This window comes from Pinus tabuliformis, chromosome 7, assembly GCF_031772625.1.
Source record: "Pinus tabuliformis cultivar Carrire ecotype Pingquan chromosome 7, CPIR1, whole genome shotgun sequence".
In the NCBI taxonomy this organism is placed as follows: Eukaryota; Viridiplantae; Streptophyta; class Pinopsida; order Pinales; family Pinaceae; genus Pinus; species Pinus tabuliformis.
The window spans coordinates 723,529,169-723,673,347 of record NC_142293.1 but is presented as its reverse complement, the minus strand read 5'-3'; the positions used below and the strand labels follow the sequence as shown (position 1 = coordinate 723,673,347).

The 144,179-nt window shown below is 39.6% G+C and overlaps 1 protein-coding gene across 2 annotated transcripts; it reads right to left on the bottom strand.

Annotated features, from left to right (window-relative positions):
* Window positions 1-27,825: 27,825 nt before the first annotated feature.
* On the bottom strand, window positions 27,826-139,876 carry LOC149249579 (heme binding protein). Of its 2 annotated transcripts, XM_089458740.1 has the most exons (9): window positions 139,421-139,876; window positions 139,110-139,177; window positions 137,728-137,794; window positions 137,325-137,479; window positions 137,135-137,205; window positions 74,655-74,723; window positions 74,459-74,539; window positions 28,370-28,470; window positions 27,826-28,249 (listed from the first exon to the last, which is right to left on the bottom strand). In XM_089458740.1, the coding sequence occupies exons 1-9, from the start codon at window positions 139,685-139,687 to the stop codon at window positions 27,956-27,958; spliced, it is 1,173 nt and encodes a 390-aa protein (XP_089314866.1). In that variant the 5' UTR covers window positions 139,688-139,876; the 3' UTR covers window positions 27,826-27,955. The 2 variants fall into 2 exon arrangements, with proteins under 2 accessions (XP_089314866.1, XP_089314867.1); XM_089458741.1 differs by lacking the exon at window positions 74,655-74,723 and having other exon boundaries at window positions 139,421-139,875.
* Window positions 139,877-144,179: the final 4,303 nt, after the last annotated feature.

The window sequence follows — 144,179 nt, the reverse complement described above, 5'->3', positions numbered from 1 at the left end:
TCTCCTATTTGAATACCCCCCTGCTTAGCCTACGGTACTCCAACGTTATTCACTATTGTCTTCTTGTTGTTTGCATCTCTTCCTAAATATTTGTCCTCCTTTATTGTTGTATTTTCTAAAGTAAGCATGGGTCTGAGTACTTTCCTTCAACCCATTTAATTTCAAGAGCCATTTCATTAACTCCTTGCACTAGCCAGCCATCAATGGTTGCCTTGTCAAACCAAGTTTACTCTTGGCACAAGAAACCACAACATCCCAAGTAGAAATTCTCCATCCCCAGCTCTGGAATCTGTGTCCCTTAGACTCAGACCCCTTTTTCTTTGATTTCAAACATTGCATGACTTTTACATCATTTTTACAATGTGGCTAACACGAGAACCTTGGGTGGGGCTATCACAGGCATTTTCCTAAGATCGGCCACTAAGATTACCTTCATCCCACAAGTATGGTCAAGTCTTGAGCTTCTTGGTGATCAGCCATGACATAGGATTCCTTACCACAAGTTAGGTAGCCTCGAGGAGAATCGCTCGCACCGTGACCTAGCCTAACTCCTTCTGAATCAGATTTCCGACACGCTTTGTTTTTGGATCGTGGGATGGTGAAAGATTTTAAGCTCCCTAAAATTTCAACTTTTTATGTCTCAATGTAAGCGATCAATGGGTGTTATTGGAATCTTATCCCATTGTTTTGGCCCCGGTTCCCAAGTGGGCTTAATCCATGTGAGTTAAGTTATTATTATGGTGGAGTGCTTCAATTCTTGGCTTGGTGGTTGTAACCAAAATCACGTTCGCTTAGGGTGTGCGCGTGTGAAAAATATGTCAAGTGGATGAGTTAATTATGCATATTTTGATGATGCCAATGTTGTTGAATATAAAATGCATAAACTGCAAATAGTACTGAAAATTAGAAGTAAAATAAATAGCAAATGCAAGCACACATACCCCCGCCCAAGAAGGTAATCAGGCAGCAAGAAAAATGATGGAAAACAAACAACTCAAAGACACAAAAATGGCCAAAAGATCTATTGTCTAAGGGAAAGGGATCTAAAGGAAAAATGCTACTAAAAGTGGTGTAGAAAACCAACAAAAAACATAAGTGAAAATGGCAGCAAATGGAAAAAAAAAAAGCTGCAAATGGGGGGATGCTCAAGGGGATCCTAAAGAGGGAAAACAACACAAGATTCTAAATGGAATCAAATGTTGTAAAAACATGTCTAAAAATACTGCAAAATAGTGGGAAAAGTACTAAAAACAATGGTTGAAAATGTTGCACATTAAACTCCTCAACTTAGCAATTCTATTCCTAAATGATATAGGTGTACTCTAAACTCTTGGGGGCTTTTTCCTTCCTCAATGAGAAAAATGCTAAGTGTATACAGGCCTATAGGTGAATTGGAAAACAATAGAAGCCCTTCCCAATGCATAGGCAACAGCCTTGGAAAAAAATAAATAAAATACAATAAATTCTTGAAAAAATGCAGGGTACAATTTCTTACCTAAAAAGTGTGCCCAGATGTATGTATTGGCCTGAAAAGTGTGTCAAGGGGGGCAAATACTGGGCCAAAGAATGTGATATGTTCCCGACTCTTCCACTTGGAAGATCTGCTCCATATCGTGTCGTTTCATGTGCGGTTGCTACCTGTAACCTACGAAAAAGTTGTGGAAACCCAACAGAAGCAAGAAATTTCTAGAAAATAAAAGAAAACAAAAAATAGAAATTGAGAGAAATAAAAAAGTTAGAAAAACACTAAAAATAGTTGAAACAACAGTAACCAAGGTTCTGAATAGCTACACCAGCGGATTCGCTATTTGTTAGTGTGAAGTATTTATGCAAGTGAGCGAAAATCCATTCACTTAAGTTATAGGTGAATTATAACCCAAACAACAGAAGATGGTTATGTCTATACTTCAAATCTGTAACAAATTGTTAGAAAAACCCTACAGAAAAATATAGCATGCAAATATAAACATATAACAGTAGATATATAAGTGCATCAACCCAATGGAGAATATGAATGATAATTTTTATTAATCAAGAACAATACACCTGGTGATGAGTGATTACAAAATTGGGTTTGTAGATCCCCCTCCATTAGATGTGTCATTCTTGACCTTGTGCTTCAGCGATGTGTTTCTCTCTCTCAATATGTGGTATGCAATGGGAAAACAAAAAACAAAACAAAACAAAAAAGAAGATGTTTGAAATCAAGTGGGAGCTCCAACACTATGAGATGATAATGGGGACGATTAAAATGGTCATGGTGAAGAATTGAGAGAAAACCCTCTATTTGTAACAAAATATTGGAATATATTGAGAAATAGAAAATAATAAAATATTATTGACTAAATCAAAATCTACCCATTGTGAATATTTTATCATATTTTTTAAGAGGGAAAAAATATTCAAAATGGTCAAATATATTTATTTAGAAAGTAGTTGAAGTAATTAACAAATAAAAATGATTTATTAATCACTTTGTGAGAATTAAAAAAAAATATGAATTTGAAATAATTATTAAATAATGATTTAACAATTATCTCAAAAGGAAAATAAGGGATAAATAAGGAATAATAAATAAATAATTATTTATTTAATTATTCCAAGGTGATTAAGTCAAAAGTGATAAGAAATAATCATCAAATAATGATTTAATAATTATTTTTAGAGAATATTAAATAAATAATGATTGATTTAATTATTCTCATGGGTTTTTTTGGATTTTAATGAAAATAATTTAGAAAAATGGTTTACTAAATTGTTTCCTATTGTGAAAGTGGGTTTACCATGGTAAAACTTATCCTGCATGTATTTCGATCAACCTAGTAAGAAATGGCTAGGTGAAATTTTTTGGGTGATGACATGAAGTATATCTCTCCAATTTGAGTCTCAATTCTTGTGGGTCCACACACATTTGTGTGAAATAGTTGTAATGGCCTAGTGGATGGATTTTCTTTGGTCTTGAAAGACACTCGGATTTTCTGACCAATTTGACATGATTTACAGATTGTGTTGTTTGGCTTAGAAATTTTTGGTAAGTCTCTTACATCACCCTTTTTGTTGAGCTTCACAATATGGTTGAAATTCAAGTGTCCCAGTATTTTATGTCATAATCATCTCTCATCAAGTTTCCCCAAATAATAGTTATTATTTTCTTATTTAAGTATGTAAACATTATTTGAGGTTCTCACACCCTTTGTTATTACCTTCCTTATGTTTTTTGATTTTATCTCACAACCTTTGGATCAAAAGGTGGCATCATATAGTTGATCACACATTTGGCTTACACTTAATAGATTTTTCTTGAGCCCTTCTACAAAGAGAACATTATGAGATTTACCTTTTCCATTGTCCAAACTCACTATTAATTTCCCCTAGTGTTGTTTGGGGCATCATTGCCAAAAATGACACTTCCTCTCTTGCTTTCATTCAGTGACAACAAATTTCTTTTATCACTAGTCATATGCTTAGAGCATCCACTTTCCACATACCAATGGCTCCCTAGTTTTGAACATAGAAGAAAAATCCTCACTCTTCTTTCTTTTCTTCCTTTCTCTTCCTCTAGGTCTTGCATTCTTCTTATGTTTTTTTAACCAAGGAAGTTGATTTGAGTTTGTTGGTTTTACACTTAGTCGCTTTATATCCAAAATTATAATAGTTATAGCATTCAACGCCATCAAATAAGGGAGAAAAAGGATTGTTCTCCCTAAAATTATTTCTTTGTGAAATTACAAATTTTTTATCTCTATTTGACTAACAAGATTCATTTGTTTTATTTCTTATCTAATTGTTTCTAATATATCCTCTACAGTCTACAGCTTTAAGTCCAAAAATTTTACAAGAAAAATAACAGCCACTATAAATATTATGGTGGTTGGGAGTAAATTTCCTTTGAGGATGTGATCTACTTATTATTTGATAACTTGGTCTCTATTAATTTTTCACTCATTTTCTATGGTTGTCTGAATTGTTGTTATGAATTTTCCATTGTTGTTGTTGAGTTGTATTTCTATCCTTTTCTTTTCTTTTTTGTTAATTTTTCACTTTATCTATGTGATTGTTTGAATGGTTTTTATAAACTTTTCCTTGTTGTTGTTGATTACCTTTAGCTATAGTGTTTTTAGGTCATCTCACTACTTCAACATAGTTGATTAGTGTTTTATCTTCAAATTTCTTAGAGCCTAACTCTTCTTCATAGCCCAGACCAGTTTTGATGGGAATAAATCTCTAAATACTCAAAACCTCATCTAGCTTGTTACATCCTTCAATAAACTTTAAATTCTAGTTCAGTTGAGTCTTGTGTTTTTCTAATTCCTTTATAAGGTGACTTTCTTCTTCTCATTTTTCACACTCCTTGCTCTTCACTTTTAGTTGTTGTAATAGGGTATCTTCAATTTACTTTGCTTCTTCCAACTCAAATTTTATAAGAAGTGATGAATCTTCAAGTTTATCCTTTTCATCTCCAAATTTTGCTAGCATCTCCTTCTGCTTCTTATACTTTTTCTTGATCCTTTGAATTTTTTATAAGGCACTAATCACTTCACCCTCCAGGTATACTTCAACCTCTTCTTCATCAAGTTCATTTTTTTCTTCATATAGAGTTTCTAAAGCCATGAGCATAAATCCTTCATTGTTTCTTTTGTTATTTATTTGTCAAAAAATTTCTCATCTTCACCTTATGAGGAATTATTTCCTTCTTTAGTATAGAAACTCTTATTTTCCTTCTTTACTTTCCTATATTTATTCTTCTCTTTATGATTGTGTTCATTCTTTTCTTCCTTGTATGGACACTGAGATGCATAATGACATACTTTTCCACAAATAAAGCATTTGAAGGGTAATTACCTTTGTACTTTCCATATCCTCTCTTCAACCTTCTTACGAACTTGCCTCTTCTTCATCAAATTCACAGCTCCGGCCTTCTATATCTTATTTCCTCTTCCTATCAACTTTGAAGGTGACCTCCCTTGATGTATATTTTCCATTTTAAGTTCACATTTCATAGGTTATCATTGTTCCATGCAATTGGTCCAATGTCAATGGATTGAGATCTTCCATCTCCTCAATAGTTGACTTTTCCATCGAATCTAGTTGGAAGATATCGCAACACCTTTCTAACTATAAAGGAGTCATCCATGGGTTCATCAAGTCATCTTACTGTGTTAACTATATCATCCTCTCAAAGAAAGAATTTGGTTATTTCCTCATCCTATTTCATGTTTAATGCTTCAAATTTCATTATGTATCCTTATAGCCTAGCTTTCTTTACTTTACTATCACCTTCATAAAAATTCGTCATTTAATCTTGTATATATTTGGTTTTTGTGCAGTGCATGACTTTAACCAACTTGGATTCAGGGAAACCACTTAGGATTACATTCACTGCTTTAGAATTATTAGTGAACCCAAAATTTTCATCTTTACTAACCAATGTATCTGCCTTTTTATAACCATTTTTGTATTGTATCCTAGACATCTAAACTAAGATACATTATGTAGGTTCTCATTCTTACCTTTTAGAATTCATAATGTGTTTCAATGAACATGGGAGCCTTGTTGGTACAATGTCCATACTGGTTAGTCATTGTCTCAGATATACCTTTGAATTGTTATATTATCGCTGAAGGGACCCGCTTTGATACCAATTTTTAGAAACCAGGATAATACTAAGAGGGGGGTGAATCAATATTATATAAATTTTAACAATCTTTAAGAGTGTTTATGTTATCACAAATCAATTACACCACAACACAATTAATCAAACAACATGCACATATGCGACACAAATATTTAAGTGGAAACCCATAAAGGGAGAAAACCACAAAAAATGTGTTTGAATATTGTTGTAGGTTGCAACCTACTATTACATCATATTTTCTAGCACCAACTAGAAGAAGACACGCATCCCAATATTTACAAGCACCCACTTGAAGGAAGCACCAACTCCCTGTTGTTTACAAGCACCAATCTGAAGGAAGCACCCACTTGAAGGAAGCACAACTCCCTATTGTTTACAAGCACCAATCTGAAGGAAGCACCCACTCCCTAATATGCAAGCAACAACCTACTTTTCCTAACAGATCCCTCTTTCATTCATTTTTAGACTCAAACCCACAATATTTTCTTGTTTTAGTCTTCAAAATTATTTGTGTCTCTCACTACTTCAACTCTCAATCACATATATATTATGTTGCAATATGGACATGCTCAAACCAAAAATTTAAAACAACTATATTTTCTACAATTCTTCTTCTCAACCTATCACTTCTACTTACTGAATTATTCTCTCATACTCGTAGTCCCACTTTACTGCACTCATGCAACCCACACAATCTCATTCAGCAACTTCATATTTTCTATTCATATTCCTCACAATCCAAATTTTACATCACCATCACTCTTTCTCACTTAGCCTCAATTACTCATCAGGACAACTTACATTCTTGCGTTGGTTTTCTACTTGTTTTATAGGACTGGCCCTTCAATTACCATGGGTATACATCCATCGTGTTTACCCATGGAAATCGTGTTATATTGTATCAATACCCAAGTTATTTGACTCTATCAATAACCATGAGGATTCCAACATTTCACATTCTTTATTCATTTGATTCTTAATCAAGAGTATGGATCAGTTCCTCGATCAACGGAACAGTGTTGTTAGTGCCTTATCTTAACTCCTCATAGGAATCACAACTCTAACGATGTGCATATCCTGTGCTCAAACCTCCAATTTTGTCGCAAAAAATGCTTTACAATGTTTTTGTAGCTTGATGGCCTGATGGCTGATAGGCTCCCTGGGTGCTTACTCAACCCAAGATAACCAAGGGCCATGATTGAGGGCTACTTCTTCATCGACCCACCACTTGTTGACCTTTTTTTACACCAGTGTTGCTCTAACTGCCAATAATTTACAAGACGATATGCCTTTAAGCGCTTGCTCATCTAACACCTATAGTCAGGGGATGTGACCTTTCACTTCAGAATTCACCATATCGAACTGTGTTGATGTGCAATTGTCACGATACCCTGATACTCCAATGCCCTGATACTCTGATGTTTTCAGTTGTCACCAAACACAACCCTAGTGCAAATGCAAAGACCTTGGGGTCTACTATGTCATTCCACGGTGAACTAATCTTTAATTTCCATGTGGCACTTCTACCACCTAATCTGCAACATCATGCCTACCATGTCACACTATGATATTGACTTCAACATTTACAAATGAAAATGCACTTGAGAACTCGGCACCCCAGTATCCCGATATGGGACCCACCATGTTCTGACATGCATCTCACCAGGTCACCTGCCACGTGTCACATGCCAACATCCACTTGGTTGGCCAAAAGTGTCATTTCCACCTACCATGTGTCACCCTCATGTGTTGCCACATAATCATCGGATTCATGTCATGTTTCCTCTACCAAGTCATGTTATCATCATGGTGATGCCATTGTGCCACTTGTCATCCTCTAGAAGGTGCCAAGTGTTTATTTCCATGTCATCTTATTGAGTCACCTACCATATCAGTGCTAATTATATTTCCATATTGTTACCTGACTTAACCTGCCATATGTCACGCACTGTCATGTTGTAATCCATGTCAAAACCCTTTGAAAAACACCAATAGTTTCATGGACACCCCCCCCAATAGAAATTTTGTGCTTCGAGAGGGGGATGCGATAGATTTGGGTCATCGATCTCCATTAGGCGTTATAGTGAAAATCCACTTCATGGACCCCTCCCCCCCCCCACCCTTTCATATTAACCTTTGACATCAAGGGTGGGTGGGGGGGGGGGGGGCGCGGTTGTGATTAACAAGCATCGTTTGATCACAGGCCAAAATTATTGGACGGTGATTGGCCACTCATACATGTTGATCATTTATCCGATGGGTATGGCTTAACATTCTCACAACTTTAAATATTGCTAGGCATTGATCTACATGCTCAACACGATATGGGTGGGGCTTAACGTTCTAATAAGTTTGACAACTACTAACCACTGATCTACTTGCTCTTCACGATGCACCTATGAGTCTTTCAAAACATGCATACAAAATAGGAAATTCGAGGTTCGCCCCTTTTTCTCCTCCGCATCAAACTCATTTCTCTTTTGACAACCAATGTTTCCTTCTTACTGATTCCTAATCTTCCTCTGACTTCAATGACAACACACTGATCAACACTCTACATTTTAGTTCATCAATTCAATATTAAAGTCATATTTTGAAGCATGGTATCAAGTTGATTTGATTATTTAAGCCTTGATCTAATATATAGAGTTTGTTATTTTGACTTATAGATTGATAGGGACACCCCCTTGAGGCTAAAAACACTAGCCCAAAGCTAACAGTGTAGATTGGTCTCTTGATACTTACACCCAAAGGCCTATAAAATCTTGTGGAAAATAACTGAGATCAATTTAAGTGCTGACAGGTCATATATGTAGATTGTGTGATTATTATAGGGAGTTCTAAGAAGATCATTAGACAAGGCAAGAAGAAGTTGGCAAGTGAATGATATCAAGGAAATTAATTTTATGCAAAAAAAATTGGGCCTAGAGGTTTGGCAAGGTGCAAGGGAAGTCTTCCTTTGGCAAGTGAATTACACATTAGAGATTCTAGAAATATTTTAAATGCTACTCTACAAACCCTTTGCAACTCCTACGGTTCCAAGTAAAAATTTATCTACATATATATATTTTGATTTGGAATATCCATATTTGTATAGGAAATTGATTGGATCCATTATATATCTTGATATTACAAGCCTAGTACTTGTTTTGCAATGAATGGCTTAATTCAATGCATGGTTGAACCAAGGAAATAAATTGGAAAGTTATCAAACATGTGCTTTAATATATGAAGGGCACGGTTCATTATAGCATGAGGTGTTTTGGAGATGGAGATTCATTGTTACATGGATTTTTAGATTCAAATTGAATAGGAGATGCAAGCACAAGGAAGAGTGTGTCCAATTACTACTTCAACTTGGGAATGGGAATGGGAATAATTTATTGGCTTAGTAGGAAGTAAGCAACAATGGAATCCAGTGCAACCAAAGTAAAGCATATAACAATATCATCGATGTATTAGGATTCCCTTTAGATTTGCAAGTTGACCAATCAAATTTTGGATCTCATGGTTGTTTCTTATGATAATTAAGGTTGGAACGGGCTCTCTAAGAATCCAATTTTGCATGATCAATCCAAGGACATGGATGTTAGGTACAATTTCCTAAGAGATAGAGTACAAATTGAAGCTATTTCTCTTTATTGTGTTCCCATTGATTTGAAAGTTGCTAATATTCTAATGAAACCCCCTAACAAATTGCAAGTTCAAGATTCTAAGAGGAATGTTCAACCTGGTGGAGAACACCTTCCTCATAAAGAGGGAGTTTTATTTTTCAATTGCTCCAAGTTGTTCTCCTAGCAAGAGCATACATGAGTGTTCAAGGGGACTACTTGTAGGATGTGTTTGCCATGTGGAAGATATTAAGTTACATTCCTTTGCTACATTTTTTACACTTCCAACGCTCAAAAATTTATGTTTGTGTTCAAGGCAAGGTTATGATAAATTCCCTTTACACAATTATGACATATTCCTCTTGTACAATTTTGACATTGTTATGATGTATTTCTTACACAATTATGACATTTATGACAAATTTATTTTATGGACAAATGTGTAAGATTTATTCTGGCATAGGTAGGACACACTTCTTGGGAGAGATTCTCTTGTATTTATGGCACTCTTTTTGAAGTATATTATTAGCAATTAATTTTTTCAGTTGATTTTCCCTCTTTGTCAAGTTTGACTAGATGTTGAGGGTACATTACTTAATTTTGTATATTCATACATGTGAGGTGTGTGAAAATATAATGAGAGTGTGAAGGTTTTAACGGAGAAATGTTGATTGTTGTGATACATTTTCAGCTTAAAACCCACTACATACGTGTCATTTATGTACATCAATTTCAACTTTTGCAGCAATGATATCATTTCTTGATATGTGGTGGTCTCAATTTTCCATTGAACACTTTTTTTATGTATATCTTAAGCTTTTATTGGTGTTTCAATCTTTTTGTTCGATTGTAGGACAAATTCTTTGAGTGCACATATGTGCATCATGTGGTTGTAAAATTACAACAAAGTGTTGGATATCCCTTAAATGTTTCAATTGGTAGACTATTGCACTTGATATAATTGTTGTCTAGTCAAACAAAATTAACTTCGAAAATCCTTGGTGTTTTATAGGCCCAATAATCATGCTATATTTTGGTGTCACTAAGAAAGGATCCCTGTTTCATAATTCAAGAAAATAAAAAATACATCTTTCAATGGGATTTCCCTGCATAGGTCCAACAATTTGCATCCACCCTTGTATCTTTTTAATTATATTTTTCCTACATGAAAGTCATATCATCTCTTGGTACTAGTGAAGAAAGAATTGGATTAAATCAACCACAATAAGATGAAAAGGTTACCCATAAACTTCATTGGGATGATTTAGTGTACAGCAATGTAGCTTTTGCTGCAATAATAGACTACTTCCCTACAATTAAAGACATATAGGATGCAAATCATTATGACAAGTCATAAGTCACAAGAAATGTTCTATTGGTTCATTTGTTGGCTTAAATAATAACTAATTCAATCATATTTAATGTTACACTACACTTTGGTATTCTAGGTCAACCATGAACAACTCTCCATTCTTTCACATGATGGATGGCATCTTAAGGATTGAGTGTAGGAAAATTAGTAAATAGGGGAGAATGGTCACATTGTTAATGGAGTTCTAAAAACTCAAGAATGGTAGGAAACGTGCAGCAATGTTGAAATTTGGGGAAAATCTTGAACAATTCAATGCCAGATGAAAGGAATTCTCAAGAAATGGGTAAGATCCAAATCTTCAAACCTTTTAAATATTAAACACCTTGAACTCAATTGTCATATCAATCCACACCCTTATAATTTAGTACATTTTAAAAAGAAATAGAACATAATACTACATTATTGACCTTACATAGATTTTATTTGGAACATGTGACCAATCAAGTCTACCACATGGACCAATGAAGAACTGCTACATGTCCAAGTTAGATTTTCCTTGTATAAACCTCACATTTACCCCTTTTTCATCATTTTTCATTTCATTATCCCCTCTTTGATCTTGGGAAGTTAGTTGAATTTCCACATGTTTTCTTCCATTCTCAAGTCAATGCCAATCTTAAGTCTCCCCTGTAGATTTGAGTTATGAATATATTTCACCTTGTATATGATCAATTACAAGTAGGCTTTTGTGCAAATCATGATGCATGAATTGTGAAATCCACCCAACTATTGACTCAGTCTTATAATCTCCATTTAACCACTAGCATTGAGTCAATTTTACAAGGTGTGCATAGTATAATGCAATGACCTTCTTATTCCTCTAGACACCTAGATTTCAAACTAATTATCAAATTCCATTAACTATATTGTTGAGCCCATTTGGAAAAACATGTAAGTGTGAAACTTAAATTTCAATATCCTTTACGAAATCTACCTCTATATAATGTATCTCACAACCCCTCTTGGAATTTGATATCAACACTTAGCCAAACCTTGAAAAGTGAATGTCTTTAAAATCTCTAAGGGATCCATCTCCTAAAAATTCCACATCTCATCTCCTAGAACTTCTACATACCATGTTAACCTCTAAAATGCTAACCTCGTCCTACAAGTGGCAAGCTCTAATTGGACATGAGATTGCTCAATGGTCATGTGATGACTTCACCACTAATGATTTTCCAGTGGATACATGGCAATGGATACATTTCCATGTATCCTTATGTGATTAATCCATGTCACATACATTTTTTGCATCTATCATGTTCACAAGCTATGTATCCTCCTTCACTAAAGCCACAAGGTGTCATGTTATGGCTTAAGGTAATTTTGTAAGACATGTTTTCATCATGTTTACTCTTTAAAATTTATTTGGATCCCCACAAATAATATCAAATAGCATGCAATGTCACATCAGTTCTCAATTTTTCAAGCAATGAAAACCCCTCAAAAAGGAAAAAAATATTGACTCAAGAGGTCAAATTCCAAAAAGGAATTAAATTTAGTTAAAATGTCTCTTCAAATCTATGGAACAAATTATGCAAAGCTCAAAAGATGAGTCTGAAATCCACACAGCCACCCTCAAGCTTGAAAAGTTAGTTATGGTTCACTTCCTAACTCTATTATTTTCATCTAGCTCTTTCAATATTTCCTTGACTATTCATCTTCCACTATAGTGCATGTCACATGAACCTCCTTAATTATCTATCTCATGTTGTTTATTTTTCACCACTCAATGCACATGTTGCTTACCATTTCTAAGCCACATTATCTTTGTATACTTTGTTCCATTTCTATACTAACTCCATTTGACTCATCTCCAAGTGCACTTCTATCTTAAACTTGTGTCTCCTCATCTAATGTTCCATACATTTCCTTCAAAATGATGTACCAACTCCCCACAAGCATCAAATTGTGGTATCCTGTAGATAATTTCTATGCATATATGCTACATCATGCTTGCATTATTTTTTACTGCCTTGTCTTCGCTCTTTATTCCTAACTCAATTTAGTTATTTTTGACACACGTTTCTCACTCTCATTGATTTGAATTAGTGTGAAAATAGTTGGAAAATCAATGTATTTTTAGGTTATATTTGACTTTCCTTAGTTGACAATTACTTATGATGTTTAGTTGGTATTTTATTACATTTTTGTTCTTCATAAAGCAACTACCAAAAAAATGAAGATGACAAAGACACATATAACACAAGATACAGGCTCCAAGCCAGGGAAAAACCCCTCCAAAAGGGAAAACACAGAAAGAATCTTCATATAGAATCAAATCAAATGAGAAATCCAAGACCCAAAGACCAAAGTCAATATTCCCCCTAAGCACCAAGTCAACCCTCCAATAAGATCTCTTCTTAAAAAGTCAAGATCCTTTAAAGTCAACGAAGGTCAATCTCTCAAAAATCTTCCCTAGACAAAGTATTAGTCCAGCAACTTCAAGTCTGCAACTCGGCCTGCAATCTTCGGCCCTACAACTCACATAGAAGCCCTAATTTGCTCGCACGTGTGCAAAAAAATGATCTAAATTTGAGGTCTTCTTCCTTCACTCTTGATTTCTTCTTTTCTACTTGACTTTTTCTCTTGAAATGCCTTCTTATCTTGTTTGAGATCGAACTACATAAGTGTGTACAAATGAATCAAACTTGCTTCCTTTATATAGCCTTTTATGTTGTCAGATTACCTCAAATTAGGCTAACTTCCTCTAGTAGGGATGACTTAGTCTTAGAGGTCAAATTTGACTTTATAGACTCAAAAATAATATCGTTTACATGTTACAACTTGCCCAATAGGGTCTTCTACAAATGATAAAGACTCTCTTGACTCAAGAAAAATATTCTTTTGACTTGACAAACCCTAGGAGCATGAAATGCATGCTTGACCTAGTTGACCAATAAAAATGGAACATGAAACCCATAATTAAAAATAATATTTTTCTTTCTTATTTTTCTTGTAACATAAGATATACATAATGACATGAGTAAAATGACAATTATGAAGATTGAAACTAGTTACATTTTCCAACACTCCCTCTTAACTAGGGAGGTATTCATAATTGTACAACCGGTACAAGGATTCACTTAAACTGAAATATTCTCATAAGAAGAGACAGATTGATAAGACATTCTCAAGCATCAACACCATAAGGCCTTTAATTGACAAGCTCTTTGTTATATCAGAGCATAATGTTGGGAGGCCTCACGTGAGACACTACACTACCTCTTAAATCACATACCCCATTTGGATGCTCACTAGGTATGTCCTTTTATGACTATTCTTATCTTGGATTCATAATCCTCAAAGAATATTGATCCTCTTCGAACACTCTTGTCTTTGATACATGTCCAATCCTAAAAGAGTGTCAAACTACTTCCTATATTGGATTTTTTATCCTCGAGTATCAATCTCATATGCTTATACAATTCTCCATTCTCCATACTCGTTCCATGGCCTTCACTAGATGTATGGTCGTTAGTCTTGGCTTAGTGCATGACACATGAAGAAAATAATATGAATATGATGTCCATCATCACTCCCTCTCAAGCATTTCAATTGGTAAGTCATAGCCACAAGCTCTTTAGCTTGTCTTTATAAATGCATCAGCTACTAGCTTTTCATGAAGATCTTCAAGTAGTAGCTACATGGATCCTCCATTCCTTTGCATCTCATCGTATTGAGATTTTACCTTCCAAGATATTATGGAGCCAAACCTTTTAATTTTTGACATGGTTTAGGCCATCAACCTTTCATATCACTTTATTTTAGTCATCATCAACAAAGGCATTATATTGAGCCAATCAAAGTAGAGCTAGTCGCAGCTCCTCTAATCATGAAAGTGATCTTCATTGTCATTGAAACATAAACATCTGGACATATTTTTGCTACTTCTCAATCACAAGATGATGCATACATTTTGATCATATCATCCTTCAAGGATTACCAAAGCCATCCACTCAATCCATGTATGAATTGAGTTCAAAACAAACAGTTGCAGATACACTTGCCTTAACTACCATTATGTATTCCTGCAATATTCTTCCTAGTAGAAAAACCATGTACCAACCAGATAACCAATAACAAAACATAAAAGTCATAGTTCGCTCATCACGATGGCCCTTTTTTCCAAATGTCAGAATATGCTTACTTGTTTCCTTTGAAATCAACATCCTTCTGCATGTTTCTCCAACTTTCACTTTTCAATCAAAGTACCCATGGAGCAAGCTACAATATCTGCTTCCTTGGAGTTTTCATTATTAACTCATTTTCTTTCTTTAGGAGGCCATATTTGATGTTTATCAATATCATGATGTCCAAGTCAGCTATCTTATGGAAGAGTCTTGATCTTTAGCCATTTCAATACATACCAAATTCCTTCTTTCAAGCATCAAGTAATCATATGGAATTCTTCCATACTTTTTTATGACTAACTCTTGCAAGATTCCTGTAGACATGAATTCTACCTTCTAGAGAAGAGTTACTTAAAACATGCATGCATTTTATTTCATACAATCATCTAGCCATCCTTCCTTTAAACGAGCTTGCTTCTATCCTTATTAAAGATAAGCTTCCCTTCCTAGGAGCAAGACTTAAATTATGTCGTTCTCACTGCAAGTTGACCATCCACATGTCTTCATCCTTCAAGAATATTATTTCCATACTAAGTGGAATGTAATCAAGTCATAAGGCTTCTTCCAAATATCAAGAAGCTTCTCTAAATGATGGTTCTCACAGGATGATCTTGATGATCCTTTCGGCAAGATGACTACTTCTAACATTATGTTTAAAAATGCTTGGATGAACTAAGATATGCAGGATGGTCCAATTATTCTCATTCTTACCAACTAGATGACTTATTTTCTAATGAAAATTTCTTAAGGATATTCACATCTCTTTCTTCATTTAATCAGCTTCTTCATATGTCAAATTGCTTTTTTTGATCTAGCCTTTTTGTCATCAAAGAATCATTATAAGCTTTTCTCTTATTCATTTATCCTTCTCTTGTTATCATGTCCTTGATGGATTTCATTTTATACCTGCAATTCTTACTAGCAAGAGCAAACAAGAAAAATATCCAAAGACAATCTAATATTAATTTTGTCAATCTAGGTTTTTTCTATGATTTACTAGAGTTCATAAACCCTAAACATTCCTTGATCCATCCTTAAGGGATTTTACGAACCACCTGGTTCTAGGATTTTGACTCCAAACTATTTCAATCCAACCCTTGCTATGATTTGACACATACCCTAAAATTTATACCTTCAAGACTAGGGTTTTAATATCAAGGAATCTACAAACCCTAGATACCATTTCCCAAGAGCTAGGGTTTTTCTTTTAGTGGAATTAGATAGCTAGGTTTAAGGTTTTCTAGCATATTCCTTTCTAGAGTTAATTCAGAAACTCTAATTATCAGGAGTTTTTCAATGCTCCTAGCAACTTTCCTACTCATCAAGACATATTGCAAAGGAATTACAAAACCCTACAAGTTAACTACAAAAACCCTAACCATATCATAGACATACCTCAAATGCAAAGACTACATATCTTAGTCTTCCATGATTACCGGAGCTGCAATGAAAAGGTATTCAAACTTCAAAGCATTGTGTCCTTTATGTCTTCTTCAAAGACATGCTCTGTTATTTTATCTTCTTTCACCAGAGATGCTTCTAGATTTTGATCTATATAAATTCCTTCAAGCTCGAATTAACCTTTTGGGGAAATATTCCTTAAATCTTTTGTCTTTGCTTCAGGAGTCTTGGTCTATCATTCTTTACTAAAGAAGGGTCATAATTACGCCATGTGACAAGGTTATATATCCAAGTCACTGTTATGTATTCCATCTTAATAAACTTTTGATTCTCCATTGATTCATATCTTGATGAATCTTTTTCTTCCATACTGTCTTTGATCACTCACAAAGACTCGCAGGCTTCAGAGAACTTTTAGATTAGCTCGAATAGTAGTCTCACCATGAGATGACCCTTCCAAAACTCGTACCACAATTAGATAAAAAACACATCTTGCATTATAATCCAAACAACTTGGATTTGCATTACAATCAAACCAAAGCCTTACATCGATCAACAGTGGAAGCTCGTATCAACCATGGTATACTTGCCTCAATAGTCTTCGCATTATTATCTTCATTACAGTTATATAGAACACCAGGTTTATTACAAAAACGTTGATATGAGTCATGGGAACATTGCGATCTACAGGAATAATGAGTCTTGTCACAAAGAACCACTGAGACATTATAATGCAATACTGATATAAGTATTGTTTAATTCCATACAAAAACCTCAGAACTACAGTGCAATCTTATTGTATGCCATGATTCTAATATTGTATGCAATGCTTTTATAATCCTCTGAATTTCATACAAGCTATAGGTGTGGAGGATAAGCCACCAGTGCTTCCATGGTAGTGCAAGCCATAGACCATGTATTTTTTGTTCAAGTTACAGAAACCAAATTGTACCCACAGGAGATCCAGGACTTCGTTCAATTCCTAGTAATTTCACAAGAGCTCGTCCAATAGAGAGATCCTTCAAGAATATATTATATGCCAACAATAATGTGATCTTCAAGTTGCCTTCTTCTGCCATCCTTAGCTTTGATACCATGTTGGAAAATCAATGTATTTGTAGATTATATTTGATTTTCCTTACATGATAATTACTTGTTATGTTTAGTTGGCCTTTTATTACATTTAGTTCTTCTTCATCAAGCAATTACCAAAAACATGAAGACGACAAAGACAAATAGAACACAAGACATAGGCTTCAAGACAGGGAAAAAACCCTCTAAAGGGGAAAACCTAGAAAGAATCTTCTTATAATCAGTTCAAATGAAAATCCAAGACCCAAAGACCAAAGTCAAGATTCTTCCCAAGCACCAAGTCAGCCCTCCAATAAGATCTCTTCTAAACAAGTCAAGATCCTTCAAATTTAACGGAAGTAAAACTCTCCAAAATATGCCCTAGATAAATTCTTGGTCCTGCAACTTCAAGTATGCAACTCAACCTGCAATCTCCAGCCCTGTAACTCACACAAAAACCCTAATCTACTCGCACATGTGGACAGAAATGATACGATTTTGAGGTCTTCTTCCTTTGCTCTTGATTTCTTCTTTTTCCTTGACTTTTGCTCTTGAAATGCCTTCTTATCTTGCTTGAGATCAAATTGCATAAGTGTGTCCAAATGAATCAAACTTGCTTCCTTTATATAGCCTTCTTATGAGGTTGAATTACCTCAAATTGGGATAACTTCCTTTGGTAGGGTCGATTTGGCCTTGGAGGTCAAATTTGACTTTCTAGACTAAAAAAATAATATGTTTTACATGTTACAACTTGCCTAATCGGGTATTATACAATTGATTAAGACTCTCTAGACTCAAGAAAAAGTATTCTTTTGACTCAACAAACCCTAGGAGCATGAAATGCATGCTTGACCTAGTTGACCAACAAAAATGGAGCATGAAACCCATGTTTAAAAATAATATGTTTCTTTCTTTTTCTTGTAACATAAGATATACATAATGACATGAGTAAAATGACAATTATGAGTATCGAAACTAGTTACATTTTCCAATAGAAACCACTTCATTACAGTAAATGGAATTCTTAAACACAACTTCTTATTTTCCCACAAATTCATTAAAAATGGCTTAATAAAGTGAACTAAGTAAATAAATGCAATTGAGAAGAGAACAATAATGAAATATAGAAAATACTCTGCAAATTTGCTAACAGAGTTCCCCCCTCCTAGGCTATGTCTCCAAGTCTACTTCAATCAAGGCACTGATCTATTAAAAATTATGAAAATTACATGAAAATGTCTTCTTTAAATCAAAATGGCCTCCATCCTACAAAAGAGGGACAACTAATGCTAATTCATCTAGCTATTGACCCTTAGAACCCGGTCTCGGATTGAGCCATAGTCTTCCTTTTTTGTCGTACTTAGAAAATGTCCAAGCACAATTCTACCAGCAATAAACCCATCTTATTGTTACGATCCTTCAATGTTCTCCACAGAAAACAATGGCACTAGTATCAGAACCCTCTTTAGCCTCTTCCTGCTTAAAAAAATATATATCTTGCCTACTTCCTCTACAAAGCATTGTTGTCTTTTCTTCCCAAAAAAAACACTCCATTATGTAGCAATGTAATGGCTTATGGTATAATAATAAGTTGTTATAGTTTTCAGGATGACACGATAATTCAAATCACATGAAATCCTCCTACTCTCTCTTACATAGATATAATATCATCCAAAATACTTGTATGGCACAAAATTAAAGAAATGTAATATGCATTCCATACTACGTATGGCAATGCTTGTTGGAGCTATGTTGACTTCATGGGCTGTTGCATTTATGAGGGTATGTACCACAAAGAAAAATATTTAATAATATTTTGAGTCCCATGTCTGTTGGGATTTGACACGATAAATATAATTTTTAATCTCAATAACCTTCACTTGTCACTTAAGAATATTCTTATTCGTCCATGTGTCGATTATTGATTAGTCCACTTGTCAAGCTCGTGTTATTGATCCACATTTCAGTTTGCCATTGGCCCATGTGTCAACATGGGCCCGTATTTGTGTTCAACGTCTGAAAGCCATAAAATTTGCATATGATGTCCATTTGACCTAGTTAAAATTGTGTTGGAAACTCTTGACAAACTCTTCGATGTGAATCTATTTTAATCAAAATTTAAAAACATCAAATTGAATTGCTTGTGGGAATCCTCTGGGTCACTCATGCTTTACTATTCATGGATGCTCCTACATCAAGGTGCCTCACCTAAGATGTCTTAACCTCTATCTTTGCTTGGGGTGACTTACTTCCCCATCCCATCCTAATTCCACTCTATATATAAGAGCTTCTCCATGTAAGAGATAGTTAAACATAAAATGGTTTACATCTAACAAGAATTAGTATACTTATGTGTACATAGTCAATTTATAAATTATACATAAAATCTTGGAATTGAAAAATTAACTTCAAATTACTTTCTATATTTGAATAAATAACAATAACTGATTTCATGAACATAATACAATCTACACTCTAATGGCACCTTTTATACAATGGAAAATTTTATTTGTGAATCAACACACCAATGTAGTCAAAGTTCATTGAAATGTATTTACAGCTTTTCATTGCAAGGATGAATTATACATGGGGCTTTGCAATTGAAAATCAAAATGAAAATTACTTTCTATATTTGAATAAATCACAATTATTATAATTTCATTAACATAATACAATCAATATCTTCTACAATGCAAAACCTCATCGCCCCGAGGGATAGCTCAAATGGTCGAGTTCCCGTTGATAGTACTCTCCCGGTTTGGGAGGTCACGGGGTCAAATCTCCTCGACGCCCTCGGGGTTAGGCCTGATGGCCGTGCTTCTCTACGTGGACGTAGTGGCCCACCTCCGGTGCCCCGTGAACCACATGGTAAAAAAAAAAAAAAAATGCAAAACCTCATCTATTAATCAACATACCAATGCTTTTAAAGATCATTGGAATGTATTTGGAGTGTTTTCCTGCAAGGTTTACATTGAAATTAGATTTGTCGCCATTATTAACATCTTCTATACAATGGAAAATTTCATTTGTGAATCAACACACCAATGCATTCAAAGTTCATTGAAATGTATTTACAGTTTTTCATTGCAAGGTGAATTATACATGGGGTCTCAGAATTGAAAATCAACATCAAAATTACTTTTTATATTTGAATAAATTGCAATAATTATAATGTTAAGCAACCAACTCACAAAAAGATAGAAAATATATATCAATGACTTCAAAATCAGCATCTTCGAGGGGGCAACCTCCTTTACATTATACAAATGAACAATTCTTGGATGATACAAATGACAAGGCCTTCTTTCTATATATAGGAGTCGAAGGAGTCCCAATATAATCAATTTTGTAGCTGTCGGGTTCTTGTTTCTGTGACTGCTTCAGGTTCTAATATGAATTTTCCTTTCTCATCAAGTTCCGGCAATATTGTTTAAATTGGTAGCTTGTCACCTATAACCTTTTTTAAGCATGAAACATGGAAAATTGGGTGCACTCAGGAAGATGTAGAAAGCTCCAATTTGTATGCCATAGTACCAATCTTTTGCAACACTATGTATAGACCATAATACTTTGGTGGTCATTCATTATCCTTCTTAGCTTGCTTGAAGGACATTTGTTTGTATGGTTGTAGTCGTAGAAATACCCAATCACCTACATCAAAACTTCTTTCACTGCGATGTTGATATGCCTGTTGTTTCATTCTATTTTGTGCCAAAGTGAGGTTATCCTTTAAGAGTTGGAGAACTTGTTGTTGATGCTCGATGTGATCTTCCACTACTTGAACATTTTTCTTCTTGATATGTCCTTCTATCTTGAAAGTTCGAGGAATGGTAATTCCTATCAATGCAGTACAAGATATGGTCGGGTTCTTTTTTTCTTTCTCTAGGGTTGGTTCCTAGTGTATATCCTCTTCTTTTAACGTTTCTTGATCATTTTCTTCCTCCTCTTCACAATCTATGTAAAATAATTTATTCTCAACACACTTATGACATTTAGTGTATTTGTTATCACAACTATAACCAAGCTCTTTTCTCTTTTTGCTTCCAATTGTTGTGGTGTCAACCTTGTAGGTTGTGGAAAGTAAAGAGCAATAACATTTCCATCTTTATAGTTGTGAGTGGTAGGATTCCTTGTTGCCATAATTTTGCTTTCAATTTTTCTTTCCAACCTAAATGTCTTTTCTAATGAATCAAGTTCCCAAATGCAAACCTCATGTTGGATGTTATCTTTTAATGTCCCTGTGAAGACATCAATCATGTGCTCCTTTGGAATATCATGTCCTCAATGTGTTTTTTCATTGAATCCTTTTGTTTGAGATTTATCAATTGGCTAAATAAGGTGTTGCTCTTTGTATCCTCATAATGCGTTATCATTTCTTCAATAAAAATGGACCAATTGGCCATTTTTTCACAAGAGCAAAGCGATCAATACCATGAACACTGACTGGGTTCTAAATATAAAGTTGTAATACGTACCTTTCGTGTGTTTTGCACATTATGGAGAACAAAAAATTTCTCGATCTGTAGTATCCATGTTACGGGGTCCTTGCCATCAAACTTCATCATATCGATCTTTGGAATATGGTGGTCTTCAATCCAACGTTAGATTTTATGAAATCATGATTAACATTTATTTTGTTCTCATCATGAATTTCCTCTACTACATTTTTTCCATTAGGAGGTCTTTCTTGTAGCAACGTTGTCCCACCTTCCTTCAAATGTCTTTTTCAAATCTTCCATGCATTTCTTCAAAATTGCTTCCATATCATTGATATTAGCTTCCATGGCATAGATAAAACTATTTATCTTAGCTTCAATCACATTCTTCAAATCATCCATCCAATTTTGCTTACTAGGTGTTTCTATTTTCTTGATTTGAGTCGTTCTTTTTCTTGCTTTTAGGAGCTTGATATTTAAACAATTATAACTTTGTAATTTCAAATCTACAAGTTCGGGAATTTCGGCCTGTGGTAGCCCTCTGAGTTCTCTTTCCAACCCCACAAGTCTGATCGAGATTTGATTCTCCAAAAAAGAGTTACGTCCAATCTCCCATGATGACTTGATTATAGACTGATTCAATAGAGCGAGCTTGTACGACGTGCCATGTGTCGATGTTTCAACCTTCGGCCCTGGAAACGATACCCAACAAACTACACTCTGTCCTCTTTCTATCACTTTTTACGAAATGTGAATCCAATGTTCAGAGAGAAAGTTATGACGTTATTCCCAAGGTCACCTATTTGAAATGGAATTCAGGAGCCTACAAAAACCCTAACTTCCTCAATTCATATCACTGAAACTATAGCGAGACAAGATCTAAAATTTGGTCACGAGGTTTACCACAATTTCGGCTCGAATGGGTTTTAATTCCAGCTTCTAAAGCTTCGTAGAAAAAAGTTATAACGAAAATGCCACGATGACCTGTTTGAAGGAGCGAAACCCTTGAATCCAAAGCTCTGAAACCAAATGTTAAGCAACCAACTCACAAAAAGATAGAAAAGATAGATCAACAACTTCAAAATCGACCTCTTCGAAGGAGCAACCTCCTTTACATTACACAAATGAACAATTCTTGGATGATACAAATGATAATACCTCCTTTCTTTATATAGGAGCCTAAGGGGTTCCAATATAATCAAAGTCTACATAACAATAATATTGTAAGGGCACAACAATAACAATAGTGGGCTTCTATGGGGCACAATAATAACAATGTGGGAACTAGATGGGCACAACAATACAATAAGGGGGATTTCACTAATAACAATAAGGGGTTACACTAGTAGTACAAGGACCTAACATACAATTTCATTAATATGAGACAATTTACATTCTAATAGCATATTTTATACAATGGAGAATTTCCTTTGTTATTCAACATGCCAATGCTTTCAAGGTTCATTGGAATATATATAGAGAGTGTTTCCCTAGAAGGTTTACATTGAAATTAGATTTGTAGTCATCCTTTTATATCCAATAGCAAGTTTGATGGCTTCCCAATTTTCCTTGGCTTGGTAAGTTTTCCACTATGGCTTTGGCCTTTTTGAAGCTAGAGTAACCTATAAAACTTAACCAAGACAACAAGAGATGGCCATTTATTCAAGTTGATTAGACGCAAATGGCTTATAGATGAGACCCACCACTCACAATCAAGATCCTCCTCCTAATGTAAGTGTTATGTCCACAACAACGTAGTATGATGTCTTACGCTATCTAATTGACTCAAGTACTCTTTCTAATTTTTCTTTAGATATGTGGTTTGATAGCCATACAACCTAAGAACAAACACTCTTTTTCACACTATTGTGGCAATATTTTGAAGAGTTGATCTGGACACTTGGTTATAATCACAACATTATAAAGGCTACACAAACATTCGTTTCTATACAAAAAGCATGTACTATATTGTTTATTAATAGTGAAACATTTATTCAAAAAATTGATGACAAGTGCATAATAAATATTTATTATTCACACTTATCTTTGGAACCTTCTTGTAAAATTTGAATATAAGCCCTATTCACTAGGATCTCTAATGTGTAGAACCTTGTTAAATTTAATATCAGACTCTTCTTATTGGAATCTCTACTATTTGAACTCCTTTTATTGGGATTTCTAAGTAATATATAATCTATTATATTCAACCTTTTCAAGAAACTTGCAACTAACAATAAACTACAATATGATAGAGATGGTTTTACTTAGGTGTGGACTATGGTCACAGCTCTCTTAAATCCTTGGTTCAAGAGAAATCAAGTGTTTGCTTGTGCTCATAATTTAAGGATGTTAGATGCATCAAATATATCTTTTTTAAAGCAACATTAATAAGTTAAAATAGCATAATAAAACATAAATACAATTTTTAATCAATTTGACATTAACAACCAATACACTTCATCCTGCACCCTTTTCTTATCAAATTTCAATATTTCTTTTATTCTAGTTTAGCCTCCCTTCTCCATTACCTCACTGGTCCAAAGTCATTTTGCCCCTATAAAATTATTTCTTAACTTTGAAGCAACCATACAAACTTTTATCTTAATTTCCACATCATCGTCAAATTCCTTTGGAATATTTGAAACCTAAAAGGAGGGCTACCCTTACCACAAACTTATGACGCATAAAAAGGTAACACAAATTGATGAGACATGAAGGTTTGCAAACAAGAGATTACAAAATGAACCTTGATGCACTTTGATGTAAGGATGTTTACCAAATACTAGTTTAAAAATGAATTATTTAAAGTTATGACTACGAGACTTAAAAATTGTGGCCAATGAAGACGTGGTTTATGTTCTACAAAGATTTGCATATCATCAAATATGTATTAAAATATTTTGAAAATATCTAAATGGGTTCGGGGAGGAGTGCGTCACTTTTTGAAACAAGGTATGTGGGTTTGTCGGGGGTATATTATAATTTCTATATATTTTATAAATTATAGTATATATGAATTTTGAAATATTCCAACTTACAACAAGAAAAATAAATCATTTAAAGACTTAAACATGAACATTCACTTTGAAATTTCAAATTTGATATCAAGTGGAAATGGCACTTTACATATTGAAATGATGACAATAACTCCCTTCAAGAAGAAAACCAAAGTAGATTATAAAATTAATATATCTATTTAAAGAACTTTAAACCATAAAAACACATTGACATATGGATACTACAGAGTAAATAAAAAAACTTACTATCGAAGTGTTGTGTTGAGTATGATGAAACATTTATATTATATAGGTATTGACATTGTGGAGAAATTTATCAAAACAGAAAAAACACAAGAAAATTAGCGAACGCTTAATATAGAAAAACATACTTTTTTAAGTGCATATATCCTTCAGGCTTTAGATAAGTTGTACTTAATGGTATTTCTCCATTTTTTAAAATGCATATATCCTTCTTAAGATGAACTGTACTTAATGGCATTTTTGTGAACAAATGTTGTATTTCAGTTAGAGGCATGCATTACTAATTAGTGATTATATCCTTAAGAAATAAAATCCAGGAACTAATTCATGGCAAAGAAATTTAAAAAACAGTACTTCTGAAATAATGGGACTTTAAGACCTCAGAACTTTAGATTTGAAATGTTTTAATAAAGAATTTTGATAAAAATCATGGCAAAGAAATTAAAAAAAAAAATTGTACTTCTTTCGAAATGATGGGACTATAAGACCTTAGAACTTTAAATTTGAAATGTTTTACTAATATAGGAATTTTTTTTTCTTACCCAACACCACATAAGAACCATTAACGCACCTATTTTTGGGGTTCGGCGAACCCATTTAAGCAAACAAACCCAAGCCACAAGTATTGAGTAACGGGTTCTTATGGGAAGAACCCAATTCGTATGGGTGCGTCTGGGAAGTACCCGCTCCAGCACCTGGTTTGTGGGGATGAAAACCTAGGACAAGTCCGTGAACCCATGCTATAGAGTAAAACTCCAATAAACATTTATCAACATTTATCTTGTCCTTCTCCAAACATGCTCTTGCTATGAAACCACTTATGTTATATATTCATGAATAATTTCCGCAAAAAAAACCCACTAAAACAAATAAAAACAGCATGAATTGTTCCAAACCCTTTCTTCTATTGCAGACCTTGTACATAATTATATAAACAATAACGTCTATCACAAAATAAATTTCCCTACATATGTTATGTATTCATGAATAATTTCCAAAAAAAAAAAACCACTAAAACAGATATAACAAAACAACCTTGGATTGTTCAAGCCCTTTCTTCTATCGCAAAATCTTATACAAAACTGTATAAAATTTGATGTTTACAAAAGAATGACTTGCCCCACCAAAGCACTTCAAGCTCTATACTCCAGATAATTTGGTCCAAGGTTTTGTGAGAAATAACAAATTAATCAATGAGCATTGATGACAATAAAAACCACATCTAGGATTCCTAAAGGATTCTTCCACTAATATATATGATAATTAAAACATAAACCTATCGCATTGTTTCACAAAATGTCTCCTTTGCAACTCAAACTTTGGAATAAAGCATGGGCCCTCTCGTTTCTCAATAATTCCTCCGTGCAGAGACATTATATGATGTTTCCTTTCTATATAGTAAATATTAGTTATTTCCAATATATGGACACATTATATGATATTTCTTTACTACGTTATAAATATGAATTACTTCCAATATATGGGAATAATGATGATATCAACATGTATCAATGTAACCCACACACTCAAAATCAACGAGGACTGGAAAATGCATAGGCCGGAGAATACTCTCCATATTTGTTTCAAAATTCATATAAGATTTACCTTCTTGTTTAACCTCAATATTAAATACAAATAGCAAATAGGTCTTCTTTACTATGTTATAAATGTGAATTACTTCCAATATATGTGGATAATGATGATATCAACATGTATCAATGTAACCCACACACTCAAAATCAACGAGGACTGGAAAATGCATAGGCCAAAGAACACTTTCCATATTTGTTTCAAAATTCATATAAGATTTGCCTTCTTGTTTAAGCTCAATATTAAATACAAAACACAAATAGGTCTTCCCCTTTGATCAAGACGATTATGACTGGATGATCTATGAGCTATTGAGCTCAATATTGATCAAGACGATTATGACTGGTGAGCTATGACCCTTTTTTAATTGTTTTGTAATATTTTGACACATGAGCTGTCTTCACTTGTCATTCCACCTTATTATCAATGGGATCCTCAGCCAGGGGTGTGTGTAAGCAAAGTCCACATTTGGGTCTTGAGGTATGAGATGTAGCAATGTACATTGACAAATTTACTACTAATACAAGTAATAATAGTAATATAATTTTGAGATCATAGCCAAGCCAAACACCAAATTGATCACTGTGCACACAGTCCACAAAATGTGGGAACGTGTCCCTGGGTTTCCCTAAAGGATTGTTTCATGAAATATATGTGTGCGTGTGTCCAAGGATTAGCTGAATCAACTGAACCATCTGCCCAAGGCATGTCACTGATGAAGAGGCCACTAGTGACATGTTCAAATACCACTCTCAGGGTTACCAACAACTATTGTTGATGGCATTAGAGCTGTCCTCCATCTAAATATTCTGCAGCAAAAGGCAGACCCTGTGAGGTTTTTCTTGGAAAAAAAATTATAGTTTCTTTCATGTTTTGTTCTAGCAGCAGCTTCAAGCGATCAAATCCTAGCAAGCATGCTCCCGCCCTACATAATGTTACTATCGATCGTGGCTTAATAGTCATTATGGTCCTCCTGATCAAGAGGGTCAATTTTGTTAATTGCCATTCTTGTCTCTATCTATATGAGCTGTGTTGGCCACAATTAATGTGACATTTGTCAGGTTTGTAATGGCACTCTCTTCTCACCTTAGCTTGTGTTGAGGCCAACTTAGTCCCTGGGTTTTCAACTCCAGTAATTTCCCTCTTTATATATATATGGTGATGAGCAATTTAATTACCTTCTTTTTTCAAATCATTTGTGAAGAAGCATCAGTCATCGTGGAGAAGGGTAGTATCTAACAACCCATCGAATGCTCCAAAAAACTCTTTTGAGACAAAAAGCTTTCAGTCCCTACAATACTTGGAAGTTCAGAATCTAATTCGAATAAAAAAAATTGCATTAAACATAACGATGATTGAACTCTTACTAAAGTAGACCTCAAAAATGAACTCATACAGTGCATTAAATGGCAATGGCTTATATGTTTGACATTTAGCTGTATAATCCTAAAGGTGATCTATAGGTGTGAAAGTCATCGACTTACCTTTCCTAACCCACCAACCTACAAAAATAGATACACCAAAAGCTGAGAGTGATAAGACAAGTGAAAAAATATTTACAGTATCGACAGCCCTGGTTGATGAGACCACATGACTTTCTTTCTCCGCTGAAATGATCTCTAAGGTTACCCAATCACAGCTAACAGAATAATGGCCACTTTTAGTCCAAGGATTCCCATTTACAGGGTACCAAAATGCAGCCGAGAAATTGTGTGTCTGTCCTATAACAAATTGAACATCCTGCAGTTACCCAGGTACAAAGATAGAAGTTTCAGAAGTTGTTTTTGAATCAGTAGAGAAAAATGTTCACCAACCAACACTATAAAACTATGCACTATTCAAGAAAAACAACAAAAATACCTGTTGAAGACGATCAGATGTGCGCAGGGGCCTGGAAAACTCAAAAGTGTAAGTCCCTTTGCTACCAGTTGATGCATATGGGCTTGCATTCTCCAGAAGACCTGAAAAATTAAAAACGGAATTGTACTGAATCCTACTAACAAATTAGATTTTGACATCGAGTATTGAGTATAAGTCCAAAATATATATATATATAAGTCAATTTCACGACCATGTTCCAAAGGATAAATAAATTATCTTTGAAAAATCAGCAATTTTGCGTAAGAAGTTTGAAATTGAGTGAATACAAGTTACAATACACAACATATGGGACCATTTTCCCCAAAACTTGCTTCTGTAGTCTGAATTCTGCTACATCATATAACTGCATTTGGCAGGCAACTTTCGATGGTTTATGTGATGTTAATACAACATAAACATTTTTTTGGTCCAAGGAAAACCTTGAGGGATCCTCCACTCTTCTCCAGAATATCCAGATGGAAGGTGGCTAAACCACCAGCCATAATAGTGACTGGTAACCCCAAGCAATCCAACTAAGTTTGAACTAATGACCTATGGCCTCCTCCCCATTGGCAACATGCCTTAGGCGGATGGTTCAACTGATTGAGCTGAGCCTTGGTTTTAATAAAATGTAAACTTATATTAAAGTACTGTTAGTTTTTTTATTTTTTTTATTATTTACTAGCCTTTTGAATCAACTGTTCTGTTTGCCACATCAACAAACTTGTCTCTGATCTTTGCAAGAACATGAGTAAACTTGATATTGGCCTGTGTGTTCTCTAAAATGACCTTAGCAAGAAGATTGGCAAGTTTAAGATGGAAGTCCAATCAGGAGCATGGGGAGATTGGTCTGCATATTCCCGAAAACTCCTATTTGCAACCCCTGTACTTGCACGCTTTTCCTGTTGTTAATTGAAAGATGGAAGCAATCACGATTTCTGACAAGTTTTAGTTGAACAATAGCCACTAATGTCCAATAACCAATGCATTAGTTTTTTACTTTTTAAATATACTTGAAAACAATTTCATTCATTTCACAGTATATCTGCAAGAGTAGTACGCCTCTCTATGTCACTCACATTTTCAATTATTTCGGCATCTATAGATCCATTACAAAAGATCTTTCATTCATATCCATACCAGCTCAAACCAAGAAACCAGACTAAAGATAACACCGAATTCACAGAAGGAGAAACGGGGGTCATATAGAAGCCCATATAGACAGAGGGAGTGCAACTTGCCATGCATCATTCTGCCATGCTAACTCAGACCACGTTTTTGCTCAATGTATACTGGTGGATGGGGGATCAGCATATTCTCACAATGTGAATAACCCATTTTGAAAGCCCCATCCACTTGCCAGGAGTAATTGGCGTCTGGACACTGACCTGCTGCAATCAACTGGCCCAGAGATTGCATGAACATCTGCTCAAAAGTGATGTATTTGAACAAGTGTGTGTTCTGTTTTATTCAATTTATTCACCAGGTTTAGTAAGGCGTCAAGTATTTGTTCATTTGAAACTCTGCTTCGGCTCTTTCTACTATAGGCAGGGATGTCGACCCCAAGGCTTTGCTGCACCATAAAATTCTGGAACTACTCTTGCATGAAGAAAGGGTTGGAGGACTAAGATTACCCCTCCCCCCCTAACCCCTGCCTTGAACCTGGCAAACCTTTGACTCCTGTAGAATGGACCTGCCTCCTGGGTCTCCCTCTTCCTCTATGAACTGAGGATTCTGCCATTGTACTAAAATCCAGATTGCAGTACAAGACAAACCACCTATGAAACATAGGAAGAAAGGTCACAGAGATCCCTGCATGGTTAAATTGATGAGGTTGCCATTGAATTGAAGGGAGAGTCATAGGAGTGATCGTTCATCATTGTACCATCTTGCCGGCTATGTACTGACCCAACAATGACACTGGCATGCTTGGGAATAACTTGTGGCCATTACAACTTTTTGGAGGGATCATTTCTATGTTACACAGTTTCCAGTATACATGGGATGCATAACCAGTATGTGTAGAGACACCCCACTACAAATGTCAAGGAACAACAGCGTACAATGGGTTAGGACACAGGGGACCCTGCCCCAAATATACAGATATTAAAAATACATTAATTTTTAAACTTTTAAAATAATTATTAACAATGAATACATGATACATACGTGAATGCTGACATATACCAATGGTTGTTCAGTGCCATGAAAACACGTTGAAAATCCACAGTTACAAGTTTTCAACTACCAAACCACTACCCAACACCAAATGACTGCCTAGCAACAACAAAATGACAGCCCAACACTAGCAAATGAGCATTTTGGCTGCCTTCTGTGTTTGTTTAGGGTTTATATAGTCTTGGAAGATTGGTGAGACTAAGTGAAAAAGGGCAGGAAACTAGAACTTAGGTTTTGAAAGAAAATCCTAAAAAAGAGTGCCACAGGTAGGTACTTCTTCACATTCCTCGAGGGCATAAGGTGCCTTGTGCATGCTGCATACTTGAACACAAGAGATGTGAATTTTGCCATTCTTTGTGTACCTCATGGCAGACCATAAAGTACCCAACATACTAGGTGTTTATGGGTTGTACTTGGTATACCCCTCGTATGAAATCCTCGTCCAAAACGTCTATCCAACAGTTGGATATGTAGACCTGTGCTAGGCTAAATAATTTAGACTTCATGAATATTGGAAAATACAAGGCCTTAGCACTAAAGGTCTTGGAGCATTGCAGGGGGGGCACCGAGGCCATAGGATGCATCCAAAATATGTTTTAAAACCTCTTCCTTTACTCATTACTCAGTTTTTGAACAAGTGAGAATCAATCACTAGTGCACAAGTAACTTTGTATTTTTTTATCTGATCAGTGTTGCAGGAACCGTTACCCCCCCCCCCCACATATTAGACCCCAAAACTGTATCCCGTGCGGATCCGTGGGCAAACTGCAGGCAAAACCACAAACAGGAATTTTGAAACCACGATTCACTCAAAAAAATGCGCTTCTTGGACCTGTTGAACCATGGCGGTTCCATTCGCAGTTCCACCACAATTTCCAAGCGATTACGGAACTCGCCCACACGGTTCTAGCAGTAACTTTTTTTTTCTTTGACCTTTGGTTTAAGTGCGACCTAGGGTGAGTTAGAGGAAGGCCTCTTCCCCCTCTCTTTTTCTCATTCTTGCATCTTTGGCTTGAGCTTGGGGAAGAGAGGAGATAGCAAGCTTTTGATACCAGATTTGCGAGAGGTTTGAGGATAGAGAAAAAAGGAGCTTGGGGGGTGGAGGAGGAGCTTGGACGGGTGGAGGAGGACTACCATCTACCTCAAGTTTTCAACTTATCAAGAAATAAAGGGTAAGTGCAAACCCCAATTAGCTCTCTCATTTTCTTGTCATTCTTGTTTGTATTTTTTCTCCTCTCTTACTCTTGCCCATTCTTTCTTCGTACTCAATTTATTGCAATTGTCCATGTAACAACCTCCTCCCACATCTACCCAAGTAACCAGCCAACCGGGCTAGACATGCAACGAGAGGCTATTATGATCACATTTAACCTCCTATGTGACCTTAAGGAAATGGAATCGACGGAAACACAACATACAAACCTTCCACATCAGCTACAGGACCCTTGAGAACCATCCCAACACTTCAGGCAACTAGCCCCTGGGTCCCACTGAAGTTTTTTATCACTTGACCTCTGGACGCTCTAATGCTATAGGTTTGTCAGCGTCCAAGAGGCTCTAGATGCTCTCATGCTATAGGCATGCCAGCGTCCAAGGACTATTTTGTCCAGTTTTGTGCCAGTGTCCCCGAGATTTAAGCCACTTTTCAGGCCCAAGTCACTGCCCAGAATTGAATGACATCTTCAAAACAGTAAAATAATACGAAAACAATGATGCAAAAGCAAATAGTTGAACAAGCTCTTAACCAGACCCCTACTAGCCATGACAGGCATTTCGTCAAACATATCACAAATATGTAATCTACAGGTGTAAACAACAGATTTAAGCATAGAGATCTCATACTTATCTGGGAATTGCTAAGAACCATTGTTCCCTCTTATCATTTGTTGAATTATCATCTATTAGGCCATAGATACATTGTCCATTCACTTACAAATAAAAACATGATGAGACCCATACATAGCCATTGTCATGAAACACGTACATAACCAGCATAATAGCAGCAGAAATACCAACGAAATCATAGCCATATGATCCACATATAAACAAGTATAATACTCATAGAAATACAAAGAGAAATAACCTTTCATTAATGATGCAAAATCCAAACCGGGATGGGACTACCACATTCCACCCGACCATAGAATGGCTGAGCCAAATCTCTCTTCAGCCATTCACCCCCGTGCCATATTCCAAACATGAATGTGGGACTCAAACCAAAAGAACCGACCAAGGCTTCCCGAGGCTAAACCACCTCACCCTCATCAATGAAAACCAAGCTTTATCGTAATCCATGTCGGATCACTAGGCCAACACAATAAACATGTCATAACAAGCTTACCATGATCTCCACCCAATCACTAGGCCACACAAACATGGATGCCACCGGATTTCTCCACCTACACCGTGAGGAATTTTCCTATATCCTAGTCCCTTAAGCTTTACCCCAACCCAAACCCGGATCACTAAGCCCTAAACCGAGACCCACTCTCCAAGCTTTACCGCATATCCCAAACTCAAGATTACGAGGCCCAATGGAGAACAAACCACCTCTTGGCTTTAGCATATATTTTGCCATTCATTGGCAAGGATTCCTAGGCCCATCGAGGCAACACAATCTTGACTTTACCGCAACCCATAGTATAGATCAGGAGTCACTAGGCCAGTGGCTTTACCATGATCGACAGTCCGGTTCAGGGATCACTAGGCCAGTGGCTTTACCATGATCCACAGTCCGGTTCAGGGATCACTAGGCCATGTGCTCTATCATTCGGAGATCCACCTCACTCAGTTTCGAATCCATCTGGCAATCCAGCTCAACCAAAACATGAGAACCCTATCACACCATGGCTATCCAGAAATGACAAGGCTAGGCTGAAAACACTGTTACACTTGGCAAAACCCATGCCATAACAGCAAAAGAACCACATGCAATACCATGCATGCCAAATTTAGCAAGGAAAATACACATGCAAATCGATACCTGCAAAGAATCCTGTTGTAGTTGCTTGATCCTGCCTTTCTCTACTTGATCCTTGCTTCCTCTTACCTTCTTTGTCTTTCTTGATCCAATGCCAAAATGCTCCAAGAAAACTCTAAGTGTCCAAGAGTGAGAGAGAGAAAGAATAATGAGAGAGCTCCAAAACTGAACTGACAAAAGGTTAACAACTGATCTGGAAGCCTTTTTATGAATGAGGCCTCTATTTTCTTCATTTTCCTCCTCACATGCAACCTGTGACCTTTCACCTCCTTTTTTTCCTAATTTCTATTATTTTCATAAATAAAGGTGCCAAAAATGTCATTTTGTCTTTCCAAAGCTTTAGCCATTGCATTTGCCAATTTCCTTGGCTATAATAAACCAAATGAACACCCACACTAGGATGTCTTGCCCAACATTCAGCTTGGAATAAGTGTCGCATCAACCGTGGTTATTATTTATGTCTTTATTAACTTTTATTACATGGAATTTTCACCAGGGCTATTACAGAACCCTCCCTCTTAGGGGACACCATCCTCTGTGTTCAACCACACCTATACCTCAGCAAAACCACTAAAAAACAAACATACTTCCAATGGAGCTTTATAACATAGCTCAACGCAGTACTTACGATGATCACCCTACTGAAAAGCAAACCAACATGACATCATAACAACATGACAACATAATGACATGACACCCATACCACTTATCGGAGCTTTATAACATAGCTCATGGCGGCATTTACATCCATATACATATGTACATATACCAAAACATCATCAAATATGTACCAAAACATATATCAAGACATATACCAAAATTGTGTTGCCTTAACCGGCAAACAAAGAAGGATACATAGCCCGCCCGCATCAAATCTGCCATCTCCCATGTAGCTTCATCAAACCCAAAGTGCTTCCACTTCACTTTAACTTGCTCGAATGCTTGGTTCCAGAGCATGAGCAGCTTTTTTGCAATATACACTGAAGCTCAGGCTGGAATTATCCATTTGGTTCCACCTGCAATACAGACCAGTCAATCACATGATCAACATCTTTAACATACTTCTTAAACAATGACACATGGAAAACATCATGGACTTTCACTGTCGGAGGCAGTGCAAATCAATAGGCTACCAGCCCAATCCTCTATAATACAGAAGGGTCCAAAAAATCGTGGTGCGATCTTGGCACATGATCCAATAAGTAAGGAGCTCTTCTTTGGTTTGATGTGCAAGTACACCTATTCCCCAGCCTAAAACTCTTTGAATAACCTATTCTGATCAGCATAGCTCTTCTGCCTATTCTATGTTGCCTTTAGATTCTTCTTGATTACCCACATTTCTTGTTCAATGTCTGCCAACATATCTGGTCCAATAAGTAACCTGTTCACTGGATCACTCCAACTGATGGGAGTATTACAACTTCGTCCATACAATGCCTCGAAAGGATCCATCCTGAATGACTCTTGATAAACATTGTTGTATGCGAACTCAACCAAAGGAAGATACTCCTCCCATTTCCATTGCTGATGCATCACATACATCCTCAACATGTCCTCCAATATCCTGTTGACCCTCTCTGTCTGTCCATCTATCTGCAGATGATAAGTTGTACTGAAGGCCAACTTTGTGCCCAAACCTGCAAATAACTCCTTCCAAAACTTGGAAGTGAACTTTGCATCCCTGTCTAACACAATCTTCTTTGGAACACCATGCAATCTGACCACATCTCTGATGAATACCTGTGCTACGTCGCTCGCTGAGAATGTGCTACATCGCTCCCTGAGAATGTAGACTTCCCATTTCCACTCTAGAATCACAATCAGTTGTAGTAGTCCACCTGGATGCCTACACTCTGCCTCCAGACGCTGACAATCAAAACACCTAGCCACAAACTCTGCTACATCCCTCTTCAAATTTGGCCAATAATAAAAAAAAATCATTGTAGTCAATGTCTTCTGATAACCTAGGTTACCTGAATATGGTTTCACATGAAACTCTCTCAAGATCACCTTCTTGAGTTCACTACTATCTGGCACATATATCATGTCTCTTAATCTAACCAATCTGTCTGCCATAAGACAATAATCCACACCCTGTGCACCTGCACCTATATATGTATTGTCACATGTACTTGCACCTGTACATGTATTGTCACATGTACCTGTACCTGCACCTGTACTACCACATGTACATGTACTTGTAATACCACCTATACATGTACTTGTAATACCACCTATACGTGTACCTGTACTATCACATGTACCTGTACCAGTACTCTGCTGCAATCTGTGCACAATCTCCATATACCTGGCATCCTACTAACATGTCTACAAGATCCTCTCCTGTAAGTCTGTCCCATAGGAGCTCATAACTGCTAAGTGATTTACCTGTATCCGCCTATTGAGAACATTTGCCACCCTGTTCTTCTTTCCTTTGATATACCTGATCTCGAAGTCAAACTCACTGATCGTGGCCAACCATCTAGCTTTCCTGGCATTCAAATTCGGTTGGTCAAACAAATACCTCAACCCAACGTGATCATTCATCAGTATAAACCTCCTGCCAAGAAGATAGTGCCTCCAGATCTTCAATGCATGTATATCGTTGCTAACTCCAAATCATGCGTCGGGTAGTTCTACTCATGCTCGTTTAGTTTTCGTGACTCGTAGCATACCACCTACCATCCTGCATAAGGACTCCCCCAATCCTCTCTTGCAAGCATCTGTGCACACTACAAACTCCTTGTCCGGATCTACAATCTGTAGAATTGGTGCATGTGTCAACCACTGCTTAAGTTGCTCAAAACTAGCCTCACACTCCTTTGTCCATTCAAACATCTTACCTTTCCTCTGCAATGATGTGATAGGATAACCAATCCGTGAGAAGTTCCTGATGAAGCTCCTGTAATAACCTATCAATCCCATGAAAGATCTCACCTCATCTACATTCTTAGGAGCTACCCACTCTATGATGGCCCTTTCTTTTCTGGATCTATTGCAATGCCCTCCATGGAAACACGTCCCAAGTAGTGTACCTCAGTCTGAAAGAAACTACACTTGCTGAGCTTGGCATACAACTGATGCTATCTCAACAACCTCAACACTGCTGCTAAATGCTCGGCATACTCTTCTTCCTCATTTTTAGAATACACCAATATGTCATCAATGAATACAATAACAAACTTATCCAAATACGGACACAACACACTATTCATCAAGCACATAAATGTAGTTGGAGCATTGGTTAAGCCAAATGGAACTACAACAAACTCATAATGCCCATACCTAGTCCTGAAAGTTGTCTTGTAAATGTCTTCCTCTTTGATGCGTACCTGATGATATCCCGACCTCAAGTCGATCTTAGAGAACATTGTTTCTCCCTTTAGATGATCAAACAAGTCATCAATCCTCGGTAATGGGTACCTGTTCTTAATAGTCACTTTGTTTAGATGCATGTAGTCAATGCATAATCTGAGAGTTCCATCTTTCTTTTTCACGAATAATACCGATGCACCCCAAGGTGATACACTTGGTCTATTGTATCCTTTGCCCAACATTTCCTTTAACTGCAACTTCAACTCAACCAACTCTAGAGTGTTCATCCTGTAAGGTGTCTTTGATGTTGGAGCTACCCCTGGCACTCACTCAATAGAAAAGTCTACTTTCTTGTGAGGTGGCAACTCTGAAATGTCCTCAGAAAACACATCCTGAAACTATTGTAGACCTGGGTACCTACTCAAAACATCTGCATCCTCAACTTCCTTACCCTTGTCACAGGAAATATGCACTGCAAATAACATACACCCTTTCTTGCGACTATGCTTTGCCTACATAGCTATCACCATCCTCGCTGATGTGGTTTTCTTCTTACCCTGTAAGACTCTTGGTTCCCATTGTCATCAACACATTCAATGGCTTTGTCATAACAATCTACCTTGGTTCTATGAAGATACAATCAATCCATGCCCAACAAAATATTGTATGATCCCAACAGTAATACATTGAAATGTGTTGCGGTAGGCATACCATTCAAATCAAATGCACAAGCTCTTACCCAATGATGAACTCGCTTCTTTGTACCTGTAGCCAACTACACTAACCAAGATTTTGCATGCAATTCCTTGCTCAAATCACACTTATCCACCAAGTCAGGACTAACATAGCTATAATTAGATATAGGGTCAATCAAAATAGAAATAACTTGATCACAAATCTTATCGTCCATCTCAATGATAGATGCATGATGGTCTGCCGATTTGTTATCCAATGTTGCATACATACGAGGAATGCTCTGACCAACATCCCTAACAATCTATGCCTCCTACGCACTATATATCTGAGACCTACCACCCTGATTCTGTGGACAATCTCTCTTAAGGTGCTCCTTACTGCATGTCCAACACTCCAACCAACCAGTGCCCTCACCTCTATGTTGTTGTTGTTGTTGTGACCCATGTCCATGTCTAGCTGCATTGAACCTCTTTTACAGTGCCACATTTTCTTTCTCATCTGCATTCTAAGGCCTTGTTCTGTTCAGCTACCATTTACCTTTACCTTTGTCTTTCCCTTTCCATCCTTGCTGAGATTCATTCTTACATTTTCACTGCTCATAGCAATGCTTCAATTTCCCAATAACTTCCTCAAGTGACCAAGGCTCATCATACTCAATCCGATCTCTAAACGCTAATGGCAATCCACTGACAAATCGTTGTTTAGCCTTTTCGTCTTTAAGATACGATACATACCTCAATAGCTCCAAAAACTTAGTCGTGTACTCTTCATCTGTCATTGATCCCATCTTTAGCTCATAGAATTCCTTGGCCTTACTGTCGTAGTACCTTTCTGACAAGTATTTCTTCTTGAAAAGCCTCTTGAACTCATGCCAACTCAAGTCATCTGTCCTAATGTCTCTGACCCGCTTCACATATTCCCACCAAATGTCTGCTTTACCTTTTAGACTGAAAATCGCTACTCTAACCTTCATTTTATCTATGTAATTATGCAATTAAAAGAATTTGTTCATCCCAAGTATCCAAGCCTTTGCATCTTTCGGCTTCTTCACATCTCCATCAAAAGTAGGTGGCTTCGCTTTCTTAAACTCATCTGGCAAGTACCCCTATGTTAGTGTCAGTCTTTCCAGCCTTCCTCCAGTGATCAAATATGCTCTTACAAATTGGTCTCAGAGTTTCCAAGTCAAATTTTGTTATTTCAAAGAGTTTTCACGCAAAATTTGGTCACTAGGCATTAGATCTAGGGTTTGCTTTCACTCCTAAAGTTGCCCAAATGCCAATTCATGTCACCATTTAGCTGAGTCTATCATCATTCAGAGGGTTGTCATCATCATGTCAAGTTCCATGGGGTCATTCTACAGCATATTCATGCTTCAGTTGCACCTAGGCAAGGTCATTTCCCTCTCCTAGGGTTTTGAAGGCAATTTCTCTTGGATGGTTAAATCACCGGCAAAACTTGTATCCAGATGTTCATACACCTTCCCCTATCCTTAAAATACCCTACCAAATGCTTCCCATCACTGAGATCCCCCAAATTCCTCATTTTTGCATAAACCCTAGTTTCCAGCTACAACTTGGCAATTTTCTAGGTTGGGCCTGTGTTTTGCCCTTTTGGACCCCTTCCCCTCACTCAATCTCTGAGATTCCACTTTCCCCTGCTTCCTAACATCCCTCCCCACTTCCAAAAATTTCCCCAAGAATTTAGAAGCCCCCTATTCCCTTCATTTCGCTCCATTTCGACAAAATTCCATGTTTCACACATCGGGACAAGTCGCACTCAAATGATGTTCCAGAGCAATAAAAGATTAATTTTGGAAAACTGAGAGAGGTTTTTGTCCAAAACATGCCAAGGAAGAAAAACCTCCTTCACTTTTTGCACAGGTGTCATGGTTTTATAGAAATGTCAAAATTACAATCGCCGGATCCAAGGAGGTTGGCCAAAGCACTAAAACGACGGAAAAGGCCCGATCCACTCCAAATTTTGGCCAAAGCCTCTTTGACTGAGCATGGTACTTTATTGGGGACTCTCAGCCCAAATTTCAAGAAATTTGGAGAAAATTTTGTCAATTGTGAATTTTTTATGCCAAACACAGGTTTTTTCCCATTAACGGGTCTCACCCCGCACACGACCCTACATCATGGCAACTCAGTTTGGTAAAAACTCAGCATTTCTAGATTTGTCATGCAAAGTTACATATGCCCATGGATGGACTTGAGATTTTGTGCAGTTTTGGTCCCCCAAAAGGTCAAAAAACTACCAAAAAATGACTTTTTGGCCCTCTTTTGAGTTGCAGAAACCAGTCTTGGGAGAATTAAGTTTTGACAGGGCAAATGACCTCCAAATTCAAAAATTCCAGTTGGGTTGGAAAGTAGACTCACATACCTTTCCAACAAGCCCACTTTTGCTCAATTTGGACACCTGCAAGTGCCTCAAACATCGCTCCAAAGGCGCGCGACCCGTCAGGCAGGGGCACGCGACCCGTCAGGCAGTTTTTTCAAAAATGCACTCTACAGCCCAAAAAACGCAGATTTGACTCAGTTTGACTTTTTGGGGTGAATTATGATTCTCTTTGATGTAATTATTGTACTTGTAAGACACTTTTACTCTTATGTAACACTTCTAGAAGATTCATTCATGAAAAAGGTAAATATTAAATGAATGAATTGGTTTCCTAGCTTATAGAGGCAAGTTGTTTTGACTGCCTAGTTTGTAGTGCTTAGTTTAGAATTGGTTGAAACAGCTCCTAGAAGGATGAGCTCGACCCCTAGAGGCAAGGGAAGAGGTTGGCTTGCCTATATTATGTATTTTCTCAATCATTTTCATGGTTGGAAGGTTGGACTCTTGAGGGAGAAGCTATCATTGTATTATTCACTGTATCTCTGCAATTTTTGGCTACGGAAAACCAGGGTTTTGCAGTCCTCTTTGGGATTCTTGTGGACTCATGTGTTGATGGTGTGTTTCTCAATGTACTTGTAAGCTTGTTATGTGACTCATTTCCTTTCTTTTACTTCTGCACATTAAACAAATGAAGTGTTAAAGTAAGAATTCATGCTTGCCATGCTCTGCTTTTATGTTTGTTTAATTTCAATGTTTTCTACTGTCTAAAGAGAATTCAAAGTTATTGTTTGCTCTCTTTAGCTCTTCATCTTTCTTTCCTGACCATCCACCTTTCCTGACCATCCACCTCAGTTAAAGGCATCAACATTGTCTCCTACCTCGCCCCAAGGAACCCCCCGCAGAAACTGTGTCCAATCCCCGCACCCAAAATTGCCCTCTCCTCAATTTGCCACCAAAAACCTAAAAAACCCCAAAACCAAACTCTTTGATCAGTTTACTAGCCTAATATCAGTGTTACCTTATTGGTCATCTCATCTATTGAAGATTTTACGAGATAGACCGGAGAGAGCCTTCTCCTGCCCCGTAGGGCTAGCTACGAGGCTAAATGGTTTGATGTAGCCTTGAGGTTTACCTTTCTCAGCCTGAGGTGAAATTTCAAGCGCTAACATACTGGCGACCATACTGGGGAGAACAAACTTGTTTGTGGGTTGATGTGTTTGTTTTATAAGCTACAGACGGAGCCTGAAGTTATGCCAGGTAGCCTTCGAAACGCTTTTGCTTTGCATTAGCGGAAGTAGATAAACGCTGCTTCAGTCCATCTCTGTGAGCTTGTGAATACAGCACTTCATTTGCATTTAACCCCAGTACATGTATCAAAATCAGATCTGATTGTTTATTGTGGACAACGATCAGACACTTGAAAGGCTGAAATCATACACTTGTCGACTCTAAATCATTTTCGAGATCAGATCCAAAGACTCCACTGGATGATGATCCCAACCAGCAAAAACATGAAAGGACAACATGAACAGATCAGGTATTCAAGTTGGAATTTCATCCAAGACATTTTGTTCTTTGTCATAAATTATTTCTTCTCTTTTCCCAAGAATGCCAAAAAGGCTTTGCAAAGCATATTGTATTTGAGAAAAGATCCCAGGCCTGCAGTTGACTCTTTCCCTTTGAAAAGTGTGAATGCCAAAGATTTGCATGCCTTTGAGCTTGATCAAGATCCTTTTTCCGAATTTTGTGATGAACTTATACCTGCTGTACATACCCCTATACCTTGTAAACTTCCAGATCGGTATAAACCTCTTGTTCTACCTTCTCTTCTTCATCCTTTCCCCAAAAACTATGATCTATACTTGCCGAGGTTTGACGGTGAAAGTAAGAATATCAATGCTGAGCAACATGTGCAGAATGTTGAGACTTTTCTAGATCTTTTTGAAGTTGATGAAGAAGATGTTAGTATAAGGCTTTTTGCTCTTTCTTTGCAAGCCAAAGTGAAGAGTTGGTTCAAAGCCCTGCCTGATGCGAGCATCTCAGATTTCCAGCAGTTTGTCAAAGTTTTTCTCGACAGGTGGATGATCGGGCAGAACCTTTTCTTGATTGTAGAAGAGTATAACCAGCTGAAAAGACTACCAGGGGAGACAGTACAACAATTTTCAGCCAGATTTAACCAAGTTTATTATTCGATGCCAGTTGATATAAGGCCTACCCCTAGATCTGCTCTCTTGCACTATCTGGGTGCCTTTGATCCGGAGATGGAGTTTCAGCTGAGAGAAAGGGATATTGCAACACTTCACGAGATGCAAAACAGTGCAGTAAATGTAGAAGCTCATCTGCTGATCCGAAGGGCAAGGTTGAAGGAAGAAGAGATGAAAAACATAGATCCGGAAAAATCGACATCTCTAGAGGTAAAGCTTGACATTTTGGTAAGTGCCGTGGAAAAGATGATGGACAAGATCAACACAAGGAATGATTGTGATGTGCCAGCTCATGGCTCGCTGATTGAAGAAGAACAAGTTGCTGATCCAAAACATTTTGTTTCTTATCCTAGTTGTCATAGATCTGATAATGATTGTTTTGTAGATCATTTTGGAGAAGAGAGATCTGTTGATATGACCTGCATGCTTGATGATATGTATTATACCGATGATTTGCCTAAGTATGATCAGTATGATGATGATTATGTTCTCCAAAAAGAAGCTAATCTTGTAGACAAATCAGCAGCTAGTTTGTGGGAGGAAAAAGTTCATTTTCAGCAGCGCGAATACAATGTTCAGCCATCACATATCAGCTATGACAGTGATGAGGAAAGTGCATCAAAGTTTGAAGTAAGTGAAGGATCTTTACCTTTTTGTTTTGATTCATGTCAGTTCATTAAAGACAACTTCCATGAACTTAGAAATCAGCTGTCAACAAGTTTTGATCTAGACCATCTTGAAGGCAATAAAAACCTTGTTCCAGACTTCTCATATTCAGATTTGCAGCCCCCAAATGCCATTGGTTGTCAAGTTGCAGATGAAGGCATGGAAGCTGACATATTTGATCAAATGATACAAGAAGGTTCCCTACCATTCTATTTTGAATCATTTCAGTATTTGAAGGGAAATTTGCATAGTCCATCTTCAGTGAAGAATGAGCAGCGTGTAGGCAATCATGTAATCACAATGGAACCAATAGAAATGGGATTGCAGCAGTCTTTTCAAGTTTTTCATGATCCAATAGCTGATGTTTTGGATGAGGTTTGCAGTCAAAGTTTTTCTCCATTGTCTACATGTGAGCTTGAAACATGTGCTGATATGAATTTGATCCGGCAGCCGGTTTCTTTGTCATTTTCAGCAGGGGTCTCGTCACAAGGCTCAGATCACAATTTGCATTCATGGTATGAGGAAACGAGAAGTAATCCATTGGATGAGCTAAGTTCCAGTGTGCTTGAATTTCAAGATCCTTATGCAGTGTTTTTGGAGGTGGATAGAGAAGCCATATCATTCAATGGATCTGTTTCTAAGTTGTCATGGGAGTTGCCTTTCAGTAGTTCTCTCTTGTTGTTCATAAGCAAACACTCGTGGAGAATTCGAACAGCAGATGGGATACTTACTTGGTTGCATTGGTTGTTTCATTTCACTTGATCAGGTGATGAACGAAGCTGTTAGAGTAGGTTTTGATGAATAAGCTCCCCTTTGAGCATCATTTCCAGTTGGTCGATTGTGTTTAAGTATCGAGTCAGTTTTTAGTTGAGTCATGAGTCCTTTGTGAGTCAATTTTCAGTCTTGTTGTTAAGTTAGTTTGTGTCGGTTTTCAGTCATGCATTGTAGTTTGAGTTTTTGACTCCATTGCCCAATAGATAAGACACTGGTCTGCTCTCCCAGAGGTCTGAGGTTCTTGACACCTCCAAGGAGCTACCATCCCCATTGGAGCCAATGTTAGTGTCAGTCTTTCCAGCCTTCCTCCAGTGATCAAATATGCTCTTACAAATTGGTCTCGGAGTTTCCAAGTCAAATTTTGTCATTTCAAAGAGTTTTCACGCAAAATTTGGTCACTAGGCATTAGATCTAGGGTTTGCTTTCACTCCTTCTAAAGTTGCCCAAATGCCAATTCATGTCACCATTTAGCTGAGTCTATCATCATTCAGAGGGTTGTCATCATCATGTCAAGTTCCATGGGGTCATTCTACAGCTTATTCATGCTTCAGTTGCGCCTATGCAAGGTCATTTCCCTCTCCTAGGGTTTTGAAGGCAATTTCTCTTGGATGGTCAAATCACCGGCAAAACTTGTATCCAGATGTTCATACACCTTCCCCTATCCTTAAAATACCCTACCAAATGCTTCCCATCACTGAGATCCCCCAAATTCCTCATTTTTGCATAAACCCTAGTTTCCAGCTACAACCTGGCAATTTTCTAGGTTGGGCCTGTGTTTTGCCCTTTTGGACCCCTTCCCCTCACTCAATCTCTGAGATTCCACTTTCCCCTGCTTCCTAACATCCCTCCCCACTTCCAAAAATTTCCCCAAAAATTTAGAAGCCCCCTATTCCCTTCATTTCGCTCCATTTCGACAAAATTCCTTGTTTCACACATCGGGACAAGTCGCACTCAAATGATGTTCCAGAGCAATAAAAGATGAATTTTGGAAAACTGAGAGAGGTTTTTGTCCAAAACATGCCAAGGAAGAAAAACCTCTTTCACTTTTTGCACAAGTGTCATGGTTTTATAGAAATGTCAAAATTACAATCTCCGGATCCAAGGAGGTTGGCCAAAGCACTAAAACGACGGAAAAGGCCCGATCCACTCCAAATTTTGGCCAAAGCCTCTTTGACTGAGCATGGTACTTTATTGGGGACTCTCAGCCCAAATTTCATGAAATTTGGAGAAAATTTTGTCAATTGTGAATTTTTTATGCCAAACACAGGTTTTTTCCCATTAACGGGTCTCACCCCGCGCGCGACCCTACATCATGGCAACTCAGTTTGGTAAAAACTCAGCATTTCTATATTTGTCATGCAAAGTTACATATGCCCATGGATGGACTTGAGATTTTGTGCGGTTTTGGTCCCCCAAAAGGTCAAAAAACTACCAAAAAATGACTTTTTGGCCCTTTTTTGAGTTGCAGAAACCAGTCTTGGGAGAATTAAGTTTTGACAGGGCAAATGACCTCCAAATTCAAAAATTCCAGTTGGGTTGGAAAGTAGACTCACATACCTTTCCAACAAGCCCACTTTTGCTCAATTTGGACACCTGCAAGTGCCTCAAACATCGCTCCAAAGGCGCGCGACCCGTCAGGCAGGGGCGCGCGACCCGTCAGGCAGTTTTTTCAAAAATGCACTCTACAGCCCAAAAAACGCAGATTTGACTCAGTTTGACTTTTTGGGGTGAATTATGATTCTCTTTGATGTAATTATTGTACTTGTAAGACACTTTTACTCTTATGTAACACTTCTAGAAGATTCATTCATGAAAAGGGTAAATATTAAATGAATGAATTGGTTTCCTAGCTTATAGAGGCAAGTTGTTTTGACTGCCTAGTTTGTAGTGCTTAGTTTAGAATTGGTTGAAACAGCTCCTAGAAGGATGAGCTCGACCCCTAGAGGCAAGGGAAGAGGTTGGCTTGCCTATATTATGTATTTTCTCAATCATTTTCATGGTTGGAAGGTTGGACTCTTGAGGGAGAAGCTATCATTGTATTATTCACTGTATCTCTGCAATTTTTGGCTAAGGAAGACCAGGGTTTTGCAGTCCTCTTTGGGATTCTTGTGGACTCATGTGTTGATGGTGTGTTTCTCAATGTACTTGTAAGCTTGTTATGTGACTCATTTCCTTTCTTTTAATTCTGCACATTAAACAAATGAAGTGTTAAAGTAAGAATTCATGCTTGCCATGCTCTGCTTTTAAGTTTGTTTAATTTCAATGTTTTCTACTGTCTAAAGAGAATTCAAAGTTATTGTTTGCTCTCTTTAGCTCTTCATCTTTCTTTCCTGACCATCCACCTTTCCTGACCATCCACCTCAGTTAAAGGCATCAACACTGTCTCCTACCTCGCCCCAAGGAACCCCCTGTAGAAACTGTGTCCAATCCCCGCACCCAAAATTGCCCTCTCCTCAATTTGCCACCAAAAACCTAAAAAACCCCAAAACCAAACTCTTTGATCAGTTTACTAGCCTAATATCAGTGTTACCTTATTGGTCATCTCATCTATTGAAGATTTTACGAGATAGACCGGAGAGAGCCTTCTCCTGCCCCGTAGGGCTAGCTACGAGGCTAAATGGTTTGATGTAGCCTTGAGGTTTACCTTTCTCAGCCTGAGGTGAAATTTCAAGCGCTAACATACTGGCGACCATACTGGGGAGAACATACTTGTTTGTCGGTTGATGTGTTTGTTTTATAAGCTACAGACGGAGCCTGAAGTTATGCCAGGTAGCCTTTGAAACGCTTTTGCTTTGCATTAGCGGAAGTAGATAAACGCTGCTTCAGTCCATCTCCGTGAGCTTGTAAATACAGCACTTCATTTGCATTTAACCCCAGTACATGTATCAAGATCAGATCTGATTGTTGATTGTGGACAACGATCAGACACTTGAAAGGCTGAAATCATTCACTTGGCGACTCTAAATCATTTTCGAGATCAGATCCAAAGACTCCACTGGATGATGATCCCAACCAGCAAAAACATGAAAGGACAACATGAACAGATCAGGTATTCAAGTTGGAATTTCATCCAAGACATTTTGTTCTTTGTCATAAATTATTTCTTCTCTTTTCCCAAGAATGCCAAGAAGGCTTTGCAAAGCATATTGTATTTGAGAAAAGATCCCAGGCCTGCAGTTGACTCTTTCCCTTTGAAAAGTGTGAATGCCAAAGATTTGCATGCCTTTGAGCTTGATCAAGATCCTTTTTCCAAATTTTGTGATGAACTTATACCTGCTGTACATACCCCTATACCTTGTAAAATTCCAGATCGGTATAAACCTCTTGTTCTACCTTCTCTTCTTCATCCTTTCCCCAAAAACTATGATCTATACTTGCCGAGGTTTGACGGTGAAAGTAAGAATATCAACGCTGAGCAACATGTGCAAAATGTTGAGACTTTTCTAGATCTTTTTGAAGTTGATGAAGAAGATGTTAGTATAAGGCTTTTTGCTCTTTCTTTGCAAGCCAAAGTGAAGAGTTGGTTCAAAGCCCTGCCTGATGCGAGCATCTCAGATTTCCAGCAGTTTGTCAAAGTTTTTCTCGACAGGTGGATGATCGGGCAGAACCTTTTCTTGATTGTAGAAGAGTATAACCAGCTGAAAAGACTACCAGGGGAGACAGTACAACAATTTTCAGCCAGATTTAACCAAGTTTATTATTCGATGCCAGTTGATATAAGGCCTACCCCTAGATCTGCTCTCTTGCACTATCCGGGTGCCTTTGATCCGGAGATGGAGTTTCAGCTGAGAGAAAGGGATATTGCAACACTTCACGAGATGCAAAACAGTGCAGTAAATGTAGAAGCTCATCTGCTGATCCGAAGGGCAAGGTTGAAGGAAGAAGAGATGAAAAACATAGATCCGGAAAAATCGACATCTCTAGAGGTAAAGCTTGACATTTTGGTAAGTGCCGTGGAAAAGATGATGGACAAGATCAACACAAGGAATGATTGTGATGTTCCAGCTCATGGCTCGCTGATTGAAGAAGAACAAGTTGCTGATCCAAAACATTTTGTTTCTTATCCTAGTTGTCATAGATCTGATAATGATTGTTTTGTAGATCATTTTGGAGAAGAGAGATCTGTTGATATGACCTGCATGCTTGATGATATGTTTTATACCGATGATTTGCCTAAGTATGATCAGTATGATGATGATTATGTTCTCCAAAAATAAGCTAATCTTGTAGACAAATCAGCAGCTAGTTTGTGGGAGGAAAAAGTTCATTTTCAGCAGCTCGAATACAATGTTCAGCCATCACATATCAGCTATGACAGTGATGAGGAAAGTGCATCAAAGTTTGAAGTAAGTGAAGGATCTTTACCTTTTTGTTTTGATTCATGTCAGTTCATTAGAGACAACTTCCATGAACTTAGAAATCAGCTGTCAACAAGTCCTGATCTAGACCATCTTGAAGGAAATAAAAACCTTGTTCCAAACTTCTCATATTCAGATTTGCAGCCCCCAAATGCCATTGGTTGTCAAGTTGCAGATGAAGGCATGGAAGCTGACATATTTGATCAAATGATACAAGAAGGTTCCCTACCATTCTATTTTGAATCATTTCAGTATTTGAAGGGAAATTTGCATAGTCCATCTTCAGTGAAGAATGAGCAGCGTGTAGGCAATCATGTAATCACAATGGAACCAATAGAAATGGGATTGCAGCAGTCTTTTCAAGTTTTTCATGATCCAATAGCTGATGTTTTGGATGAGGTTTGCAGTCAAAGTTTTTCTCCATTGTCTACATGTGAGCTTGAAACATGTGCTGATATGAATTTGATCCGGCAGCCGGTTTCTTTGTCATTTTCAGCAGGGGTCTCGTCACAAGGCTCAGATCACAATTTGCATTCATGGTATGAGGAAACGAGAAGTAATCCATTGGATGAGCTAAGTTCCAGTGTGCTTGAATTTCAAGATCCTTATGCAGTGTTTTTGGAGGTGGATAGAGAAGCCATATCATTCAATGGATCTGTTTCTAAGTTGTCATGGGAGTTGCCTTTCAGTAGTTCTCTCTTGTTGTTCATAAGCAAACACTCGTGGAGAATTCGAACAGCAGATGGGATACTTACTTGGTTGCATTGGTTGTTTCATTTCACTTGATCAGGTGATGAACGAAGCTGTTAGAGTAGGTTTTGATGAATAAGCTCCCCTTTGAGCATCATTTCCAGTTGGTCGATTGTGTTTAAGTATCGAGTCAGTTTTTAGTTGAGTCATGAGTCCTTTGTGAGTCAATTTTCAGTCTTGTTGTTAAGTTAGTTTGTGTCGGTTTTCAGTCATGCATTGTAGTTTGAGTTTTTGACTCCATTGCCCAATAGATAAGACACTGGTCTGCTCTCCCAGAGGTCTGAGGTTCTTGACACCTCCAAGGAGCTACCATCCCCATTGGAGCCAATGTTAGTGTCAATCTTTCCAGCCTTCCTCCAGTGATCAAATATGCTCTTACAAATTGGTCTCGGAGTTTCCAAGTCAAATTTTGTCATTTCAAAGAGTTTTCACGCAAAATTTGGTCACTAGGCATTAGATCTAGGGTTTGCTTTCACTCCTTCTAAAGTTGCCCAAATGCCAATTCATGTCACCATTTAGCTGAGTCTATCATCATTCAGAGGGTTGTCATCATCATGTCAAGTTCCATGGGGTCATTCTACAGCTTATTCATGCTTCAGTTGCGCCTAGGCAAGGTCATTTCCCTCTCATATGGTTTTGAAGGCAATTTCTCTTGGATGGTCAAATCACCGGCAAAACTTGTATCCAGATGTTCATACACCTTCCCCTATCCTTAAAATACCCTACCAAATGCTTCCCATCACTGAGATCCCCCAAATTCCTCATTTTTGCATAAACCCTAGTTTCCAGCTACAACCTGGCAATTTTCTAGGTTGGGCCTGTGTTTTGCCCTTTTGGACCCCTTCCCCTCACTCAATCTCTGAGATTCCACTTTCCCCTGCTTCCTAACATCCCTCCCCACTTCCAAAAATTTCCCCAAGAATTTAGAATCCCCCTATTCCCTTCATTTCGCTCCATTTCGACAAAATTCCTTGTTTCACACATCGGGACAAGTCGCACTCAAATGATGTTCCAGAGCAATAAAAGATGAATTTTGGAAAACTGAGAGAGGTTTTTGTCCAAAACATGCCAAGGAAGAAAAACCTCCTTCACTTTTTGCACAGGTGTCATGGTTTTATAGAAATGTCAAAATTACAATCGCCGGATCCAAGGAGGTTGGCCAAGGCACTAAAACGACGGAAAAGGCCCGATCCACTCCAAATTTTGGCCAAAGCCTCTTTGACTGAGCATGGTACTTTATTGGGGACTCTCAGCCCAAATTTCAAGAAATTTGGAGAAAATTTTGTCAATTATGAATTTTTTATGCCAAACACAGGTTTTTTCCCATTAACGGGTCTCACCCCGCGCGCGACCCTACATCATGGCAACTCAGTTTGGTAAAAACTCAGCATTTCTATATTTGTCATGCAAAGTTACATATGCCCATGGATGGACTTGAGATTTTGTGCAGTTTTGGTCCCCCAAAAGGTCAAAAAACTACCAAAAAATGACTTTCTGGCCCTTTTTTGAGTTACAGAAACCAGTCTTGGGAGAATTAAGTTTTGACAGGGCAAATGACCTCCAAATTCAAAAATTCCAGTTGGGTTGGAAAGTAGACTCACATACCTTTCCAACAAGCCCACTTTTGCTCAATTTGGACACCTGCAAGTGCCTCAAACATCGCTCCAAAGGCGCGCGACCCGTCAGGCAGGGGCGTGCGACCCATCAGGCAGTTTTTTCAAAAATGCACTCTACAGCCCAGAAAACGCAGATTTGACTCAGTTTGACTTTTTGGGGTGAATTATGATTCTCTTTGATGTAATTATTGTACTTGTAAGACACTTTTACTCTTATGGAACACTTCTAGAAGATTCATTCATGAAAAGGGTAAATATTAAATGAATGAATTGGTTTCCTAGCTTATAGAGGCAAGTTGTTTTGACTGCCTAGTTTGTAGTGCTTAGTTTAGAATTGGTTGAAACAGCTCCTAGAAGGATGAGCTCGACCCCTAGAGGCAAGGGAAGAGGTTGGCTTGCCTATATTATGTATTTTCTCAATCATTTTCATGGTTGGAAGGTTGGACTCTTGAGGGAGAAGCTATCATTGTATTATTCACTGTATCTCTGCAATTTTTGGCTAAGGAAGACCAGGGTTTTGCAGTCCTCTTTGGGATTCTTGTGGACTCATGTGTTGATGGTGTGTTTCTCAATGTACTTGTAAGCTTGTTATGTGACTCATTTCCTTTCTTTTACTTCTGCACATTAAACAAATGAAGTGTTAAAGTAAGAATTCATGCTTGCCATGCTCTGCTTTTAAGTTTGTTTAATTTCAATGTTTTCTACTGTCTAAAGAGAATTCAAAGTTATTGTTTGCTCTCTTTAGCTCTTCATCTTTCTTTCCTGACCATCCACCTTTCCTGACCATCCACCTCAGTTAAAGGCATCAACACTGTCTCCTACCTCGCCCCAAGGAACCCCCTGCAGAAACTGTGTCCAATCCCTGCACCCAAAATTGCCCTCTCCTCAATTTGCCACCAAAAACCTAAAAAACCCCAAAACCAAACTCTTTGATCAGTTTACTAGCCTAATATCAGTGTTACCTTATTGGTCATCTCATCTATTGAAGATTTTACGAGATAGACCGGAGAGAGCCTTCTCCTGCCCCGTAGGGCTAGCTACGAGGCTAAATGGTTTGATGTAGCCTTGAGGTTTACCTTTCTCACCCTGAGGTGAAATTTCAAGCGCTAACACACTGCTCATAGCAATGCTTCAATTTCCCAATAACTTCCTCAAGTGACCAAGGCTCATCATACTCAATCCGATCTCTAAACGCTAATGGCAATCCACTGACAAATCGTTGTTTAGCCTTTTCATCTTTAAGATACGGTACATACCTTAATAGCTCCAAAAACTTAGTCGTGTACTCTTCATCTGTCATTGATCCCATCTTTAGCTCATAGAATTCTTTGGCCTTACTGTCGTAGTACCTTTCTGACAAGTATTTCTTCTTGAAAAGCCTCTTGAACTCATGCCAACTCAAGTCATCTGTCCTAATGTCTCTGACCCGCTTCACATATTCCCACCAAATGTCTGCTTTACCTTTTAGACTGAAAATCGCTACTCTAACCTTCATGTTATCTATGTAATTATGCAATTAAAAGAATTTGTTCATCCCAAGTATCCAAGCCTTTGCATATTTCGGCTTCTTCACATCTCCATCAAAAGTAGGTGGCTTCGCTTTCTTAAACTCATCTGGCAAGTATCCCCTATCACTCCTCCTGTAAGGATGATAACAATGACGATCATGATGTCTATCAGAACCAAAACTAGAATAGTACTTGTATCCATCACCTCTCCTATCCGAAGTATCCAACAACCTTCCATCTCTAATAGTGTCATCTTTATCCGACCTATAACCACCATGAGACCTACTGCCATATGCCCCATTAGTTTTGTCCTCCTGTCCATGGCTGATCCGAAGTGGCCCTTGTCACTGCAATTCTAACAAACTCTGAAGAAGTATAGCATTTACCTCTACTTGTTTCTCTTGTGCCTGTATGATCCTGTCATTGTCTGCCTTACAACTCCTTATTTCTTCCTTCAAGCTTCTCAATGTGTCTGTCAAATCAGAAGAGTGCCCAACACCACGCTACTCATCTGACTCATAGGGAGAGTCTTTGTAGTCTACCATCTTGCCATTCATTTGATCTCTTTCCTACAAGGCATACTATGTCAGCTAAACAAAATCACAATAAATCAACGTACCTTAGCATAGCTCGGGGAGGATACCTTTTCTGCAAGATCATCAAATCAGCGTGATACATGTATAACATAATCATAACAACATATAGACATATACAAATAAGTGCATCAACACATAAGCATCATTCTAGCTAGAGTCCATTCATCAATGCATGACCATATCAATTACACATACCATGACCACATGCATGACAACAACCATTACATCACTATACACTTGACCACATGCAAACATTAACATGCATAAGCAATGCGTAATCAACCACACACACATGAACGCATATAATCAAGCATAAATGAACAATACTTGAAACCAAGCTTACAAGAATGATACATGCAACCAAGCATACAATAATGTAATCAAGTGTACAAAATGATACATGTAAGCGACATATAACAACATGTAACTAGTCATACACTCATGACGATGCATCCAACAACAACAACCTCAACTTCCACATGGCGACATAACCACAACCATGATCAACACCATGAAATGCAACAAGCACATGGAATGCAAGTATAAGAGACACATGCAACCGACATGCATGCATGACTAACACACAACCCATCTACTCTGAGGGGTGAACCATGCTATAATACCACTCTGATACCACTTTGTAACACCCTCCTCCCACATTTACCCAAGTAACCGGCCAACCGGGGTAAACATGTGACGAGAGGCTGCTATGATCAGATTCAACCCCCTATGTGACCTCAAGGAAATGGAATCGACGGAAACACAACACATAGACCTTCCACATTAGAAGAACTGCTTACACAATAGAAACACCAGGATTTAGGTCAGAGACCAAGGGAAATCCCCACAAGGGGGAAAACCCAAAAATACGAAGTACAATAAGAATAAGACACAAGTCTTTAGCTGAGATACAAAGTACAATAAGAATAAGACACAAGTCTTTCATCATCAATTACATTAGGCCTCCTAGGTCCAACCTTGGATCATACAAGATCCTCATAAGATGGCAACTGACAAGCCTATCATGGAGGTATCAACAAGCCCTCCACAAAACCTTTGATCGATAAATGAAACCATAAAGGTTACCTCCATATACTGTCACAAGAGCATAGATCTCTTACTCAAGTAAGAGCATGTGTCACAGTCGTAATACTATCAAGAGCATAAGTATCACTACCATGCATCACATTGAAGATATCACTGCCATATATCACACTGTTATAAAGACATTGCCATACATCATTGTCAAGCCATACATCATAGTCATAAAGACACGGCCATACATCACTATCAAGCCATACATCACTGTCATAAAGACACGGCCATACATCACTTGATGATGCCATACATCACTATCATAAAAACACTACCATAAATCACTGCAACTAGGGCTCTTCAAATGTCAATTCTTAGGACATCTCAAGACTACCCACTAACAGTTCATGTTGTCTTTCACGGCCATACATCACTTGATGATGCCATACATCACTATCATAAAAACACTACCATACATCACTGCAACTAGGGCTCTTCAAATGTCAATTCTTAGGACATCTCAGGACTGCCCACTAACAGTTCATGTTGTCTTTCACAAGGGACTGAACTTAGGGCTTTCCAAACAACTTTTATCAACCCATTACACTTGTCCATGAACTGCTATACAAACTGCCTCAAACAGGACCTCAACAACTTGCAAGTTCATCAATACAAAAGACATACATACCTTTGAGGGACGTCATGATTCTGCGAATCTGCCCTTGATAACACTTCAACCTGTGCACATATTATCTTTGAAGATTTTGCCCTGGTTAGGGCTTCTTGAAGATGGTACATGATCCCTCATTCTAACCTCAAAACCACCTCAAATTTTGTGTGTTTCCTTGAGGCAAACTCGGCCTCACATCAGCTATATGTTTGATTGTTTTGCCCTCCAAACAAAGTACATAAGGGGCTAGGCCCTACCTCTAAAACACTGATATTTTCGACCTGTATAACCAGAGAATTTACCACAGAGAAAGGTCTAATTGTGACTGAAATTAGGCTGCACATATACGACAGAGAAAGCCCATAAAGAAGGTTGCATTGTGACTGAGATTAGGCTGCATGTATACCATAGAGAAAGGCCACAAAGAAGGCCGCAAATAGTGATTGAGATAGGGCACATTAGTCCGCAGATGATCCACAGAAGAGGCCATATAGAGATGCCATAATGGGACACAGGGAGATGCCATAATAGGCCGCAGATGGATGCCACACAAGACTGCAGAGATGCCTCAGATATGTCATAGATGGATGCCACAGAGAAGTCTAAATTGAATGCAAAATGATAAAGGATAAGTGTTATTTTGTAGTTGTTTCTCCATGCGAAGGGTCACATCCTTTGGGGCAAACCGACTTGAAATTTATGAGGCCGACTTGTAAATATGGAGGGAAAACATAAATTGAATTTGCTAATAAATGCCTTGGGGATTGCTTGCCCAAATAAAATTTGTCACGTCAAATATTAATGAGAGGAGTGCCAAATAATGATTTCCTTTTATCAAATTTTGAATTCTCTTTGGGGCGAGAGTTTCTCCTTAGGGTAATTGGATTTCTCTTGGGCAAATTCATCTCGAAGCTGCCCCAAATTTCAACACTCCCTCTCAGCTAGGGAGGAACTTTCAGTTGCACTATCTGTCTCATCTCGGATGTACGTCTTGTCATAAAAGAAGCTCATCTCATCTCATAGAAGAAGAATAATCCACAACCAATGGTAGGGGAGATCGATTTACCACAACCAAGTCCATGGCAGTCACAAATGACATTGGTAAAGATCGTACGCACCTTACTGGTCTCCAAGTCAAGCTCCATGACATCATCTCAGCTAAACAATGATGACTCGATCCATAGAAGAAGAAGAATGTTCCACACTGATAATAGGGGAGATCAATCTACCATAACCAAGTCCATGGTGGTCATAAATGACCTTGGTAGAGATCAATGTTTTATAACTTGGACTTGGACTCAGAACCGACCGAGGGTTAATTCTGACTTAGAATCGACTCGCACTAGTTGATTCCTATGACTCGGTCTTGTGAAAAGTACATTAAATATTTAATTTTTAACAAAAAAACATATTTTTTAAGAGTTTCATTCATCTTTCCAAACTCAAAGCATTAGAGTAATAGAGAGAAGACAACATATGATCAAAGTATGCTCATGATTATATCTATTATATCAAAATGGCACCCAATGCACTATCCAATACATGTAATATATGGAGATAAGAACAAAAACACATAACCAAGGAGGCTCTAAATGGCCTCTACAGCAAAACAATACAATTGCAGGACTACATGTCACTAATACATAATACTATCACATTGATCAGAGGGGCTAGGATTTAGAAAAACCAAACAAAACAAAACAAAATCAAGTCTGCAGACCCGCCTTTTTTTGTCGCGGTCGCGGTGGTCCAGGTCATATCGGACTCGGTCAATCTGACTAGTCTGTTACCAAAAAAGTCCCCGAACCGAATCAAGGGTCGAGTCAGACCGGTGGGGGGTTATGATCGGTTGACTAGGCCAAGTTCGAGTTGAATCGGCCCGTTTTAAAAACTAAGGTAGAGATCACACACCCTATGTCCACTGACCAACCCTCTCCCAACTTGATCCTCATCGATCAAGCGGTAGAACACCTACATCCAATACTTAGGGGAGATCAATTTACCACAACCAAGTCCATGGCAAGGGCTTCCGCCCTTGGTAATGATTACACACACCTAAGTTTCCTCTCTCATGTGGCCAAGACGGGAGGTAATCCCAACAAGCTTAACCAAGTCCACAACCCCTATATAAGGGTGACTTGTGGGTAGGATGCAAACCAGGGTACGTAGTATGTACTCAGCCAAGTCCATGGCTTTAAGGAGTACCCTCACCCAAGAGCTATCTCGCTTTTCCCCCTCACCAAATCCATGGCTAGTTAAAAGACTGGGGGCCTGATCATAGCTCAATGTCTAGATTAGCAATGTCCCCTCTCAGGGATTGATACATTCTCCTGCTCTCCAAGCTGCTCTCTGAGGAATATGAACTTCAATGGCTTGGTGAGAATGTCTACAACTTGCTCATCTACTAAAGCCTCACTATAGCACCGCAACAAATCACTGGCGGAGCCTCACTGCTCCCTTGTTGTTGAAGCCTCATTGCTCCCTCTGTGTTGGAGCCTCAATGCTCCATCAGTGGTGCCATGTCTCCAATCCTATGGATAGCTTTTGAAGCCATACTGCTCGCAATATGATCGGCCATTGCAGGACTGAGTGCAATGGACATCTTCTGCCTGCTCATCCAAGAAATCAAAGCAAGACCCATAATGAAGCAACATCTCAATGTGTTCTTCCTGTTCACAGCACTCCTGGTTCATTTTTCATAGGCACTTAAGTCATAGCACTGTCTCAATCCATGTAGGTATCTCAATACCAGCTTTGCAGCCTCCCATATACATATCCAAGTTCTATATGGCTCAAGGTATGCACTGGAAAGTAAGGATCCATCTGGCTTCTTGCTTATCGTGGGATCCACTGAATCTAAAGAGGATTCTCATGACTACTTAATGTAATCCATCATGCCAAGTCTCCGACAGCATACTTCCCTTGACAAGGAAGTCCTCATCATCTCACTGTTACACTTCTAGTCTCAAGATGTGGATCACCTTGGGTTGAACGATGAGATGATTTGACCCTGTCAGAAATAAATTATTAGCACATAAAATCAAATATCAAAGACATACCTTCAACCTTGAAGAGAGGTTGGAGTCCACATCAGATTTCCATCAATCCAAGCATACCAAACACAAGGGACTTGCAAAAGTCCATATGGGACTTTCTTCAGTCTGCCATAATGAGTCTCCTTCTCATGTGCCTCAAAGCCCTAAGGTAGTTCCAAGTATGCTTCTTCCTTAAGTACAACATGGAGGAAGCCAACTTCATATACATCTGAGAAAAGTGCATCTAGTAACAGGTGCTAGGACCTTATCATAGTACTCTCTCTTAGAGAGCATATCACTGTTGAACTCTCTGACACTGCAACATCTTTTTCATCTAGAATGGACCTTTCATGAAGGTCATATTGCTCTTAGAGACTTCTTGTCTTAGAGCATCTCATCCAATCTAAAAGACTACTCCATGTGAATAGGAAGCCTCTTCAGTCATAGTCATTAACCAGGGAGACTGCAATCCTTCCTTCAAGGTCTTTGTCCATTTTCAAGTGCCACTCTTAATCATGGAATGGCTCTGCACCCTCAATCTCAATATTGAGGACTAGGTCCTTACATCCATCTAATGCACCTGTTGACACCATAACAAGAGCAAGAGTAATAATAGAAAATTAAATAAACATAATGAAAGTATACCTAATGATGACGTAGAACTTTGCACAGTCCAATCTTCCTGGCAAGAGAAACCTCCACATGTTGTCAACATCGGTGGCAAGCTTCATCATGAAGACATTTTTGTCTTTCTTCTCTAGATATGAGAGTAGCTCATTTATTCTCCTGCACCAGCTCCCTCTTGGAGCTAACTCTTCCTGCATTATTCTTCATCTTGATGACCCTCAAGATATATCTACTTTCCTTGGACACAACCTCATTCAAGAAGTCAGGGAAAGAAGCATTTGGTTAGCCAATCACTCATGCAAGAAGAATAAACAATAATCTAAAAAGATAAATCAACAAGAACAATGTCACAAAGAAATAGCATAAGACTTGAAAGTAATTGTCTTTAATGAGGATTGTTGGAAGTTATCAACTCCCTCTTGATCATGCATCCTTCTTAGCCATGAGGCACCATTGTCCATCAACAATATGTCAATGTCATTTGCACCCAGAGGTAAATTGATCTCCCCTATGATGATTGTTCTATTTTAGGTCGAGAATGTTTAGCAGATGAGCAGAGATACGCAGAGACGAGATATGATATGATACAACAATGATGATGACGAGACTTATGAGATGAGACTTGTGATGCAGTCGGTAATTCCTCACGCTCTAGAGACCCTACTAGCCCTTGGAAGAATTTAATTTGCACATGGGAAAATCAATATTTTAATGTTGGACCATGTCACATGAAAAATTACAAGTCGCCCTGGAGGAGGAAATTCGACCCCCAAGACCACATACAAATAAACATCACTTGGCATCACTTGGAGGCATCATCACACATTCATCTCTTCTCTTGATTGATTCGTACAAGTCTAAAATTGTTGGGTCCAAGCTCACACATGCGAAAGAGAGAGAGTGTTTTATGTTGACCAGCGTCGGCTTCTATTTTGGGATGGTTTGACTTGCGTTGACCTAAGGAGATTGGATTTATTTTGACTGATTTTTGGATCTATTTGGGAGGGCGAGTTGACTGGGACGTTGACCAAAACTTTTTGTGCACTTTGACTAGAATTTACTACAATTTCTAAGCTAGGGTTTCTGTAGGTCAAATTTTGACTTTGACCGGATTCTAAGGGTTGGCTTTTGGGATGGTTTTGACCGATTTTGACCAAGCGAGGAAGGTTACATCCTTTGACAAGTTGACCAAACTTTTTGGAGCACTTTCACTATTGACTGTTGACTAGTTAGGGCAGCATTGACTGCTGTTGACTTTGACCAAAAATTGCAGATTTGACTTTTGACCATATTTGACTATACTGCACTCATTTGATTGGATATTGGATAGTTGACTTGATTGGTCAAGGCTTTGACCATTGACAATATTGTTGATGTACTTGAATGATGTATCTCTCTATTGAACATTTGATGACAATCTAATAGAGGAAGAATTTGGAAAGGGTGTTCCCCTTGTGGGGTTTTTTCCCTGGTCTTTGACCAAATCTCTGTGTCTCTATTGTTCTTGGTTATCTTCTATTGTGCATATGGTTTTATGTTTTATCTACAATTGCTTACTATTATTGATAGATTGAAGATAATTGGATAAAGTGATTGCTAATGGAAGAAGAATTGTTATAAGCAATTCTTACAGCATATAACATTGGAAAATTAACAATATTTTTATGGTGCCACATACATGTGAAATTCTATGGCAAGTGTAGTAGAATACAATTTTTTGCTTTGAGAATTACTTCCTAATGATTTTCAAACAATATTTCACATGACACTGATATTATTGAATAATTATATACAGAAAGTATCAACAATAAATGCAATGGAAACAGTAAATATCATAGAAAGATAACCATGCACAATAGTGCACAATAATTTTCACCTGGGAAACCCAACCTCGGGAGAAAAGCCAACAATATTTTCTTGAGGAAAAATTGTTTTTCAGCAAGGTTTACAAATCAACAATTTGTGTAGAAATTTGTGCCAATATATAAGCCAAAATACCAGTCAAACTTGGTCAAACAACATTTAGTCAAACTAGTCAAAAATCATAAGTCAACATTGGTCAACGTACTAGATTTCCTAAACCTAGTAAATTGATTCGGAATTTTCTAAGTGTATGAAACAAAAATACACTAACTTTTCTAACTTAACATGCACAGCAGAAAATAAATCAAAAGACAAACACATCAACACATAGAACACAAGATATACTTAGGAAACCCCAACTCCGAGAAAAACCTGCAACATTGTGTGTCTTTTATTTTCTTCTTCAGCAAAGGAATTTTCTTCAAGAATTACAAGGGAGAAACTTCCCTTCTACCATAGAAAAGCACTCAATCACCCACCAAATAGATTGATCCTCTTTCCTGCGCACTAAATTTGCGAAACCTTTGCGCAGATCAGCTAATCTACCCAAATGTGCGAGCGCAAGTCTCCTCTTCTGTGTGAATGTGCGAATAGAAAGACTACGTTGGAGCTATAAGAACTCGACCCTCACTCGATTTCTTCTACTCGGATGTTGAGTCACTGTGATCTACTGAAACCTATTGGAAATACTGAGAGGGGAGTGAATCAATATTTCACTTCAATTAGTTAATTTTAAGCTTCAGGGCATTGAATAACATTAGCATTATATCAAAACATAAATCAGCATCACATCACATGAACAATTAACAACACCATTCAATAATGCACAACATCAAAGAAAGTACATGAGATTTTTAGGTGGAAACCCTTCAAGGAGAAAAACTATCGAATGCTTTTAATATAGGTCTTTAAAGATTACATCAATAGGAAGCTCCAACTTCCAAGATTCTCTAGCAACAACTAGAAGGAGACTCCAACCCCTTGATTTATCAGCTCCAACACCCTAGTTTACCAACTCCGACTAGAAGGATGCTCCAACGCCCTAGTTTTATCAATCCCAACTGAAATGATTCTCCAACACCCTACAAACTCCAACTTGCCCTAAGACCACCCTGAAGTGTTCTCAAGTTCCAACCTGAAGGAGACTCTAACCTCCACCTTGCACCAACTTGCCACCCTAAAGATAGAAGATAAAAGAATAAGATAGATTACACTGAATATGTTGCTCAGCCACTGCTATTAATAACATTGTTTTATTGCCTCTGCTCTTCTCATATCACTCTCACAATACTGTTATAATTGACATTGTTGTCACTACTTTTGTTTGATCACTATACTATCATATCATCATCATAATACTGTTGTCAGTGCCACTATTGTCATTGTTGTGATGTCACATCACTGCTAGATCTTGCCCACATGAACAATCTGATGTGCCACAGTTTATCCTATGCCCAGCCTTGAGTTGTCTCAAATGTTGCCTTAGGATACTCAGTCATAAACACACCAGGCCAATTACTTCTCTGGTCTCAAAATTCCTAGCAACTCTAGTAGTTGTCAACATACATATTCTGATTTGCAAGTCCTACATAGCTCTATCAAACACAACCTTGTCTCAACAGCTCAGCTCAAGCCATATACATGTCTTACTACACCAAACTACACTCGGCATATACATGAATATGAGCTCACTATAATATAAACCCTAGATATCACATGGACCTTCAAAGCATACACAAGTGGTTTTGGTCATCAATCATGAGCAAAACCACTGTCAACATGTCTAGCTACATCTATCTTTGAGCCACAATTGCCAGGCTTCTTCTAGATTCCAATTTGGATTAATAATGACTTAAATAACCCAAATCATTATGTATTGAATTAAACATTCTACAATTTGATTCTTTTTAGGCACCCTCCAAATGACTTGTCGGATTCCGACATCAACCACCCACAACTGCTAATTATGCAACAAAATGAACTTTTAAAAACAAACTGAGGTTTCTCACCTTACCACCAAGGCCCTCTAACTTGAGACATCAAATACATTATATGTGTTCCATACTGATTGGCATACACAACATTCGAATCCAATGTATCACATTGACTTCAATGCAAGGTGGTGGGCTATAATGGTGTCAACACAATCACTGGCTTCGTGGCGAGATACGAACCAATTGTAATGTGGCCAAGTGAACATTCACACCCTGACTTACGGTGATTTGGCAATGTAACCACGATGTCTTGTTGGGCTTATGTTACAGTGATGACTTATACGCTCGGAAAACATGTTGAACCTTCCAAGAGTTGAGATAAGCCACCAGTGAGTTAATCTGATTAAAAAGGAGTCAATACATCGTTGATACCATGATGGCATCCAGTAGGCTCAGTCCAGTTGAGTCCTCCTGTCGGTGTACACTTAGTCATGCAAATTGTCTATGGTCGAAATCTCGGCCATTCAAGTGTGAGCTAGAGTCTGATAGTCAAAATCGACATTACTTTGGTAACTCGAAACTCTACTCAAATATTCCCTTCAAACATCAGATGACTAGGGCACAGAATGTGAAGTAACTGTATCACAAAAAGGAAACTCTGTTGTGCCAGATAATCCACAATGATCAACAAAAAGGAGATCTAAGTTGGACAGAGTTTAGTCAAACCACCAGCTAGTTGAACCTTCAATAGATCAAGTGCGAGCGAGTGTGCATCTCTAGTCAATGTAGGAGTTCATGTAAATGTTCAAGGAAATTAGACCATTTGTAATGCATTGCACCCGATCACACCATTGTATTTAGCATGCCCGCACGCACAAATAAGAACATTTGTCACTTTGACGCATCAAATAGAATTATGGGTCACTAGCATACACATTGCACACCAAAATTGCAGCTACAAGAGTACACGCATCACTCTTTTACCAGGACAAAATTCGACTAGCAGTCGCTACACAACAGAGACATAAAATCTTTTGATTTCATCAATAGCAGAGTCAATGATCAACAATCGAAACTTGACCTTGTCTAGATCAAACCAAGCGATCCCTACAGGATAAAATCAAACATGTGATTACACTGTGTGATGCCAACGATATTCCACTGCAGATTTTAACCTTCAAATCCGAACCAAAGCCAGATACAAAACAAAACTTGTCGCAATCACTTTTATAGATCATTCATTTAGATCAGAGTTTTTTGTTATTTTTAAGACCGAGCATCTCAATCTTTTTATACATGTTCGGTGGTCCCATGGATTGAGAATCTGATCATAAAATCTGGAGCCTACCAACAACATGTGACCATATAATCACCCTTAGTGTCGACCTGTATTTTTAATTTAATTTTCAATAATATTTTCAATCAAGGTTGATTTGACCAATATACTTAACCTTTTTTTTAATTATTTCTTAATAAAAGATTTCTCCGTTTGAGGTTGATCTCATAATAAACTTTTCACTTATAGATGGCTAACTTGGTCAACTCAAGACCTACATAAATTTCCATAAATTTTTAATGCCAACCATGAACCAATCATAGAGCTAATATTCAACTCATTTGAGGCACCTTGACCAACCTTCAGGGCTTCAACGTTGACAAGGCATATCTCCTCGACCATAAGGAGTTATGTGGCATGCCACCTACCGTTGGAATCAACATGATGAGCACTATCAATTGATGATGGTCTCTCTTGCAATTTCATTAAACTTTTTATCCAAAATCTTCATCAAAAGCGGGGCCTCATGGCCACATCACAGGGGCTTCTCATCCTTCCAGGGCTTCTTGACCACTAGAGCTTCCAATCAAGGTAATCCATAGATGTATATTAAGAGCATTCAAAAATTGATGTTGGCATCAATGACAACACCATTCAACAAAAGTCTTGACTCTTCCTTCACTAATCTGACACACACTACTTGTGCTTAACTGACTTGCCACCAACTCGCTCTATCTCCTCTTATAATTTCGATCTCAACCCTAATCTCCCTCTCAATGGTTGAGATTAAATCATGATCAAGGGCTGAGATTAAATCATAAGTTAACTTAGGAAGTTTTTGTTTTTCCTAAGTCTAACTTTAGGGATAGTTAAATAATTAATATTCTACTAAGTTGGTTGTCTATTGGGTCCCTTTGCTAGCCTTAGAACTTAGGCAAGCAAAACCCTTACTTCTCTACTCCAATCAACACTCCCTCTTAGAGAAGGTGTTTTGCACTATACCCAACTTCTCTCTGAGGTAAACAAATCTAGTCCCTGGCAAAGCCATCGTCAGAATGTCTACTATCTGCTCCTATGTTGGTACATACTGGATTGAACTTTGTAATAGGATACATAGTAAAAACCAATCTTCCGATCTGGTAATTACTTCCTAATAATTTTCAATCAATTTATCTTATGCCACTTATATCATTCAGTAATTATACATAGAAAATCTCAACAATGATGCAGTGAAAAAAGTAAGATCATAACGAGACAGCTATGCACAATAGAGACAACAAATCTACCCTAGGAAAACCCAACAACTTTTCTTCTGCGGAGAAATTGTTTTTCAGCAATATTTACAATTCCAAGAATACTTTGGAAATATGTGCCAAAATCCAAGTCCAAGATACCAATCAAACCTAGTCGAATACGAACCAGTCAACGATGGTCAAACTAGCTAAAAATAGCAAAATTTAATGCTGGTCAACAGTCAAAATTTTGGCCTTGCAGTCAACTCAGACCCGCGGTCAACAATTTGCGATCAAATTTGTACTATGGTCAATGGTCAACCTAGTCAAAGTCAAGATCGGTCAAACCTCAGAAAAATGGTCAAACTTTAAACGAACAAAGTTCGTTCTTCAAGGTAAATACTCTAGAAGACTTGGAATCTGTAGATATCCATTGAGGATGCAAGAATATATGTTGAAAATGTATGAATAAGAATGATGTTACAATTGAGTGAGGGGCCTGCTTATATAGGCAGGTTCCTCTTCATGAAAAGTCATGCCCCATTTAGACATGCCTCTTCAACATTACTAATTAACTAATCATTATTACAATTATCATCATTATTTATATTTAATATATTTTATTCATAACATTGCCTTCCTCTTCAAAAAGCTTTGTCCTCAAAGCTAGCTGATGAAAAGGCTTGATCTTTTTTGTTGTGAATGCCTTCTCGTTTTGAAACTGTCATATTCATTGATACAAGTTGATAAACAAAAATGTCGCAATGAGAAGGGATCAAACCATCCTAAATTAATCTTCTATGGAATCTTGCGGTGACTAGAAACTTGTGATGAATTGTTATCACATGAGTGGATTGCACTGACATTAGTATTCTTCGGAACATTAGTTTGTTGTTTTTGTTCTAAATACGTAGCTTGATTGAGTTGTCTACTCTTGTGATTCGGATGTTGATAAGGAATTCTAGTGATTTGATTTTCTCTTATCTTGTTTGTGTCATTTTCTTGATTTATTTGAAGTACCTGATTTCCTTTAGTTATGGAAGTTGAATGGTTAATTTTTGGATCTTCACTTGAATCTTTTGTTGTTGGAACTGCAACTTCTGAGTACATCTTTACTTCAACTAGTTTGTCCTCTTCTTGAGTTGTGATATTGACTGGATCGGTATTTGTTGTTTTTTCGTCAACTTGAATTTCTACATTTGATGCTTCCTTCTCGATAAGTTGTTGTACCTTGTTTTCTAATGACTTCTTGTCCTTCTTAAGCTTCTTAATTTGCGTCAATAATTTTTCACTATGGTCTTTAAGCCAAGAAACTTCTTCATTTTTGTCAGTGGTGATCTTGTCAATTTCTCTTTGCATATTTTGTAGTACTTTTTTTCCTTCTTGAAAACTTATTTTTGAAATATGTTGTATGTCTTCCGGTGCTACTGAATTTGGTTTCAGTGTAACATCCTGGAATGTTATTTTCTTCTTCCTGTAAGAAAATGTTAAAAACTTTTTTTCGTATTTAAGATGAAGGATCCTAGAGTTTCCATAGGGTTTGAACTGATAATTGTCATATAAATGTATAATCCTCAATGTTTAACTATAAATTGGTTATGTCATATTTTTTGTTGCCAAAATAGTCTAAATTTTTTTATTATATTTGACTCAGGAATCACTAATTGGTTTGCAATTTTAGGCGTTATATAATTTTTATCTTCGGCAGGTGAGATAGAAATAGTGACATCTTTTCCTGCAATAGACCCTTTAATTCTAAATAGCACTGAAGCATAACTACATGAAGTTTCCAAAAATCTTCCACTGCTAGTCTCCATTTTACTTCTTCATTTTCTTAATCACTTCTTTTTCTTTAAAAAAAAGTACCTTGAATAAAATTTGAATATCCTTGGAACCTTTCAACCTTTCTATCGAATCCTTTAAAAATTCTCCTTTTATGTTTTTGACTAGGACTTTTCTTCCTTTCTCTTTACATATACATATATATATATAGATATACATACTTTTAATAATACCCCTTTAAAAACCATTGAATTGGACATGTAAAACTTTTAATTATTTTCAAATATTCCCTTTCTATTTTTATTTGGTTCCTTTTGTACTCAAAGGTAATTTAAATATTATCTTGATCAATTTCTACAATTTGTATTTACCCCTAGATTAGTCCTTCTACGCCAATAATAATGTTGTGGTAGACCAACGTGACCCTTGGATCTTGAAAAACTGGAAGATTCTATTTGTCCAAGAGTTTGAGTTAGATTTAGCGTTATCTGTCAATGGTTGTGCTCTTTTCCGGATGGATGCGACTTTTAATTAGTCAAACGTTGGAAAATTGTTGACATCGTACGGACACGTCGAATGGTTCGTACAAATGTGTCGGGCAAGCATAGTGGTTGTGCAGGGGATCGAGAATGCAGACAACGAGTAACGGAAGTATTTTTTTTTTATCTGCAAGTAGAGCGATGGTGGTGGTTGCTGCAGGGTGAGACGACGAGGTAGCTGAGCGGATAGAGTCGATGGTAGCAGAGGTTTTCGGATAGGCAGTGACACGAATAAGCAATGAAAACGCCTAGACGAAAAGTCTGGAACAATGAGTCCTGTGGGCGGCGATTGATGTGTCTAGTCGGGGGTGAATGTGATTGTCCAGCCAAAGTGGCGCAACGGGAACGACATCTAGTGCCGGCGTTCGGAGCGAAAGAATAGATGCAGCTCGACTTGGATCAGTTCAAGGTTAATGCAGACTATTGATGGGAGCAGTATGGATTTTGGCAATGACAACAGTGAGGCACAAGTCTGATGAGCCAAGATAGTGGTGTCATACGGATTTCAAAACGACGGCTTCCGTGGGGCTCAGTGAGGATGGCGGCTCCCTTATTTTTTCTCTGTCGCGAGATTTTGTTGAAGGTTGCAGTGGTAGTGCAGCGACAACGATGACCAGTTCGATGGCGGCAAGAGGCCATTATGGCGGTGGTAGTTGTAGCTTCGTGTTGTGGCTGGCTCCAACGCAGTGTGCGTATGACTGCTCGACAGTGGTGGTTTCGAGTCTCGACAAGACCGACTGTTGAACTACCAATCAAATGGCGACCTAGTAAGTTTTAATTATTTATTAAAAAAAAATTAAATAATGTACAATATTTTTCAATATTTCTTTTATATAAAAATTTTCAATATTTCTTTTATATAGCTTTTTTTTTATAACTTTTGTTTTTTTTGCCTTCAACCCCTTTTTTTCTTTGAACTTATTTCTGTTTTTTTACCTTTTTTTATATGGCCAAAGGCCTAGTTGTAATGACCCACCTACAATTACAAACAAAATACAAATATTAACATACATACGGGACATCCATATGATAGCTACGTATGCATGGGCCCGCATGTATTGCACTATATATATATACTGGTTAATACAGAGAAATGTTTAAATTAAGGTGATGAATTATTGAAATAAATCCCTATCTAACCATAATATAATGAGTATATCATTAGGTATTTGATACGTATACCACCTTATATACATATATATGATAAATCTTTAATTAAAAGAAAAAGTTAATTTTAAATTTTCAAATTATATTTATATTAAACTTAATAAAATAATAATATAATTTAATTAAAATTATAAATTAAATTAATTTATTAAAATAATATAAATCTTAAATAAAACCAAATCCTACGTACTCAATAAAATCTATGAAAATCAAATGAGATTTGATTTCATGTAAAGTTCCACGTAACAGAAATAAGGACACAGAGATGGGAGGAAGGTGGTGGGAGAGAAATAAAAGGAGGGGAATCTTGGGAGAAAAGGAGAGAGTGCAGGGAGGATAAAATTACAGAGAAAGTCACAAACTGAGAGGAGCCTCAATTGTTCTTAGGTTTTTGGGCACGGGGGACCGGATTGCATCAATTGAGAAGCATTCTAGAACTGAGTACCTAAGTTGTACCCAGTTTGGCTGGGAGGTTTTGCTCTTTTGGTAATGGGAGAGAGAGCGGGAGCAATTCTATAACATCTTCAACCACAAAAAACCAGGTAGGTACTCAACAGCAAATTAATGAATTTTGATGTTATGAATTCTGGTTAAACTCTAAAGCAGGTTTCATACTTTGTTTAGTGCAAATATCTAATTAAATTATTTAGATCCCTACACTAATGGCGAGATGGAAAAACTCCAAATTCTTGTAGTGAAACGCTTCAACGACAACGATGTTGATGACTTTGACGATCAAATACCTAGATCGGAGAATGTGGCTCTGTGCAACAGTGAAGCAACCAGAGAATCGAACGGCTCTGATACCAAATGGAACGAACAAAGTCCGTTCTTCAAGTTAAATACTCCAGAAGACTTGGAATATGTAGATCGCCATTGAGGATGCAAGAATATATATTGAAAATGTATGCATACGAGTGATATTACAATTGAGAGTGAGGGGCATGCTTATATACTAGGCAGGTGCCTCTTCATGGAAATTCATGTCCCATTTAGACATGCCTCTTCAACATTAATTACTAATTAACTAATCATTATTACAATTACCATCATTATTTATATTTAATATATTTTATTCATAACAAAACTCCAAAAGAAACTCGGTCAACTTGTCCTTAATGTCACAGAATTCCTCAAAGGTCAAGGTTGCCCGAGTACCCTCTCCTAGCGCTTGATAGTCCCTCCAATAATCTAAAGTATCTTTATTTTGATCCCGCAAACTGCAATTCCTTGTTTTCTACCCATCTAGGCATTGGGGAAGCCAAGGTATCAGAGCCTTCTAACTAGTTGTCCCAGTGCTAGTATGTCCGAGGGTATTAGGCTGAATAGGAAGATGGTAATTGCTAGCCACATTATTCACAAATTAGGCAAGAAGCTGAGTCATCAGTTGTTAGTGTTGCTACCATTGAGTAGTCATAGCTTGCATGGTTTCTTGTAGAAGTTGCTTCTTTCTATCCTCCATTGAATCCTTCCCTGAAGATCCTAGGCAGTGATATTGACCCATACGTTCACAAGCTAGCAGGATAAGCACCACTGTAATAACCTTAGGGAACTTTTTTTCCCTTAGAATTCTATTTGTCTAGGGTTTCAACAAATCAAGAAGATGATAGTATATCATAACACAGTGCATATTCATAAGAGTAGATATCCTTAATGATATAAAGAAGTTCAACAATCATAAATTTTTCCACAAACTACTTGTAATGTCTTGTCCAAATTGATGGGCCAATGGAGGACGAAATAGCCTACCCAACCCTGTAGGCTATAGTCTTGATAGAGAGCTAAAAACCCAACTTTTCTAGTGTTGGGGCAACATTGTGCAAAATTTGGGTCAGTTGGAGCAAAAAACCCAAAATTGGTGGTTGCACCCACAACCCCTCACATTTGGGAGCCCCATGGTAAGATCTAGATCCTATATATAGAGAAGAGATGGAATCAAATCATCATCATCGAATTGGATCAATACCAGCCTAGATCCATCTAACACCGGATCTATCATGCACCGAGAGGGATTAAATCCCTCGAGGTACGAACCTTCTTTTTGGAGTGTAGAACTTGAAGAAAGGTTTGCACCTCGAGGGACTTGATCCCTCTCGGCATATGATAGATCCAGTGTTAGATGGATCTAGCTTGGTAGGTACTTTCATTGTGCAGAGATCATAGTTCAAATTTAAAATCACAATTTAAATTTATGCAAGAGATCAGGATGTTAAATCTCCAGAGTCGGAGCCTCATCAACACCTTCTACAATCTACAGCTCAGTCATATTAATCACCTGCCCATGACCACGAACAGGCCTGTTTAGCATATTGGCCCCATTCTACCTCCTGAGGATTTTAACAACTCAAAGGATTGTTCTATGATTAATTATATTTTGTATTCTTATATATTTACTTTTTTGCTTTTTATTAGAGTGGACATTTATTTTATTAACTAATTTTTTTTTTTTTTTTTTCATTTTAAAAAGACACGTGTCAACTCTAAGTTGAGCACAGACATACTTACACATCGCCTTCATACTGGGCTGTAGAATGTGCCTCTCAGCGAATCATCTGTTTTGTTGAGTTGTGGTTCTAAGGGTTTTAAGGCCCCTTTCCTCTACTAATTTCAATGGTGAAAGATTCCTGAAGGGCATCAAAGTTGGTTCAATGGTCAAGCACTGGAATTTAAATTCATTGGAGTGTTCAGGGCTATTTTCGATGCTTTCTTCTATATCAGACAAGTATTCTAGGTAGAATTGCAGAGGGTATCTTGGCATGTGCAGTAAGCAGGTCTGAGGCACTTTGGCCTCCTTGAGGCACAGCTCGGCCCCCACTTGAGGTAGACTCATCATCCTTTCCTGGGGCAATTTGACCTCCCTATAGCATTTTGGCTGAGAGTTAGGACATACTCTGAGGTTGTTCAATCCCTGACCTGAGGCCCATTCGACTATCTTCTGTGAGGGTATCTTGGCATGTGCAGTAAGCAGTTCTGAGGCACTTTGGCCTCCTTGAGGCACAGCTCGGCCCCCACTTGAGGTAGACTCGTCATCCTTTCCTGAGGCAATTTGACCTCCCTATAGCATTTTGGCTGAGAGTTAGGACATACTCTGAGGTTGTTCGATCCCTGTCCTGAGGCCCATTCGACTATCTTCTGAGGTTAACGTTGGATGGATCCTTGAAAGTTGAAACAATGAGGTAGCATTGGGTAATTATCTTTAGAAGGTTTGGGCTGAACTAATCCAAGGCTATTTGCTCCTCTCTTAGGGCACTTTCCAGGAAATTGATAAATCTTTGTGGTAGCTCGGCCACATCCCTAAAGCAGCTCATGTATTTCTGAGGATAATAATTCGATGGGATATTTTCCTGAAGGTTCAGTCCATCTGTGGACTTGCCACAGAAGAAATTTTGAGTTACAGTGCTCCTTCAATAGTGAATTAAGCAAATTAGCACACAGGTTCCATAGATTGTAGAGGAATACAATTAAACTAGTAGTTTGAATTATTTGACAGACACTATTATAATGGTTGAGCAGTTTATGGTTATTGAACGAATTAATTCTATGCAATGGGAAATTGAAAAATATCATCTTACTATTGACTCGATTACTATTAAATTATTTAAGTTTTATGAAGAAAACTCTTGAATCTCTGCTGAAAACCCTAGATGGAATAAGAAGCCCTAGGAGGAAAAAAATGCCCTAGGACATTACACTACTATAGATTAGGACTGATTGTTCAATGACAGCAAGCCTTTACAACCAGAACAATTCCCAACTGTAACAATAATATTCAATAGCAATGAACCCAAATTAAATGTGTTAATTCCAAAAACAACTTTAATCCAATTTGACTAAGATAATGTTACCCTAATGATGCCCTAATGAGCTGACCCTCTTGTTTCTCTTATAGTCCCACTTCTCAGGCCTATTTACAAGCTCTTGTGCTAAGGGTATACTGATCAGACTGTCCTGTTGTATAATTTGTGATGGCAAGACCTTCTTTAATCTTTGAGCAGGAGATCAAACAGGAGCCGCAAATAAACCCTCACCCAGCCGCAGGGTTACCCTCTATCTGTCGCAGGGGATCTTGTGGAGACCTTAATCGCTTGTCGTAGAGAGAGTCGACTACCCATTGTGTGAACCGTTGTGTATTGTGTTGAACACTGCTGCCCAAAAACTCAACTAGTCACAGAAAAACCTCGATGTCTTGAACTGCAGTAGGGTATGCACTACCCTGTTGGGAATAGACACCGTAGGCAACCTAGGCTCAAATTAAGGAGGATTTAGTATGCCCTACTGTAGGGAACCACAGCCTTAACCTTAAATTTTTCCTGGATATTTTTGTAGCTCCTAACAGCAACTTCCAAAAGGGAAGCGAGCTTCACTTAAGACTTTCGTTGGCTTGCAATTTTCCTTTGTTGCCTTTAGACAGCCTCAGACCTTGTATGGAGAGTCACCGAATCCTTCAAGCTGATCAGATGTGCCAAATCGATAGTCCAAGGTTTGCCCTAGATGATTGATAATAGACAATTGATGACAAGAGATGGTTTACTAAGGCGGAATCTTTCACTGCCAAAATCAGTAGAGACTAGCTAGGGTGGGATCACCTCCACTGAAACTAGACAAAGGAAAAAGGGGTCTTAAAACCCTTGAGCTTCAGGCTCAAAGAAAACAGAGATAATCCTATCCAATTCAATGATGATCAAATGATTCTATCTCCCCTTTAGTTGTAGATTCTTCATGGGAGTCTTTCTTCCTTAATCTAATGTGAGGGGTTACAAGTGTCGCCCCCAATTTGGATTTTTGCCCCATCTACCCCAAATTTACCCAATTATGTCCCAAAACATTGGATAATGTGTTCCCCCTTTATCAATGACTATAGCCTATGGGTTTGGATAGGCTATTCCGTCCTCCGTTGGGCCATTAATCCATAGGGAACATTACACAACATATGGATCTGAAAAATCAACTTCATAAATACCAATGCAGTGAGGACTATGTTCCTGAGCAAGGACTGATTGCTCTGTATGAGCTTGACATTAGATTATCATGATCTTCATAAATGATGAATCTGATGTCTTATTGCATTTTCATTTTCACTACAAATAAGAAAATCAATAATTCATGGCATATGTCTAATGATTATATATATATAGAGAGAGAGGGGGGGAGAGAGAGAAATTTAAAAACTAATATCTATGTTTTTAATATTTGATGTTGTTATCCAAGACCTCTCTATTCCCTGAAAATTAGGGGTTCGGAATTCCTCAGCCATACCAGAACCTTGTCCCAGCCCCCCATCTCTCTGTTCCTCTACCCATGAACCCTGGGATAACATAGATTCTCAGCTCATTAAGGTAATCATAACTCACTCTAACACCATAAGATGTGGCTTTTCTCAGAAACTGGTCAATCTGTTACATTAAATTAGGCAGATCCATTCAACTTCAAACTTATATCTATGCTACAGTTTTATGCTACTAACCACGTCATTAATAAAAATAAATATCTTATTGGTTGTTAATCAAATTTTTAATCCTTTGTCCACTAAACCTGTACTCTATGCAGTTTCCTAGTTCATCCATTAGCATTGTCTTTTCTCTAGTGATATTATGGTCCCATCCACTGACATGCAGGTGGATTCTCAATCAACGTGTTAATCCTATACTGTAGCCTACTTCACCTAGTTCCAACATATGAGCTCACCCACAAACCTATATTAGTTGTCCACCAAGATTATCGAAGTGTCCACTGACAGATTTTCATCCGAAACTGGCTCAAATCTGCTGCTAACAATATAAGTCATTGAAATGTTTTGCATATGTGTGTTCTGAATGAAAATTCCAAGAAATTTTTATTTTATATTTTGAAGATTTTTGTCTATGTTAACGACATATCTTAACCAAAGAGCTTGGTTCACAAAATTATAGACTCCTTCAGCTTCATAATATTGTAAATTCTGTAAGCTGTTATATTATTTGTAAAATCAGTAACAGCACTTCATTTCCCGAATCATGACAATGGATATGATGCAGAGGAACCTGGTCAGCTCATTAGATAACTTTTGATTGCATCAATCAAAGGACAATTCCAGTAACATTTGGACGTCCATTGCCTAGATTTTACTTTGTCCTTGTGATGACCTTTGCAAGTACCTGTAGTTATTGCAAGGAAATTTGTCTCAATCTATAATAGTTGTCCTTTTGCTGTAGTCATATTCCTCCTGTTCTATGTACGGGTTCCATTGTTCTCATGTTTCTACTGGTGGTAAGTGGGCAGTCTTCCCATGCTTCAGATCTATAGCTTTTGCATAAATTATCTTAATTTTGGACTACATGTCTCTTCTCTCTTATTTGCACACAAATCTGATAATAAAGAATTAAAGACATCCCCTGTAATTTGATCCTATCATACAAAACTTCCCCTGCAAAATAAGTCTATCCCATCTAGGACAGGCAACCATAAATGTGCAAATATTTAGCATCAATATCAGATATGTGAATGGCATTTGGCCTTAAGCTGCATTAGTCACATTTAGAAGTCCTTGCACTTATGCACTAATCGCTAAGTGGTACTTTGAAACAACTCCACTTGTATCTAGAGACTAGGACTATATGAACAATTTCACAAGTTATGCATGCTTTTAAGAGCTCAATTCCTAGTTAACAAGAATTAAGAAAATAAAACACATTATTGAATTGGATCAACTTCTCAAGTTCTAATCATATACCTTTCAGATACAAGATTGGCATGCAGAACCTAAATACCAGCATTCTGTGGCTACCAAACTACGAAAAACTAAACCATTAGAGATGTTTTGATTTTTGAATGAGTACAGCTGCACAAATTATAAATGTTCAAATATTTGTAAAACAAAAAGAAGACTAAACAGCCATAGGATGGTTTATGTTCATACAAAACATTAAGCATATCGTATGCTCTATTAACCTGAAAGCAACAAATAAAACATACCAAAGGAATTGTCAATCAAATCATGCCACCACGCTCCATGCCAATCATTCTGCGCACTAAAATTAGCACCATTTCCATTTCCTTCATGCACAATTACAAATACCCATTAGTACTTTTGCAGTGACTGTATTCACAAAACAAATTTGAGACACTCAAATACGAACAGAATTCTAAAATATAACCAGACATTATGCACCTGTCAGCACTAGAACTCCAGAGTCCATACAAATTTTTTGAGGTCTATTATAAGCCATATCACATGCCTCTGTTTCGAGTTCAGGTTCGACACTAATTAAGTTCGATTTAAATTCAAAATTTTTTATAAAATTTGAACGAGGTTTGCCATTAAGTTCGAATAAATTCATATATATATATATATATATATTAAAATAAAATATAACAAAAAATAACAAATTATGTGTGATTATGCATTTATTTAATTATGACTTAAATAAATTCATTTTAAATTATGATTATGGTGATGATGATGATGATTAACATCCACTAAAACCTATATGGTGTACCAGACTTTAAGAAGTTAAGAGATTAACTGGAGTTCTTTAATATTTTAGTTCTAGGCTCAACAAGAAGTGAGAGAAGCATCCCCAAATCACCATAGTTTTGCTGACTTAAAAAGTCAAGAAAGTTGATGGTGTGACAAATATTTTGAAAATTAGATCGAATATATGAGTATAAAATGGACCATCTAAGAGAGAGTGTTTTTCATCGTCAACCCTCTTAGGATTGCACAAGGGACAAACTCTTTTGTCCTAAGGCATTTTGGGAATTGACCAACACCCAATTTCACCATGAAGCTCATGAGAATTAGTTCTTATCTTGGCAGTGTTCATTTTCATGATTAACATCCACTAAAACCTATATGGTGCACCAGACTTTAAGAAGTTAAGAGATTAATTGGAATTCTTTAATATTTTAGTTCTAGGCTCAACAAGAAGTGAGAGAAGCATCCCCAAATCACCATAGTTTTGCTGACTTAAAAAGTCAAGTAGGTTGATAGTGTGACAAATATTTTGAAAATTAGATCGAATATATGAATATAAAATGGACCATCTAAGAGAGAGTGTTTTTCATCATCAACCCTCTTAGGATCGCACAAGGGACAAACTCTTTTGTCCTAAGGCATTTTTGGAATTGACCAACACCCAATTTCACCATGAAGCTCATGAGAATTAGTTCTTATCTTGCCAATGTTCATTTTCTTCTTAAGACTAGTCAAGACAAAAAGATAATTTTAGTTTTTAATTGCGATTGAAGCATTTCGCTACACAACTTTTGGAGTTTCTCGACTTTGCTGGTTTCGTCATTCAAGCCCTTGAACATTTTAAAATATATATATATATAATAAAATAAAAATAAAAAAATTATTATATGTATATGGAATAAAAAAATTATTATATGTATATGGAATAAAAAAATTAAAAGATTATAACAAAAAATAAAAAAATTAAAAAGTTTAAAAAAAAAATATTTAAAATAAAATAAAAGGGTTATATATTAAAAGAAAAGGAAAAAAAACAAAAAACACCAGCCGCAAGGAAAAACTATGGCCGTCAAACAGTTTCACCCTGCCACTGCTTTGCCCTACCACAGTTCCATACATTCGTACATACAGTATTTGTCGCTGCATTTGCAACCACAACGCAAGTTATATATATATAAACAAGGGTACTTTTTTCACGAGTGTTAGCTTGTTAGCCATCCTTGCAAATCGTTCTGTTGCAATAATCACCAAAGTGATACACTACTAGTTTAGCCACTTCTGGATTAACCGTTGTCAATTGATAATTAGTTGTCTATATATTAGTCATAAATTGTAGGGGCCTATGGTACACCACCGCCCGCCGTACAGCCACCAATTATAATTGAATTTGTGCATTCATACACCTTATCGCGACAGTTTGTATACTTTATCGCTACAGACTGCCACATTGTTCATTGCAGGATATCACCCGTATGTTGTATGCTGCCAATATCATTTTCAAAGAGACTAAAATCAGCAATCTAAAAGGTTGTACCTATTAACCATATCGATTGGTCTAGACTCTAAAGTGATTAATATATAGTCAACATATTGCTCAAAAAAAAATTATTTTAAGAAATGAAATGATATTTTAACGTCCACAAAACTAAAAATAGTCTATGGGACAATTAGTTCCCTGCATTTTGCATTTTGCAATTCAATCATTTTCTTATTCAAATTGATGATGAGCTGGCCCAACCTTCCAACAATCCCCTCACTGAAAAGACAATGCCAAGAAATCGATGCTAACATATTCCCATAACTTTTTCTGATGTCTCTGAATGCATCACATTCCAGAATGAAATGTTTTTCCGATTCCACTGCCCCAGACATGCAAAATATAAACACTTGTTCTTCTCAAGTCTCTTTAGGCCTTTTCCACCGCCCTGTTTCACACCGAAGTTGATGCAAGTTCGTGCTTAATTGAGCAATAAAAACCTTTTGCCCTCCACGGAATGCTAACTCCAATGAACTATTTTTGTTGTAGATCACATGTAGGGTTGAATTCCTCAATGTAGTACTTCTTTCTACCCAACTCTTTTCCCCATACCCGTTTATGAAGCTTCTCCATAACAAAATTCTTTAGTTCCATGCTATTTGTGGGAAGGGCATTGAGGTACATATTCCATTTTTGCATCCATGTGTAGTTTTGTTTCATCCATGCTTTCTTTCTTTCACTCATGCCTTCATTGAAGATAACATTAGGCCATCTACCTACTCCCATTTGCTCAATTCTTTTTAGATATCTTATGAGCCGCACCATAACAATTGCTACGATGGGAGTTGCCCCTGTTTCACTCAACATTATCTGATAAGGTACCAAACTTTTTATTTTGAACTTGCTCATGATCACGCGTTTTTGGATTTTCTCGATTTGTTTACATTTTGAGACGGGGGTGTTGCTAGCCCACAATTCACACCCATATAGCATCACTGGACAAACTAGGAGTCCAAAAAGCGCTTTAGTCGTTTTCCAATCCCATAACTCTACCTCTCTACATCTGTTTTGAAGAGCATATAATGCTTTCCACCCTCCTAAAATTCTCTTCTTTCTGCAGTCCTCCCAATTAAGTTTGTTGTCTAGAGTGTTGCCTTCAAAGAAGAACATATGTTGGCTCTGCTTCCTTTTATTAGAGAAAATCATTATTTTGGTCTTGCTAGTATTGACTTGCATCCCCACTACTCTACAAAAATGCTCAAGGGCATATAGGTGCATTTGCAATCCATGGGCCGATTTAGAAATCAATACAAGATCATCAGCATATAAAAGAAGCTTTATCACAAACTCCCCCAACCGAACACCATCTCCACCTTGCAGATTTAGCCACTCTTCTAGTTTATCAATATATAAACCAAAAAGAGTAGGGGATAGAGGGCAACCTTGCTTGACTCCAATGTCACTTCTAAAGCTTTCTGAAATACCTGCTGAGGTTCTAATTTTGACTTTCACCTCTTCATAAAGTCTATGGACAGTGGCTCTATAATGCAAAGAAATTTCAAGTTTTTCCATTCTATAGCACAACTTATCTCTAGGGACTGTGTCAAATGCCTTTTTGAAGTCAATAAAGCAGCATAATACTTTTTTGTCCTCCCAAACCTTTTCAACAATGTGTCTCAACATGATACCATGATCGACTATGGAATGCTTCGGCCTAAAACCCGCTTGTCCTCTTGCACTCTTTTCTTTTACTTCTGCTCACTTACTAATTCTATTTTCTACCATGTTGTCGAAAAGCTTTGCAAACAAAGGATTGATCATAAAGGTTCTATAGTTGGAAGGATTATAAATGTCTCCACTTTTAAAAAGGGGTATTGCTAAGCTAGTTGTCCAGTCTCTTGGGAATCCTTGTTGAATGATGTTGTTTAGTATTTCCATGATGTGTGGTGCAAGAGTGTTCATTCCCCATTTTAGATACTCTGCTTGAACTTCAACCAAGTCCTTTGCCTTCCCTGTTTTCAGCTTCTTAATTCCAATCTCCACATCCTATAATGTGAAGAGCTTTGTAGTTGTGTTGATCCTAGAGGGAGGCTCCACCTCTGATTCTTTCTCATAGAGTTGCTTTGCATATTCAAACCATTGATTGGTTGTAATATTATTTTCAATTTGCTTCTTCCTTGGTTGAAGTTCCTGCCAGAAAAGCTTTGGGTTATTCTTGCTTAGATATATTAACTCTTCTCGCCTTGTTTGCATGAACTCATCTTTTTTCCTTTTTAGTATCTGCTTATATAACTTTACATTCATCTTCTCCTTGCCTACCTTTTTCAAGGTTCTCCTTGCCATTTTGCATTCCTCATCAAACCAAGCATTTACAAGAAAACAATTTGATTCTGATTTCCTATTTTTTGCTTTTTTGCACTTCTCAAGTGCACTTTGAATTATATTTGTTAACTCATGACTGTTGAAGCTTTTGAAACCAATTTTCTCCTTCTGAATTAATCTCTCTAACATTGTCTTGAAGATAGTACAATTTCTTGTGTTAGAAGAATTTTGCCCCTTGATAATGATTGCCGAGAACATTGGGTTTTCCTCCTATGTTGCCTTTCTTCTAACCATGATAACTTTATATAAATTGGGTTATGGTCTGATTTTAAGTCCCAAATATGCTCTCCAATCTTAACTTCATCTATCTTTTCTATCAAGCTTTGTGAACACATCACATAGTCAACGACACTTGCCCCATTGTATGTGTTGCAAGTGAAGTTCCCAGACCTTTTCCATCTATCTAGACCATTGCAAATAATTAAGTTGAAAGCCCCACACAGTGTAAGCAACTCCTCTCCAAAATGATTGCTAACTTTGTCATCTTCTGAACACCTCACCCATTGGGGATTCTCCTCTTCAGTGAGCCAAATAGGATTGTGATCCTCTTTACAACAAAGAATACTAGCTTGATGATTTGTTGTTCTAGCATTGAAATCTCCCACTAAAAGAACTTCTCCCTGTTGAGAGTACATGACAATATCTTGCTTTAAAGCTGCATATGGATCCTTGTTGTCTAGCCCCTTATTTTTGTAAGTTTTTGAGACTTGAGGGGCAAAATAGCATGCTGCAATTCTTATGTGATTCTCATTCTCTGATATTTTGAACCATAAATATTGTTTATTTGCATCTTCTTTAATTAACTGAATGTGACGACCTTCTTTTTCTTTCACTAAAACTAGTATTCCCCCATACCCTTTGCCATTTTCTGCTACCTTGTTCCAAACTGCTAACTTCAAATAACGTCAAACACAGGAGTTTTGCAACCATCATGTTCATGAGTTTTCGTGAGACAAATTATGTCTCTACCTTCCGCAATAGGCCCTAACCCAGGTCCCCTCCTCCAAGGGTAACCTCTACAATTCCAACAAACTAAACTTAGGTAGACCTGGGTAGGATTTGACTGCTACGCAGTTTGGCACATAAGACTCAAATTTGAGTCTTCACCCTTTAAGTGGACCGTACTTAGTTATCATGAAGGGAAACCTTAGCCCAATTTAAACTTATAAGGGCATATATAAAAAGTTTTTTATATATAAAAGAGAAATATTAATATTATAGGCATTCACGGAAATAAATAAATAAATAAATAAAAGGTCAAAGAATAACACTAAAAAGAGTATTGGAGGAAACACACACACACACACATGTATATACATATATTGTAAGCTTGGCAGGAGTTTTTTCATTCATTTTCATCCAAAATAGGCAGGCTACATCCATATTCAGATGGTTAGGTGGCCTCAACCAGCCCATTAGGAAACCAGGTCTATTGGCCACCTTACTGCATTATAAGCCATCCAAAAACAAAAGAATTTGAAACCGTCTATCATAGCTATATATGTTTGATTATCCTTAATTCTCCTAGTATCTAGATAACTAAAACATAATATCAAATTTTGCAGAGCCTTCATCTATACAAAGAAAAAATAAAAAGCTACACTATTCAAATCATGCTACTAATCATCAAAAGAGTCCACAGGTGCTTGGTCTTTCGCACTCAAACTGGGTAATTCCGTCTGAGAGAGACATGGAATATGCTTCTTTATGCAACTGAGGTGGGCATTCTGTTGCTAAATTTGGAATTGTATGAACTAAAATTCCTTATGAATTTCCTGGATTCCAAGATCAGTCTTAGAAGGGTCAACTGAAGGAGTCACCAAGGCTCTAGCCACAATATTCTTCATCAACCAGTAAAGTTAGACAGTATGTTTTTATTGAGAAGACCGGCCTCTTGAGTGTTCAGGATCTGGCACCAGGTCTCACCATTCCTCCACATCCAAGTCCATGCAAGCTCCTTGTTGATTTAAATCTGCTTCCTAGCCAAAGATTAACTAGCAAATCTGAGGTTGTGTGCCAGTCTGATATGCCTGAACATAATCCCAAATAAGACCAGAAGTAGATTTACGGCGCTGACCCTGAGCTGGACGTGGCCAGGGTTGGTTGCCTCCTAGCCGCTAGCCAACGCTTCGGTTCCTCCCCCGGCCTCCCCTTGCCGAGGTTCCTCTGCAGAGGAAGGACGCACCATGCTGCAATTTTGCCAACCATGAAGGTGATATGATACCCTGAAATGGAAAGCCAAGACCTCCAGCTCGAGGCGTCTCACTAGCTTAAGATCCTGGTGCACACACTAAGAATTTAAACTTGTAGGTATGCCACAGTAGAATTCCATATAACTATGAGTGTTAAGGCAATAAACCAAACTTTTTCCCACGATTATGAGATGGGTATGCCGAGATAGGCCGAACACATCAACCAAGGGCTCCCCGAGCCTTCTTGAGACAAAACACAGAATCCATTCAGGTGTATCCTTTCGCAGGAGACCCCTTCTCTTAAAGGCCAATAGGTACATCGAAAAAACAAGATAATAGACAAAATCATCCATGCAGGACATGCAGACTGAATTCCAGTGCTCAAACCCCAAATACATGCCCATCCGAGAAAGTAAAATTCCATAACAGACAGAGACAATTCTACTATATTCAGACATCCCATCAGAAAAAACAACTCTTTCCTCCCAAATTTCATGGAAGATTGCCCTTCTAACCCAAGACATCATCTCAGAGACTCTTCTTCAGCGGAATATCAGATAGAATTGAATCGTAGGGTTAAGGGCATAAGAGAAGCACATTGAGTGTACATACTCGTTGTCTCCATCCACAGGGAAGAGGGTGAGACCGTCTGCACCAGGATGGTGGACCTCGTGAAGAACCTTCGCATGCGACCCAAAGCTTTCCAGCAAACTTGTAATCATTCCAATAACAATACCTCCAAATCAATCTGAGCTCATAGCATAAAACCCCAACAAGGAGATGTCTCGTCGTCCTCTCCAGTCACCATTAATATCCTGCATGCACATTGCCACCTTGCGGTTGAAGGCAAGTGTGTGAGGGTCGTAAAATGATCGCCCACCGTCCTTTCTTATTGAAGCTTTGTCCATGGCACAGATCCCGGCAGTACCCAACTGTCTACTCGCACCCCGATCAGGGATATATATATATATATATATATTCAAGTGAATAATTAAGGAGTTAAAAGCAGCGAAGAAAAAAACAAAAAGACGCAATCCATAAGGAACACTAGTTTCTTTTCAAAATGTCCATTTTGCTTATAAGGATATTCTAATTGTCAAGAGTCATTTAGAAATCAAAATGTTGTCAAAGAAAAATGTAGAAATTTTCTTAGTTTTGTAGCCCTCCTCGTTTCAAGGTTTTAGCATAATGTTTAATGCCTACAGCCCCAAAGAGTTAGCTGATATGTAAACATTTAACACTAATTCTTTTGAAACATTTAGGACTACTCTACTACATTTATCTTTCCAACTGATAAGGAAACAAATTTACAAGCACACACAGAATTTAAGACACCTTTTACACAGTGATTTTGGTCTAATATGACCTTGGTCAAACCAGTTTAAGGAGGATTTATTATTTGTTTCTCAGGAAACTAATCACAGCTTACAAACACACTTAGGGTACTTATCTCTTCCCTTTTGCTTGCGCTTGAAGTCTTCTGGAAAAGCTACCCCAAAATTCGAGCTACCTGATAGACTTCACCTCATAAATCAGTGAGACACAGATAGCTCTATTCCAGCAATGGGACTGCACCTTCAAACCGACTGATAGTCACAAATTTCAGCCTCAATCACCTGCTACAAACTCTTGTTGGAATATTTGAAATTATGAGACTGTATTCCAAAAATATGACCTGAGATTTGAGTTGTCTGAGACCTTGAAACTTAGGCCTACAGATAGTGTATTTGGCAGAGGAAATGAGCTGGAACCAGCTCTTAAATACTCCAGAAAATTCGCTGAGAATCACTCTCAACTCTCCACCAAAACCCCACGCAAAATTAGCCTGGAATCTCGGCCTGCCACACTGCTCAATTCCTAAATCTGCGTGCCAGGAACTCAGCTGTCCAACTCGGATTTGTAGAGTCTCTTGCTATGTGTTTCCTCCTGCTTAGCTAGCGTACACCTCCTTGCTATGCATTTCCTCCTGCTCAGCCAGCATACACCTCCTTGTTGTCTGTTTCCTCCTTTCACTTCTCCAAAATGCTCATGTGACATGAATCTTCTTTCTGATGACCAAGGATTAGGTCTTCAAGAGGTTCCAAGAGTTTAAGGCTCTTGTGGAGAACCAGTTGGGGAAGAAGATAAAGGTGTCGAGATCAGACAATGGGGGTGAGTATACATCCAAGGCGATCAAGGAATTCTGTAGGAGTGTCGGCACCAAGACAAAGTACATAGTGCCTTATAACCCCCAACAAAATGGGGTGGTGGAGAGGAAGAATAGGGCCATAGTGGGTGCAGCTAGAGCTATGTTGCATGATCAGAGGCTACATTTCTTTTTGTGGGCCGAGGCGTGTAACACTGTGGTGTATCTGTAGAACAAGAGTCCACATAGAGTCTTGAGGAGTAAGACTCTTGAGGCTTTTTCTGGGAGGAAGCCTGAGATTGCGCACATTAGGATTTTTTGGGTGCCCTACATATTCACACATCCCTAAGGAAAAGGGGACAAAGCTGGAACCCATGTCTCCAAAATGCTCATGTACTTATGTCCACTCAACGATACATGAGACATAGAACCACACACATCAGAGTGTCCCGACTATAGTATTCCTACTACTCTATTGTCACTGGTTGGGAAAGGTGTTTTGGTATACTTTCCCAAAGCACACCCCCTGCACACATCATGATGCTCAGTGTTGAACTCAGGTAAACATGTAACCATCTCCCTCAGCATCCAAAATGCTCCATGGTGCAAATGGGCCATCCTCTTATGCGATATCTCGCACAACTCACCGGTGTTGGCCTATGCCACTAAGGCTCTAGTAGGTCGAAACATAAACCTATAGAGTCTCCCACTGCGAACTCCAATCACTCTAGTAGGCTCGATACTGGGTCCCTATGATATCCCGTTTCAAAGATATTTCCCCAAACCCCAATAAACTCCAACCAAATACGTACGAATGATATAATAACCAGGAAGCTCAAAGTGATGGAAATAACAATGGTGCAACATATAATAATATAAACATGAAACATAAGCAGAAACTCGAGAAATGCTAAGCCATTTTATTATACTGAGTAATAGAATGAGTACAGGAGGTGATCAGAAAGATGGCACCTCGACTTGCACAAGGCAAGTGAAAAAATACACTCAGAATAGCAAAGGAATGACCTCTCTCTGAACTGCGTCCAAGCTGCTGGAGAGCTGTCGTGCTACTGCTGCTGCTGGAAATCAAATGAGGATTTGGAGTTGTTCCCCTCTTTAGAAAATGATGAAACTCTGGAATCGGACTCTACTCAAGAAACCCAGAAAACCCCAGAAAGCTTTTCTGAAATGGCCGACCCCCGAAAATCGCCCCCTTGAGGACCCACGCAATCCCTCAAGGCTCTGCGCTGCCACTGAATAAAACCCACCCAAACTCTGCCTGAAACTCGGCCAAAATCCTCCAATATGCAAGGGCTGATCCCTGCTCAATCTCCCAGCACAAATCCCCCTGCAAAACCTCAATCCAGAACTCCTGCCATAAAGAACTGCGTCATCCCTCTCAAGACTACGCAGTCATCCAAGATGCTCAATCCTCCTGCCAAAATGCTGATGAAACTACTGCAAAAATACTGATGGAAATACCTTGCCCGAGCAGGCACTCGAAGTCCCCCGGGGCTAAGGGTGAGATCTCCGAACAGAGACACTCAATGCACTAAACAATGTTGCAGACTAGCTAAACAGCCAGCGTGCTCTAAGTCGAGGAGACTAGCTCAAATGCACATCATCGAATGACAAAATGAGGAGGCTCCTCTCTCCTTTATAGCGTTGGCCCCTCTCAAACCCTAAAGCCAACCTTCTCCAACGTACCCCCCCTCTTGCCACGTGTTCCTGTTCATCTGCGCAGTGCCTACAAGTGTCTATGTGGGCCCCTCCTCTACGTGGTCCTTTGGCCCCCCCTTGGCTCCCAGTTAAGTTACAATGTTGGGCTACTAAGGAGTGACTTTATTCTAAAAGTGAGTTATGCCACCCTTTACTCACCTTTTTATTCGTAACTAACTATATAAGGCAAAATTGAGCAAAAATCTAATATTTCAATTAGCCATGGCTAATTAGGAATATTATAGTCTCCCCCGGCAAAATGTTGTTTATCCTCAAGCAAATGAAGAGATGGATGCTGCAAAATTTTCTCGCTCTCCCAAGTGGCATCCTCATCCGATAAATTCCTCCACCTCACCAGGAATTCCCGAACCGTCCTGCTCCGCAGCTGCCTCTCCCTAGTATCAATAATAGCCTCTGGCTGCAACACCAAATGCCCCTCATCATCCATGGGTGGTAGCTCATCTGTCACTGTCACCTGTTGCCCCAATGCCTTCTTCAGGCATGATACATGGAAAACGTTATGAATCTTGCTGCCTTGGGGCAGCTCCAACTCATATGCAACCTGTCCAATCCTGCATATCACCCTGTATGGCCCATAAAAGCAGGGCTTGAGCTTCTAAGCCCCCTTCTGCTTCAGTGACGACTGTCGATATGGCTATAATCGTAGGTAGACCATGTCCCCTACCTCAGACTGTCTCTCCACCCGACCCCTATCAGCATACAGCTTCTGTTGGTTCTGCGTCGTAGCCATGTTATCCTTAAGAGCTCGGAGAATATCCTGACTCTCTTGGATCCAAATCTTGGCTCTTGGAGCCTTGCTATCACCAAACATCACGTCAACAAAAGATAAAGGATGATACCCATACAAAGCATAGAATGGTGACATACCAATGGACATGTGATGTGTAGTGTTGTAACAATACTCCCCCAAATGCAGCCACTTCAGCCATGCTCTCTGCTGCCCACTAACATAGTTACGCAGGTAGCCCTCCAGCCACTTGTTAACTATCTCTATCTGTCCGTCTGTCTGTGGGTGATAACTGGTACTCGGTGTCAACTCCATCCCCACTAGCCGAAAAAGCTCCTGCCAAAACCCGCCCATGAAACGACTGTCCCTGTCACTGGTGATGGTCTTAGGAAGACCATGTAGCCTGAAGACCTCTTTGAAGAACAGCTCAGCCACCTGTGTTGCTGTGTAGTGTGCAGATATGGCAAAAAAATGTGCGTACCTTGTCAATCGATCAACGACAACAAAGATGCAATCCTTGCCCTGTACCATGGGCAACCCTGTGATGAACCATTTCCCCTCCGGAATGGGAATAGGCTGCAACAATCCTGCAGGATGGCTCATCTCCCCCTTGTTCCTCTAGCAAACATCGCACTCCCGGACATGCTAGAGTACGTCCTCCTTGAGGCCCTTCCATGAGAACCTCTCTCTAATGGCCCTGTAGGTTTTGGTAAACCCCTGATGGTCGGCCAATGGTGAATCATGTGATGCCTGAAGTATCTTCTTCTTGAGCTGAGACCCCTCAGTCAAGAAGATCCAATCCCTGTAGTAGATGATCTCATCGACCACCCTGTACCTGTCATCCGCCACCTGCCCATCCAGAACCTCACATGCAAATCTGTCTTTGGAGTACTCTACTAAGAGTCGAGCCCTCCAGTCTGTGTCCAAGCTCATAAGAGACAACGTGGTTGGTCTACGTGAAAGGGCATCTGCTACCACGTTGTTCTTACCCTTGACATACTCAATGTCAAAGTCATATGCTTGGATCTTACTGATCCACTTCTGCTGCCTCTCTGGTAGCTGCTTTTGCTCCAAAAAGAATCTGAGGTTGTTGTGATCAGTGCTCATCCTAAACCTGTTACCTACTAAATACTGTCGGAACTTGGCCAATGCATGCATGATGGCCAACATCTCCTTGTCGTATATAGAATACAACCTCTCGTGCGGAAGGAGCTTCCGGCTCTCATAGGCTATAGGGTGACCTCCCTGCATCAATACTGCGTCGATCCCCTCTCCCGACGCATCACACTCCAAAACAAATGGCTGCGTGAAATCTGGCAATGCAAGCACTGGGCAGCTGCTCATAACCTCCTTGAGCCTGTCAAAGGCTTGTTGCACTGTATCCGACCAGCTGAATGCCCCCTTCCTCGTCAGATCTGTCAGGGGTGCAGCAAGCTATGAGAAACTCTTGACGAACTTCCAGTAGTAAGTACAAATGCCAATGAATCCCGAAGTTCTGTCACGTTCCTCGGCTCCGACCAATCTCTGATGGCCCTGATTTTCTCCTCGTGGACCCTCACTCCGTCCAGCCCTATGATGTGTCCCAAGTATAACATCTCCGTCAACCCAAACTCACACTTGGAGAGCTTGGCATAGAACTGTTGCTCCTCCAAGATGCGCAATACTGTCTCAATGTGCTGGAGATGCTCCTCCCAAGTCCTGCTGTAAATGAGGATATCATCAAAGAACACCAACACAAACTTCCTTAAGTGACTACGGAAGATGTGATTCATGCAGGACTGAAATGTAGCGAGGGCGTTGGTTAGCCCAAAGGGCATCACCAAGAACTCAAAGTGCCATAGTGACACCTGAAAGCAGTCTTGGGAATGTTTTGCTCCCTCACGCGAATCTGATGGTACCCAGATCTCAAATCAATCTTTGAGAAGAACCATGCTCCTCTCAACTCATCCATCAACTCATCGATCCTGGGTATGGGGTACCTGTTCTTCAGTGTCTTCTTGTTCGGGGTCTTGTAGTCAATGCACATCCTCAATGTGTCGTCCTTCTTCTTCACCAACACCACAGAAGAAGCAAAAGGACTCGCGCTCGACCAAATGTGCCCAAGAGCCAGCAACTCCTGAATGGCTCGCGCAATCTCATCTCAATAGGTCTTGGGATTCCTATAGGTGGTAGTAATCACTGCCTATATGCCCTGCTCAAGCTCGATGGTGTGCTCAAACCCCCGGTCCGGTGGCTGTCCCGGCAGAATCTCCCCAAACACTATGGCATACCGGTCGAGGATGGACTATATCTCTGGATGTACCGTCTGCCCTGTAGTCCCTACCTTTGATGCATGCAGCTCCACTGCCCACTCTACGTCTCCCTTCTGAAAGACTGTCTCCATCTAATGAGCCGAAATAGTCTGAGGCGGATATGTGTGTTGTCCCCGTATCTTCTCATGCCTCCCTGTCTTCTTATCATCCCACTCCATCTCTAGGGTCTTCCAATCTGTCGTGACCTTCCCTAGAGTGATAAGCCACTGAACACCCAGTATCATGTCGGTGTCTGGAATATCAACCACGAAAAAGTGATCAGTCAATGTATACGTGCCCATCGTCACTGATAGCTCTGGAACATAACGAGCACACATCATGGTCTGATCTCCTGGGACCAAAACTGAAAACCCATCGAAGCTCTCGGTCTGTATACCTCTCCGCTCAACCATCTATGCATCAATGAAGTTGTGGGTTGCTCCACTGTCAACCAAAACTGATACTCGTTGGCCACGTACTGTCCCCCATACGCGCAACGTCAAATACTTGGGAACTCCTCGCAATGCTGCAAGGGCCCCTCCGATAGGTGCAAAAGCTGCACCACCTACTGCTGTTGGTGGGGGTGGAAAAGGATCCTGCACAGCGTGACTATCTCCTGCCTCCACATCAACCTCCTCATCCTCTTCCCCGCTACTCTCGGAGAAGACCTCAATAAAATGTGCCTTGCCAGCAGCACATTTATGTCCCGGTGCCCACGGTTCCTGACAGGTAAAGCACAACCGCTTCTTCTTCAGCTCCCTCCTGGCATCATCCTCAATTTGTGCTCGTCCTGGATTCCCCTTTGGAGGCGAAATCCTCACGTCCTTCCCCTTAGGCTGGAAAGCCTGTCTCTAGGGGTAAAGTGTCCGGGTCCTGGGTAAGACATCCTGTAAATCCTAGGTCCTGTTGATAGCATCCTGGAGTGTGGTTGATCTAATGGATCGGACTAAACCCCGAAGTGGCTCTACTAACCCCTCAACGTACATGTAGATCCTCCGGGCCGTGGATACATCTGGCACCATCACTGAAACCCTCAAGAAATCTGCAATGTAGGTCTCTGGGCTCCCAGTCTGTTTGAGCCTCGTTAGCTCAACAAAGTGCTGCTCTGGATCCCTTCGGTCAAACCTCTCCATCAATCTCCTGGTGAACTCGGCATATGTTGTCACCATGGAGTGTCCGATTGTAACCATCCCATGGAACCACCAATCCTGGGCCTCACCATCTAAATGTAATGTCGCCACCTTGATGGCCTCTGTCTCCAACATCTGGTTAAGCTGGAAATAGATGTCCAACTTCTCCACCCAAGACTTTGTCGAACTGTTTAATGAGCCATCAAACGTAGGCAAGTGGAATCTACTAGCTGCACGGTGGGTGTCACCATCATGATAATGTCAGTATCCTCTGTGATGGTCGCGGGGTCTACTATCCTGCTGGAGCTGAACAAAGTCTCTGAATGAGAGAGCCTCCCTGAACTCCTACCCATAGGCCTGGTACTCTGCAAAATAATCGCCCATATGACCGGGCTCTGCCTCCTGCTGGGATCCGGCCCCCGTGTCTACTCCTAAGAAGGTGAGCATGGTAGAGCGTGTAGGGGCATGCGAGGCCACCTGCTGAGTAGTATCACGCTGCTCTGGCAAATGGTGGGATGCACCCGATCCCTCACCAACCTGGAAAACCCGTGGGCTCTCACGCTGCCTAGCCTCCACTGCCGTGAATCTCTGCCCCATCACCTCAATCTGCCTCGATAGATCCTGCACTGATTTGAGGAGCATGTCCACAGATCTCTTCCCGTCGTCATCTGCCATCGGATCCTCCAGCTCTGCGTCCACCACAGGCTCCCCCTGTTCTGTGTCCACCACAGGCTCCTCCTGTTATATGTCCACCACCCGAACACAGTCTCCCTCTCCGTAGGTGCTCTCCAACCTACGCTCAATGTCTTTGTATTTCCTACCTCTATAACAGATGTTGGGTTTCTCCCTCGGTGTCATAGACAGCTAGCTCCACAGGCTGAGCTAGATCTATGCTCTAATACCACTGTAATACCCTGTTTCAGAGATATTTCCCCAAACCCCAGTAAACTCCAACCAAATACGTACGAATGATATAATAACCGGGAAGCTCAAAGTGATGGAAATAACAATGGTGCAACATATAATAATATAAACATGAAACATAAGCAGAAACTCAAGAAATGCAGAGAGAAATGCTAAGCCATTTTATTAAACTGAGTAATAGAATGAGTACAGGAGGTGATCAGAAAGATGGCACCTCGACTTGCACAAGGCAAGTGAAGAAATACACTCAAAATAGCAAAGGAATGGCCTCTCTCTGAACTGCGTCCAAGCTGCTAGAAAACTGTCGTGTTGCTGCTGCTGCTGCTAGAAATCAAATGAGGATTTGGAGCTGTTCCCCTCCTCAGAAAATGTTGAAACTCTGGAATTGGACTCTACTCAAGAAACCCAGGAAAACCCAGAAAGTTTTTCTAAAATGGCCGACCCCCGAAAATTACTCCCTTGAGGACCCATGCAATCCCTCAAGGCTCTGCGCTGCCACTGAATAAAAACCACCCAAACTCTGCCTGAAACTCAGCCAAAATCCTCCAATATGCAAGGGTTGATCCCCTGCTCAATCTCCCAACACAAATCCCCCTGCAAAACCTCAATCCAGAACTCCTGCCATAAAGAACTGCGTCATCCCTCTCAAGACTGCGCAGTCATCCAAGATGCTCAATCCTCCTGCCAAAATGCTGATGAAACTACTGCAAAAATACTGATGGAAATACCTTGCCCGAGCAGGCACTCGAAGTCTCCAAACAGAGACACTCAATGCACTAAACAATGCTGCAGACTAGCTAAACAGCCAGCGTGCTCTAAGTCGAGGAGACTAGCTCAAATGCACATCATCGAATGACAAAATGAGGAGGCTTCTCTCTCCTTTATAGTGTTGGCCCCTCTCAAACCCTAAAGCCAACCTTCTCCAATGTAGCCCCCTTCTTGCCACGTGTTCCTATTCATTTGCGCAGTGCCTACAAGTGTCTACGTGGGCCCCCCCGCTACGTGGTCCTTTAGCCCCCCCTTGGCTCCCAGTTAAGTTACAATGTTGGGCTACTAGGGAGTGACTTTATTCTAAAAGTGAGTTATGCCACCCTTTATTCACCTTTTTATTCGTAACTAACTATAGAAGGCAAAATTGAGCAAAAATCGAATATTCCAATTAGCCATGGCTAATTAGGAATATTACAGTCCCCTGAGATATATGAGCACCTATTCACGAAACACCACTACATACCCCATATCCTCAATACTGGAGACTGAAATCAAGTTCTTTTTCAGCCCTGGAACATAAAGAACATCCATCACTTTTAGAGGAGGTGATGACTCCCTTTCAAATGATACTATCCCCACTCCTGTTGCTCTGATGTTGGAGTTATCTCCAAGCACAACCCCTAAGTCAATATCATCTTCTGTTGAAATTGTGAAGTGCTCTCGCACTCTAGTCATATGGCAGAAAGCTCCACTATCTACAAACCACACACCAAAAGACGTGACACTAGTGGCAAGACTCACCACTGTTTGGGTAGCATTGGATGTGCTCTAGCACCGAAATTTTGTGGAGGGGCTAGAACACATGAGATCTCCAAGACCCATAAATCGTTTGGTGAAATTCCACCCGGATTGTATTTTATTAAAATAACTAATATTTTTAATGGGGTTCCTAAGTCTAACTTAGGAAAACTAAAATATATTAATGGGTATTAATGAAAATATGTGTGAGAAGCTTCTAAGATACGAGGATAAAGTCTATTTTAATCTTAACCGTTGATTAGAGATTAAATCGTGGTCATTGATATCTCAACAGGAAAAGTATAAAGGAAGACTTGAGAGTCATTTGGAGACACACCAGGCAAATACTCAGTAACCCGAGGGAAATCGATTCTCAAGGAGGAAGAGTTCGATTTCAGATGAAGACTTGCAGGGTTTTAGGAGTGCAAACCCTCATTTATTTGGCAAAAGCTGGTTTGGAAATAAAGATATGCTTGATTTCATATTGGATGTCCAAATCATATGCCAATGATTCTAAAAAAGCTTTTCCTATCATGTTGACTCTTACTCCTGCAAATTTAGAACCGTCTTTAGCCTTGGTCAGCAATTTTTTACTATAATCTGACCATGTACTGAGCTTATCATTTATCACTAATAAACTAGGAAGTCCTTTTTTGTAGAGGGCTTCCAGCTTGTTGAAGAACCTTTGTACACCAATGTCCAAAACTTGACACTTTTCTTCTAGCTGCCTGATCAAATTTCTCTTGGTCAGCACCTTTTTGACCTCTAGTATGGTTTCAATTCTGTCCTCAATCTCTAGTTCTTCTAGTTCCTGCTTGTTTTTGGAATTGAGGAACTTGATGAGCTCTGTAGCTTCACTGGGTTTATCACCCAACTGCACTTTGATTTCTTCAATAGCTTCATTAGATCTCTCAATCAATTCCTTCTGCTCAAATATAATTTGTATAGATGGCCAGATTTCTATCATGGCTTCATTTATCCTTTTCCAAATGTTCTCCTTAACCTGGGCTAGGGTATTACCCATGGTTGTTTCCTTTTCTATTTGTTGCACTCTCTGGGAAAGCCTTTGGGATTTCTGCATCTCTGTCAAGAGAGAATTCTCATATCTGGTGTTTTGTTCCTGTAGGACTTTTACATCTTCTCTCAGCTTTTTAATTTCTTCTCCTTGTATCGACATGTTTTCCATTGATTGAGCCAATTTGATTGAATCATCTGTAGTTGAAGTTGTGGGTGTTGTAGAGGAGGATGCTCCTACTGTTGTAGCTGTTGTAGGAATGCATGTTTGAAGTAGTGATGCAATAGGCACTGCATCAAGAGGAACCATAGCAAGTTGAAAATTTTGTTCTTTCTCTTTGATCAGTTTATCCATCTCTGCCTCCATTTCCTTAATCTGTGCACTTTGTTCCACCAATAGCTTCAACATTTCTTCTTTCTGTATCTCTGTTTCTCCTAATTCCTTTGCTTGCGGATCTTCCGGAGCAGGCAACTTCAATTGCTTCCTCAGAGATGCTATATCAGCATTCTTCTTCTTAATAATCTCTTCCATGGCCTTTGAATTACCTGGATCAAAACTTGCTTTGATCACCATTTCCTCTAAATATTTAATTCTATTGTCTTTGGCCAAAGAGGAAATTTTCTCCAATTTGAGCTGTGATTGAACATTGTTCAAAGATAGTTGTAGCTTGGAAGCAGTAAGGGTAGTCTATGTGAAAGTTGAATACACCATCTCTCTTGTTTGCTTGTGCATGTCCATCTGGTCCAAAGGATGGACATCTTTTTCCTCAAACTCAAATGTAGTTTGCTTGAAATCAGCTGCAGATTTAGGTTGAGGTACTTGTGCCTATAAGAATGCCATATGCATTCTCCCTTTCTCTGTGTCATAGGCTGAAATGAGCCTGTGTTGAATTGAGGGAGACTGTTTCCTGAATTGAGTGTAAATGTTATCATGGAGGGCTTCATTTCTCTATTTGATTTCTTTGTACCTCTGAAATATGTCCAGCTGCCTCTGTTCTGTAAATGACTCTCATGTATGAGGTGTTGTGGTTGGATTCCCTTTAGTGGCTGAGGATGATTGAGAATCAGTGGTGCTGCTACCAAACTTTAAAGTATGAGGGCCAATGAGTACAATAGTACCATGTGTTTCCTCCAATGGTGGGAAATCTACCTTGGAGCTTGTCTTTGTTTTCTTAGAATAGATCTTGAATTCTTTGGCTAAGGTTTCTGTTACTGAAGGTGAGTCCTCCTCTCTCAATCTTTTCTCAGTTTTCTCTCTAGGAGTAGGAGTCTCTAAAGCAGTTCTTGACAGCACCTGCTCTTCGGCCTCCTACAATGTGTTCTCTACCCAATCCTGTTGATTCATATATTTCTCAATCTCTGGTCTCTGGGTATGTACATAGGGGGTTGTCTTTTGTTCCAACCTCAACTGAGAAATTACCCCAAAGGGGTCATAAGACCATGTGAAGCTGAGGGGAAAATTCATTTGCCTTAGAAGGAGGTCTGCATCCTCTCCTACTGCTCTACTGTTACAGATAAACAGCCCTATCTGTGTTTTTACTCTGAACTGGGACTTCTTCTTAGCTACCACAAAGTGAATGTTCTCTGATTGGATTATTTGTCTGATGTAATCCAAGGCAAATATCCTCATAGGAAGATATTTGTGCAGTTTATAGGAGGGCAGCTCGGAGCAATAAACCTTGATCTCTGTATAATTTTGGTATAAATACCAATCTCCTGACTTCACCTGCTCACTAAAATGCAACACGTTTTGAATATCTTCACTGATCTTGGCAATCGGCTGGCCACCCAGCAAACAAGTTGTTGGATATATGAACTGATCTATAAAATCTTTGAACCTGTACTCCTGTGATTGTTTTCTAATAATTGAGGTCCAAAAGATTATGGACTGAGGCTCTCCTTGCTGATTGAGTTTCTGAACTGCAAAAGGAAACCTGTCTGTTTGGAAGAAAATAAACATATGCATAAGAATGGAAGAATATCTTAACATTCCTTCAATTAGAAATTGAAGGAATTGTTCATGCATTACATCTGCAAGAAAGTGACCATAGTCAAAGATGACTGACAGTCCTTCTTCTATGGAAAGGGTGGATAGAAAGCCTAAAATAGGCTCATCTACCCATTCATCTGAGAAGTACCCAAGTAAGCAAGACAAGACAGAGATGATCTGTCTGGTTCTTTGGGGGAAAATAGAAGAGGGATAAGGGGGGTTTTTCTTGGGCAATTGAGAATCTTCTGGCAAGAAGACTTCAAAAATCCTGCCTCTCTGGGGGAAAGTGAGCTTTTGGTAAATTTATTTAAGAGCATCAATTGAAAAGGGAGTCAGGGATTCACTATGTGGGATCTGCAACATCTAGTTTATATTCTCAGGGGTAATGGTGAAAAGGATTTCACCATTAGGGGAGATGATGGCTCTTTTGCTTGAGAGATAAGAGGCATGGCACTTCAAGAAGAATTTAGGGAAATAATGTGATTGGGGAAAGACAAACAGGGGTAGTCTAGATTGCCAAAGCCCAATTTCATCTGATTGGTCTAAATAGGTGTCTTGAAACCAGCAGTGTAATTCAAAGAGGTCGAATTCACACTGTGTTTCAGCGATTTTGTAGTCTCTGTCAGCTAAGGGAATGTGGTCTAAATCCACAGAGTGAGGAAGCATCGGGTTTATCACTGTGGCGTCAGTTTTGGTTTTGGGGGCCATTGTGATAACAGGGTAGAATTGCAGAGGATGACAGTGCTAATTGCGCAGGAAAAAGAACTTGTAAGAAATTACTCTATTAGCAATGGATAATAGATGAGGGGAACACAGAGATCGGATTGATAGCACTATGAGAGTATGAGAATGAGGAAAAAGCGTGATCGAAGGCTAAAATGGTTGTTTTGGAGGAGCATTTACTCTGCAACGGGAAAAAACTGCAACAGAAGGAAGTAACGGGAGGGCATAATGGTTAATTGACATGGCACCAAGCGATAGGTGGAAGAGGGCGCAGGACCATTGGCGGGAAAGGGCGCGGACTGAGTTCGGAGGGGGGTAGGAGTGGTTAGTGGTAAGTTAGTCGGGGGTGCGAAAAGATGGGAGATGGACACGTAGCGGCAGGTCCCGGCGGGGAAACCGCTTTTTCAGACCACCCCCTCCCTTGCCGATAAAGGGAAACATGGCGGGGGAGGGGCCAAAAAGGCCTGGGAGTCATCCGACAAAAAGGGATCGTGATCGGGAGCGGGGAAGATTGGCGAGGTTTAACGCCCACGACCGAATGTCACATCGCGCATATATATTTTTTACAATAAGGTCCAAACTTTGGCCAAATAACATTACATATATCACTCTTTAAGATAAATTCAATTTTCCCCTAAGCTAACCTAACCAAAAGCAACCAGGGTGCATTTAGGAGTGCAAACCCTTATTTATTTTGCAACTTAAAGGACTAAACACCTATTCAAAATGTAAAACTACTCTAACAAACACATCAATCCAAATTATATTGTTGGATTAATTTATTCGCCTAATCTACCTAGCCTAATCTCAACGAAGATTACACTGTTTGGCTAAGTTATCCATTCTAATCTAATTAACATAAATTGAAATTTGCTTGAACATGATTAAGCAGTATGTTTCAAACAAGAGAAAGTATTGTGGCATTTTGAAAAGCTACACACAATTTCATGAATTTATTCTTGAGAAATTATTGTACTATCAGTGGCACTTTAACTAACATCACTTTCACATTTTTTCTTTTTTGGGGGGTTCTTTTATCGTTTCTTTTTCTTTTTCTATTTCATTTTTTATATATATACCCTCATTTCATTTTTTTTATTTATTTATATATCTTTTTTTGGAAATCATTTGCAATATACAATATTATTTACAATTGGACATACTGAAAGAAAACATTCAATCATCATTTGATCCTATGAACCATAGGACCCTAAAAGTGGCTCTAGCTGGGGATGACACTCTCCTTGTGAGGTGTCAAGAACAGTAGACTAGTAGCCTTGAATCCTTCTCTTCAGTGTTTTACTGCATCTGATTTTTTATAGTTGTTGTAGTTATGGTGGTAAGATGACTAAAAGCTTAGGGCCTTCTCCACGAGCTTCAACTTTCTAACATAAGCTACCCCGATCATAACAGTACAAAGAAAATGGTATCTATAATGAATGTAATGAGAACTGCTTCTATTCCTGAGAAACGTAATGTTTCAACATGCTACCATTGACAGGTCCTCCAGGTAGCTTTGTTCCATCCATGTCCTTCAGAAAAAATGCATTATTTCCCCTGTAAGCATGGATTATGTAAGGTCCCAACCATAAATTATTGAACTTACCATGCTTACCCTTTTCTTCTTTTCTTGAATCACATTTCAAAACATGGTTGTCTATCTAAACACCATCGGCCTTAATTCTTCTATCATATATCTTCTTAATACTTTCCTGGATCAATTGAGTTTTGTTGTGAACCTCATCCCTCGACTGCTGCAAGTGAATTGTTTGATTTATTCTTCTTTGTAGGTCATTTGGTTCAACTTCCAATTCTTGCAGCGTTTTCAAAGGAAGAACTCCCAACAAAGTTGGAAAAACAGCATCCATCCCATAAACTAATTGGTATGGAGACATGCCAATTGACTTTTTAGTAGTAGGTATGTCTGCCCATAATGCATTTACAAGTTTATTGTGCCATGATTTCTTGTTATCCTGCAACAATATTTTGATAATATTTACCAAACTTTTGTTGGAAGATTTTGCTAGTCCATTTCCCTAAGGGTAATAGGCTGTAGAATGTCCCAGAGTTATTTGATATTTGTTCCAAAATTCCATCATCCTCTTTGATTTGAATGTTGCAGCATTATCTGTAATGATTTTCCTAGGACATCCAAATCTTGAAAGAATACTATTCCCTAGGAATTTAATGATTACTACATCAGAGGCTTGTCTAGTAGGTATGACTTCAATCCATTTGGTAAAATAATCGATGGCTGTAAGGATCCACTTATGTTGGGCAGAAGAGGAAGGGTGAATTTCTCTTATAAAATCCAGACCCCATTGATGAAAAGGAGTTTACGCTGATATGGGCTTTACGGGTAAAGGTAGTAGTTTCCTTTTGCCTTCAAATATCTGGCATTTGTTGCATGAGGTGACTTTCTTCTAGACATCAGAAAATAAGGTTGGCCAATAAAAACCTGCTCTTAGGAATTCCTGCATCACTTTATCTGACTCCTCTTTCAACAAGCAATTTAGTAAAACTCCACCAATATCTTTCCAATACTGATTATTATCTAAAATACAAAATTTCATAGCTTTGAGTTTAAGAAATTTATCTTTCGTTTTGGTCAAACCAGGAGGAGCTTGTAAATGATGTAGAACAAAAATAAGGTCTGCATACCAGGGAGAGTGTTGACGGTGTTGGACCCGCCAACATGTTAGGGGATCTCCTCGATAAGAAGTCCCAATTAGACCTCAGACAGTTTGGTGTAGGAGTCCCAGGAATGCGTCGTACGGTAATGTCTTGACCGCAATTTCGCACAGAGGCAAGTAAGATGTCCTTGTTGGTAGCAAGGGTGTGACAGCTGCAGTACGTCAAGGAAGGTGCATGAGAGGTTCTAACACACTAAGGGAGAAAAGAGTGCTCCCCTTGGAAACCTGTAATAGTACGTGGCTTGGAAGGGAACACACAAGCGAAGATGCATCACAAGCTGGAAATCAAGTTAGAGAGCAATCCAAAGTGATGGTTAAACCAACAACACATTTCAGAAAGATTCATACATACTTATACAGAATGGCCCATACATACATGCGTAAGCAAACGAATATATATCATTTAGAGTAAACCAGATAGCATAGAATATAATACAACATATGCATGAAATGTGTTGGCTCTGTTATATTAAGAAGTGTAAGTTCCAGTCATACAATACATCCATGTCCAACCACTAGTTCTGACAGCGGAACGTTGCAACCACACCGCCTACTCCTCTAAAGAGATGTACTAGCTCTAAGCAGTGGATAAGCCAAGGCTCGTTACAATACTTTCCAAGCTCTCTCTAAGATAGTCCTATTGGAAGCTTGGCTGACCAAAAGCCTATACAATGAGTTATGAGGTGCTATTTATAATAAAGGGTGGGGTGACCCTTGACATTCCCCTTTGAGACCGTTCATCTACCATCATGATTCTTCAACTACTCTATCACTGTTACATTCAACTATTGACACTTGAACTTCCACCTGACAAGACGTTACATTACAATGCACATGTACCCATGTGAGACAAAATGGCTTGAGCAAGCCATGCAAGGCATCACTGACACTCGGACTATTGTGGTGAAACCAACTCTTTGACATGCTTGTGATGGTCGAAGGTGATGAGTTGATGCCAAGCTTGGTTGCCAGTGATGGTGTTCGTGCACTCAATGGTGACACCTTGCTGAAGCGAACTCTTGCCTTCGTTGCATTCGGGTGCACTGATATGTCTCCTTGTCCAACTCGTATGATAGTATGCGCATGGTCGTCCTGGTGCGACCAGACCGGCAACGTGTTGATGCATAGTGTCTACGTTGCTCTCCAAGCATGTGTTCGTGGTTGCGCGCATCAACTTGTCGAGGTACATGTTCAGCTCTAGTCAGACTTGCTTCTTGTCTTCGCCTCAGTGAGTGTGCCGAATGGATGGGATCGCATGCGTGCGCACAATGATATGCATGCTGCTGCATTCCCTTGCATGCGATCAACAAAACTGCTCACATTGTCTGCTCCGTACCAACTGCTGGGATGGATCTACAACTTGTACGAGTTCAGCTTCATCCATGAGTGCATGTTGCGCCCCTTGTTGTACCTGTTCCTGCTGCAACTCATTCTCTCATCTAAGCAGCTCTTGTTCTTCCTTGAGTTGCTGCTTCAGCGCATGCAACTCCTTCTCTGTTCCGTTCTCTGCCTTCGCGCGATCTTCATGTCACGCCGTCACCTCATAACTTGAGTCTCCAAAGTTGCTTTCATCATAAGTGGATCTGCTTGAGCTTGCAACTTTGTTCTGCCTCTATGTTGTCAACAAACTTCCTCTTGCGTTCGTTGCATCTGGTATGCTGCCTTCAACTACTGTTGATGGTGTTGTTTGTTGTGATGTTGCTGTCGTCATATCTTGATGTCCTTGTCTATGAACAACTCGATGTCTTTGTGGATAGGCAAGTTCATAGACACTTGATCGACTACATCCCCAAGTGTGCTATGAATGGTGTCTTCAACTCTGCTCTTCTGGAAACCAATGTACCTATACTACTAAGAGGCAGATGAACACCCGCGATACCTGGGGACATGGCAACACTCATGGCAAGCAATCTATCAGTCGAAAACCAAAACGAACCATGAGAACTAACTTGCATCATACCTGTGTGACTGATCATGAAGGTCGCGCAATTTCTGCCAAGAGGTCGGGACACTGACTGCCAAAATTGCGCAAGGCATAGTTCGGGCTGTCAGGAGGCTGACTGACTGCTGGAACTACGCAATGCACAGTCCAACTTGGCTTGCTGAGGACTGAAACTGCGCAATGCGCAATTTTAGTTAGCAGTGACATGCAACCAGCAAACTGCATTGCGCAATTTCTGGGGCCAACAGGACACTGCCTCCAAGAATTACGCAATGCAAGCCTGGAGGTCAGTGTCTGGCTAGACTTGCGCAATTTCTGGAGGGAAGGCAAAGCCTTCGCTTCCGGAAATGCGCAGTGCTAGCCGGGCAAGGCATGGTTCGGGCCAAGGCAGCCCAGTCCGGCTGACGGGTGACTGAAAACATGAGAAGTGTGAATGCATGATGAGATGAGTGCAAACAAGAGTGAATGATCATTCATGCAAAAAACAAGTGCAGGATTCAGGAAACGGGAAGGCATGCATGTGTGTGAAGCAAGTCGCCACAACGGCAATCGTTCGTGCAAAAACAGTTTCATGCATCCGACAGTAGTGAGTTGTTAACAAAAACTGAAACAGTGCTAGTACAAGCTAGTATGTATTAAAACGACAGCAAGCGCTCACTGAAATCAAGCAAATAGCATTCATACGAAGCGAAACACAAAAATCGCCAGAAATGCAGCGCGAGACATGAAAAGTGGGCTTACCCCAAAACAGTTGAACTGAATGTGCTGACGACTCCTAGATGTAATGTGGGATGTCAAAGCTGCAAGATCGATGTGAGGAATGAGCTCTGCAACGTCTGGTTGATGAGTTTCGATAAAATCAAGGTTGCGACGCGCATGCCACAAATCTAGGGAAAGCGACACTTGGTGGGAGGTTTCTAAAATGATCCTTGCATGTAACCTCCAACTGCTAAAAATAGATCCCTGAAACAAGGGATGCCTTTGCATGTTGCCTTGGGAGGAGCAGCCCATGCATGCAAATCAGTTTTGCTCGGTCCCGGAGGGAACCGGTCAACTCAACTGCACATGCAATAGTCTGCTCAGCTGGGAGGAAAAAATGCGCATTTCTGGGAGGGAGCTGGGCTAGCTGCCCAGAGGGATTGCGCAATTTCTAGGCAGAGCAGCTGCTTGCTGCCCAAAATTGCGCAATTTCTAGAGGGAAGGTTGATTCCCCTCCAAAATTGCGCAATTTCTTGAGGGAGCTGCTCAGCCTACAACTAGACCAAGTTCGGTGAAACAGCCTGTGAGGGGGATGCAACAAGTTTTGATGGACAAGCTGTCATTCTGCAAGAAAAACATTGAAGTTTGTGTACTTGACAAGGCAAGACATGTTGCTGTGAAAGGTTGGTAGGGAGGCTCCAAAACGAAGCTAAGGAAAAATTTTGGAGGGTGGTTGTAGCTGCTACAACACTTGGTGATACACTAATAGAACTCCAGCTCTCTGAATGGACCTTGTTCGTGGGAAGCAATTCTAACACCTCCAGAAGTATTGTTCAGTTCTCAGTTCATCTTGGTTTCCACACTTGCTTGATTGTAAGATGTAGCATCTGCCAAGCTCTTGGTCGATTGACACACATTCCAAGCCAAATCAACATAGTTGTTTCAATTGGGATTGAGGAGTATATTGGTGCACAAGCAGTATAGTCGTCAAAATCTTAGTTTCATCTCTAGTGTTGCTCCGCTGCCAGCAGGCCTGGACAATACCCCAGCGGAGTCACGTAGGAACACAAGCATCGCTCTACTACCAACGCGCCTGATCAGTACCTCGGCGGAGTTACTTGCATCACCTCTCTGTGCAGGAAGCCTTTCTCTTCTTTCGCCTCATTCATTTTTTTTTTCATTTTTCACTTTTCATTTTTTTCATTTTTTCACAACTGTGCATAGCACTTATTCATTTCAGAGGTGGAAAAGGGATCCTGGCTTATTGAGAGCAGAAGAGGTTGTTTCTTCAGAGAAGTAGTTTATTATATACCATTGACATCCCTGTTTAGGTTTTCCCCCTCACCTTATTCTACTTGACTGAGCTGACAAGGGTTAACCCAAAAAACAATGACTAGAATAGGTGACACTAGTTGGCGCGCAAGCATTGTGTTTCTACCAAATTTCACTTCGAACAGTACGTATTTTCCATCAACGTATCATAGACTAAAAGCAACAAGTTCTTCATACAGAGGTAAGATGACAGATAACCAAGTATCGATAGTTGTACAAGTCCTCTTGTACTTTACCCAACTTGTTTCAAGAGTCACACACGGTTTCATGCGAAACTAACCTACGAACGAAAACAAGCAAACAAACACCAAAGTAAAGCAAAAGCAGAAGTAAATGCAAAAGCAAAGTGAGTAAGCAAACAAACAAGCAAACAAAGCAAGAAAGCAAACAAGCATGCAAGCAAGCAAACTGAAAGCAAACACTACTCCTACTCCTAAGCTAACGGTGCATGGGCCTGATCACGTGAAGTGATATTTCCAACACAGCCACCGACGCATTAGTTGATCCATGTTGGTGAAGGCTTGGTCTGCGAGCAACCTAGTTGTGCGAACCAGCAAATGTGAAAGATGCAACAGTGAAAACAGACACACTCCAAGCTTATAAGCGTCCATAAAACATAAATGAGTGAAAATGCATGACATGCACTCTATGGACTTGCCATGGTGTTGTGCTACATTGCGTGCAGATGTTGAGTGTATGCATTCCCTTGACCGTGACATGCAAGCAAACGTGAGAAAGGTAGACCACTTACGTTGCACAAGTGTGCTTGCTATGTAAGATTCCTCCAATGCATGAGCGATGGGATCGTGTAGTTCGAGTGGAGGAAGTAAAATCTGAGTGTTAGATTGATCTTGAGTGCATACAGATGAGTGATGAGGAGCCTTGAGTGTTTGAACAATTTCCTGATCAGAAGTGAAACCAACCTCAAGACAGCGAGGACCTGACATAACCATCATCTCAGGCTGAAGTGCCTCGACAGTCTGCGGGGTTTCGACTTCGTTGACAGATGGATCATCGTAGACCAGTGGCTTAGACAGATTAACAATGAGTGAATCAACATCGTGATCAGATGATGAGGTAAAGAGATCACAATAGCCAAGATCAGAAAAATCAGGATGTTGGTTGGCATCCTCACGATTTGATGAATCACACAGACGAGTACATGAGAAGAAAGGATGTTCACCCTAAATGTTTCCAGAAAAAGTAGATGAAATATCAAGTGGATTTTCAATGAATGATTGGTCCTCTTCATTGTCAGATGATGGACTGATATCCAGTGTGTCCTGTGAATGATCAACAATGGGTGCATCCGTGGATGGAGATGCACATGAAAAATCAGGGATGGCAGGATCATCAAGGATGTTAGGAAAAAACAGGGGAGGTACGAACAGACAGGGATGATCCACTACTGTCAGCGGATGTTCAAGCTCCCCATAATGCTCTTCATGAATGCCAGCGCATGTTGGTTGTGCAACACCAACTCCCTCGATAGATCAATACTCATTCAAAACAAGTGTAGAGTCTGGAATGGAAGAACACAAGACAGTGTCATCCAGAGGATAATCAGAATACGAAGACGGAGGTTGAGGTACAAAATACATGTGACGAGGTATGGGACTCACAACCAAGTCTGCGCGAAAATCGGAAGGAGCGATGTCAGGAGGTCGTGACAATTGAACAAATGTGTGAGCATGATCTTCCGCATCACTCTGCAGTGGTGGATATGTTTGATGAGGGGACGGCAGACAGTGACTTGTGACAGTGCCCGTGTACAACTGTGATTGCGCAGTTCCATCACTAAAGAATGTTGAGCGGGGTTTGAGCTTGAACTTCTTCTTGGGATGGGCAGATTTCTTAAGACAATACTCGAATCTATCCCAAAGATATAGAAACTTCATCTGGCTCTTCAAAGCTTAAAACTGCAGATCACGGAAGCGCTGCCAAAAATCCATAGGCGATTCATGTGGAGCCTTCCATTGTTGCAACAGTTTTTGGTCAAGATGTTCTGGATCAAAATGATAGAAATTGTCTTCAATGAGATCACAGAAGTGCTCAAGTGAGTGCACACTGTCAACCGGTAGGCTGCACAGCCACCGATGTGGAGATTCGCGAAGTGTGTATGCAAGCAGCAGATTGGCCTGTTCGTCAGAACATCCATCTTCCTCGTGAAGCATGGAGAGGAAGTCATGTAAGAACTCAGGCCAGGCCACTTCGCCTTCACCATCATACGTGAATGTAGACAAGAGATCAAAGAACTCCCTCGTGATGGTGACATCTTTGGCATGCGAAAAACATCATGGAGGGAGTAGAGTGCAAGACTCCATGATAGATATGCAAAGGTTCAAAACAGGATGAGAAGACACAGCTCGTCATCCGGCACTCCTAGCGCCAGAATGTTGACGATGTTGGACCCGCCAACATGTAAGGGGATCTACCCGGTAAGAAATCCCAATTAGACCTCAGACCGTTTGGTGTAGGAGTCCCAGCAATTTGTCGTACGGTAATGACTTGACCGTGATTTCGCACAGAGGCAAGTAAGATGTCCCTGTTGGTAGTAAGGATGCGATAGCTGCAGTACGTCAAGAAAGGTGCATGAGAGGTTCTAACACACTGAGGGCGAAGTGAGTGTGCCCCTTGGAAACCTGTAATAGTAAGCGGCTTGGAAAGGAACACACGAGCGAAGATGCATCACAAGCTGGAAAGCAAGTTAGCAAGCAATCCAAAGTGCTGGTTAAACCAACAACACATTTCAGAAATATTCATACATACTTATACAAAATAGTCCATACATGCATGCGCAAGCAAATGAATACATATATCATTTAGAGTAAACCAGATAGCATAGAATACAATACAACATATGCATGAAACGTGTTGCCCCTGTTATATTAAGAAGTGTAAGTTCCAGTCATACAATACGTCCATGTCCAACCACTATTTCTGACAGCGGAACATTACAGCCACAACCGCCTACTCCTCCAAAGAGATGTAGTAGCTCTAAGCAGTGGAGAAGCCAAGGCTCGTTACGATACTGTCCAAGCTTTCTCTAAGATAGTCCTATCGGAAGCTTGGCTGACCAAAAGCCTATACAATGAGTTATGAGGAGCTATTTATAGCAAAGGGTGGGGTGACCCTTGACATTCCCCTTTGAGATCGTTCATCTACCCTCATGACTCTTCAACTACTCTGACTATTACATTCAATTATCAACACTTAAACTTCCACTTGACAAGACGTTACATTACAATGCACATGTGCACATGTGAGACAAAATGGCTTGAGCAAGCCATGCAAGACATCACTGACATTCAGACCGCTATGGTGAGACCAACTCTTTGACATGCTTGTGACGGTCAAAGGTGATGAGCTGATGCCAAGCTTGGTTGTCTATGATGGTGTCTGTGCGCTCAATGGTGACATCTTGTTGAAGCGAACTCTTGCCTTCATTGCATCCGGGTGCACTGATATGGCTCCTCTGTCCAACTCGTCTGATAGTATGTGCATGGTCGTCCTGATGCGACCGGACCGACAACATGTTGATGCATAGTGTCTACGCTACTCTCCAAGCATGTGCTGGTGGCCGCGCACATCAACTTCTCGACGTACATGTTCAGCGCCAATCGGACTTGCTTCTCGTCTTCACCTCAATAAGTGTGCCGAATGGGTGGGATCGCATGTGTGCGCACAATGACATGCATGCTGGTGCATTCCCTTGCATGCAATCAACAACACTGCTCATCTTGTTTGCTCCGTGCCAGCCGCTGGGATGGATCTATAACTTATACGGGCGCAGCTTCATCTATGAGTGCATGTTGCGCCCCCTGTTGTACCTGTTCCTGCTGCAACTCATTCTCTCATCTATGCAGCTTTTGTTCTTCCTTGAGTTGCTACTTCAGCACATGCAATTCCTTCTCTGTTTCGTTCTCTGCCTTCGCGCGATCTTCATGTTGCATTGTCACCTCATAGCCTGAGTCTCCAAAGTTTCTTTTATCATAAGTGGATCTGCTTGAGCTTGCAACTTTGTTCCGCCTCTGTGTTGTCAACAAACTTCCTCTTGCATTCGTTGCATCTAGTATGCTACCTTCAGCCGCTGTTGATGGTGTTGCTTGCTGTGATGCTGCTGCCGTCATATCTTGATGTCCTTGTCTACGAACAACTCGATGTCTTCATGGGTAGGCAAGTTCATAGACACTTGATCGACTGCATCCCAAGTGTGCTCTAAACGGTGTCTTCAACTCTATTCTCCTGGAAACCATTGTACCTATACTTCTGAGAGGTAGATGAACACCTGTGATACCTGGAGACATGGCAACACTCATGGCAAGCAATCTGTCAGTCGAAAACCAAAACGGACCATGAGAACTGATTTGCAACATACCTATGTGACTAATCATGAAGGTGTCGCGCAATTTCTATCGGGAGGTCGGGAGACTAACTACCAAAACTGCGCAAGGCATAGTCTGGGCTATCACAGTCCAGCCTGGCCTGTTGGAACTGCACAATGCACAGTCCAGCCTGGCCTACTGAGGACTGAAACTGCGCAATGCGCAATTTTAGTTAGCAATGACATGCAACCAGCGAACTGCATTGCAAAGTTTCTGGGGCCAACAGAACACTGCCTCCAAGAATTGCGCAATGCAAGCCTAGATGGCAGTGCCTGGCTAGACTTGCGCAGTTTCTGGAGGGAAGGCAAAGCCTTCACTTTCGAAAATGCACAGTGCTAGCCGGGCAAGGCACGGTCCAGGTCAAGGCAGCCAAGTCCGGCCGACAGGTGACTGAAAACAAGAGAAGTGTGAATGCATGATGAGATGAGTGCAATCAAGAGAGAATGATCATTCATGAAAACAGCAAGTGCAGGATTCAGGAAACAGGAAGGCATGCATGTGTGTGAAGCAAGACGACGCAACGGCGACCGTCCGTGCAAAAAAAATTCATGCATGCAACAGTAGTGAGATGTTAACAAAAATTGAAACGGTGCTAGTACAAGCTAATATGTATCAAAATGACAGCAAGCACTCACTGAAATCAAGCAAACAACATTCATACAAAGCGAAACACAAAAAGCGCCAGAAACGCAGCGCGAGACATGAAAAGCAGGCTTACCCCAAAACAGTTGAGCTGAATGTGCCGACGAATCCTAGATGCAATGTGGGATGTCAGAGCTGCAAGATCGATGTGAGGAATGAGCTCTGCAGCGTTTGGTTGATGAGTTTCGATAAAATCGAGGTTGCGACGCGCATGCCACAAATCTAGGGAAAGCGACACTTGGTGGGAGGTTTCTAAAATGATCCTTGCATGTAACCTCCAACTGCTAAAAATAGATCCTTGAAACAAGGGATGCCTTTGCATGCTGCCTTGGGAGGAGCAGCCCATGCATGCAAATCAATTTTTCTCGGTCCCAGAGGGAACCGGTCAACTCAACTACACATGCAACAGTCTGCTCAGCTGGGAGGAAAAAATGTGCATTTCTAGGAGGGAGCTGGGCTGGCTGCCCAGAGGGATTGCGTAATTTATGGGCAGAGCAGCTGACTGCTGCCCAGAATTGCACAATTTATGGGCTAAGTAGCCCTGCTGGGAGGAATTGTGCAATTTTTCCAGTGAACAGTGACAGGCAGATTTTTGCAATTCTAGAGCCCAACAAGCTGCCAGACAGAATTGCACAATTTCTGGAGGGAAGGCTGGTTCCCCTCTAGAATTGCGCAAATTCTTAAGGGCGCTGCTCAACCTACAGCTGGACCAATTCCAATAAAACAACCTGTGAGGGGGATGCAACAAGTTTTGATGGACAGGCTATCATTCTACAAGAAAAACACTGAAGCTTGTGTATTTGACAAGGCAAGACATGCTGCTATGAAAGGTTGGTAGGGAGGCTCCAAAACGAAGCTAAGGCAAAATTTTGGAGGGTGGTTGTAGCCGCTACAACAGATAGGTAGCAAAAGCCTCTGCTACTTATGGAGTCGCCTGCTCTTCTGGTTCGTTGAGTATAGCTAGAAAATTTATATCCAAAGCATGTAAATTAGATTTAGCGATTAATTTAGCTAACTCCTGACCTTTAATGAGTTTAGCAGGTTTGGTTTCAATGTCATATTCTAATATAATGGCAATCCATTTACCCATTTTCCCATCAAGATCATTTTGGGTTAGTATGTCTTTTACCACAACATTTGGAACAAAGGCAATTATATGTGAATGGAGGATATAAACTCTAAAATCTTTTATTGCTTTTACAAAGGCAAAATCCTGTTTTTCCATGATATCGTATTTCAATGCAACATCTCTCAAGGCTTTACTAAAGAAAGCAACAAGTTGTTCATGTCCTTCATTATTTTTCTGTAAGAGAACTGCATCAATAATATGCTCAGAAGCAAATGAGAAAATCAGAAAATCTTTTGTAAAATCTTGGCTAATCAACACAAGAGCTTGGGTTAAAGCTTGTTTTACTTTATCAAATGATTGTTTAGCCTCAGTGTTCCATTTTACCTCTGTATCTTTTCTCAACATGTTTGTTATAGCCAATGAAAGATTGAACTTTTTTTACATTTCTAGGGGGGTTAATTTTTAATATAGCTTCAATTTTGCTAGGATCTATTTTGATTCCTTCCTTTGAAATAATATGTCCCAACAATTTTCCTTCTTGTAAACCAAACAATGTTTTCTTTGGGTTGAGGGAAATACCAAATCTCCTACATTTTTCAAAGACTCTCCTTAGGTGAAGTAAGTGTTCCTCATCTGTTTTCGAAAAAACAGTGATATCATCAAGATATATGACTATAAATCGACCCATTTCATCTGCAAAGGTAAAGTCCATTGCTCTTTGGAAAGTGGCACCAGCATTCATCAGACCAAAAGGCATCTTCACATACATGAAAGTGCCCCAAGGTGTAGTAAATGTTGTCTTTTCTTGGTCTTCAAGATGTACTAGGACTTGATTGTAACCAGAAAAGCCATCTAAAAGAGAAATTATACTAGATCCAACCACTTTCTGCAAAATGTGATCCATCTTAGGCAAAGGGTAATTATCTTTCAAAGAGGCTTTATTAAGATTTCGGAAATCAATACAAAGTCTAATTTCTCCAGTCTTTTTTCTAGTTGGAACTAGATTAGACACCCATTTAGAATATCTTAATGGCACTATGATCTTAGCATCATACATTCTTTTTACCTCTTTTTCAATTAGAGGCATGAGCATTGGGTTGATTCTCCTTAAATTATGCTTAAAAGGCTTATGGTCTTCTTTTAAGGGAATATTATGATGTATAATGTTGGTGTCATAGGATTTCAAATCTTCATAACTCCAAGCAAACACATCTATGAATTCTTTGAACAAGTCTATGTACTTTTGCTTTTCTGCTGGGGGTATAGATTTGAACAATTTAATCATCTTAGGTTCTTGTTCAGTTCCAATGTTACATTCATCAACTCCAAGTCCAGTAGGTTCGATTTTAGGCTTTTTGGCTATGTCATTAAAGTCAAACAAATCTTCTAAGGGGGCTAATCCTCTAGGCAAAACATTGTCTTTCAACTGTAAAATTTCTGATTCTTCTTTTTCTTGATCTATTTCTTTCAATTCTAATTTAGTCACACCGTTATGTACACTATCTTCTAGGTCAACTTCTGTATCTATATTAGCATACTCAAACTCATCTTTTGACTGCAAAAAACTTTCAATCTGGGCATCGTTTCCAAAAACTTGCCAGTATCTAATATTGTCTGGTACAATAGGTCTGTTCTTTACTTCAACAGTATATTGGTGACTAGGACGATATGGCATTTTACAGGTACTAGCTAAAGTAGCAAAACCATCAAGTAGGATGTTTTGATCTCTAGGGACCACAGACAAGGTATACTCAATAAATGATTCCAAAAAATCCATAACAGCATTCCTCTAAGCCCTCATCCTTGGGTGTTTAGCAGAATATTCCCCTTTAATTTGTTTTATTATCAGTTCGGAATCTCCATGTATTGCAATTCGCTTAGCACCTAGCTTCTTTAAAAACTGTAACCCTAAAATTAAGGCTTCATACTCGGCTGAGTGATTAGTTTGTGAATTTGAAACCCATATGTCTGCCCCTGATCCTTCTTTACTAACAACTCCATCAAAACTTAAATTCCATAAAGGTTCGTCTGGTTTATCATGTTCCCTCATATCTGTTTGGCATTCCTCCTTAGTGTGACATAACTCAGTGTTTTCATTGGAAACTTGTTCCTGTATATTTCCATCATTATACAAAATAAAATAATCAAGGTCTGAATGAACTGAATACAAGGAATAATTATGAGGTTTATCCTAAGTAGTAACCATAAATTTCATGAGTTTTTCCCTATATAGTCTCCTATTTTGTCCAAACACTGGAATTGTAGCATAGGTCATATCCATTTGGAGGGTTCCCTGGAGTTTAGCTCCCCATGAACGAGACAGTAGCATGCCATATTTAGGGGGTATGTCAGCAACAACTATGTCCATTACCACACTCTTGGCTGGTATTTGCACCAAGTTGACACACAAATCCTTAATAAGTCCAAGGTATTTTACTTTACCTGAATCAAACGAATACAGATCTTTGTATCGTCTAATAATATCTAGTCCCAATTTTTCCATGATCACCCTAGGCATGAGATTGCGGGAGGCCCTTGAGTCAAGCATTGCGTTATGTAAGATTTTATCATGAATGTTTAAGCTAATGTAAAAAGGAAGTACATCCCCATCTTGGAGATCACCATCGACTTCAGGTCCAAACAATATTTTTGGTTGATCATCAGATACATTGACTGTATCATTGTCTTCACCTATGCTTAATGCTTTCATTACATGTGATTTGTATGCAGTTTTTCTCATCAGTTCTGTTAGAGGAATGGATATTTTAAGCTTTTCAAATTTATGTTCTATACTGAATAATGTTTGAGTTTTGTTTAAATTGATGGCCTCTTGTTTTTCAGCCAAGTCCTTCTGGGAAATGTCTCTTTGATGGCTAGTGGAGAGATCATTTGTTTGAGTTGGTTGAGTTGGAACCTCAGTATTCTTTCTAGCAAGAATCTCAAGGTTTTTCTTAGCAGGTGTATCAGTTGGGTTCTTATTTGGAGTATTAGGTGTTTTCCTACTCCTCAGATTGTATTGCTTATGGACTTCCATAATTGCATTTTCAAAACCTTTCTTATACTCTTCAAACTCTTCGAGATCTATTTCATCCTGGGATAGTAGAAAAAGGTCTTGTTCTTCTTGAGTAAGAAATGTAGAATCATTGTCATTTACTCGCATTAAATTGATTTGAGTATCATTTATGTCTTCAACTATTTCTCCCTCCTCATCTGTATAGTTCTCTTGAAAAGGAGGTCTTACCTGCTGATCTGGACTTTTTGGGTCCGTTTGTTTGATATGGGGTTGGTTTCTTCTAAAATTTGGATTTCTAATTTGAGGAATAGTTTGGTTTTCTCTAGGAGGAGCCCTATCAATTATGCTTATCCTATCCATCATTTTCTCCATGGTTCTAAGTAGACTATCTATTTTATAATCAGATGGAGAAGAAGAGGAAGGTTCCTCATTGATGGTAACCCTTCTTTTAGTTTTTAATTTTTCTTTTTTGGCTAACAAATTAGCCTCGACTTTAAGGGCATTAGCTTGCATTTCCTCTAAGGTAAAAGGAACTCTTTCTCTTAGTTGATATGCCATATCAACAACAAATCCTTCAAGGAAATGTATAAGGGCCAAGCTCGGGGGAGTTTTAATAGCAGATGGAATTACATTATAAACTTTATTGAACCTATCACAATATTCTTCCATAGTCTCATTAGGTCCTCTCCTTAAATTTTTATATTCATTCAGAATCTGAAGAGGATTCTTTTTGGTTTCCCACCTATTTAAGAAAGACTGATGAAAAGCCTCAAGGTCAACTATACTAGCTGTTGCCAAATTTTTAAACCATTTTCTTACCTCTCCACCCAAACTCTGGGCAAAAAGTCTCATCTTTACATCACTTTCATCCACTTCCTGAAGATCAAAGAAATCGTTCATCTTATCTATATGTTTTTGTGCATTGATAACACCAGTGGCATCGAATTGGGGAATTTTGGTTTGATAATCTTGGGGCATAGGATGCAACTGGGCAGGTAAAACCAAGGGAGCATAACGAGCAGCCATATTGGATTGAATAATGTGTGATCCTATAGGAGGTATAGATATAGGATTTATTGGGATTGGTTGGATAACTGTCTGTAATACTACTGGAGTAGTAGTGGAAATTACAGAAGGGGTGGGACTAATTGATGTAAGATGAACATATTGTGAAGAAAGAGAGGATGTTATAGTAGTGAGGGCAGAAAGTTCAACAGATTGCTGAATATAGGCCTGATGTACAACTTGATCAAGTGTTGATGCAAGATCCTGTCATTTGTCAAAGTTTTGGAGGGCTTGTTGATCAAAATTAGGTTCAACGGATAGTTCTATAGATTTATAACGTTGGAGAATAGATTTATCAATTATTGTTTGATCGACAAAACTCTCAGATTCGGTCCTAAATAGAATGTGTTCAAATGGTAAGTCATATTGAAGATCTTGTATGGTAACAAACTTTTCTGGAAGAGAATTTTCCCTAGAAAGGGGACTATTACTTCCTTGACTTTCAGCGAAACTTCTTTTCCTTACAAACTTTTCAGTATCATCTAAAATTTCGGGAGGGTCGAGATCAAGATGAGATCTAGTATGAATTCTTTTTGGAGCCAAATATTAAATGTGAAAAACACAGTTTACAACCTCTAATCCTATATTTCTAAAATTTGAATCATTACTCTTCCTGAAATAAAGTTTTATGAACTACGGAAATTAATTTCGTAAACATGAAATGAAGGATTGTTGTCCCCAGTATGGTCGCCAGAATGCTAGCACTCTATAATTTTTTGAGGTTGCGGAAGAAAACACAGAGGCAACCACAAAACCACTTTGGAGCTTAGGATCTAGCCTTCCTAAACTCAAAGAGGGATCTCTCAATCAAATTTAACTTTGTTGTATTTAGATATTAGGCTAGTTAAGAGAGTTCGAAATTTGATTTTAAAATTGATTTGGTTGATTAAATCCCTGAAATTTCCATTGGGCTATGGACTCTACAAACTTAACGTGGACCTATCTCAGATTTTCAAAAGACTTTCACAGGGCAAGGTAGTTGAACTAACTGGATCATTTAATATTAAATGAAAGGTAATAGAAGAAAAGATATAGGTTCAATTGAAGCTAAAGAGCAGTTAAGAATTCTTTAACTTGATATCAGAAGAAAACATTTAAATTATCCATAGCCAGAATCAGAGTGTATCTTTCAACAAATTCTGTTCATCAACTTTCTGTAAAATAATTCAAATTTAAGAACACGTAAGCATGGAAACAAAGAAATAAGCACATAGACAATGAGAGAAACACTTCACCAAATAGTCTGACACATGAATCATGTGAAGAATGTCATTTTTATTATTGATCAGCCCATCAAATGGAAATAGTACAATAGCATTCTGGAATGCAAAAATCAACCCTTGATACTTCAAAAAGAGAAGTATTTATAAATTATTTACAAAATATCCTGTCAAAACTAACTAGGATGTATTTTAGGAATTCCTAAACAAAATCTATCTAACTGTTACAAAAATTTAGGAAAATTGAAACTACTTGAATTGGTGGCACTAGATTGGTGGAACTATTGAATATCTGGCCCTTCAAATCTTGTTGTGTTGTTGATGTTGAGTTGTACAATCAAGTCATCTGCTTACTCCAATAACTCGCATAATTGATCCCAACATTGTTCACTAGGGATAGATGTCTTGAGTAACTTTCTGTAGACCTCGTCCACTTCAGTATATTTGGCAAAATTTGGTTTGGAAATGAAGATGTGCTTGATTTCATACTGGATGTCCAAATCATATGCCAATGCTTCTAAAAATGCTTTTCCTATCATGCTGACTTTCACTCTTGCAAATTTAGAACCGTCTTTAGCCTTGGTCAACAATTTCTGGCTGTAATCTGACCATGCGCTGAGCTTGTCATTTATCACTAATAAACTAGGAAGTCCTTTTTTGTAGAGGGCTTCCAGCTTGTTGAAGAACCTTTGTACACCAATGTCCAGAACTTGACATTTTTCTTCTAGCTGCCTGATCAAATTTCTCTTGGTCAACACCTTGTTTACCTCTAGTATGGTTTAGTTCTGTCCTCAATCTCGAGTGCTTCTAGTTCCTGCTTGTTTTTGGAATTGAGGAACCTGATGAGCTCTATAGCTTCACCGGTTTATCACCCAACTGCACTTTTGATTTCTTCAATAGCTTCATTAGACCTCTCAATTAATTCCTTCTACTCAAATATAATTTGTATAGATGGCCAAATTTCTATCATGGCTTCATTTATCCTTTTCCAAATGTTCTCCTTAACCTGGGCTAGGGTATTACCCATGGTTGTTTCCTTTTCTATCTACTACAATCTCTGGGAAATCCTCGGGGATTTATGTAGCTCTGTCAGGAGAGAATTCTCATATCTGGTGTTTTGTTTCTGTAGGACTTTTACATCTTCTCTCGGCTTTTTAATTTCTTCTCCTTGTATCGACATGTTTTCCATTGACTGAGCCAATTAGATTGAATCATCTACAGTTGAAGTTGTGGGTGTTGTAGAGGAGGATGCTCCTACTGTTGTAGTTGCTGTAGGAATGCCTATTTGAAGTAGTGATGCAATAGGCACTGCATCAAGACAAACCATAGCAAGTTGAGAATTTTGTTCTTTCTCTTTGATCAGTTTATCCATCTCTGCCTCCATTTCCTTAATCTGTGCACTCTGTTCCACCAGTAGCTTCAGCATTTCTTCTTTTTGTATCTCTGCTTATCCTAGTTCCTTTGCTTGGGGATCTTCAGAGGCAGGCAGCTTCAATTGCTTCCTCATAGATGTTATATCAGCATTCCTCTTCTTAATAATCTCTTCCATGGCCTTTGAATTACCTGGATCAAAACCTACTTTGATCACCATTTCCTCTAAATATTTAATTCTGTTGTCTTTGGCCAAAGAGGAAATTTTCTCCAGTTTGAGCTAAAATTGAACATTGTTCAAAGATAGCTGCAACTTGGATGCAATAAGGGCAGTCTATGTGAAAGTTGAATACACCATCTCTCATTGTTTGCATGTGCATGTCCATCCAGTCCAAAGGATGGACATATTTTTCCTCAAACTCAAATGTAGTCTGCTTGAAATCGACTGCAGATTTAGGTTGAGGTACTTGTGCTTGTAAGAATGCCATATGCATTCTCCCTTTCTCTGTGTCATAGGCTCAAATGAGCCTATGTTGAATTGAGGAAGCCTACTTCTTGAATTGAGTGTAAATGTTATCATGGAGGGCTTCATTTCTCTATTTGATTTCTTTGTACCTCTAAAATATGTCCAGCTGCCTCTGTTCTGTAAATGACTCTGGTGTATGAGGTGTTGTGGTTGGATTCTCTTTAGTGGTTGAGGATGATGGAGAATCAGTGGTGCTGCTACCAAACTTTAAAGTATGAAGGCCAGAGAGTACAATAGTACCCTGTGTTTCCTCCAATGGTGGGAAATCTACCTTGGAGCTTGTCTTAGTTTTCTTAGAATAGATCTTGAATTCTTTGGCTGAGGTTTCTGTTACTGAAGGTGAGTCCTCTCTCGGTCTTTTCTCAGTTTTCTCTAGGAGTAGGAGTCTCTAAAGCAGTTCTTGACAACACCTACTCTTCGGCCTCCTACAATGTGTTCTCTACCCAATCCTGTTGATTCATATATTTCTCAATCTCTAGTCTTTGGGTATGTACATAGGGGGTTGTCTTCTGTTCCAACCTCAGCTGAGAAATTACCCCAAAGGGGTCATAAGACCATGTGAAGCTGAGGGGAAAATTCATTTGCCTTAGAAGGAGGCCTGCATCCTCTCCTGTTGCTCTACTATTACAGATAAATGGCCCTATCTGTGTTTTTATTCTAAACTAGGACTTCTTCTTAGCTGCCACAAAGTGAATGTTATCTGATTGGATTATTTTCCTGATGTATTCCAAGGCAAATATCCTCATAGGAAGATATTTGGGCAGTTTATAGGGTGGCAGCTCAGAGCCATAAACCATGAATCTCTGACTTCAAAAATCCTGGCTCTCTGGGGAAAAGTGAGCTTTTGGTAAATTTATTTAAGAGCATCAATTGAAAAGGAGTCAGGGATTCACTGTGTGGGATCTGCAACATCTAGTTTATATTCTCAGGGGTAATGGTGAAAAGGATTTCACCATTAGGGGAGATGATGGCTCTTTTGCTTGAGAGATAAGAGGCATGGAACTTCAGGAAGAATTCAGGGAAATAATAGGATTGGGGAAAGACGAACAGGGATAGTCTAGATTGCCAAAGCCCAATTTCATCTAATTGCTCTAGATAGGTGTCTCGAAACCAATAGTGTAATTCAAAGAAGTTGAATTCACACTGTGTTTCGGCGATTTTGTAGTCTCTGTCAGCTAAGGGAATGTGGTCTAAATCCATAGAGGGAGGAAGCATCAAGTGTATCATTGTGGCGTCAGTTTTGGTTTTGGGGGCCATTGTGATAACAGGGTAGAATTGCAGAGGATGGCAGTGCTAATTGCGCGGGAAAAAGAACTTGCAAGCAATTACTCTGTCAGCAATGGATAATAGATGAGGGGAAAACAAAGATCAGATTGATTGCACTGTGAGAGAATGAGTGTGAGGAAAGAGTGTGATCGAAGGCGAAAGCGAAGATTTATAGGTTCGTAATGGAGCGAGACCGTTTGGCTAAAACGGTTGTTTTGGAGGATCATTTACTCTGCAACAGGAAAAAACTACAATGTAAGGAAGTGGCAATGGGAGGGCGTAATGGTTAATTGACGTGGCGCCAAGCAATAGGCAAAAGGAGGCGCGGGACCATTGGCGGGAAAGGGCGTGGGCTGAGCAATTTTCGGAGTGGGGTAGGAGTGGTTAGTGGTAAGTGAGGGGGGGGTGCAAAAAGATGGGAGATGGACACGTAGCGGCAGTGGGGAAACCGCTTTTTCGAAACCCCCCCCCCAAGGGAAACATGGCGTGGGAGGACGAAAAGGCCTAGGAGTCGTCCGATGAAAAGGGATCGTGATCGAGAGCGGGGAAGATTGGCGAGGTTTAATGCCCACGACCCAATGTCACATCGCACATATATATTTTTTACAATAAGGTCCAAACTTTGGCCAAATAACATTACATATAGCACTCTTTAAGATAAATTCAATTTTCCCTTAAGCTAACCTAACTAAAAGCAACCAAGGTGAATTTAGGACTGCGAACCCTTATTTATTTTGCAACTTAAAGGACTAAACACCTATTCAAAATGTAAAACTACTCTAACAAACACATCAATGCAGATTATACAGTTGGATTAATTTATTCACCTAATCTACCTAACCTAATCTCAGCCAAGATTACACTATTTGGCTAAGTTATTCATTCTAATCTAATTAACATAAATTGAAATTTGCTTGAACATGATTAAGCAGTATGTTTCAAACAAGAGGAAGTATTGTGGCATTTTGAACAAGCTGCACACAATTTCATGAATTTATTCTTGAGAAATTATTGTACTATCAGTGGCACTTCAACTAGCATCACTTTCACGTTTTTCCTTTTCTGTGGGGTTCTTTTATCATTTATTTTTCTTTTTCTATTTCATTTTTTAATATATATACCCTCTTTTCATTTTTTATTTTTATTTATATATCCTTTTTTGGAATTATTTACAATTGGACATACTAAAAAATAAAAAACATTTAATCATCATTTGATCCTATGAACCATAGGACCCAAACAGGGTGTGAAGACGATGAATATGATTTAAGTTCAATTAAATCTAGAGCATACTAATATGAATTATATACTTAATATCAAAAAGAAAACATTGATATTGTCAACAAGCCAGAGCAGAGTACACTTAAGCAAATTCGGCCCTTAATCTTCTTGTAACAATAAGGAAGGAAAAACATTTGGAAACTGAGGAAAAAAAAAACAATCTTCCATGACATAACACATCACCAATTGCTTGACACGGGAATACTAGAACAAACTTTCTCTGTATTTCTATAAATTGATCACTTTGAGTACAATCCACAACTTACATCAATGTACAACTCTTTTCTTCATACAAGTTCCAACATTTTTTACATATTCATAAATTGTTTATATAGTGCTTTACATAACAATTTTACAAAATAATACACCATATAATTACAGAAACAGAGATATTTCAAATATCTCTCAAGTTCATGTATGCAAAAGATAAACTTAGAAAATATTTTGTATGTCCTAGAATAGTTATAGGAAAATATGCTTGCAATCAGGGAAAAGAAATATCGGGTTAACTGCTTCCCTTCAAAGTAGAATAGGTCCCTAAATATAGTTTTAGCATTTCTTCTATCATAACAGGTCCCTGTGCAATTGCTCCTTCGTTCTTCTTCAATTCTGCTGGAAAATCTTTAGCCTTTAAAATTGGAAATTGTTTTATTAATGCTAATCCTCAGCCTTTAAATTTGGGGTGGTTGTAGTTGTTTTTGCACCAGTTTGTTAACTGTCTATTGCAAACTACCATCCCTCTTTTCGTGTGATTCAATAGTTTCTGACTCATACATCTGTTGACACTTCTACATGGTCTTATCGAAGAATTTTCCGCTTTATTGTTTCACCAATATTCCTCGGTCCCTTGTGCTTTGCTCCTTGCAGCTGCCGACCCATTCACCTTCTTACCTTCCTTGTATTACACTACTGGAGTGCTTTATGCCCTGTAATATTTCCACGATGCCACTTCAGAGCTTTTACTTCATTGGGACTTTTTAACTAAAAGACGTTACAAAACAGCGGGTCCCGATGTTCCCTTGGCCCCTTTTGCTTTTAGCCCCTTCCTGCATTTCTTCGCCATATGACCAAGGGCTGTGACCATTGGCCTAGCCTTGAGGTGCTAAGGGGTTTTGCTCGCTGTCGGGGGTTATTTTCCTTTGTTACATGCTTCAACCCTTGATTCTTTAAGTCTTAACGACTGCATGCTAGTCCCAATATCGGAGCTCTTTTTGATTGCAAATTTTTCAAGTGGCAAATGTTACAAAGCACCGATATCCCTCAACCTCTGATATGACATCATCACTGCCACATGGCACATCATGAGTGGTGACACATGTCACCTTGATTTGACCCCTTAGGGCCCCTCAAAATGCCAAAATTACATGCCACGTGTTTGTTGTACTGCCACGTCATGGTGATGTCAGATGCTACGTAGCTTCACCGGAACCAATCATATTCCGCCACACGTCCCGCTGGAGGAGAGAGAAAAAGGTCGTCCTGCTTTGGTTTTGCAATGGATTTCTTTGTTAATCTGTTTTGGCGCTTCGCAAGCAGTTTAACACTATCGACGCTTTCATGTCACAACTTCGCATATTGCAACTTTTTAAATGTAGTCACTCCTCTAATTCACCAATTTGCGATATGCGATATGCCCTAGAACTCGTTGATCGTCGATTCGCCATAGTCCTCCACTATGATATGCTTAATGCTGCAATGTGCGCTGGATCTTCGATCGTCGATTGCCCCGGACCTCCGATCATTGATGTGCTTCGAACCTTCGATATGTGATATGCGATCTCTCCTGGACCTCCGATATGCTCTTTTTCCTTCCTTTCAAAGATTTCAAACCTTTAACTTCAACATGCCATATCTTTTGATCCAAGAGTCCATTTTTGGACTTCCACATACCGTTGGAAAGCTTGTTCAGAGCACTTTCCAATGGAGAGGGTCTGATGTATGCTTTGAGTCCTTCTGCTGCTTGGAAAATGACTGCAAAATTCTCTGCTTATTTGCTCTTTGGAAAGCTGAAAACACATCCACCATGATGATCCTCTACATGAAGCCTGCAGCTACCATAGGAATCCTTCTGAGCCATGCACTGCAGCACACATTCTTGCCAGTCTGGTTGACATCAGTGCCAACATTCATGCACAATACTAGCACAACCACCATCAATTTGTCCAACATTCACTCATGACAAGACACTCATGACAACTCACTGATTGATCCCTTAGGGACCTTACAATTCAAATCAAGACTAATGGACCTCTTTTGACACACATATTTTCAATGACTTGAGCAATTTGAGACCTTAGTACAAAATAATTTAGACTATAATACATGATGAATTTATAGGCTAAAATTTACCAGCAGATTCTCAAAATAAATAACTGGACAGACAGACTTTGATTACCTATATTATAGGACCCCAACAGTTCCAACCATGAAACATATTGGCACTGGTATTGGGGTTTTGCATTTATATATCAGTGTTTTTCAGATCTGAAAATCATCTACATTGGTGGACCATACAACTAATCAAAGGCCTAAAAACGATTGCATACAGCACACAAAATTTAATAAGTATCTCTTGCATAACCATGAGCTATTTTAAATGATCTAGCTAAGCTATAAGCTGATTTTGATGATTGGTGCATCATCATAGCAAATCAGAAATGTATTGGACAGCTGATTGTATTGGTTGTGCTTGTGTCTTGAGGATAGCCAGACCCCATTTGCATTGCATATTTCATCTCTTGCATTGCTCATCTTGCATCCTTGCATCTTTGCATCTCTATGTTAGGTAGTTGTATGTGTTAGTTTCATTCTTGACAGCAATCTCATCTCACTTTGTCCTCATCTCTTTTGTGCTTGAAGAAATTGCTCTTATCTCTAATAATATCATAACATAATTAAAAGAGAAACTCTAATAAGCACATTAGATGTTCTTAAAATTTGCATTGCTGATCTTGTCTCATTGAGATAGTCACTAAATGTTTTTGGCATTTCTTGTACTAAGGAAGATATATTTGCCATCTTGATTGCAGGGTGGATAATTGGTTTAGATTATTCTTGCATTGCATATCGTTGATATTTATAGTTGTGGGTTTTAAATTCGTGATTGTAAGATATTTCAACATTTCTTCATAACTCATTGCTCTAACTGTCAAGCTGACTTTCCCTTGCAGCACTGTTATCTTGTAATTTGAGGTTATTCTCAATGTTGAGCAAGTGTGTAATTGATCGAGCATTGTTGTTTAACGGACTGGTCTATTAACTATTTAATCTTAAGTGTCATAATAATCTAATCTAATTTATATCACATTGCTCATTTGCCAGCTAATCCTAATCACATTGCTCAAGATAATTGGGTGCATCTCCTAGAACTTGTTGATTCCCAACAAGTTTCCCTTCATCCTTCACCTTTCACCTTTAGGGACTACCCCCCTTGGCTTGCCTAGGAAATAGCTAGAACGGAGTGAGCGACGATCAGAATAACAACCCCCTGTTTGAGGCGTTGTCGCATTTGAAGTGTACAATTCAGGAGACAACAGGTACTTTAGTACTTATCCTCAATGTGGCCAGACTAGCAACATACTTGTGCATGATGTCTGCACGGATACGCAAGTTTGGACTGGTGGCAACGCGCAACAACTCGTCAAAGTACGAGTCAAGCTCCTGCTGGACCTGCTTCTTAGTCTTCGCTTGGGTGAGAGTCCCAAGTGATGGAATCGCATATGTGTGCACAACATCCTCCATGCTCTTGAATACTCATGCATGGGAAGCCTATATGCCAGTGATGAATTGCGGTAGGTCTTCATAGTTCCGGATCTGACTCTGGATACGTGCTTGCAGCTCAACCGCATTGGCCTTCATCATCTTGGGCAAATGAAGCGAGGCTCCTTTATACTTCATCGTCCATGCTCGCATGTTATCAACGGCAACATGTATGTTCTTCAAGATGCGAGCTCTTCTCACACATGGATGCTGCCATCCGTGAAGATGAACGACTGCTTGATGCACGGTACTGAACTTGGAGTACAATGCCCGCATAACCATGTCCAAGGACAACACTTCCTCCAATATTGCCTTCTTCAGTTCAGCTCGGGCGGACATTGTCACCAAGTCTCCTCCCTACTTGGCCACCTATAGTTCCTTCGCCATTCGCTCATTCTCAGCTATGAGGAAGCGAACACTGGAGCTAGTGGCTTTAGCATACACTCTAGTTGCATCGGCCAAAGCAGTTGGGTCCTTGTGCACATCGGTCATGATCACTTGTTCTTCAACTTGCTCAGGGGATGTTCGGTCCTCCGGAGTTGGTACTCTGTCAGGGTGCACAACTCTATGTTGAGATTCATCAAAGGAGTTGTCGTGCATCTCTGCTTCTGGCTAACCACCAAGGATCTCAGTGCATCCTTGGTCATTCGAGACTTGCTCATCATCTAGATGCATTGCAGCAGGCGAGTCAACCTCTCTATGGTGAGGCATGAGGTCAATGTCCTGTTCCAATTCTGGTTGCTCCATGTCTGCATCCAACTATTCGAAAGCTTGTTCTATCTCATGAGCAAAGTCTTGCCCCTGCGAGGGCTCACCCTGTTCACCTGATGCCAGTTGTTCAGAAGAATCAACTACTTGTATGGGCATTGCTTCGTCTGTCTGCACATGATGCACCCCCTATTGAATCTGTTGTTGCTGTGCTTCCTTCTTCTGTTGGCACAGCTCTTGTTCTTTCTGGAGTTGCTCCCTCAGCTCATGCAACTCCTTCTCTGTTTCTTCCATTCTCTTCTTATCTCTCTGCCTTCGCGCGATTCGCTTTTCGCGTTGTTGCCTCTTATGTTGAATAGCCATAGCTGCTTGTTCTACAAGTGGATTTGCTCAAAACTTGCAGCTTTGTTCCTCCTCCATGCAGTCGACAATCTTTCTCTTCCCTTTGTTGCACGCAAGTATGCTTGGCTCTGCTACGTCTGTTGTTGCTGCTACTGCTAGTGTTTTCCGTGGTGTTGCTTCATGCTGTCGTGTTAACCATTCTATGGCAAAACCGACCTGTTCATTGGGTCTGGAATGATGGTAACAATACCTCCATGAGTCTTCCTCGGCCCAATGAAATGCCCCATGGATCCAATTGAACTGAACTCTCATGCAGTGATCCTTGACAATGCAATGTGGGTCATACGGGTTGAAGCTTCGGAGGTCGAACGAGTACTTCTTCATTTGTTCAGCTTCAACATCCGCTTGCTTGATGCTCTTGATCTCATATAACCCAATCCGCAATGGAAGAGTGGGTCAAGGTGCCTTCTTCTTCTGCTGCAGCCTAGCTGTTAATCCTGTTGAGATATGATATGCTACTTCCTGCATGACCAGCACGTCCAAAGCAAACTTTGGCAAAACATGCAGAGGCTTCTCCGCACTAAACACTCGGATGAACGTGTCGTCTGGTGAGGCATACCAATCTGCAATGCCTAACAATGCCTTCATCGCTTCTTCTAACATGCAGGGTGGATCCTGTTCAAATATCAACTTGTACATTGGGGCGACAAGATGGTCGAATAGCCGTTTGATCACTCCTCTGAAGCTGCACTCGAAGAATAGCTTGAAATATGTGCTCACAACAGTCTCCACCTGACCATGCCCACTCTAAGCCTGGGAACTCATGTCGGGCACAAACTGCATATAGAATGTAGGCGAACATATAAATCTTTGCATGCATGCCTTCGAGCAACTGTCGAGCCTTTGTGACTTGCTCCTTCAGCTGATGAGCCAATATTGTCGGACCAGTTGCATGGTGTTCCTTCTCTAGCCAGTTGATCTAGTGCGACCACCCAACTCTGAGGGAGGGTCTTAGTGCTCGCTTGGCCACTCAGTCGACATGCGAATATGACCAAGTATTGGTATGCCTTCCTCAATATCTTTGTCTTATAGATCCGATTAGGGGTCATCTTGAAACGAGCTGGCTCCTTTACCCAATCCTTCAGAATATCTCTGGAGTGGCCTCTGCTATTGGGCAAGTTGAACGGAGGGGTCATGACAGTCATGGGCTCGTCCATCTAATACATCTCATCGTAGTCTCGTGCCCAGAAGGTTGCAAGCTTCATCCCACTGACACTGCTCAAGGTCATCGTCTCGGGGTCAGTGTGAGAGACAATCCAGTGAATCATATCCGCACATGGGAACGCAGGGTATCTGCATGCAATCTGGTACAAGCCAGACTTATGAATGTTCACATACACCTGACGGTCTTCAAGGTCTTCCCCAAAAGTACCTGCGAATGTTTCATTCACCTCTTGCCACTTCAGTTTGATGTCCTTGTCTAGATACAGCTTCGTATCTTCGTAGATCGGCATGCTAGAGGACACCTATTCAACTGTTGTTCCAACTGCAACACCATCAGTGTCCTGGGATCATGTTCTCTTGGAAGCCATTGAGACAGATGAACACCTGAAAGATCTGGAAACAAGCAGCATGCATGGCAAGAAATATGTCAGTGAAAACAAAGCAAATCTGGGGAAGGTCACAGCACATACCTGGGGAACTGATGAGCAAGATTGCGCAAATTTCACTGGGAGGCTGAGTGACTGGCTGCCAGAATTGCGCAAAAGGCAGTTTGGACTGACTAGGGTGTTGCACTGGTTGTTGGATCTACAAAATGTGCAATTCAGTTGGGCAATTGGCTGCTGGGATTGCACAATACGCAATTCCAACTGGGACAGACTGCTGGCCCAAGGACAGTTTTGCGCAAATTTTTGGGCCAAGCAACCACTGACCTCCAGAAATGCGCAATTCAGTCCAGGAGGTCAGTGTTGGGCCAGAATGCGCAAATCTGGAGAGGAAGGTGAGCCTTCCTTCTTCAGCTTGCGCAATGAAGCCTTGGTGAAGGCAAAGACTGGGTCAAGGTTGGCCCGAGTCGTCGACGGGCAACTGAAAGCAAGTTGATGAAATGCATGGCGACACTAAGAGATAGCAGAAGTGATACACAGTGCATGCAAAACATGAATGGAAGATTGAGCAAACAGATCAACATGCATGTGGGTGAGGCCGTTCACCGATTGGGCGAACGTCCGTGCAAAACAGTTTCATGCATGCGACAGCAGTGAGATAGCAACGAAAATTCAAATAGAGCTAGGACAAGCAATAATATATGTAAACGGCAGCAGTCGTTCAAAGAAATCAAACAAACAGCACTCACACAAGCGAATACACAAAAAGCAACAGAAATGTTGAAAAAGGCAAGTTGAGGCCACTTACCCGTGAATAGCTGAGTCGGATGTGTCGAAGAGTCCTGGATGTGTTGTGGGATGTCAGAGCTCCAAGATCGATGTGAATGAATGAGCTATGATGCGTCGAATAAATAAGTTTGGTCTCAAGACGCGCATGCCACAAATCTAGGAAAAAGCGACACTTGGAGGGAAACTTCTAAAACAACTTTGCATGTAACCCCCAACTGCTAAAAATAGCTCCCTGAATCATGGGATACCTTTTGCATGTTGCCTCTTGCTATTCCGGGAAGATCAAGTCATGCATGCATGCAAGTCAAGTTTCCTTAGTCCCGAGTGGAACTGGTCAACCGGACTGTCCATGCATGCCAATGCTCAACTGCTTGGGAAAAATGCGCATTCTTGACTGTAAGCTGGGCTGACTGCCCAAGGGGATTGCACAATTTCTGGGCCCAGCAACTGACTGCTACCCAGATTTGCGCAAATCCTGGGCTGAACTGCCTGTTGGTGGAAAAAATTATGCAATCCCTGCTGGGAGGGTTGGCTGGGAGGATGTTATGAATATAATTCATAACAAGTAATTAAATAATTAAATATTAATTAGGGTAAATAGTCATTAAGTTAAGTGAAAAGGCATGTCTAAAAGACATGCCCATTCACGAAAGAACACCTGCTTAGATATATAAATGCGGGTCCTCATTGTAAACAATCATCAACTTATACATTTTATATATATTAATAAATTATTATTACAAATACCTATGTATTTTAACATATTAAGTTTTCAAGCTATCAGTTTTCTTGTTTCAACCATAGTTTTTATGCTTTAGTGGTATGAGAGCCATGGCACACGATATAATCATGCGGGTCTTTGAACGTTGTTCGCCACACAATGTACCATTACGTTCATGTCTTGAATGCGTTGAGCAGTTTAGTGAAATTCAAGAAGCATTTGAGCATTTAGAAAAATCATTTGTAGAAGTTAAAGCATGTCTAAAGGAAACCAATAATAAGGAAGAAAACCATGATCAAAATGATGAGAATAAGGCACAAAACACTACTTTTAATAAAGGTGAAAATAAACTTGGTCGTAGTGACAAAGATCCACATGAAGAAACGAAAAAAGGTGCTACCGATGGGAGAGGAGGGGGATATGGAAACCAGGGCAGTCAAGGTGCGGCTCCATATGGTGCTGATGTCGGAGGTGGGGGATATGGAAGCCATGCCGGTCCTGCTGCTCCTTATGGTGGTCCTGGTGGTTATGCAGTTTAGTACTCGGAACCACAGATGCCTCTAGCTCTTGTTGGAGGAGGCTATGCAAACCCACCTGCGGCTGGATATGGCAGAACGCCTAGTTACGGAGCTGTTGTTCCACCTCCTAGTGGGTATGGTGCGTCGAATGCCTATCCGCCTCCTAATCCGCCTCCTAATAGCTGTGGTCCACCTGGTAATTACAGTGCACAAGGGGGTGCTGGTAGAGGCGTGGGATATGATAATTACGGGGCAGAAAATTCTGGTGGATATCAAGAGCCAAGGGGCAATATTGGTAGAAATGACTCGAGAAATGTGACTAGTAGTTATGGTGCACCGGCCGAGACAATAAAACAGTGCGACGAAAATTGTGGAGAAACTTGAGATAATTGTCGAATTTACATCTCCAATCTACCTCTTGACGTGACCTCTGACGAACTAAGAGATCTATTTGGAGGAATTGGCCAAGTAGGAAGAATCAAGCAGAAGCGTGGTTATAAAGACCAGTGGCCTTGGAACATTAAGAAATACACGGATGATGCGTTTTGGCTGAATCGAGAAACAAGTTTCATGAACGAAGAAGACTCCTCGGACGATGAGTACACCGATTCTCAAAACCCTTACAATGGCATAGTAACCTTCCACAGAACATCGCAGGCTATTTGGTTTCCACAACCCCGCCTAGAAGAACGTGATGTTGAGCCCCGCCTAGAAGAGCGCTTTCTAGAGCAAAGCAGATTCAACATCGCAGGCTATTTCGATTCACTGGTTGACATGATCGGAGTCGATATTCGTATCCCTCAAGACTCGAGAGCCCTTCGGAAACGTATAAATGTTCTTCGCCTCCATTGCGAGAACAGTCCCGCCAACACATCCCTGTTGCATTCTGTGAATGTATTCGGCATGCTCATGGGAGCGTTGTCCAGGTTTTTTGACATGAGAGGGATCAGAAACTCGCAGGGTGGAGATGAAAGTCGTGCAACCCTAAATTTGTATCATGAGATAGTTAAACAGGTGGAGATTTTAGGGTTTGGCCCAGACAGACTGTTCCCAATCTTTTACCAAACATTTTGTGGCATCGTGCATGTGTTTTACTTCGAGGGTGGAGACTTGAGCGACAGGGCCAGTATCGTGCGCATCTTGCACGCTATGCTTTACGATGCTCTCAGCATTCCTAAGTTTGATTGCCTCGATCGATATCCATATCCATATCGACATGCACCCAAAGGAGAGCCAATTCCATACGTGCCTGATTTTGCTAGTTGTGCATGGAGCAGTCGGCCACCGGGAAAGGCCCGCTGTCGGGGCGTGGCTCAGGGCATGGAAGGGCCATCACAGGTGCTGACAGACTATGTTGTCGTCGAGCAGGTGCAGTCGTGGCTGGTATCAGGTAGTGTATCTCAATCCATGAGAGATTGTGCCCTAAAGATATCTCAAATGATTCTTGGCACCAATCCACTGAGGCTCAACCATATATGAGCTCAACATGCTAACTGCAAAACATATATCCGGACGGGAGTTTACCAAGAACGTCAATGTTGTTATGAGTTGACGAAACTCAGAGGCATTTTCCAAATCAAGTCTAGCAGCACTACCACATAACTTCTTAAAGTTAAGCTCCATCGAGGTAGTCATGGGCTTGCAGTTCACCATTCCAAATCCGGAATCCAACTCCCTCTTACTTTTGCAAATGAGAGGGTTTGCACCTGTCAGAAAGAGGTCATCCTCATAAGGTGCCAGTATGAGAGGTCTATCATTCATAACTCCCAAGTAATCGTTTGGATCGGCTTCACGCCTAGTGAATCTCAGCTTCATCAGACAACTATCAATCCTCTCATATCAAGCCCGGGGTGTTAGCTCCAAATCATAGAGAGCTTTCTTCAACCTACATACATGAGATTCCTGATCATGAATCTCAAACCCCTCGGGTTGTTCCAAACCTGTGGACTTGCTACATGAGGGGAATGGTCCCCTTGTAAGATTTTCCTTTCGTACATCTCAAACATGTACCCTCATGCTCTTCTTGAATTCAGGCATCCTTGTCACCATCTGACTCACATCGAGTAGGGCCCCATAATAAGTAGACCTTTGATGCTATAGAAGAGATGAGTCAACTAACATGGTCCCCAATGGACTTCCTGCAACTTGATACAAATTGCCAACCCTGAACCCAAGAATAAAAGCATCTTTGAAAATTCCATTTTCAAACATGTACCTTTCCATCGATAAATGCCACCTTGAAACCTTTGACTTCCATTGCTAAAATGGACACCAGGTTCTTCTTGAGATTAGGTACATAAAGAACTTATTGTAAACGAATCGTGTTGCCCTCATTCAATTGAGGGGTAACATTCCCTACACCCTTTTCCGGGATAAGTGGTATAATCCACGATTGTTTCCATCTCTACCAGATTAGAGAGAGCTTCCTTCTATCCGATGAAGTGCCTTAAAGCACTACAATCAATAAGCCAGATTCCTAAAGAGTCTGGAGGAGAAGTAGTGGAGAAATACTTCTTTAGCTTATCAGAAACAACATTTGATTCTTCATACCTGGAGTTCCTTGCTTTCTTTGAAGAGTCGGTCATTTCCTTGATGACCTGCATTACCTGTCATTCCTCCAATCATTGAATATGTCCCTGGAATGATTGTTATCATCATCAAGTGATGTGTCCCTACCATTCAAACACTCCTTCACATAATGGTTGAACTTATTGCAAGCAAGGCATCTGCCTTTCCTTCCACCCTTAGATCCGGACTTCCCATTGAAGTGATCTTTAGGTAGGCCATCAAATGCTTCTGTTGCGCCACTCGGATAATATTCTCAACTTCGACTTCACCCTTGGTGAATTTGAAGAGGGATGAGGAACCCATTGAGCCTTTTTGTCCTTTCCAACTGTCTTCAGTGATTGCTCTTTCACTCTTGCTTGGGCTTTGTCTTCACCTCAACTCTGATACCATGTTAATTTTAGGTATGTTCTATGCTAATAGCAAATTTACTTCAATTTTCCATATTAGCTCAATATCAATTCCAGATTAGCAATCACATTTAGCATGATAGTAAAATGCAGATAGAACATAAACATAAATCGCAGAAGACAAGCCAAGACAAGAGGACACAAGATGTGGTGCCAGCCAGGGACAAACCCCAATGTGGGGAAACCCTTGATCAATTCTTCTTATATGTTCTTCAATAGTTCAACGGAGAGAGAGATAGTACATATACATCAGAAGTCAACATTTTGACTTATCTAAATAAGAGCAGAGATATTCTCTAAGATGTCACATGAGATAGTTGATCTGGACACAGGTGATTCCATCACCTAGTTGTACCTATCTGTATTGCACCTCACTGTGTTGCACCCAATCATCATGTTGGACCTCATTACTATGCTGCACCACTCATCACAGTTGTCTCTAACACCATGCAGCATCCAACTGTTGCTTCTAAAACATGTTGCTCCATGCACCTTACAGCACCATGTTGCTGCAATATACCATGCTGCTGCATCCATCACATCATGTTGCACCCCTTTTGAGGTATTCAACACTCCATGTTAACCCAACACGTGGCTCCCACAGGCTGCTCTGAATCTGATCCAAATCTGGTCAATATCCTAGACCCAAAGCACCTCTAACACTGCTCCAAATCTGCTTGACACTTTGCTGTTCCTGACTGTTCTGGTTAGGGCACTTGGGCATACTGTTGCAGCCCTAAACTCCTCTCAACAGTCCTCGAACAACCCTCCAAAAACTGCGGACTAGGCAAGGAGAGATGCTCCTCCACGTTGAAGGTAAGGGCTCAAGACAGCCCTCAAATCTGCCCACGCTAGATTAGCAGTATTGTTGTCCTGGTTAGGGCAAGTGTGTGCTGCAACTTCCCATCATAAGCCAACTTGACAACCCTCTCTTTGCTACGGCATAGGCCAGGAGGTACACCTTTGTGGGCTGCTGTTTTGGGCAATTGCCATCCCTTAACAACCCAAATTTAGGCCTGTTTTGGGAGGCTAGGCCTGCGGCCTACCTCAGTTGGCTGCAGCTCTCCTATAGCCCACCAAAACAACCCTCATACTGGCCCTAAAACAGTTCGCAATACTCTCAGCAGTCTCGGCCTTCCTCCAAGGGACCTTGGCCCCTCTCCCAGCAACTTGGACTCTGAAAAACAACAAGCTCAGACCATGTTGTTCCTTCCTCATTATTGTTGCGGCTAGGGCACAAGAGAATCCTCCTCCAACGAGTCTTTCTTTTGAGAATCATGACTGCGTTTAGGGCATCATTGTGACTGCGTCTAGGGCTTCTCCATGGGGCAGCGTTAAGGCTTCTTGAGGCTGAGATAAGGGTTGTCCTCCATGACAACGTAGAGCTTTCTCATCTCCTAAGATAGCGTAGAGCCTTCTCCATTAGGGTAGCATTGACTCTTAGGATCTCTCCTCCCACCAAAACCCAAAGACAAGTGGAGAGGAAGAGATCGCAAGGAGAGTGTGTACAAATGACTAGCAAGCCGCCTCTTTTTATACTAAAATCTTGAGCACATGTGGGGGCAATTTGGTTGCTGGCCGACCTTGACGCATTGTCCCATAACACAAATAAATTCATATCTCCATGAATACATATCGGAATCGGATGATCTTTAGATCAATCCTACACCTCAACGAGAGGAATCCAAGAAAAATATCAGACGCGATAAATAAGATGCCCCGCATGGAGTTTGGCCCTAGTTGCCAATTTTAACACCTTGCCACCCGTAGTCTATGGCATCTGGTGCACAACACCTCTCTAGAGGAGAACACTCAAAGCAAAATATCTTCCCTCCTTATCCTTCGCCAATTGGTTTCGTCAACTAAGAAAATCTTCTAAAGGCTCTAACACTTGGAAAGCTTTTGTTCTTGCTTTCCCGCTCATTGGCAATTGGACAGTATGGTGCGTGGGAAACAGCCACCAAGTAAAACTAGGCCTTAACCCATGGCTCAGCTCTGAACAAGAATACATTTTGTCAAATAACCTTATAGACCGCCTACATCAATCACGCGTATACTTGCTAGTTGATGCAAATATTAAATTTCCATGAAACTCCGCAACTACTTACATGAAGAACTAAAAACTAAAAGCTAGTTTACTTTCACCAAAATACAGAGTTTCTTAATAAATTAGAAGCAGTTGAATAAAAACATAGAGATAAAAACACATCACACAAATTGACACACTTGTTTTCTCAGGAAACCCAACAAGGAAAACCTACTTCCTTGATGTGGTATTTTATTGATTGTTCTTGAGCAATTTGATGTATTACAAAGCAATTTGTCTCTAAGAAAGCATTTTGCTTCTTCTCACAAATCTCAGCTAATACAATTGATCTCGGCTTGCCTTGATCACTGCTTGATCTCGGCCCTCTAGGACATAATTGTTCGTCTACTGCCTCCTCGACTTTTTGCAAACCCTGCTTGTCTTCTCCTTGATCTTTGCGCACTAGGAGCCTCCTAAATCCTTGTGCACTAGGTCCCTATTTCATAGTACACATGAGGCCCCTAAATCCTAGCACAAATTTGCCTAGTTCCTTGCACACTTATTGCCTCCTATTTCTCAGGACAACAGCTCCTTAAGACCACGCACAACCAAACTCCTAAATTCTAGGGCACTTGTGATATCCTATTTCTTAGGACACAAGATCTGCGCTATCCACAATCAAGGATACTCTCACACATGATCTGTCTTTTCTCACAAACACCTTGTGAACAAAACTTATGATTACCTGTCCCTTCGTCCTCCTCTTTATAGACCCAATTCGAACATGCAAGGAGGTTCAGTTCAATTTTAGAACTCGAGTTCTGATGAGTTAACTGAGAGTTCTTCTCGTCCTTTCTCCAATCAACACTAGAGTTGCTAACTCATTCTCTCTCCAATCAACATTGAAGACTAACTCGCTCTATTTGAACTGGTAACTGCCACCTCATTCTATAGTCAAACTGATGGAGACTCCACTTAACTGAAGCTCCAACTCTACGCATGCTAACTTGATGATTATTCCAGTAAACTGGAAATAACTCATCCTAATTGACATTTAACACATGAGCTCGCACTCATACTGAGAGAAAGACAATTCAAGGTCTTCACTGGCTAAGGCACAAGCCAGAAGACCTTGCTTGCTACATTTTCAACAGCAAAGGCCTAGACCCCACAGGAATGGAGAATGGCTGGCCGGAAAACAGCTACTGATCTGGGACCCTTGGGACAAAATGCAGCCGTATGGAAAAATTCCATCAAACTCCTTGTCTCCAACTTTATTCGATTGCACAAAGATATTGAGGATGATCTGGTCAGGTCTAAAAACCCCGCCATGGAGATTTCACTGCAAAACTGGCCTACATAGAACAACAGTTCACTGAAGAAAAAAAATGGTGGTGGGATCCTTCATGGAAACTAAATGCCCCCCTCAAATCCAAACTCACCTTCTGGCTGGCAATGTCGCAATTACCAACAAGCTACTAGCATGGGATAATCTAATCAAAAGGGGCTGGCAGGGCCCAAGTTACTGTCCATTATGCAAGACATCATATGAATGTGCCTCACACCTCTGCATTTTTGTTCCTACACAGTGCAGGTAATCACTTCAGTTCTAGCCGCGCTGGACATAAAACGTACTTGGTTCCACACAGGCTCTGAAGACTGCTTCAAATCATGGATAGGAAAACAAAGCCACTGATATTTATAGAGGACTGATATGCATCCTTATTAACTGTCTATGGTGGGCCAGGAACTCAAACATCTTTTGCTCGCAGGACATTCCTACAGAGGTCACTACAGGTCTGGTAAGAAAATTATGCAGGGAATACAAGGTCGACCTAAAAACACAGAAACGTCGAGTGTCTATCATGCGCCCTCTCACACAGAGCTGTCCCTGGGGATTCTTTGATGGCGCAGAACAAGGCAACCCATCCAGGTGCAGGGTTGGTGCGGTTCTTTTCATTACAGTCTCTCGGTGTACAGGTCAGATATGCCCCTGGGTGTGGCACCAACAACCAAGCAGAATTTCTTGCTATTTGCAGTCACTTGGCAATTGCTTCTCTCAAAAATATCAAAACTTTGCAGATTATGGGGAGAATCCAGACTAGTGATTGACTGAGCTAACAACAAGATCTCAGTCGAAAACATCTACCTACAGCCTATCCTTCAGGACATCAGGGATGCCTTCACATCTTTCAACTGGCTGTCCTTCTCGCACATACTCAGAGAACTCAACACTACTGCAGATGGCCTATGCAAAGATGCTCATGACTTACCTTTTAGGACATTTGTCATTAGAGTATATTGATGGCGAGGAACATGACTAAATGGTCATCCACGCATAACTTTGACCTCTCCAGGTCATCTCACACCTCCTTTTCAGCCAGGTAAGTTTTTTATGGTCTCGTGATTTCTACCAATCTGATGTACTACTACAGACTCAATTTCTGTGCTGTTAAAGATACATAACCAGTCCATTGCTACAGATCAGAACTGGCACATTTTTCTCAGTTTCTTTTCCTGTTAACTATGTCAGAGGCACAAAAGCCTGCTAAGGTAGTAGATGTCTTCAGCAGATACTGATAGAACAAAGTCCCATATTTTTGCATAGCTGTTCGGAATCAGAAAAATGTATACTCACTCTCATGAATATAAAGTTTTTTTTCATCTGGAAAAAGGAAGTATTTTTACAAACAAATTAAAAAAAATATATTAAAAACAAACGTTGATGCTACAAAACTCTTCTCCTCTTGTTGCAATTGCTTTGCTTGATTTGAAAATGAATTTTTAGGGCTTTCACATGAAGAATGCTTGTAAAGAATAATGAGATCCTTTCATGGGGAGGAAAAGAAAAAGAAATAAAACTTCTTTTGTCTGATTTTGGGAGAAGTTGTTCCCGGCATTGAGAATGATTAGAAGTCTATCAAGGGGGACAAGGGTCATTATGGCATCCTTAATGACGTGGGACAATTCCTATGATCTAGGGATGCCAAAGGATGTTTCCTACCCATCCCATGTCCTCAAAACATATGAAACGTAGGGAACGTGTCCCCCACTCCAACTGGTGCATCCTCATGGTACACTATTTGAAATGGAATTGTTACCACTCAAACTACCTTCATAGGCACTATCACACTCCGATATAACTTTATCCTAATAAATACAATTTGAGTAGCATTTTCAATATATTCCTCTACAAGTGCTAGAACACTTCATGTTAACTAGGGCTTGATTCAAGTTTTGATTATAATTATCTACCATTAGACTAGACACCTGTGACTACAACTGGGATTGTCCATTTACTATTAACTAGACCAGCTGTTATATTATTAATTAGGATTTCATTATGCTATAAATTGCCTAAAGGAGGGAGCAATGTCAGTGTACGTGGGGTGTTGTTAATGCCCCCACCAAGGTTCAAATCTCCAGAATGACATGTTTGTCCCTTGTGGGTCAACACACCCCTGCAACGAGACCATTGATTAGCGGAAGCCATCATGATCATTAAGTCAAGTCAGGGGACCACACCTACAATGGAAAACGGCTTCCCAATTCTTGATAGGTGGTGGATGCTCAACGCTTGAGTTAAGAAAAAACATCTTGCCAAAACAATCATTAGGCTATAGATTTTCTAGCGTTGTTCAAGTCAACATCTATCTCTTAATCATAGTTTTAAAAACCAGAACCGGAGACCAGACCAGTCCACCTATCAAACCGGGACTGGTCAGATCTCAATGAACCGGTCTTGAAAAAAATACATAAAATAATTAGTTTTCAATGAAAAAAACTATTTTTAAGATTTAAAACCATGATTCCAAACCAATAGACATAAAAAATGCAAAGTTTGCTCATTTATATACCAGGTAAAGGTGCATATATCAAATTGGTGCCGAGTGCAATACATATCAGCAATAGAATACATAATCAATGAGGCTCTAAATGGCCTCTAGAGTCCAAAAACAATGTTATAAGCTATGGGGTCACTGGCCTACTACAAGTCTACATATCAGTGATCAACGTGATCACTCCTCATCATGATCAAACTCGTCACCACTACTAGACAAGGGATCATCAACATGAACTACATAAATAATCTGGCTGACTGTTTGGGGACTTCTAAAACTCCTCTGCATCCTTAGTAGTAGTGGTAGTAGCAGCAGAAATAGACATCAAAACTACAAATCACTAATCAACATGATCACTCATGAAACTCATCATTGTTTTAGCGCTACTAAAAATAGGTCCATCAACAAGAGATACATAAACATCATCTCGCTCAAAGTCTTCAGACTTGGATTGTTCAGCCTTATAATATGATAGAAATTGAGAAAGCTTAACATGCCTAGCTAGTGATTTTGGATTGAGTGAAGGGTTCATCTCCTCAACCTTATAATGTGGTAGAAAAAGCTTAGCATCCCTAATCAATTATTTTCCTTTGAGCGAAGGTTACATTCTTGTTAAGGCCATTGTAGAGGAGTTCAACAATCAATACCATCAACCTCAACAAAGTTCAAAAATCAATGCCACCAACATCAAGGTTCTTAAAGGGCTTCATGCTCTTGATCAAATGCCAATCTCATACCCTCATGCATGATAGAATTAAATGGAAAAATTGCAAACCCCCAAACCATGAAATCCTAAAAACCATTAAGTCTGCTGAATTTTGAGTGAGTTTCTCCATATGAAATCCAATGAGGTTGAAACCACACTCAAACATCCTGAGTCAATTCATGGTAATGTTAAAAATTTAAGTAAAAGGATGAAAAATTCATTTTCATCCTTTTACTTTAAGAATTTAACATTACCATTGATTGGTAATGTTGCTAGGGTTGATATGTGTGAGGCAAATGAGAGGGGAGACATGCTTTTCTTAGAGGGGTTGTTTTGGAGGGAAACAACCCCAAATTTCCCTCAAAACAGCATCAAAAATCACAAAACTGCATTTTGTGGGGTCTATAGCTGGCCTGGCAATAAACCCACTGGTTTATGAAAGAAACGGCTAGTATATGGGAAAATCGGCCGGTTCCTTCATAAACCAGTCGGTTTATGGCCGGTTAGACCAAAAAACCGGTGCGCCGCTCAGAAAACCAAGTTTTTCAACCAATTTGATGGACAGGGCTAATGACCATTTAAATTTTCTTGTTTGTTTCCTTGTCATTTCCATATTTATTGATTTCAAGAACAATCATTACACCAAAAGGCCCATTCTACAGGATGGCTAGGGGGATCCATAACATTTCATGTTTGTTTGTGTAATGTTGGGCCCCACATAGTGTTCATGTATGTTTTGTCTTTTAAAAGAAGGTCGACTCATATGAAGTTAGTAACAATAGCTAGTCCATATCCATCTCAATCCTGGATTTGTCAACACCCACTTGGTATGGTTAAATAGTCTTTCCTTTTCTTTTCCATATTTTGTTGATTTCAAAAATAATTATTGCACCAAGAGGTGCATTCTACATCGCACGTAACGGGGAATCCATCGACACTTCCTCTTTGTGTGTGTAATGTTGGGAGCTAACATATTGTTTATGCATGTTTTTTTTCTTTTAAACAGGCCCCGAAGTCAAAATGACTAACCTCACACTAATCTGAATTTTCTAATAATAATAACTAGAAAAGATCCATCTTAAATTTTAGATCTGCTATGCTTCGGGAAGTATCAAATTTCTCAAGATAGCAATCACAATGTTTTCACACCCACTTGGTGTCATTAAATGTTGTTAGCCACATTAACCCTATATAATCATATCAAGTGGATGCGAAAACATTGTGATTGTTAACTCAAGGAACTTGATACCTCCTAGTCCATCACAAATTCAGAGGTGAGATTGACCTGTGCTAGTCCAGGAACCTTTTTCCAGCAAAACCAATTCACAAGAATATCATTGTAAAAGATCAAAGCAGGTTTTGACACTTTCAAGCATTTACATAGTGACTAGTACTAATAGCAGGGCAATGCCAAAAGGTGCTATGGATGCCAAAAAAGAAATTTTGGGCATACCTTGAGGACCCATTCCATCAAGATACCGACAGTGTGGATTCCATGCATATAGATCAACCAAATGGCCAAACCTGTAAAAGGAAAATGAAGATCATACCATTTAACCCGTATAAAAAAATGAAAATAACTGTCAAAGAACTACCTTCTCAAATGGAATAATCTAATATACTGGACAGAAACCTCAAAGTACCTATCTCCTCCAGTGCCATTTGTATTATCAATTATGTTGGCACCGTACAAACGACCTGGAATTGCAGTTCCTATTGAAAAGTGCATTATGTCCACTTCATGACCACCACAACTTTTGCTTGTACAACTGTCAACCGTCTCTTTGCAAGCACCCATCTGCTTGAAATAGTTTGTAAATTGTCTTTTGTGCTTTCTTGAACATTTTCCTCGTTGGAAAAAATTATGTTTTTCAAGCAATAAACTAGAAACACAAGGATTGGATATTCCAAGGAGATAAATGTAATTAACAACAGTCTAGAAGATGAAAGATGCATCCATTTTATTGGTTGAATGGCTTTACATCTTATATCTAATCCATTAAAAAAGGTGAAATTTGCGGCTTATATTAGAAAAACTACACGTACATTATGATATGTTGCATTACCGCCAACTTGGAACATGAGTGATACAGAAGGGCAGCTCATTTCCATTCTGCATTCAGCACAACACAAGATAAAGGATAATAAAGGGTTTGCAGAGACTCACCAATGAATTGTGCATCTATTTGTTTTCCACAAAAATCTACATTTGACATGACAATTATATTCCAAACAATTTGGAATTATGAATAGTGTGTAATTGCCAAGTGGTAATAACCAATCATGGGACTAAACGCTCTTGTTCTTTGTCTGACTGGCAATTGTCAATAACCAAAAATCACACCAAGCAAATTTCATCTGTCTTTAATAAATTATGATTAAGGTATCACAAGGTCTGTCACTACATGTTTTAGAATTTTCTGTCATTTGAGACTTATTCCATTAGAAAAAGAGCCTAACCCTTTAGTATAAGAAATGTTGTGGTTAATCTCATTTGTGAGTTTCTCCTATTTCTATCTAACACCAAACCACAACAAGAATTCTTATGTCATTTCAGTTCACTGACCGTTTTTAACTCTTCTGTGATTTCAGTTTTAGTCTATTATAGAAAAGGCCTAACCATTAAGGATAGGAAATGTTGGTAATCTCATTTGAGAGCTTCTCCCGATTTTGTCTAACATGAAACTAGAACAAATATTCTTATGTCATTTCAGTTTATTCCGTTAGGAAAAAAAACAAACCATTTAGGATAAAAATGTTATAGGCAATCTCATTTCTGAAGGCCGGTACGTGGGACTGCAGCTTAGTGGCTGACACAGGGCGTTGCCGTGGTAATGACCCAGGGTCAAACCTTAGAATAAGACCGGATTGGACTGACTGGATGGGATCGCTTCGTTTAGCCCTTAGGAATAGACCCAGCACCTTGAATCAAGACCATATGCCTTCGATTAGAATCCTTACACCTTCTCCCCCTTACTTATCAGTGTTCACTATACCCTTCAGAGCTAGCACCTTTAGAACTTTAGCCATGAAGCAGAGGGAGACAAACCTTCCCTTGGATGCTGCTGGTATCAGGACGGGATCAGACCCACGAAAGACTTCAGTCCCAATCAGCCAGAATCACTACCTACCTCCTAGTCTTGCTTTCACCTTCCCACCTGCTAGAACTAGACCGATTAGCTCTGGGCGGGCACAGAACCCTCGAAAATACGTTATCGGCCAGGTTTGACGGAGTATTATATGCAGCACTCATCCAAAAAAATGGTGAGGTCGGACTTATTTAAATAAATATAAATTGGTTCCCTTTCTGTCAACCTTTTAAAGTAGTTTTTCCCCTTGCAATTACTGATCCTTGTTTATTTCTGTAGAATTTGTGAAGCCAGATATTGAATATTATTGACGATTTTGAACTAATTTAATCGGCTTACCCTTGCACATAACGATATTCCCCCGGTACTTCTAGCAGGAAGAAAATATTGTGACCATCGTGCAAGGCCTGGAGCAGCATCACACGCACGCCAAAAATCAAAACTAAAAATGAAAGAACATTAAAAATACATATCGTAAAGAAAAAATAGCATGAAACAAGACCCGGCTTCCAAACTAATGTAATGATTAGAAAATACTGCAGAAATCGAGATTTGTGCAGCTTCCAGCACATTTCTGTCCCCGTCTGGAAAGTTTGATCATTTAATTGAAGAGGAAAACAGCACTAATAGTTTTCTTTGAATAGAGAGACCTTGACAGTCATTTTGCCGCCTGTATATTCTTTATCCTCGTCTGGATCGAGGGCTGGGCGGAGAGGAAATGAGTGGCCAAGGATGTTATTCCAGTCCTGTGATTTGCCATCCAACGTGATAATTCCAGGCATGTAATCTGCTTGAATTTGTGCAGTGGCACCCGAATCACAGTGAAATCCACCTTCTGCTTCATTGTGGCTCTGGATCGACTCAACCATATAACTAATGGCCACCAACAATACCAAACATTTGATGTTATTGGCCATCGATCAGTCCTGGAGATTGTTAACTATAGATGTGGTGTAGGGGATCGAACTGCGCTGAAAAAACATTCGCACTGCACAGGACTTCAATTCTTCACATCTTACATCCTTTCAGAAAGCTTGGACTTCAATTCTTCACATTTTAAATCATTCCAGAACTCCTATTTTATGTAAGAAACAAAACGTGAATACAAGTTTGACTCGCAAAATATTCATATTAATAGTAATCGTATTAGTTGGGATAATGAGTAAACAAAATTAAATTAAAGATCTTTGTGTTTTAAAGTATTAAATTAAAGATCTATTGGTGTTTGAAAAGTTCAAATTATGAAATTAAATGGAGAAAGTTCAAAGGATTCAAGACTGCGTTAAGTTTACCAATTCCATTGACATAGGGATATTTTACATTAATTATAGTAACTATAGGAGTAGATTAAAAGCTTAAATTAATAGAGATATTGAAAATATAAAATCAGGGAAATTTTAACCATGGAAATCAATTTTGAAATGTAAACAAAATTGAAGAATTTTATTAGTTTCTAATATGTTAATTGTAAAATGTTTGGTGATATTTTTTTTAAATATTCAATTTTATAATGATTTTATATGGTCTCTATAAATTTTTGTTTGTTCGGTAAATTATACTTTCTATTATCACAAACACCAGAAACAGAAACAGAATTACATTGTTGTAGCAGTTGTCCATCTAAGGACTTTGACCGAACAGACCCGAAAGAGGAGACTACCATAGATTTGATAGACCCAACAAAATCACTCGACTTGGGGACGGTCTTCAGAGCGACTCTTATTTCCTCTCTTTCTCTCAAGCTTGGTCCAACTAATAGAAGGTGGATCAACTAAAGTAATTTGCATATTATTGTTGAGTACCGAAGGAGATTCCTTGTTGGTGTCAGAAGAAGCCGATTCACGTGCACACTTCAAAATAATTTGGCAATTTTTAAATTAACATAATTTTATCCCATAAAAAAATTGGGGGAATCATTTATAGTGTTGTCGCTCACTGCATTGTGTATTTTAATTGGTCAAGGTTGCCCAAGAGCAGTGAAATTTGGAGCCACTGTCCCAGGCCACAGAAGATCTCAAAGCTCGATCAGCCCCCCTCAAATGCCTAGTGCTCAGAAAAAGCTTTCTAATGGTATATAGAAGTCCAAAAATGGACTCCTGGAGCAGCAGTTAAAGCACTTTGAAGATTACCATGGAAAAACCCAACAAATGAAGAAAAATGGCTAAGTATGAGAAAAATCCCGCAAATCGACTATCACCACAGGCCCACAGTCACAGCAAACCCCAAAGATCGTGCGGGGGCCAAATTGTGACAAAGTACTACACTGTTGGGGGAGGGCCGAAAGAGCTCAACACAAGAAAGCGGGACCAAAACAAGAACGAGACACCCTCCTCCTCTCTCCTCCACGTGGCGGGTTCCCGCATCCCGGTGACCCCGCATCCCACAATCCCGCAATATCTATGGATCGGCAGGGTTCTGACTTCAAAGACTTTGTGGGGGCCGATTTGCGATATAATGAGAAATCATCGGGGGAGGGCCGAAAAAGTTTAACACAGGAAAGGCGAACAAAACAGGAGCGGGTTGCCTCCCTTCTCTCTCCTCCATGTGGTGCAATCATGCGTCCTGCATCATAACAGTCCCGTAGATAGGCGTATCGGCAGGTTCCAAACCAAAAAGACCGCGCGGGGGCCGATATTGCGATATAGTGTTGTATCACCGAGAAGGCAGAGAAATGATTTAACAAAGGAAAACTAAACAAATCAGGGATGGGCAAACTCCCTTTCTCTCTCCTCCAAGGGGCCACATGTCACACTACCTGTGGGTCCCGCATCCCACATCTCGGCGACCCCGCAGTTACAGCAAAATCCAAAACTTCGCGGGGCGCCAATATTGAGATATAGTGCCAAATCGTGGGGAAGTGCCGATTCCGAATACGAAGGAAATGCCTACAAAACAGGACCCAGCCGACCTTTTCTTCTCTCTCCTCCAGGAGGCCACGTGGCGACCTCTGATTGGTCCACCGAGCTGACATGGCAGTTGACATCACCAGTGACGTGGCACGTACGAAGGATGACGTGGCGGGTGGACATGTGTCACTCATTTTTGGCGTTTTTAGGGGTCCTATGTGGTTGTTTCCGGATGCCACGTGTCACCACTCACAGGGTGACATGTGGCAGTGATGACGTCAGTAGGTTCATCGCAATTGGTGATCGCGTAATGTAAAGCTTCTCTTCCGCTGTGTTTCCTCCCCGGCTGCGATTGCGATAAGGAAAGGGACCCCCCCCCCCCCCCCCCCACGGATGCGATAGGTGATGTGTTTTATTGTATAAGGACCTTGCGTCCAGACTATTGGCCCACTCCAAAGAAAAGGGTAAGGGGCCTTCTCCTCCAGCATGTGATTGCGATATGCAGGCACTCCCTCCAGATGTGATAAAGGATTATGGCGTGGTCCATAAGGATCTCGCGTCCAGACTATCGACCTGCGCTAAGGAAAAAGGGTAGAGCGGGGTAAAGCAAAGTTAAAGCGTCGATATGCGGGATTTGGGATAACAAGGGAAAGGCCTCCATGACATTGGTCTGAAGGCCTTAGCGCCTGAGGGCTCAACCCCTGGTTCCAGCTCCCGGTCATATGAGGAAAGTCACACGAGGGGCTAAGGGGGAAATCCAAAATGCTCGTTTCGCCTGTTTGAGAAGAAAAAGCTCGTGCTCACGAGTCCGTGTTGTTACATTGGAATGCATATCACCTACTACTTCAAGACGTTGATGGTGCAGTACAGAGGTTTAATGGGCAGATGGGCCAACAGCTAGAAGACTTTAATAGAGCATGGCGCAGTGATGTAGCAGTACAAGGGACTCAGAAGGATTAAGGGCTTAGTATGGAGCCTCATCCCTCTACACAGCATACTCCACAGAGGAAAGCCTTCAAGCAATAAAAGCAGAAGTGATGGGAGCCAGTCGAGCAACACGAAAGGCCATACCACAAGCCAACCACAATCTATAACAGTGGTTATGACTGGGATGGGCACAAAGGAAATTAATGTTCTCTTTGACTGATATTCATTCTTGTTGTCCTGTAACATGCCTCCCTTTCAATGAGGCATTTAATTTCTGTAATATCATTTTGGGCCACAGAGTCATTCACGACTGATACAACTAGTCGACCTGACAGCTGATCCAGACCTTAGATATTTTTGTTGTAATGAAGTTGCTTGCTCCCCTCTAATAAATAGGGGAAAGCAAGACTTAATTGGGGTTTAGAAATTCTAGAGAAAACACTGCATGTTATAATTTCATATTGTACTTCCTTTGCAATACAGATATTTTCATAATATCAAGGAAACAATGGTAATCCCCTCTTCAAAGGATTACAGTATGTGTTCCCCTTTGTCTAACTCATTTTGTGTTCATGTTTCTTCCCCAAATTCATGTAATTATTGTTGCTAGATGTGTTTCAAGCTCCCTCACAGATTCATTAGTATCTACATGTTAATGCAAATGCTTGTAGCTATTTCACAAATTCATTTGTCTAAACAGTGTTTATGTATATGCCTGTGAGGACTATTGAGATTAGATTTTTAAATCTGTAGCATATGAATTATAGTTTTCAATTCTCCCTTCATTCATTATTTATGCTTGTAACCCAAATAAGCATAGAAATCCTTACTGCCCCAAGTTTTGTGTGTTGAATATAAAAGTCTTGAAGCATTATGCTCTATGTGATGGGTTACTCTTCTCTCTTATCCTCTCTCACCCACTCTGCAAAAGATTATTAAGCTGTAAGACCTTGAAGCTCTTGGCCTCCACTATTTTTATGCTTATTTCTAAGATCTGAACTAGTGAAGAAGTATCACAAATCTATGTTTCGTTTCTTTGGATTAATGAACCAACCTATTTCCTATGTACATATGTATCCATAGATCATAAGTGTTGTCTCCAGTTTCCTGTAAATCATTTGAGACACACCATTTTAGATGTGCCCAGGCACTGGTCTTGAAGCAATCCAAGGTTGTCTCTAGGAGATACAACATCTTTTGGTGTCGTTGTCGGGGAGCTTATTGAAGGATTCTTTCCCCTGGGATATGACAAGCTGAAACACTCTTTGAATAGGTGATCAAAGTCTGTTATGATTACATCCATATCACCTTGGCAACTCCACACCCCTCTCATTATCATTCTTAATCCTAGCTTTTAAATGACCTCATACTCGCTCAGATTCATCCCAGCAGAAAGCCCCATTTGTATCTGAACCTAAAAAAATGATTTTTAAGAAAGTTTGGAAGGAGAAAACTCCCCCAGACTATGCTACCATCTTATCAACTTTCGAAGTTCCCTCTTCTAGTTCTCAACATGTTGTTGCTCAGCGTTCAAGACTTACTCCTAAGGCCTTGACATACCCTCCTTCCCCTACAACCCTTGTGGTCTTAACCCCAGTCCCTCAAGCAAATTTGAATCTCCCTCCACTAGTCCAGA

Excerpts from the sequence above, each read along its gene's own strand:
- LOC149249579 (XM_089458740.1), bottom strand. The coding sequence starts at position 139,687 with ATGGCCAATAACATCAAATGTTTGGTATTGTTGGTGGCCATTAGTTAT. Across the intron at positions 137,480-137,727 it reads GTAATGCAACATATCATAAT|ATGGGTGCTTGCAAAGAGAC; the intron begins GTACGTGTAGTT and ends TATTTCAAGCAG. Across the intron at positions 28,471-74,458 it reads TTTGATTGACAATTCCTTTG|GTCTTCTGGAGAATGCAAGC; the intron begins GTATGTTTTATT and ends TTAATTTTTCAG.